This window comes from Pongo pygmaeus, chromosome 14, assembly GCF_028885625.2.
Source record: "Pongo pygmaeus isolate AG05252 chromosome 14, NHGRI_mPonPyg2-v2.0_pri, whole genome shotgun sequence".
Lineage (NCBI taxonomy): Eukaryota > Metazoa > Chordata > Mammalia > Primates > Hominidae > Pongo > Pongo pygmaeus.
In genome coordinates this window covers 42,061,500-42,205,678 of record NC_072387.2, presented here as the reverse complement: position 1 = coordinate 42,205,678, position 144,179 = coordinate 42,061,500, and the positions used below count along the sequence as shown (strand labels likewise).

General features: G+C 38.5%; 2 long non-coding RNA genes across 2 annotated transcripts; both read right to left on the bottom strand.

Moving 5' to 3' along the window:
• Positions 1-11,869: 11,869 nt before the first annotated feature.
• Positions 11,870-18,328, bottom strand: LOC129011239 (uncharacterized). Its single transcript, XR_008493289.2, has 3 exons — positions 18,267-18,328; positions 16,063-16,147; positions 11,870-11,949 (listed from the first exon to the last, which is right to left on the bottom strand). It is a non-coding gene; the product is annotated as an uncharacterized LOC129011239 (long non-coding RNA).
• A 53,674-nt stretch (positions 18,329-72,002) lies between these two features.
• On the bottom strand, positions 72,003-136,641 carry LOC129011238 (uncharacterized). Its single transcript, XR_008493288.2, has 5 exons — positions 134,386-136,641; positions 133,388-133,508; positions 111,118-111,203; positions 108,555-108,733; positions 72,003-72,041 (listed from the first exon to the last, which is right to left on the bottom strand). It is a non-coding gene; the product is annotated as an uncharacterized LOC129011238 (long non-coding RNA).
• Positions 136,642-144,179: the final 7,538 nt, after the last annotated feature.

Genomic DNA, 144,179 nt, shown 5'->3' with positions numbered 1-144,179 from the left:
TACTTAACACATTAATTTCACTCCATATATAACGGACATTGTACCTCTCTCAGTTATTAGCTTTCTGGCTATTTACTAATTTATCCAACCAACATTTCCTAAGTTCTTTACATGTGCCAAGCATGGACTGTGCTAGAAATAAATGAGAGAAATAAAGAAATGAGAAATTGCTTCAGAATACCTGAAGCAATTTACAGTTTAGTGAGGTAGACAGACAAGTGATAAGAAATCAAAATGCAGTTGAAATATTGTAGTAAGATAGAGCAAAATAAGAAATAAAGGGTACCCTATGAGAAAGGCAGTGTGAGAGGCTAAGGGAAATTTCCTGGCATGAAAAGATTCAGATTGAAGCCACATTGTGAGAGATCTGAGGCCAGGCCTACTGTGCTCTGGGCTTCCGTGCACAGCCTCTGCTGGGTTCACCAGCCAGGGCAAATATTAATTGAGCATTGTTTGCAGGCCTCTGGCCTGGGTTCTCAGTGAGTCAGCACTCTGTTCACTCAACAAGGGTGAATCCCCCACTCACAGCATGGGATTTCCCACCCAGCGGAAGCTCATGCAGTGGCTCAGGAAGAATTGCACTAGTCAGACTGTTCAAACCACAGTTTTTCTAATTTTAGTTTTGCATTTTGATGTAGAAGAGACTCATGTAGTCACCTTGTTTTGCATAGATTTCCACCCCTGCGGGGACATCTCTACTGTATTCAGCAAGTCAATAAACCTTTCTTCCCCTCAGTTCCTGAATACAGCTCCTTATCATAGCCCTGTTGTACCTTTTGCTTTTACTTTCGATGGTTGAGTCTTGAGATAAGGTAGCAGCATTGCAGTAGTTTTCCTATTACTCAAACAGTATTTCCTTTTCTCCCCAGTGGGCCTTTCTCATGTCTTTTTTTCATTTATCAGATTTTAGAATGTTAATGATGCCATGGGTTCCACATCACCCCTTCCAAGGAAGGTCACCCCTTCCACAAGAAGTCATCAGTCATAAGGTCATCACCATAAAGAAGAGAAATGAGGGTCCTCAATTTCACTACAAAAGTACTGGGTACAGCGTCTTCATGAAGTCCTACCTTGACCTCTTAGCATCCCAAAAGACAGTTTCTTTTTTTGAGAGTCTCGCTCCGCCACCCAGGCTGGAGTGCAGTGGCACAGTCTCAGCTCACTGCAACCTCTGCCTCCCCACCTCAAGCGATTCTCATGCCTCAGTCTCCCGAGTAGCTGGGATTACAGGCGCACGCCACCGTACCTAGCTAATTTTTTTTTATTTTTAGTAGAGATGGGGTTTCACCATGTTGGCCAGGCTGCTCTCAAACTCCTGGCCTCAAGTGATCTGCCTACCTTGACCTCCCAAAGTGCTGGGACTACAGGCTTGAGACAGTTTCTTTTAGAGACTAACCTCCTAGGAGTATTTTCCATCAGGATGAAACTCAAAATAACCTAGTCCAAAAGTCAAAAAATGATGGCCAGCAGGACAAATTTGACAGGCAGATAGATTTCATTTGGCATTCACAATGTTTTCAAATATTTTGAGTAAGTTACCCATGTATGAAATCTAGGAGATTTCACATAAAAATCTGAAAGTCTAGCTTCTTCTAAAACAGCAGAGGATGGGACATAACGCAGCCCCCATTCCAACTGCGAATCAGCTATGACAGAGTAACAGCCAGGCTTGGACACGTGAGCACATGGTCTCCATCTCCACTTAGCGCCCACCCAGCGAACTGCACTCTGCCCTCCGAGCCCTTGTAGGTAATCAATTTTCCATCCCCGAACTAGTTCAATTCCCTCACTCGACAGAAAAAGCAACTGAGACCCAGGGCTGGGAGCGGTGGCTTACACCTATAATCCTAGCACTTTGGGAGGTCGAGGAGGGCAGATTGCCTGAGCTCAGGAGTTCAAGACCAGCCTGGGCAACACGGTGAAACCCCGTCTCTATTAAAACACAAAAAATTAGCTGGGCATGGCAGCCTGTGCCTGTAATCCCAGCTACTTGGGAGGCCGAGGCAGGAGAATTGCTTGAACCCAGGTGGCAGAGGTTGCAGTGAGTCTCGATTGTGCCACTGCACTCCAGCCTGGGCAACAGACTGAGACTCCATCTCAAAAAAAAAAAAAAAAAAGGAAAGGAAAGAAACTGACTGAGACCCAGAAATACCCTAAGAGTTCCCTGGGCTGAGAGTTTATTATTTGTACAACCAAAACCAGATCTTGAACAAACATGGTCTCTTTGCAGCACTTTCTACTTCCAGGTGCTGTCTTTCTCTCTTCTTCACATCTATGACTAACTGCTCACCATGGTGAACTGCTTCAGGCTCCCGTCCCAGCAAGGAGGGCAGAACGAGCAGCATCAAGCTCTATGCAAACGGTAATCAGGACTTAAATCTTAACATTTTGATTTTAAGACGTTTAATTATTTTGACTTGGCTATGTATTTTTTCTACCCAATATCCCTTTTCTGTGTCACATTGTAATAGGTAGATAAATACACAGGTGAGAAAGCAACAGGCAGATGTTTTCCTGGTCATTGTATGTCTGTGTCCTGTAAAAAGGTGTGGACTTCCTCCTCACAATGACTTCTAGTTACCTTGATGGAGAGAGTCCACTTGAAATATTATGTCAATATCACAGATTGATTTTATAACACAGATGCAGTAGATTTTCATTTTACCCCTGGTCCTGGTGGAACATGGTTAGCAAACATTTTACATTGTACATTGATAATCATGAACTTCATTCCAATAAAACCTCCTGTCAGCTCTTATAGAATAGGCTCTTTTCTAGGTGGTGAGATGAAGCTTTATAAATTACTCCCTCTCACTAGCCTGAAACAGTAGTAGAATTCCAAAAGCCTTCTCTCTTATCTCAGTATGTTGGTGCACTGTTGATCGTCTTACTTGTACCTCAGGAAGCTAATTAACAGAAAAAAAAAATTGTCTCTTTTATTTTTAATGAATAAGAGGCACATCTCAGCAAAAGTGTGAAAACTTTCAATTGGCTCGAACATTTTATAACCTTTTTCTTCCCCTAAGTGGTGCCCAGGACCTCACAATGAGGTGCATTGTGAGACTCATGCCAAGGTTAATTTGGCACCTCTGTCACAAAGAGCATGTGCAGACTCTGACAGGCTTTCAGGGAAGCCACGTCCCCCATGTGCTCTTCTGGTTTCCTCATTGGTGTTCGGGAAGAGGAGGCTGGGCTCCTCCCAGGGAGTGGAGTGCTGTGACAGATGAGACTTTTATGCAAGAAAATAAATCCTGCACATTTGATGTACTGCTTTAAACTTAAAGACCTTTTTGGACCCGAAATTGTAAGGTAAGGAGTGCTCAGCCACAATTCTTGAACTTTGAAACGGTGAGTGTAATTTGAGGACGCTCCTTAAAACTCTTTGTTGTTTAATATGAAACTCTAACGTGCTGCCTAACCTCCTGCCTTTAGGAATAACAGCTCACTGTCAAACGTGCACACACAGCTCTGACTTAAAAGGAAAAAACTCACCACTGTTTAAAAAATAAAAAGTCTTCCATAATGAAACGGTCATGTAGATTTGTTGTACTTTTACACATGTGTGGAAGTGTCCAGAATAGACTGGGTTTTCTCTCTGCTCTCTGTAAATCAGTATGCTTAAAAATGGGATCAAATTATCCTTGCCTGTTGAAATTGGGTCTGGATGCAGGTCCAATCCCATAGAGAGAAAACACCAGTGCAATTGTAACCAAGTGGCAGTCCCGATCTGCAGGACTTTATCCTGAATGTCGCTTGGTGCTTGCTTAGGCATGGGAGGGGATTAAACTCCGCTGCTACAACTTTATTGGCACCACTCTGTAAGATGTGAAAAATCTGTTGGGATCAGGTGTTAGTGTGTACAGGCCAGATTCCTGTGATTGCGGCAAATTAAATTGGAAAGTTGAAAGTAATTACAGTACAGACTAGGAGCCGGGGATTTATCAGACATAAAAGGAGGTAGAACAAGTTCAACAATATAGAAGGCAATTATTTGTCTGATGTTGCTAACAAAATCCGATCTTCCTGTAGAAATGTACAGGACCTTTTAATGTTTTTGTTCAAGTTTGATCTGACTCCAAAGGTGGAATACTCGATGCTTTTAGCTAGCTCATTGATCTGTTCCTAAGAGGGCATCACTGTGTAATATCTCTCTCTCACCGGGGAAAATAAGATATTGAGTCTTCTTTTTGTGCCCTAGAGAACTTAAAAGAGAAGACGTAGATTATAATCAAACTGCATCTATTTTCTTAAATCTTTGTCCACATGTTCCTACTCTCCTCCTTTGCCTTTATCAGATATACAGGGACTAAGTTAATTGTTACTTCCCCTGAGATCTCCAAACCCTCACTGTACCCTTTTCACAGAGAGCACCAATCTGCATCCATATCTCCCTCCACAAAAAGCAAATCATATTCTTGCTCCATATCCTTTCTCATCCTTTATAGGGGCTTATATTTCCATGTAAGTCCCCAGGACATATTCCCATGACACAGGTTCTCTCCTACCTACATATTGAGTAGGTGAACCCCAAAGGACATCCTACCTAAAATCTGAGGGTGCGGCAGTAGTGGAGTCTTAGCCTGAAAACTCTCTCCTCCAGACATTTTCCTTTCCAGAACTAAGCTGCCTCACCTGACTTTAGGTATTCTCGTGGCTTTGTGCTTTGAACCACATGACTGATTAGCTGCACGCAGATTAGGGTAGGTACTCATTCACTCTAAGGATTAGAATGTTGAAGCTACCTTTGTCCTGGAGGGAAGAAAATTTCCCTAACAGGCATGCCATAAGCATTGTGGGGGTCTCTGGAACTGAGAGTGGCTCTCTGAGGATTTTTCTCTTTCTCCTGTCACTCTGTTTCTTGCTAATCTTGGCACACATTTTAAAAATGGCTCTAGCCGAAAGGCGAAGGTTCCTAAGAAAGGGAAGCTGGGGCTGTTTACTTCATGCAGCCAGGACACCCAGGATGTAGGCGTGAGGGATAGCAGTGGGCTTGGATTAGCATTCCAGTGTGCCATCGCCTTACTGAAAGAGTTTTTTTAACTTGACAACATTTCTTCACATCTGCATCCAAATACTATGTATGTGAGGATAAATATTTAAGCAATGTGTTAGTTTCATTAACCAGACACGACATCAGAGCCATTCTCGGCAATTTCTTTTCTTGTTTTAATAAAATGAAAAGGAATAATAGGGGGGAAACTAAAATATGTTACCGTGTCAATTTAGAAAAAAAATCGCCAGAAAAAAATTTCAAGATTTCTCTGTTTCTTTTACTAAAGATGACACTTCCTTTATTGAAAGATTCACTCAGGTTCTGGTGGTTTTCATCTTTGACAGTCTGGGGACTTTCCCTCGTGGCTGCACTCAGACCCTGATTTCTCAGCATAGGAATGCCTGGGGGACAGTCCCCAAAAGGTAGACAAAGGCACTGGAATTATAAACTCGAGGAATAAGATTATTCCTATTCATTGGTCTATGCTAAGAATTATTCCTACTCATTGGTGTATGCTAAGAACCAAATCCTGATGAAACCACACCATTACAGAGCTCACATTTAAAGAATATGTCATTTGTCTGTAGAGCTATAGCTAATAGTTTCCTTTATTTTTATTAGTTTTACTTTTCATTTTTTATTGAATGACTGAAAGGCTGAAGAAATAGCTGAAATTAACTATTCTGATTTCATGTCCCATTTGAAGAATATTTCATTGTAGAAATTTTCACTAAGATTAGGTGGGAATGCAACTCTACATGAACAAACACGAAAAGATGCAATTAGACCATTTTATTTTAAACCCTAAGACAGTGAGGAATGTGATATTTAAAGATAATAATTCTGGCCTGGCGTGGTGACTCATGCCTGTAATCCTAGCACTCTGGGAGGCCAAGGTGGGCAGATCATCTGAGGTCAGGAGTTGGAGACCAGCCTGGCCAACATGGTGAAATCCTGTCTCTACTAAAAATACAAAATTTAGCTGGGCATGTGGTGCATGCCTGTAATTCCAGCTACTCGGGAGGCTGAGGCAGGAGAACTGCTTGAACCCTGGAAGCGGAGGTTGCCATGAGCCGAGATCACACCACTGCTCTCCAGCCTGGGAGACAGAGAGACTCTGTCTCAGAAAAAAAAGAAAAAAAGAAAAAAAAAGAGTAAAAGAGTTAATAATTCTGGGCCTGGCTCAGTGGCTCACACCTGTAATTCCAGGACTTCGGGAGGCCAAGGCAGGCAGATCACGAGGACAGGAGATGACCATCCTGGCTAACCTGGCAAAACCCCGTCTCTACTAAAAACACAAAAATTAGCTGGGTGTGGTGGTGTGTGCCTGTAGTCCCAGCTACTCGGGAGGCTGAGGCAGGAGAATTGCTTGAACCAGGGAGGTGGAGGTTGCAGTGAGCCGAGATTGCGCCACTGCACTCCAGCATGGTGACAGAGTGAGACTCCGTCTCAAAAAAAAAAAGAAAAAAAAAAGAGTTAATAGTTCTGACTGCATCCATCTATAGACAAGGAAAAAACTAATGTATATATTCTGTCTTATCTAATGTGGTATACTAGGCAAAATCATGTAAGGTATAACTTACTACCTATACGCCTGATGTCAACACTTAGAGGACTCACAAAATGTTTATTGGCAATTTCTAAGAGCTTTTTGCAACTCTTATGCACCTGCCCTCTCAGATGGCCACAAATGTAGGCCATGAGCAGAGCCAAGCAGTACTCACAGCCCTAGAATCACACTGATTTTTAAATAATAGTAAAATAGGTCAAAGGGAAATAACATTGGGAAACCTCTAAGGATGGAGTAAGAAAATAAGAACATAAGAATATTAAACACATGTGATATTCTTGAATTGATTCTGTAGAGATGCCAGAGGATGGAGAAGTCAAGCCATTTCCTTGAGGATCAATCAGCACAAAACACTTGGAATAAAATTCATGGATAACATCCTAGCTTCTTTTGTCAGTGCTTAGTTCAAGCAGGAGGTGGTCCCCCACTGGGGTCTTTGAACCACTCTAAAAGGAACTTATGCATATGCTTAAATTGTCTTAAATTGGCAATATCCTAAAATAGATTATTAAAGGAATGGCTTGTAAGACATCCAAAAGAGATGCCAATGGACCCTAGAATTCAGAACAGATTCACTAAAAAGGAAATAATCAATACAGTCATATTGTTTTGTTCTTGTGTTACTAGCCTGTAGATGGATAGCATGTTATTTAGTTGAAAGTAATTTCATCAAAGCAAATTGGTCAACATGATAAATTGATTGCAAATAATTATTTCCCATCATTATATATTCAAGTATGGGTGATCAAACATGGGACAGCTTTATAACACTGTATCTTTAAATATTGTTTAACAGTTTTCAGAACTTTTATTTTTGTCATTATGTATAATGAATTCATCTTCAAGTAATTACTTTGTATTGTGAAAAGTTTGAACAACTAAGGAATTGCTTAGAGGATAAGCTAAGGATTTTTTTAATTTTATTTAGTTATTTATTTTATTTTAAGTTCTGGGATACATGTGCAGAACGTGCAGGTTTGTTACATAGGAATACATGTGCCATGGTGGTTTGCTGCACCTATCAACCCGTCATCTAGGTTTTAAGCCCTGCATGCATTAGGTGTTTGTCCTAATGCTCTCCCTCCCCTTGTCCCTACCCCGTGACAGGCACCAGTGTGTGATGTTCCCTTCCCTGTGTCCATGTGTTCTCATTGTTCAACTCCCATCTATGAGTGAGAACATGTGGTGTTTGGTTTTCCGTTCCTGTGTTAGTTTGCTGAGAATGTTGGTTTCTAGCGGCATCCATGTCCCTGCAAAGGACATGAACTCATTTTTTTTATGGCTGCATAGTATTCCATGGTATATGTGCCACATTTTCTTTATCCAGTCTATCACTGATGGGCATTTGGGTTGGTTCCAAGTCTTTGCTATTGTGAACAGTGCTGCAGTAAACATATGTGTGCATGTGTGTTTATAGTAGAATGATTTATAATCCTTTGGGTATATACCCAGTAATGGGATTGCCGGGTCAAATGGTATTTCTGGTTCTAGATCCTTGAGGAATTGCCACACTGTCTTCCACAGTGGTTGAACTAATTTACACTCCCACCAACAGTGTAAAAGGGACAAGCTAAGGGTTTAATAATAGGAGCAAATTATTTGAAATTGATAGAGTGGTTGAACTATAATTGTGACTATAATTGTGACTTATGTATTATTTTAGGCTTTTAATTCATTATTAAATTTAATTGTATTTATTTATTTAATTATTTAATTGTATTAATTTATTTATTTAGAGACAGGGTCTTGCCCTGTTTCCCAGGCTGAAGAGCAGTGGCCCAGTCATAGCCCACTATAACCTGAAATTCCTAGATTCAAGGGATCCTCTTGCCTCCGCCTCCAAAGTAGCTGGGAATAAAAGTATGCACCACCACACCAAGCTAATTTTTGTATTTTTTGTAGACAGGAGGTCATGCTATGTTGCCCAGGCTGGTCTTGAACTCCTGACCTCAACTGTTCCTCCTGCCTCAGCCTTCAGTGCTGGGATTACAGGTGTGATCATGACCATCCTATTTTAGGATTTTAAAATAACATATGTATTTTACTGGGAAATAATGAATGCAAACCAGAAAACCAATTTTAAACATAATCCTATTCAAGAAGGGCTAGCCAATGATTGCATATTAGTGCATGGTAGGCTTCCATATGGAAGACATATGGTCTTTTAACTACCATATGGTAATTGGAAACTATTATAAATTTAAAGCAATCCATCAACTGTTGGACATTTGCATTATTTTAATTAATTGCTGAACAGTTAGATTGTTTCAATTATTCTACATTATAAGCAATGCCTAATAGGAATAACCAGCTGGAAAATAATTAGAAATAAAAAATCAAACTATGGAGGAAAAGCAATACATGCACAAAATACATAGGGCGCAAAATGGGTGGCAATTCAGACCAACTTTGAAAAAATACCTATCAGTATTATTCCCTTTTAACTAGACCATTGTTTTGAAGAAATTATCTTTTTAACCAAATTGCTTTTTGTCAAATTGCTTTTAGGCAAATTGAATTTGGGCAAATTAATGGGAAACAATAGTTCAAGGAAATGCAATAGACAAAATACACTTGAACTTCAGTGGGGCATTTTTGTAAATCCTTCATGGTACCATGGGAGACAAGATGAAGAAATATGGGCCTAGCTAATGCAATTAGGCAGATTAATAACTAGTTGAATGAACATACGTAGAGGGTGCTTATAAGCAACTCGGGGGAGGGGATGTCTGGTGACTTACTAAAAACCTTGTTCTTGGTCCCGTCCTGATAAGCATTTCTATCAGTGTCTTGGATAAATGCATGTTTAGTAAATTTCTGAATATAAAGCCAAAAAGAAGAATGCACTTATGTGATGACAGCATCAAAACAAAAACGATCTTAGCAGGTTGGAATAATGAGCTCAAGCTACCTAGACCTAAGTAACTGTGACAAATATAAGATTATTTATTTTGGTTCATAATCGTAAGTGCACAAGCCCTCATTGGAAGAACTTGTACTTGTGAAATAAGACTTTAGGATTTTAGTTGATAGTAAATTCCATATGTTATAGACAAAAAAATGCAACGTGATCTTTGGTGACATTCTCCAATTATGTTCGTTCAATGAGTTATTAATCTGCCTAGTTGCATTAGCCCTGCCCATATTCTTTTTCTCGTCTGCAATTATACCATGAAGGATCTACAAAATGTCCCACTGAAGTTCAATGTGATCTTTGGTGACATTATTAGAAACACAGAGGAGGAATATAAGATACTTGGCATACTATATGCCAAGCCCTGTGCAAGCCGTAGCCTGTATCATAGTCCCATCCCCATGTGGCTTTCCTTGCTTGTGAATACATATGTAATCCTTGAGTTACACTCAGGATCCTGCAGCCCAAATGATCAGCCAATCCAGATGGTGATTCCAACACTTCCCACTCCAAAAGTTCTGTTTATTTAAATGTTACTCAGGCATTTGTGGGTAAATGTGGAGAAGGTGGTAGTGGTTGGCCTACCAGGACAGGAACAATCTTCAAATCTGCACAAGTGTAAAGAATGATTAGATTTTGTAACAAAGTACGTTTGAACAGACAGGGCTCTTGAGGGACATGCAAGAGTAGGATAAGAAGGACATCCTCTTCTGGCCGGGCGCGGTGGCTCACGCCTGTAATCTCAGCACTTTGGGAGGCCAAGGTGGGTGGATCACGAGGTCAGGAGTTCAAGATCAGCCTAGCCAAGATGGTGAAACCCAGTCTCTATTAAAAATACAAAAATTAGCCGGGTGTTGTGGCAGGTGCCTGTAATCCCAGCTACTCCGGAGGCTGAGGCAGGAGAATTGCTTGAACCCGGGTGGCAGAAGTTGCAGTGAGCTGAGATCACACCACTGCACTCCAGCCTAGGTGACAGAGTGAGATTCTGTCTCAAAAAAAAAAAAAAAAAAAAAGAACATCCTCTTCTTATCATAGCAGTTAGTGAGCATGGGTAAGATTCCAGATGGAGGTGAGCAAGCAGTGGAAGTCCCGAAGGACCACTGGCGATGGTGTGCCACACACCAATGAACCCAGGCGTGAGAGGCTGGAGAAAGCATGAGCATACTCTGATAAGGTTTAAAGACTCAGGAGGGGATGAAAATCAGAGAAGCTGGCCTCTTCTGTCTGTCCTGGACAGAACTACATTTATCTACTTAGTAGAGGTTTCTGCATTCCTTTTTTATTTGTTTCTATGAGGATCATTTCCTGTGTCTGTGTTCCTTTACACCCAACTGCTTCTGCTGATTATAGGCTGAAGGCTGAGTCTTTATTCCTATTCTGCAAGCCATTCTCAGTAGGATGTGCTTTCCATTGCTCTTAACCTGGTGCAACAGAAAATAAGGCAATACATGGCTGTGACTTAGAGCACAAGTTTACATTGTGATCCAGGACCTGCCACTTGCCAGTTTTGGGAAATGCATTTAACTTTCTCTGTCTGTTTCCCCATGGGTAAAAGTAGAGGTAATATTAGTATTACCTGTCAGGGTTGTTAAGACAATTAAATAAAACAATATGTGGTAAACTACTTAGCACAGCTGGACTATTCAATGAAAATTTTAATTGCTATTGTTGCTGTTTTTAATTAGCCTCTATGCCAGGTTTCTTCACTCCCTGAAGCTGAGCAAACACCAATGTAAAGTAGCACATAATCTTCAGTGCTAGATGCAATTATGAGGACTAGCCAACCATCCCTGTAACAAAAGGTAGGACCCAGTCAGCTTTAACAAAATAGTGCCTTCAGAAGGAAGGTGAAGGACCAGCAGTGAGCGTCATCTTTCACTCATCTTCTCACTCAGGGTTCCAGGAAACATGTTCTTTTTAGTCTCCATCTGTAATCTACTACCTTGGGCATAGAGATTACTTCTTGGGCACATGGGAGCACGACCCTATTCCTGTTCTGTCACTACTATACAGACAGAAACTCTTCTTTTCTTGGAATTTTAAGTGAATACTATCATAAGCTCCCATGTGCTTGCAATCCAGTTTGACCAATTGTCAACTCATAGCCACCCTCACCCATACTCTCCACAATGCCCACTACCAGGTTGCTGGTGAAGTGAAACTAAGACATCATCATTTTGTTTATACAAATATTCAAGTTTGTATGTCTAATAAAAGACCTAGGACTTGGTTTTAGCAGTTCAATTTTTCCTAGAGGTCCATTTTTTAATAGATATTTACCATTTTTTAATAGATATTTGAAACAATTAGGTAGGTGCAAAGTGTTTCAGTTCAACAACTGATAAAAGAAAAACTTCAGCCGAATTAAATTTAGAAGAGTTTAATTGAGCAATGAATGATCCCCGAATTGGGCAGCTTCTTGAACCAGAGTAGGCTCAGAGACTCCAGCGCAGCCACATGGTGGAAGAAAATCTATGGACAGAAAAAGGAAAGTGATGTAAAGAAAATGGAAGTGAAGGACAGAAACAACCGGACTGTTTACAGCTCAGTGTCTCCTTATTTGAACAGGGTTCAAACAGTTGGCTACATTTGATTGGCCAAAACTCAGTGACTGGCACAAGTGTAGGCTATGGCTTGTGTCTGTCTACACCTTCACATGTTGTGGTTCATGATGTAGAGAGGAACCTTTAGGCTGAACTTAAAATATGTAAGGAGGCAGCTTTAGGCTAATGCTCATTTAACATGACTCTTCAGCATCCATTAAAAGGGATGTTTTTGTAACAGACCACATGAAAAACATTGTTACCAATGAAGAGTATTCAGGATCTTTTCACATTTTTACATCTCTGAAATTGAGATGCATTTTACAACTGATGGCAAGTGATAGCTTAATTGACAGTGTTGTTTTTCTTTCTTAGTGATACATTATCTAATGGTGCATCTCACAGAGGATGGTGTCTTAGAAGTGAAGAGATGCAGTAGTTGAGAAGATAAATGGACACATTCACACATACACACAAATGTACCTAAAACTACTTGCTTAATTGCCTACGTGTGCATCTATATGAACTAGAAAATGAAAGTAAATTTAAAGTAAAATGAGTACATGAGTTCTGAGAGAGCAAAGTAGATATTTTTGAACATTTTTCTGAAAAACCGGATAAAAACCATATAGACATTCTATTCCCTCAAAGAGATAAAAACCACATAGGCATTCTATTCTCTTCCAACAGGTACAGCAGCATCCCTACCATGGAGGGTAAAGCTTGAGATTCTCAAGATAATGCTATTTGTCCCTCAGTAACATTTTCATAGTCAAACTCCCCTTTCCGTATCATCGCTGTTGTCTGCGCTTATCATCGTATCTTTCAGAAGCTTCTTAAACAGACATAACAGAAATGGCAAGAATGAGCAATGTGGTCAGAGAGGAAAATATATGTGGTTAATAATACATTTTAAAAAGTGCTAAGTTATATATAAGGGAAAACATCTATTCAGTCTACATAATGTTTGGTGAACATTCTTGGGTTATTTGTGGTTAACGGAAGTAAATTCTGTCTTCACAGCATTTGTCCCAAAGTTTGGGACCTAAAATTTATCCATCTATTCATCCATCCACTTTTTAAATATATGTGGTTAATAATACATTTTAGGCCAGGCGTGGGGCTCCCGCCTGTAATCCCAGCACTTTGGGAAGCTGAGGAAGGTGAATCACATGAGGTCAGGGGTTCGAGACCAGCCTGGCCAACATGGTGAAACCCTGTCTCTACTAAAAATACAAAAAATTAGCCGGGTGTGGTGGTGGGCGCCTGTAATCCCAGCTACTTGGGAGGCTGAGGCAGTAAAATCGCTTGAACTGGGGAGGTGGAGGTTGCAGTGAGCCGAGATCGCGCCACTGCACCCAACAGCCTGGGTGACAGAGCGTGACTCTGTCTCAAAAAATAAATAGGCTGGGTGTGGTGGCTCACGCCTGTGATCCCAGCACTTTGGGAGGCTGAGGCGGGCAGATCACGAAGTCAGGAGATCGAGACCATCCTGGCTAACACAGTGAAATCCCATCTCTACTAAAAATACAAAAAAAATTAGCCGGGCGTGGTGGCATGTGCCTGCAGTCCCAGCTACTCGGGAGGCTGAGGCAAGAGAATGGCGTGAACCTGGGAGGTGGAGCTTGCAGTGAGCCGAGATCCTGCCACTGCACTCCAGCCTAGGCAACAGAGCGAGACTCTGTCCCAAAAAAACAAAAACAACAAAAAAAATTATTTCCAGCCTATGAATGTAATTTTATATCATAAGTTCTAATCAATGTATTAGTAACATTAAAACAGCAATGCAAAATGAATTCAGAGAAACTTTGGCTATTTCTCCTGAGATCCATGGAAGTGATCTAGAAATTTTCCTCCATTTAGAGATTAGGAAGCATGCCATAGCATTCCCAGAGATTCTGTAAGAAGGCTGGGGTCAAAGGAATGTATAGACATTACCACATGGCCTAATCTCATGTTAGCAGCAGCTTCTCTTTCTTCAGGGACAAGTCAGAGGTCATTTTGTGCCTTGGTTCATTCTAGGTCCCTGTGGTCAAGCATGGGTTCTACTGACACGTGCAGCCCAAGAATTTACACTGAGCCAGCTGAGTGACATTGACTTAGGACCTTCCCCCTTGAGACTCTCATTAACCAAAAGTTATGGCACTGAGACCCCGGGAGAGAGTCAGAGCTTGGAGTCCATTTTATTTCTAGCTTAATGTTTCCCTCTTCTCTCATTTAACGTCAGCCTTTTCTGAATGGCTGCCTCTGAAAGCCAGAAAGCTTTCAGTTGATTAAACAGCATTAGTTCACCTCATTATTGGAAGAAAAATAGGAAAGTCAAAATAAAGATTCACGTTCTCCTATAAGAGAAAAAATTATCCTTGGTAGTAATACCTCCATTGTCTGAAATAATCCTATTAGGCATTGTCTTTCCATCAAAATTAACCAGCACAAAGCAACTGGCAGGAGAAGGAAGCTGGTGAAAGAAAATATTGCTGTCATTTAACTGCTCATCAAGAGACAACTTAAATGGTCTTATTTCTTAATTAAAGGTACAAGAGTAGCCATTAATTCTTGACCATAACAAGATTAAATATCTGTGTATTGTTTTTTCTTATGTTCTGTCCTCTACTCGATAGCTTCTTGCATGTCTTGTTGCATTTGGTCAAAAGTTTATTTGGATTTTTTTAAATTCAATACTTCTTCAGAATATGGAAAATGCCACAGAGGCACTCCTTTGAAAATTTATTACATAAATTGCATAAAACGTCAAGGGATTCAGGTTTTCTCCAGTTCAGTCACCACTCAACAAGGGAGCATTAGGTAAAATATGATCAAGAACTTCCCTTAAATAAGAAGCAGGACTTTACCTTTGAGCAATCTGGATTCTGTTGTTGGATGCTTCCTTGATAGGCCCCTGACCCTGAAATGTTTGCCACAGTAACATTTCTCCACTTCCTCTGTCCCTCCTTCGTTCTCGTCATTGTGACGTTTGCAACACAGTTTACAAAACGTTTTTAACACAGGATCTTATTTTATCTTTTCCGTCAGGATAAGTAAGGTAAGTAAAAGAGTAAATAGTTTTTGGCCGGGCGCAGTGGCTCACACCTGTAATCCCAACACTTTGGGAGGCCGAGACGGGCGGATCACGAGGTCAGGGGATCGAGACCATCCTGGCTAACACGGTGAAACCTCGTCTCTACTAAAAATACAAAAAATTAGCCGGGCGTGGTGGCGGGGGCCTGTAGTCCCCGCTACTCCAGAGGCAGAGGCAGGAGAATGGCATGAACCTGGGAGGCGGAGGTTGCAGTGAGCTGAAACTGGGCCACTGCACTCCAGCCTGGATAACAGAGCGAGACTCCATCTCAATAAATAAATAAATAAATAAATAAATAAATAAAAGAGTCAACAGCTTTTTTAAGCTCGGTAACTGAAGTTCAAAGCAGGCAACTGACTTGTGTCAATTTCAGCAAGAACAAGACATGAAGCCAAGAGTGAAATCGAAATCTGTGAGATTTCTTCAAGGTGAGAAAGAGCATTGCTAAGTTTCATCACATGCAGCAAACTGTGAATGCATTAAAAGGTGTTTTCACCAAGTCCAAAGACAACACAGTTCTGCAAGTTTTCAGAGAGAAAACCCTCAAGTGAGAAGTACTATTGATGGGGAACTCCTGCTGCCGATGTATTCTGTCAAGCTGTGACACCAAAAACGCAACAACAATTGTAAAAACAAAATAAGTGCGTCTGCTACTAAACCCTATTTAGCGTAGTGTTGTATGTGATAGTGGACCACAAAAATGAAATGGAAGAGTGAAAAGAGCCTCCCGAGCAGGTTCATTGGATGGAGTGGAAATGTGAAGTTGAGAAATGAGTATCTCTTCAGCATCCCTACGTTTTCCCCCTCAGATCCTGAGTGGCAACTGGAAAGGATTCGTGGTTACTTGGATCTAGGAAAATCCTGTTTTATCTGTGATGGGACTAAGACAAAGCACTCCTGTTTGTACAACCTGGCTTGCGTTCCTCCCTCCCTGCAGAGGAAGCATTTGGATGCTTCCCTTACCATTGGAAGTTGCCAGCCTCTCTTCAGAGTGATGAGGGCAGAACTGGTCATTATGGAAAATGTCGGAGGAACGGTGCCACAGCATCTGGTTCAGGCAAATAAGACAGAAGCTGAACTCATTAAGAGGCATTTGGAACCCGGGATTTCTTGGTTTCCTGTTGGAGAAGCTCTAAACTCTGAGAGTGTCCTAACCCGATCTGAGAGAGCCTTTCTAACTTGCTCCCTCCTGCTCTGCTATCCACCCGACCACTCAGTGTCTATTTTTTTCTGACTGTCGTAGAACACTTGGGCAATGTAGAAAACAGTAAAACACAAGTAAAATTCCCTTACAGTCATACTCCCTTATTAGACAACCTCTGTTAACATTTTGTATGTCTTTGTAATTCTTTTCCTACTATTTTAACATAATTGATCCCAAACTAAATATAATTTGCACTACTCTTATTAGCTAAATATATGACAAAGGCATTTTCTTATATTTTTAAAATCATCATAAACATTGTTTTTGTTGATTGCATACTATTACCATTTCAACTTTTTTCACGTACAAAATGTAATAAACTGTACCCTAGTGGCTAAGCTTTCATTTTCTTACAGAATTTTTATTTTTCAAAATGCTGATATCATTATTTTTTGTCCATAATAATTTCTGCCCATAATATTTTTGGATCTTTTAAGGTATCTTTAAATTTTAAAACAGTTTTAAGATTTCTATGACTGAAAGAATATCGTTGGCCAGGCATGGTGGCTCATGCCTGTAATCCCAGCACTTTGGGAGGCCAAGGTAGGAGGATCACTTGAGCCCAGGAGGTTGAGGCTGCAATGAGCCATGTTCTTACCACTGCACACTACGCTCTAGTCTGGGTGACAGAATGAGACTCTATCTCCAAAAAAAAAGAAAGCAATATTGTTTGATATTAGAAAATTATTTTCTAGAAAGGTTGCATCAATTCAAACTACTGTTAGCAGTGAATAGGAATAAATACCTCACCTCACTCTCACCAACACTGAATTTGATATGTTCTCAAGACTTTGCTAAGTTTATAGAGAAAACAGTGTCTTATTTTAACTTGCATTATTGTTTACTGCTATGGAAACCAAATTTTTTAGGGAGAGGGTATTCATTAGCTTTTTATATTTCCTCCTTGGGAAAATTTTATGTCTCCTTATGCATTTGACCAATGGGGTTGTAGCTGTTTTCAAATTAATGGGTGTCAGCTTTAAAAATTCTTTTTAACCTTGTATGATCTTTTATCTCATGGCAAATAGAGAGGGGGTATAGAACATGGTATACTCCCTGCTCCCACAGATTTGTCTTTGTTGCCTGCAGTCTGATAAAGAGGGGGAGGTTTGTTTCCAATAGAACTGGATTGGCTTCTGACCATGGCCTGAAAATGGCAGAACATGAAGTTAAAGTGCAGGGTTTGATTTGTGGAGAGTCACAGACAAAATCAGATGTAACTTGCACCTTGACCAGGCGCACACTTCACCTGGGCCTCCAACAAGGCTGTTCGGGAAAGAAGTGGTAACATATCCATTCCGGTGGTCTTTCCATTACAACATTTTCAAAACAAAGCAGATTTTTACTTCATTTTTATACAACCTGTAAAGTGTCTATATACAATCAAATTAACAAAAATGTAATGACTCTAAACTGATTGGGAAACCCAGATAGATAGTTTGGTTGTTGGGCAAGAAATAAATAACTTTTTTTTTTTTTTTGAGATGGGGTCTTGCTCTGTCACCCAGGCTGGAGTACAGTGGCGTGAACTCGGCTCACTGAAAGCTCCGCCTCCCGAGTTCACGCCATTCTCCTGCCTCAGCCTCCTGAGTAGCTGGGACTATAGGCACCCACCACCACGCCCAGCTAATTTTTTGTATTTTTAGTAGAGACAGGGTTTCACTGTGTTAGCCAGGATGGTCTCAATCTCCTGACCTCGTGATCCGCCCACCTTGGCCTCCCGGAGTACTGGGATTACAGGCATGAGCCACCGCGCCCAGCCGAAATAAATTACTTTAATGATGACATATTTGTGAACCTATATGTATATTAGAATGTAATCGTAATTTTTTTTTTTTTTTGCCAGGAGATCATATTCCTGGTTCTTCCCCTCCTTATCCCGTGCCCTCCGATACGTAGATACACATATATGTACACTCCCCAGTTGATACGGGTTGGCTCTGTGTCCCCACCCAAATCTCACCTTGAATTGTAACAATCCCCATGTGTTAAGGGCAGGACCAGGTGGAGGTAATTCAATCATGGGGGCGGTTTCTCCCATGCTGTTCTCTTGATAATTAGTGAGTTCTCACGAGATCTGATGGTTTTATAAGTGCGTGGCATTTCCCCTGCTGGCACTTATTGTCTCTCTTGCCACCCTGTGAAGAAGTGCCTTCTGCCATGATTGTAAATTTCCTGAGGCCTCCCCAGCCATGCGGAACTGTGAGTCAGTTAAACCTCTTTTCTTAATTACCCAGTTTCGGGCAGCTGTTTATAGCAGTGTGAGAACGGACTCATATACCAGTAGAGTACCTACACACACTACAGTTTTTAGGACTAACAAAATTGAGTATGTGTCAGATCTGAACTTGCCTTCTTACTTCCTCTTCCCTTGGCTGGTCTCACAAATCCTGCATTTCAGGTTAACCACCTGGGACGGTAAACTACCGATGTCTGCTTCTGCTTCCAAAGGAGAACCGAAGTGAAAGGCAAGTCCTCATTATCTCTTGTCCTGTATCCTTGACATTACAATTTATCCTCCAGTTTAGGTCACTCCATATCAACAAGTTCAGCCCCTATCATGATAAGTGGCATTTGTTGATAACACTATGAGATCCTGTTCTTTGAGTAACATTCATGGAAGAAATCTAAGGAATAGTGTTGCCAGATATAATACAAGCCACCCAATCAAATGTGAATTTCCAGGTAAATAACAAATAATGTTTCAGTATAAGTATCTTCCAAATGTCACATGGAATCTATTTATAAAAATTTATTTGTTGTTTATCTGAAATTTAACTTTATATGTATGTCCTATGTTTTTCTTTGCTATATTTGGCAACCCTACCAAGAAAGTGAAACCATTAGGAATCTAACAGCACAGGCCAGGCACAGTGGTTCACATCTAGAATCCCAGCACGTTGAAAGGCCAAGGCAGGAGGATCATTTGAGGCTAGGAGTTCAAGACCAGCCTGTGCAACATAGTGAGACTTTGTCTCTACAGAAAATTAAAGAATGTAGCCTGACATGGTGGCTCTCACCTCTATTTCCAGCTACTCAGGAGGCTGAGGTGGGAGGATGACTTGAGCCCAGGAGTTCAAGTCTGCAGTGAGCTATAACTGCACCACTTCACTCCAGCCTGGGCAACAGAGGAAAATCTTGTCTCTTGAAAAACAAACAAACAAACCCACAGTACAAATCAAGTAGTTACTTAGTGTCCTACCTCCTTGACAGTACAGAGAGAACCGCCCCCAAATGTTACTATCAAAGGAAACAACTGTACTTCACCAATGGTCTGCACCTGATCAGTACCAGCAAGGGAAGGCCAAAGGCAAATAAGTCAGAAAAAACGTAAGATTTGGCAACTTTCCTACTGACGTGGAATTATTGTAATTAGAGAGATTTTTAACAATTGGAGAAATGTTAATATTTAGAGAAGTTCTAACTGATAGAAATATCTTTTTAAATAGTGAAAAACTATGACAACTAACACAGATAATAGCACTATTTCAGAAAAACAGAATCTCACTTACTGTCATTGACGTAACAAAACATGAATTCAGCTAAGAAAACCTCCACAAGTACAAATCAGTAAAAATAAAAACCATGGTTCTGCTAGTGCTGGAGTGTTGTCGGGAAGGCCCTCATGAGCAGAGCGTAGCTGGCCTGGCCACACCTGCCTACCTGGCCTCTTCTCTCCTCCCTCAATGTTCCTCTGAGGACCTCTCAAGTTTTCAAACTCTCTATTCAAACATGGCATTGGCATCTCTGCAATTTAATGAAAACTGTTATCAAAGAATAGCATGTAAAACCATATCAGGTATGATTTAAGCCCATGATTAATCAAGATTTAAATCCTTTATTTTGGTTGTAGACGTAGTTTCCCAGCTTGTAGCATTAGACAAAGTTTGAATTTTCTCATAAATGGCATAGCTGAGGGGTAAGGGAGAGACAGTCTGGCTTAACTCAGAATGTCATTTTCTTGGAGAAAAAACAGCTGCAACTGATGCCTGAAAGATAAATTTTAAAACATAGGTTTCCCCCAAAATATGAGCCTAGTGACTTCATTTAGCATGGGTTTTCCCCATGCACCAAGCAAGCAAGCGAGCAAGCAGTTCTGTAGCAGACACCAGCTGGGTGTCTTCCAACTCAATTCAGTTCTGGTGCTATCTGCCTGGAGAGAGTGTTAGGTCCCATAGGTTCAGGGCTCAGTCCCACAACTGCTCTGACTTCCAATGCCAATCAAAAGCCACAGGTTGGCTGGGCGCAGTGGCTCATGCCTGTAATCTCAGCACTTTGGGAGGCCAAGGTGGGTGGATCACGAGGTCAGGAGATCGAGACCATCCTGGCCAACATGATGAAACTCCATCTCTACTAAAAACACAAAAATTAGCCAAGTGTGGTGGCGTATGCCTGTAGTCCCAGCTACTCAGGAAGCTGAGGCAGGAGCATTGCTTGAACCCGGGAGACAGAGGTTGCAGTGAGCCGAGATGGCACCATTGCACTCCAGCCTGGGCAACAGAGCAAGACTTCATAAAAAAAAAAAAAAAAAAAGAAAAACTCAGGTTGTGACCTGTGCTTCTGACCAACAGGCTATAAATGGGAGTTCACATACCCACCTTTTTGTGTTACATTAATTTGCTACAGTAGATCACAGAACTCAGGGAAATGCATTTACCAGTTTATTACAAAGGATATTACAAAAGGACGCAGATGAACAGATGCATAGGGATATGAGGAAAGGGGCAAAGAGCTTCCATGTGCTTGCTGGGCTTGCCACCCTCCAGGAACCTCCACATGTTCAGCTATCAGGAGGCTCTCCAAATCCTGTCCCTTGTGCGTTGTAATGGCAGCTTCATTATGTAGGCATGATTGATTAAATTACTGCCCATTGGTGATCAAGTTAACCTCTAGCACCTCTCCTCTTCCCAGAGATTGGGGAGTGGAAGTGAAAGTCCCAACTCTCTCTCTAATCATGCCTTAGTCTTTCTGGTGACCAGCCCCCATCCTGAAACTACCTGGGAGCTGCTAGCCATGGTCTTAGCATACTAAAAGACATCACTTTGAAGATTCTAAGAATTTTAGTAGTTGTTTCCAGGAAAGGAGGACGAAGACCAAATACATATTTTGCAATATCACAGTCTCTGGTATCTTCAGCTGGTGAAGGACCATTGGGATGAAAAGTGAAAGGAATGTTGAGAAAAAGATACTCCAGACTAGGAGTCGGAAACTGTCCCTAAATTGACAAGTGATTTAACTGTTTAAAATTTGGATTTCTTATTTACCAGAAGAGGAAAATACTAACTAATCTATCTCAGAGGGGTTATGATATTATAGAAACAAAAACATTTTGCAAAGTTAAAAACACCACATAAACAAAACAATCATTTGTACTCACCCATGTTCATGGCAGCATTATTTGCAATAGCAAAAATGTGGAAGCAACTCAAGTGCCTATCAATGGATGAACGGATAAACAAAATGCAGTATGTACATACGATGGACTGCTCTTCAGCCTTCAAGAGGAAGAAAATTCTGACAAATGCTACAACATGGATGAACCTCGAGGACATTATGCTGAGTGAAATAAGCCAGACACAATCGGACCAAAATTGTAGGATTCCACTTAAACGAGGTACCTAGAGTCATCCAATTCAGAGAGACAGGAAGTAGTATGGTGGTTACCAGGGACTGGAGGAAGGGGCATGGGGAAGTATTATTTAATGGGTACAGTTTGGGATCATGAAAAAGTTCTGGAGATGGCTGATGGTGATGGTTGCACAACAATGCAAATGTATTTAATGCCACTAAACTGTACACTTAAAAATAGTTAAAATCGTGTATTTTATGTAATGTATATTTTGCCACAGTCAAAAAATACACTATACACCATAAAATAGAAAATCTACTTTATAGAAAAACACCCATAATCATCAGAAGTAATAGTAGATTTACTAGTGTAAGTGGTAGTATGAATGCGTAGGTTGAAAAAAGCCTTCACATTGATTGGGTTTATGTAGAAGAGTGAGCACAACTACTCACTGACTTACAAAGTGAGGAGGCAAGACCACCTTTGGACAGTTACATCTAAACATTTCAAAGGATGTTAATGACACTAAAGGAAGTTTATATACCTATGTTATAAGAATAAGTTAAAGAACTACATCCGTTTCTCTATAATTCATCCCAAACCTGTCCCTAAGTTCAGGAAAAGCTTAGTATATTTGCATATTTTCTACACTTTGAACTTTAAATCTGCAGTTTCAGAGACCAGACTAAGTTAAGTCCTCTGCTGCCTGTAATACCTCCTGTGCTTCCAGTTTTCCCTGATGATTCTATAAGGTCTGTAAGGACAGGGATCATGTTGACTCCTTCAACACTGAATACACAGTGCCCAGCACAGGGCCTGGCACTTACTAGATGCTCAACAAGTATTTGTTGAATGAATCAGGTGTTGGGGGACAAACAGTGGAATCCTATTTTTGTTTTTTGTTTCTTTGTTTGTTTTTTTGAGACAGAGTCTCACTGTCTCCCAGGCTGGAGTGCAGTGGCACAATCTCGGCTCACTGCAAGCTCTGCCTCCCGGGTTCACGCCATTCTCATGCCTCAGCCTCCCGAGTAGCTGGGACTACAGGCACCCGCCACCACGCCCGGCTAATTTTTTGTATTTTTTAGTAGAGATGGGGTTTCACAGTGTTAGCCAGGATTGTCTCGATCTCTTGATCTCGTGATCCACCCACCTTGGCCTCCGAAAGTGCTGGGATTACAGGCGTGAGCCACCATGCTCAGCCTCGAATCCTATTTTAAGAACATGTTAGAGCACATAGGTTTTGTGAGTCTATCACTCCAGTGGTGGACATGTCCTACCATCTGTAAGCTCAAGATCCTCTAGAGAACTGCAGGATTCAGGGTGCTCTACTGACAGTACCTAGGGCAGCCGGATCAGGAAAGAGTTTCTCCAGCCACAGTTGTCCCTTGCAGGTAAGTTCCAGGGATCTCTGGTTTAGATGAACAGATTTAAGGATCTGAGTATTCTCTTCTCATTAGAAGTTCACCCCCTTGGGAATATGAATTTCCATAGGAATCTAAATTATTCTGAGGACTTCCTGTGTTACACATCCGTAACAAGATTCTCAGAAAATCCAGGAATGATCCCAATTTCCATTCCTGGTTTAAGATTCTCCGGCAAGTTAGGTCACTCTGGCCCATGTCCCTACTAAAGCTGCCATTAATGTCTACATGATCAATGAGGAACGAGAGCTAGACCTAGTTTAATCGGATTTATTGGGAGAAACTCATAACCTAATTTTTTATGAGAAGTGTCCAGATTTTCAATTTTTTACAATATTTTTAAGGCAAACAAAAAAATCTCTGAACCAGAAGCTTACCTGAATATATTAAACATTGTAGAAAGCTTTCAAGACTTTTAGATATTTCTTAGATTGATATTCCCTTTCTTTCCTTTCATTCTTCTTCCATTCCATCTTCTCTTTTCCTCCCTTCTACCCCTTTTCCCTTTCTTCCATCCATAAATATTTATTGAGAAGCTACTCTGTCCAATGACTATTTCTAGCACTGGGTATAGAACAGAGAAACCAGACTATATCAAATCAGAGTTTAGATTCTGTTAAGGTAGGAGGGGAGACAGGTAATAATAAATTTAAAAAATCATTAGAATACATAGTGATAATTGCTATGGAGAAAAATGAAGCCAGAAAGTGGGGTAAAGAGTAGGGGAGAAGTTGCCCACTTAAGTAGAAAGGTGAGGAGGAGAGCAGGTGCAAAGGCTCATGGCTGGTGTGGACCAGAGTGGTGGCATTGTTAGCTTACTTAAATTCTTTGCCACTAAGAACCTCTGCTTCTAATATGTTTCTCATTTTCAAGCATGTTCTTGCAAGTTTCTCTGGGGTCAGCTGCAATATTTCCCTGAGGATTTCAAACCTGCAACGACAGCAGCAGTTCTGGGAACCAATTCCAGAACCTCCTCCTGGCTGTTGCTATCCTGTGCTCATATAAAACTTTGCCAACAATTTGCATTTGTGAATTCATTCATTGATGCATTTATTAAATATCTACTATGTTCCAGTTACTATATAGAATTCTTGGGAGTCAAAGATGGAAAAGACACAGCCTCTGTTTTCCAAAGGGCTAACATCTAGTACTAAGGAACAAAAATTATCATAAATAGGTGAAATAAAGCATCTCCAGTCCAATAAAAATATATACAAAGGGAATTAAATGAGGGAGTGGTCACTCATACCTGGAGAGATTAGGACTGGAATGGACTGGGAGGGGAGTGACTAAAACTAAGAATGCATTAATTTGAGAGCATCACCATGATCCACAAAGTCACCATTTATTATGGACTTGCCTGTCATTAAATTTTGACTGTAGTATATTGGCCTCCTGGATTGCTGTATTGGAGCTGGTCATAGAAAAATACCATCAATTCTTGCCAATAATTATATTTTTCCTCTGAAGGAACTATTCATTGTCTCAGCTCTCATTTCAGTTGCATAATATTTAGCCAGAATTTTAGTCCATGCAATTGAAAAGAAAAGTTTATTATTGTTGTTTATGCCCATCCACTAAAGAATAACATTTACATTAGAGTTAACCTCTCACTAATAATTACTTCTGAATTTAGAAAGACATTAGGGATTAGGTCTGCTTGTCCCATTAAAGTCAATTAAAAGAAAGAAGGATTCTTAGCTTGTATTTCTAAAGCATTCAGATTTGTAAAATGCCATGCAGTTATTTTGTGTATCTATTTCTTAGCACACCTCCAGGGGTGAGGGACGGGACCAGCAGACTCAAAAAACTCAAAAGAGAGAAATGAGTCACACCATGAGGTGCGGCTTGTCAAGGGCCACGGGGCCAGGCACTGGAGAGACAAGACAAGAAGCAGCTAAGTCTGAGGCTGGAGTATTATTCTTTCCATCAATGTCTCCTTCCATTCAGTCAGCTACAGAAGACCCAGTGCTGTGAGAAAATCAGACAGAAGTATTTCCAAGACTTTCCATGTCTGACTAACCAAGGTAAAATCAGGAACTAACCTAACAGCTTCTGCACCATGGCAGAAGAGTTCACAGAAATCTACCTGTTTTACTTTTTAATAGATTATATTTTAACACTTTTTATCTTACTCTATTTGAGTTTTTGAGATGTGATTCACATTCTATAAAATTCACTCTTTTAAAGTGTAAATTCAGTAGTTTCAGTATATTCCCAACATTGTTAAATCACCACCACTAACAAATTCCAGAGCATTTTCATTATCCCCAAGAAGATGCCAGCCCCCATTAGCAGTCAGCCCCCATTAGCAGTCAACCCCCATTCTCCCCTTCCCCAGGCCCTGGCAACCACTAATCTACTTTCTGTCTCTATAGATTTGCCTATTTTGCACATTTCATATCAATGAAATCATACAGTATGTACCCTTTTGTGTTTCGCTTCTTCACATAGCATGATATTTTCAAGTTTCATCCGTGTAGTAGCGTGTATCAGTACTTTATGCTTTTTTATGGTTGAGTAATACTTTATTCTATTTGTCAATTCATCAGATAGATGATGGACATTTGGGTTGTTTACTCTTTGGGTTATTATAAACATGCATTTACATGTTTTCATTTGTCTTGTGTACATACTTAGGAATGGAATTGCTGGGTCATATGGTAACTATGTTTAACTTTTTGAGGAACTTTCCCCAAAGTGGCAGCACCATTTTACATTCTCACTAGCAATGTATGAGGATTCAATTTCTCCTCATGTTCACCTATGCTTCTTATTGTCTGTCTTTTTTATGATAACCATTCTAGTTGCTGTGAAGTGGTATCTCATTGTGGTTTTGATTTGCATGTCCTTAATGATTAATGCTGTTGGAAATCTTTTCATGTGTGGGTTGGCCATTTGTATATGTTATTCAGGGAGATGTCTATTTAAATCATTTGCCTATTTTTTAAATTGGGTTGCTTGTCCCTTTGTTGCAGAGTTGTAAGAGATCTTTGTATATTCTGGATGTTAATCCCTTATCAGATAAGTGATTTACAAATATCTTCCTCAATTTTGTGGTTTATCTTTTCACTTTCTTGATAGTGTCCTCTGCAGCACAAAATTTTTAATTTTTATAAAATCCAATTGATCTTTTTTCTGTTTTGCTGCTTGTACTTTTGGTGTCATATCTAAGAAACTAGTGCCTAATTGGCCACAAAGATTTATTCCTCTACATTTTGTTCTAAGAGCATTATAATTTTATCTCCTACATTTAGTTAGGTATTTGATCCATTTCAAGTTAATGTTTGTATGTAATATAAACTAGTTTTCCAACTTCATTCTTTTGCAAATGGATATTCAGTTGTCTCAGCATCATTTGTTGAAAAGGCTATTCTTTCCCCTTTGGCATTCTTGTCAAAAATTAATTGACCACAGAGGCATGGGTTTATTTTTGGATTCTGAGTCCTATTCCATTAGTCTATATGTCTATCCTTACTGCCTCTACCACACTGTTTTGATTACTGCAAGTTTATAATAAGTTTGGGAAGAGGGAAGTTTGAGTCTTGTAACTTTGTTCGTCTTCCTCAAGAGTGTTTCGGCTATTCTGTATCACTTGAATTTCTCCGTGAATTTTAGGATCTGCCTCTCAATTTTTGCAAAGCACATGTCTCGGAATTTGATAGAGATTACATTGGATCTCTATATCAATTTGAGCAGTATTGCTATCTTAACAATATTAAGTTGTTCAATCCAAGAGGCATGAGATATCTCTCCATTAACGTGCATCTTCTTAATCTCCTTTAGCGATGTTTTATAGTTTTTCCACTGTAAAAGTCTGGCACTATTTTTGTTAAATTTATCCTAAGTATTTTCTTCTTTTGTTGTTATACCTTATTGTATATTATGGTCATTTTTAATGTATCAAAAATTAGAAATATAAGTAGAATCATTAAGAAACAGATATCACTACCTACTAGATACCAGATATTTGACCAACACATTGTCTCATTGAGTCTACTCTACAACTTTTGGTAGTTGCTATTACTATTCCCAATCTACAGATAAAGAAACCAAAGCTCAAAGAAGTTAGGGAACTTGCCCAACATTTTTTCTCTTAAGTAGTTTATTGAAATTAAAACCAGATATAACTGACTCATTAATTTCATGTGTATGTCATTAATGAAAATATTTTTGTGCTCCATTATATTGGCTTTGAAGACAATAATGGTTTGGGAATTCATGTGTTTTTATAGCCTATGGAATTATGAAGCTGTTAAGAGTTTTACTTTTTGTACGCATATAAGGAGTAGATTGTGAATAAACTGTATGGGGAAAAATTATAGGATAACTTTCAATGATGTTTATTGTTTAGAATCTAGGGATTTTGATTTATTAAAGTCCATGTGTGACTTTATCACATATGCAGTCATCAAATTGTGGCTTAAATTCATCTTCACCAAAATTTGAACTTGATACTAAGTTAAACTTAGTATCAAGTTAAATTATCAAAATTCCTGCCTCTCATTTCTATGTTGTATGAATCTAATTATGCTGAGCTGAAGCTGAGGAGGGAGAATATCTGTACAAATATCATAACCAAAAATTCCCAAATGCTGGGGCATTTTGGTCAGTTCAGTTCAAGAAAGATTTATTGAGAGCTATGGTTCTGGTTTTCTATTGTTTAGAACAAATATTTGATGGACTGAAACAATAAGCATTTTATTATAGATCACAATTTTGTGGATCTGGAATTCAGGCAAAGACCAACTGGGCAGTTCTGCTCAACGTGGCACTGCTCAACATGACACTGTTCTTCTGCTTAACATGACACTGTCGTTCATTCAAGCCACTTGTTGATATTCACCAGACAGCTGATCTGGCCTGAAGGGTCCAGGATGGCTTCACTCACATGCCTGATGCCTTGGTGGGGAGAGAGGAAGGTGAGCTCAGCTAGGCCCATTCTCATTTCCTCTCTACTTTTGCCAGCAGAATGGAAGGACTTCTTGCAGAGTGGTTCAGACTCCTAGAGAAGGGGTGAAAGGTAGCATAATCCCAACATACTCTATCAGGCACAGTAGTCACAGTCTGGCTAATATTCATAAAGAAGGGAACTGGAGCCCACCTCCAGATGAGAGTAACGCCGAGAAATTTACAGCTATTGTTAACCAGCCATAAAAATCTTGTGCCAGACATGGCATTAGGCTTTGGGGAAACAGAGATTAAAAAGACACTTTCTCCTTAATCAAACGTCTCAAAGTTTAATGAGCTGTTGTTAGAATGATCAAATCATGTAATTTATTGCCCAAACTGGATATTTTTAAGAATGAAAGGAGGAGTAAGTAATTATTATGCTTGGATTAGAGGCATGAAATGGGACTATCCCATGCAACCTGGAATGATGATCGTGCTACTTTTTGAACACATTGAAATGTAATACTTCAAAAGTGATAAAAAGCTTAAATTATTTTTCTTTGATGTCTTACAACTCCTGTAGTGCATAAATTTTCATTTTTTAATGAAAGTGGGTTGGGGAATAATCCGAGACAATAACTGTGAGATACCTGTGGGAATTAAAAGTAGTTAATTTTTAAAAATCACGATTTTTTATTAAGAAGAACAGATCTCAGATCTAAAATATTATGTTTCTTGCTACATCCCTAACTTTTTAAAACATAATAAGGAAGTTACTTAGTAAAGCTTTGTGATAAAAGCCAATGTTTGTGGACATGAACAAGCTCAGAATTATCTTTGATATTATCCATGATATTATCCACCTTGTCTTAGTCCATGAGTGTTGCTATAAAAAACCACCCAAGACTGGGTAATTTAGAAACAACAGAAATTTATTTTTCACAGTTCTTGAGGCTGGGAATTCCAAGATCAAGGTGCCAGCCAGTAAGATCAGTGTCTGGCGAGGGCCGCTCTCTGCTTTTAAGAAGGCCTTCCCCCAGAGGGGATTGACACTGTGTCCTCACATGGTGGAAAGGCAGAAAGGGGGCTCTGGAGCTCATGCTAAGCTTTTTATAAGAGGACTTACTGCATTCACAGGAGCAGAGCCCTTGTGGCGTAATCACCTCCCAATAGATCCACTCATTAACATCATCTCTTGGGAGTTAAGTTCCAATATATGAATTTTGGAGGGACACACACATTCAAATCATAGCACGCACATCTTCATCTGTGGCTTCTGTTTTATCCCTCCAGGACCAATTACTGAATTTTACTTTTACACAAGTTCTTCTTTAGAGTAAAGATTAAGAATTCAATTCTCAGATCTCTCTAAGTTAAAGGGCCAAAAGGCTTGTGACTTTAAAAGGTAATGTTTTAAAAATTGGAGTCATGTCACATTCAGGTGTGGGACCAAATAGGCTCTACCGCCAAATAAAAAAGTGACTGTTTGTCACTCTTCATCCCCAGTCAGAAGCAGTTGAGGCTGCAGTTTGTTTTTTGTGCGTGTCTGGATTTGGCACTCAAGTGGCTGAGAGTAATTCCTGTGAGACAGGAAAAGAGGGAATATGAAATTTCCCTGGCCAAATATTTAAAAGCTATGACAAATACTAAGAATAAAACTTTAGGCAAACTAAATTTCACAATGACTATTAATTTTTATTTTTTATTAATTGGGGTGGTTTTGGTTTAATTTTTATTGCTTCCAACTGTCTTTAAAGTCAGTCACTTACAGCAGTGGAATGTGCTGGCTTCTTTCTATTTGCCTGAGAAAAAGATTTTGTTACCGCTTTACCCTAACTACCAAGTTCAACTTTTTTTAATTCAGAAGTTAAATTACCAAGCCCTCATCTCTGTTTTAAAGTGTTTTGACATCAAGTGTTTTGAGGAAAGGTAATGGATGGAGATAGTCATTAAACCAATATTTATTTTGAACCTATCATGTGACAGGCTCTGGCTTAGGGCAGAAGACATTACAATGAAAACATGCTGACAAGATCCCTTTATGATTTTTATATTCGGTGTAGCCAGAGAAATGACAAACAAGTAAATTATAAACACTAAAAAGGCATTTTATATTAAGTGTCTCTAATGAAATACACAAGATGACGTTATGGAAAGTAACTGGGGAAGGTGGGAGGTAGAAGGTGATTAAGACTAGCAGAGAAGGCCTCTCAAAGAGATCATATTTGAGCTTAGACCTGAAAAATGAGAAACGGAAAGCCAAGAAAAGTCGAGAGAAGTGCATTTCAGACTGAGAAAACAACAACTATGAAGGGCCTTTCACCTAGCAGTAAATATGCAATAAACGTGTGTTAGCTAACCTGGGCCAAACTCCCAAAACAAACAAAATACAATAACTACAATTTTGCTAATTATCTGGACTCTAGAGTATCAGGATCCTAGATAATTTGTTCAAATTAGGTCCAAGTCTCATTTTAAGAGCATCATAGGCCAGGTGCAGTGGCTCACGCCTCTAATCCCAGCATTTTGGGAGGCCGAGGCAGGTGATCACCTGAGGTCGGGAGTTCAAGACCAGCCTGACCAACATGGAGAAACCCCATCTCTACTAAAAAAAATACAAAATTAGCCGTGCATGGTGGTGCATACCTGCATTCCCAGCTACTCAGGAAGGCTGAGGCAGGAGAATCGCTTGAACCTGGGAGGCAGAGGTTGCAGTGAGCCGAGATCGCAGCATTGTACTCCAGCGTGGGCAACAAGAGTGAAACTCTGTCTCAAAAAAAAAAAAAAAAAAAAGAGAGAGGGAGAAAAGAAAAAAAGAGAATCATAAAAACTACTGCTAAGAGAACACAAACTCTTTGTTAAGTAGCTGTGATTTGGGGAAAGCCACTTCTCTTTTAAATTATAAATTGACAAGATTGAACCAGCTGTTCTTTGATGTTTCAAAAGCCCTAAGGACCTCTTTAATACACAGAGAAGGAAACTGAGGCCTAGGCAAGGAGGAAAATTAAGGAGCTAACATTGACTTAGAAACTACTACATGGGAATCCTTTCCATATTATGCCACATTTCATCCTTCCAATATTCTGGACTAAATAGCAGTATTCCTGTATTCCAAACATGAAAAAAAGTAAAGTAACTTACCTAGTCTGCACAGCTGGTAAGTGGCAGAGCTACGATTTGACCCCAGATCTGCTGAAACCACTGTACTAGAACCCAAAGTAGTAGGTAAGAGCTTGGACTGCAGAGTCTGAGACACATGGATTCAAAGCCTCTGCTCATCCAGCTAGCGAGCCTCGGCAAGTCAATTAATTTCTCCGAGACTCAGTTTCCACACTGGAAAATAGAGATCATATTGTCTACCTCTTACCTTCCTTGGTTACTTTCCATAATGTCATCTTGTGTATTTTGTTAGAGAAACTTAATACAATATGCCTTTTTAGTGTTTATAATATACTTGTTTGTCATGTAGGCTTGTTTGTCATGAGGCTGTTGGAAGGTTAAAATAAAACTCAGCTTATAAATATGTTTTTATTTCATTTCTCTAAGGATGCACAGCACATAGAAACAGACCTTAAGTCTCCTATATCCTAGAACAGAGCACGTATCATTGTCCTATATGAGATGAGACTATATCAAAAATGAGTATATTGATTCACTGAATACCTGATTATTTAATTGTATATTATTTGATTATATATGTATTGTATATTCATACACAACAATGTAAATATTGAGGAATGAAAACAATAAAGAGAAGCATCAGCTTATTTTCCACATATGTCAGAAAAAGCTTTTAGAGCCTATTCTGCCAAACACTAAGGCAGAATTCAGTGGGACCAAAACTTTTGCTAGATCTTTCCCACTATGGTGTCTTGAATACATAATCACATTATGAACAGGGATTCAACAACCTAGATATGTCAAACTCTTTGTTCAAGGTCCTTCAAGATCGTTTCCAACTAATGGGACTGTCATTGTTAGTATTAAGAAAATAGGGTTTAGGTGAGTATTTGAAGAATTTGATCAATTTATGGAGCCAAACTATATGAATCAGTTTAAATATTTTATTTGAGATAAGGAGGAGGCAGGGAGGGGAAGGGGCTGCTGAATGACCTCTGTTGACCTGAACTACTAGACAGTCATCCAGGACAGTGTACAACTGGGAAAAAGGCACAGTGGAAGCTGTTTTCTTAGCCCTAAATATTAAATATATGCTTTTTCTACAATGAAGTAGATTATAGAAATTACTAGTATGATTGAGATAAATGTTTTGGGAGATAAAATTTTTTTGAGTCCTATGGGATGTGGATGTAAAGAAAAACATTTTGAATTTCTGTGTGATTCTATCTTTCTTCCAAGGAGATCAAATCCTTTCACATGCCATCAAACCCTTCTAAGGCAGCTACAGGCAGGGCCCTTTTAAACTGTAGACATCAAAGTTAAGGAGGAACTAGTCCAACATTAGTAAAATGCAGATACATTTTAAGTTAATTTTTGGAACTGGTGGAAGACTTATTTAAAGGAACATTTCCTCTTAAATTTTTTATTTTATATTTTAGGGGGGCTGCATACTTCTCTATGTAATTGTTAGATACAAAAGGAGAACCCACTGTGTATGAAGTAATTTCTTTTTATCATTAATTTTTGTACCAATGAATTTTTAAATTTCTCATAAAATATTACCCTTCCAAAAGATTTTATTTAAAATCTAGCAAATAAATAAAATATTGTATTATACAACACCTTTCACTTTTTAACAGAACTTGCATGTAACATTTCATTGATTTGAATTTTGCAGGAATGTAATATCTTAATACTCTCCTCCTATCCTTTTGCCAGAATTTCAGAATAGTTACAGTTGACCTAAATTTCATTAAAAAAAAAAAAAATCAAACTTGTGTGTGATTTCAAAGCTGCAAAATGACGGCTTTGATTCCTGTGTCTCATCCCTATGGCAAAGCAAAATTCTCTGTGTGACATCACAAACTAGCCAATAACAACTTTATCTCCAGAGACACCATGCCTGGCTTTTCCTATTGCTGAGGTCTGCTAGAGCTTAGGCAAGTGCTGAGCAGCCCACAGCCATGATGTGTGGGAATTCACAGAACTTCCCAGAGTCCTTGGATTCCTTTATACTGAACCCATGAGTGCTTAGTGTCCTCTCCCCCACTTACCTGTGTATATCCCGAGGCAGAATATTTTTCCCTTTCAGGGACCACTGATAGAAAGGTTCAAACAAACAAAAAGAGCAACAGGATATTTATTTTATCATGCCGTGTTTTAAGATCTTATATGAATACCATGGAGATTATTTTCCTTGGCCAAAAAGGAAAATGAGTTGGGTAAGGACTAGTTATAGACCAGTGTAGTTATTTAATGAAAAAGAACGGGACCTATCTGATGGTCAAAAGCATGCACCTGGGACATGCTCTCCGAGTATGTGCAGTCATTACAGGTTTTACTCTTGCAATTGGACTTAACCAGATTAACTGATTTTGCACTTGCTTTGATAAGCTTTTTGTCCACGTTAAAAACATTACAATCTCTGTGACAATAGCCTGTGTCCCTTATTACTCAGATGTGTTTTCTGGGTCATATTCTCCAGCTAAAATGTCACCGAATTCTTAATTAGTTGCAATAGTTGGCAGAAGGGAAAGGAAAGGGAAATCCCCTTGGTGATATTGCTGCTGATACATGCAAATAAGATCCATCCTAAGTGACACCCTGGCTTAAGGAGAAGTTGACCCCCACAGGCATTCCTGTGGGCAAGCTTTTGGACAAATCAAACAGCCCCAAGAGCAAGCTCTGCCACCCCATTCTAAAGCCACTTGCTTCTAACTTTAAGAGATAGAACTGAGGGCCAACACTTGCTGTTCACATGGCTAAACAATCATTTTTTTTAATGATAATAAATTCCTAACACAATAATCCCTTTAGACTTTGGCTTCCCAAATTCTACTATAGGTTGGTTATGTGAATGTGCTGCCCTCCTTCCTACTCCATAGTTAAAAGAGCACCTGCTTACAATGAGGAAAGTGGTATATCCTTGAGTCCATGATCCATTTCTGTGTAACAGAACACCCCTCACTTTTGTGGCTTGAAGACACTATTTACTCACAATTCTGTGGGCAAGCGATTAGAGCTGAGCTCAGCTGGGTGAATCCACTTATAGACACATCATCTGGTAGCTTGGCTGTCTGTGAATTGTCTAACATGGCCTCACCGATGACAGTTGATGCTGGCTGTTAGTGAGGCCTTTCTCTCCCTGGGGTTTCCAGTCCTCAAGAAGGCTAAGCAAGGCCTTTGTACATGGAGGTCTCAGGGCCTGCAGGAGGGCCAAAATGAACACTGCAAGACATCTTGTAATGGAGGCTTGTAGATCACCCACCTTCACTTCTGCCACATCTTATCAGTCATCGTAAGTCACGATGCCAGCCAAGGGTCAAGGGGAAGGGAAAGAGACTCCCCCTCTTAGTGGGAGGAACAGTGAGATCACGTTGCAAGAGACTCCTGCATCCATCTTTGGAAGCAATCTACCACAAAGAACTACTACCAAAGTATTTGTAATAAAACCACGGCAAGATTCTGCCCAGAAAGAAAATTTCCATGTGTTTTAACTTACTATTTCTGACTTGAAGGTTTTGTACTCTAATGATGCAAGTCTATCACATGCATATTGTTATATTGGAGCCATCTCAACATTTGAGTGTCATTATTCCTAGAAAAGCCCATATTTAAGATCTGTCCAGAGAAACTCCCAGGGGAGGGAGTGGAGCATTTCAGGAGTTTGCTCATTGGTTTAGTTATGCTTTTTTGGAACAGAGACTCACCCACAAGTAGTTGCTAGTGTGTTTTTGTTTTGTTTTGTTTTGTCAATTATAGGCTTGGAGTGGAAGAACAGCTGGAAGTAGAAAGCTGGCAGCTCTAGGAACTGACCTCCCTCTCTCTTTCACGGCCCCATGATGCCTCTTCAACTCTCTGTGCCTTTCATCGTATCTGTTTTTCTCTGTCTCCTCTCTACCAACAAGCTCTTCCTGAACTTCTGTCATGTATGTATGTGTATGTGAGTGTTGTGTGTCTCCGTGTGTACACTGTGCAAAGTACCCAACTCATTTTCCTGGCATTCGGGGATCGGGCACCATTCACATCTCTGCCTATGTGATGCCACCCCCAAGGGCCAGGGCTCTTCCCGTTGTAGGTAGCTTTTGCTTACTGGGACTAACTTTGTAATAATTATCTGAATGGACTATTATTTTCTCCATTTTACAGATGAAGAAATTAGGCTACAAAGATGCTAATGTTGTCCCAAGTCACACACCCAAGAAATGGCCAGACCAGGCCTAAATCCAGTACTGTGGGGCCCCTGGAGCTCACGCTTTTAACCCTCTCCGATTCTCCCGCACTGCCTTGTTTTGCACGTGGGTGGTCCATTCTTGTACTTAAAGCTTCTCGACCATGCAGGTTCAGCTCCCATCCTTTTGTAAAAGGTTGCCAATTGGGAATTTCCCTGTTGTTTCGTAATTTTAGTTAAATCCTCAAAACTGAAGCTAACAAGTAGGAAGAGTCCTCAATTTTTTAAGGAGAACCTGGAGGAGCAGCCAGATATCTCCTACCTGCAGCCCTTGCTAAGAGGTGTCCAAACTGGAGTTTTGAATCTTAGCCCATCTCCACATCCAGCCTCTCTCGGCAGATGTCTAGAATCTCCTGGGGAAAGCAAGGAGAGCATGGAGAGTTCACTGATGCAAGAGAGTAGTCTGAATTAGGAGAGTTGTTGGGGAAGTTTAAGAAGTTTGCAGTGTGAGCTGCTCACCAGCAGCTTAGACCAGGTGAGAGAGGCGCTGGGGGGAAGTGAGGATGCCTGCCCCACGGCAGACTGGCACCCCTTCACCAGCTGAAAGTATGCTGACCTGCAAAACCACACTGAACCGGGTGTGCGACAGGAGAGTTCCTGACAAAGAACTTTCTCCAAAGCTAATTTCCTTTATTGTATCTCGTGAACAAACTGATCTCAAGTCTATATTTCTCAATTCACATTCCCAAGATAGAGTCTGGTTGACTCAGCCCTGACTTTATTCTGGGCCACACTATGCGTCTCCAGTCAGCTGTTGACTTGGCTGCTGGTGCTGAGTGCCCACCCCTAGTCCAGTTGGCTGTGGCCAGAACAGGGTCAAATGGAACCAAGGACAAGGCCTGAAGGTCATTCCTTTTGAAGGCGTGGTGGGCAGGACGCTTCCCTTATGGAGGCAAAACAGGCAAATACGCAGCGTTCTTTTAGGCATCAGGGACTGCTGAAGATTTCTGCAGGAGGAACCAGAGAAGACAGTCAAGCTCTTCCTAAAAGTCCTCCTCTATCTGTGTGTGTGTGTGTGTGTGTGTGTGTGTGTGTGCACGCACTATGTGAAGTACCCAACTCATTTCACTGGTATTTAAGAGAATCTCAAGGTACAGCAATGCATTTTGTGTTATACATGCATGCATATTTGTCAGAAAGCTGTATGGCTCTCCTTTCCCGAGCAGCTGGAAGCAGTGATCCATCTCTTGCAGGCCTTCAGTGCAGGGTAATTGCTTAATAAATATTTATTGTGCGATAACTCTGTCCTTGTGTGTGAGTTCACCCTGACCTCTTGCCTCAGTCCAAACCTGGCTTCCTTGATCTCAGCTTTATTTGTTCTGAAGCAAGTAGGGAGGTATTTTTTTTTTAATGTTTGTTTGTTCCCAGCATTCCTCTGCAGTATCTGGGGATCTCACAGCCCCCACTGTCATCCGGCCTTTGAGGGAACACAGGGCGATAGACAGAGCAGGAGAGGCTGGAGTCAGCCAGATGTTACTAAATCCCACCTGCGCCACTTACTGGCTGTGTGACTCAGGGCAGGTTATTTAAGGCCTCTTGGATGTTTGAGATCAGGAAACTGAATTCCAGAAAATCGAGCAGCTGGATCTTGTAAGCGTCAGATGATTAACTTGTAAACGGGGCTCCTGGGAGTCACCCCTTGGAATGTTTGGAAGGCTTCAAGAAGAGACAAGTTTCTGCAGGGGGCCTGAAGAACAGGAAGTGCCTGATTCTTTTGAGTGACCAGACCCACAGCCATCCTGTGTTCCTGCCACAGACTCCTCTCCCTGGCTGGAGCTTTGCTCCAGGCCCACCGACTTTTGCTTAAATTCTCTTTGTCATGAAGCTTCTCAAGCATCTTTCTTAAATTGGCTGCTGAATGCAGCCTTCTCTCTGCATTGCTAATCACACCTCCCTCACTTAAGCATTTGTTAAATCCAGGTGTTTATTTTTTGAGCTCTAATTTATTCACATTCCCTACCTCCCAAGCTTTACCCTCTAGACTATTAGCCTTTTCTCCTAGGTAAACATCAGAAAAGATTGTCTCAATCACCCTCATCAATTCATTAATTTAGTCATTCATCCAACTACCCTCTTGCCAATACTCTGTATCAATACAACGTTTTTCAGTAGGGTGATGGGAAAGAAAAGAAGGGAAGGCACAAAGATAAAAAGACAAATTACTATTTTCAAAGAGCCTAGAATCTAGAATGAGCACCACCATTGGTAGATAATAGTTGTATCTATCATTGTTATGCAATAGTTATAGCTTAAAATTAACACTGAGTCAGTATTTCTTTTTCTTTTTTACATTAGCATGACAAAAATATCACCATCCTGTTCATTTCTATTCCAGTAGTTTGTATGGGACAGAGCAGACAAAAACTTTTGCTACCAAAACTTACGCGATCCAGCTGCTCTATTTTCTGGAATTCAGTTTCCTGATCTCGAACAAATGAGAATAATAATCAGTAAATCACAGGCTTCTTCTGAAAATTAAATGAGAGTAAACAGCCATCGAGCATGGTTCCAGGAGTACAGTATATACTCAATAAAGTATGGGCTTGTTGGGGTTCAGAAAACAATACCCCAAAATGAAGACCTCAGAAGTAGTCTCAGAAGCAAAACTTTTTCTCTGACCTTCTCCTGCCCTCCTGTCTCTCAGTCCCATTCTTTCCCAAAGCTAGCCACAGAAACTAGAATCACTCTTCCCCAAGGTGGGTCATAGAAACCAGAACTCTCATTCCCAAAGCTAGCCGTAAAACCTAAAATATGATTCTAAGTTTCCTTCCACCTTTCTGTGTAAAAACTGGCCATAAATAAATTACCTGAGCTGTGTGTGGTGGCCTCACACTTATAATCCCAGCACTCTTTGGGAGGCAAAGGTGGGAGGATCATTTGAGCTCAGGAATTTGAAAGCAGGGTTGACAACATGGTGAGACCCTGTCTCTGTTTAACAAAAAGAAAAAAGAAAAGAAAGGAAATGACCTGACTTAACGTTGTTTGACTGTAGGCCATAAGAACCATCTTCTAGAGAGTCCTGCCCCCATGCTCAGAATGAAGGAATGCATGCTCATAGAGGCCAAGCAGGGTCTAGACACACAGGCCTTGCTGGGTTTCCCCCCTCAGTCTATCAGCATTAGATCATACCCTTTGTGTCTAGTCCTATTTCTAGATGGCTGTGCATACTTTGTTGAACCTAAGCCTAAAGATGAACAATTCCCCCTGTGTCTTTGGGTCTTCATTCTGAAGGCTCCTGTGTATACACATTAAACAAATGTTTATGCCTTTTCTCCTATTCATGTGCCTCATGTCAGTGACCTTTGAACCTCAGGGAGGCCAAGAGATCCCTCCCGGCTTCCCTTATATTAGAAAAGGAGGAAAAGAGAAAAGCAATTCCTATTCTCCATCTACTATCAGTGTTTTTCCCTCCCTGCACTCCTTGATCTGAGATTGGGATCAGTCCCAACCAGGAGATTCTCATGTACTCACTTCCTCTTGGTGCCTTAAGAGCTTTCCTCAAATTGTATTTCTGAGCAGGGACATTTACAAGCCTGCATGGAACTGAAGGATCTCCTGTCTGAAGAGTCTCACAAGTAATTGATAGAATGAGATTTATTTGACAAATAACAAAACCATCTGCCAAAGCCATGATTAAATGGCAGGGACTCTGGGTCTCTTGTGCTTAGTGAGGGAAGGAAGGAGGTGGTATGTTTTCAGTGAAACACTCACTGAATGGAACTCCAGGCTGGAGGGAGAGTGAAGAGGGAAGAAAATACAGTCCTTGCTATTTTCCTTAGCTGATTCATAATACATTAACACCCTCATTTACATGGCCTATTAGAAGTTATTTATATTCTAATTACAGGCTATTTGAATATTGCATTTGTAGTCTAATTACAGGGTTTAGGGAAAGCTCATTTGTTTTCAAGAAAGGATTCTGGTTTAAAGACAACGATATGGGCAGCTTGCAGAAGCTCTGGGCACACTACAACCTGCTGTGCAGAGATCACAATGAGAAATGGTGCCTAAGACATAGAAATCACTGACACCCTTGTGGGCCTGTTAAGGGAAAACTAGGCAGAAGCACAAGGAGAATATCTTTCTCTATGACTGAAAACAGCAACTCGTGGTAGATTGTACACCTGGTTTAGGAAGCCAGCAATGTGACTCACTATCCCCAGGCAAATTCCCCTAGAAGGTCTCCTCTCACCCATTGCTCTACCCAAAGTCAAGAGAAAAACCCCTTGACAAGTACAATTTAACAAAGTTTCATTGGGCAAAGAATGATTCATGAATCGGGTAGTCCCCGCCACCCCCCAACTAGAATAGACTCAGAGAGACTCCACGTGGCCATGTGATTGGAAAGGATTTATGAACAGAAAAAGGAAAGTGATGTACAGAAAACGGAAGTGAGGTACAGAACAGCTGGATTGATTACAGTTTGGCTTTTGCCTTATTTGAATGCAGTTTGAACAGTTGGCTGCCTTTGGCCAAAAGTTGGTGATTGGCACAGGAGTAAGTGACAGTCTGTTTACACATCCAGTTAGGTTTACAGTTCCCTACGTACAGAGAAACCATTAATCTGAACTTCAAATATGTAAGGAGGCAGCTTTGAGCTAAACATAATTTAACACCAGGGAAACTGGATCATTCCCTTCTTTCTGCTTCCATGGTGGTACCTACTAGGAGAATTTTTCTATATGACAATGACTTACTTACATATCTATTTTCTCAACCAATCAGGACTTCCTTGGAGGCAGGACTTTATTTTCCTGCAGACAATAAACTTCACAAGGGCAAAGACCACGGCTGTTCTTGTGCAACATTGAATCATCCGTCTCCCAGACAGCCCTGGCAGATAGCAGATGCTCAAGGCCTGGGACCTGCTTCTCCCTCAGTCCCACGTGGCCTTGGTACAAGTATTCCTATGACTGAATTCCACCCTAATTCTTCTTGAGAGGCCTCTCAGACCACTCGAACTTAAGCAACCTCCTCCTGTTACTCTCCAACTCTTCATCATCTCACCCTTGTTGTGGCTTTGCAGCACTGGTTATCATCTGGCATTATCTTATTTGTCCATTTGTTTCTCATTTCTTCCTTTCTTTTCCTCTTATGCTGCAAACTACTTGAGAGCAGAAAACTTTTCACTTTTATTCACAACTTTATCTCCAGCCCCTAGAAAAATGTCTGGTTCACAAATATCTGCTGAAAGCATGAATTTGTAAATTGAGGTCATTAGATGCCAAAAAAAAAAAAAAGGTTAGCTAAAAAAAGTACATAAGTGAATGAATGAATAAATAAAATGTAACCACAAGTTTGGTTAGAAGTTTAAAACTAACAGCTTTGAACAAAAAAATTATAAACCAAAAATAAAATTCTAAGACCCCCAAGTGACTAATGGGCCCTCCCCCCAGCCAAGGGCATTCCAAAGTTAATCCAAAAAACAAGTTCAGGACATACTGGGAAGTGGGGGTCAGACATGCCTCATTATGCCTTCCTCCTTTTAGAATTCAGGCACAGATGACCAGCACTAACATTAAAACAGAGACCTTAAGACTGATAGAACAGACTTTTTAAGTCTGAAAAGAAACATTTACAATCTATTCTCTCTGAAGCCTGCTACCTGGAGGCTTCATCTGCATAATAAGGAACTTGGTCTCTACAATACCTTATCTTAACCCAGACACTCTTTTCTATTGATTTCAGGTCTTCAGATAATAACTCTTTCAACCAATTGCCAATAAGAAAATCTTTGATTCTGCCTATGACCTGGAAGGCTCCCCTCCTTCCAGGTGTCCTGCCTTTCTGGAAGGAACCAGTGTATATCTTACATGTATTGACTGACGTCTTATGTCTCACTTATGTCTTATGTCTTATGTCTCACTAAAATGTATTGATGACATGTATCTTACATGTATTGATTGATGTCTTATGTCTAAAATGTATAAAACCGAGCTGTAGCCCAACCACCCTGGGTACATGTTCTCAGGATCTTCTGAGTCATGGAGAGAAGCTGCTGAGCCTCCAAGTCTCTCCTTTCTAGGAGAGCCAGGGCTCTGTCATGGGCCATTAGTCACTCATATTTGGCTCAGAATAAATCTCTTCAAATATTTTACAGAGTTTGACTCTTTTCATCCACAGAATAAAAGATAGTATTGGTACTATGATTGAAGCAAATCAAATGACTAAAGAAATCTGGAAAATTGAGTTCAATAGCTGATGTTTCATGAATTTTTTTAACCTGTTAATAAAGTTGACTCTGCAAAAATTAAAATTCAAAACTCAGACCCATTTATTTTACCTTTTATAAGAATTTTACTTAGCAATGTAATTCCAGTCAATTTAACTCCTGTTTTTAATTATTTCCTTGAAGCAAATTATCTGGGTTAGCATTAATTGTAACTTCCTTGAATTTCTTTCCATAGGATAAAATGTATGAGTTGATTAGAAACTATTTTTCAATCTTTGACAAGGTAATTATCATAGCCCTTGAACGAGCTGCAAAATACTAAGTGTTAACTGCTAAGAAGCTTGATAGAAAATGCCATGTTAGTTGAAAGTTGGATCACATGTTGGTCTGCAACACAGATTGGTGAGCCCTTGAAATGAGTTCCCAATGAGCACAGAGAGAAATCAAAATAATATTGATATTCCAGATCTTTCCAGTTACACAATGGAAACAGCATTCTTCAGAGGGCTCTGTGTTAAAACATACCCTGTGGCTGTTTATCCTTCTTACGACAAGTTTTGTTCTCATTTACCCCCTAGGCCAGAAGGTAGCACTTTGAAGGTATGGGCCATGGAAATGACTCTTTCAGCTTCTAAGATCAAAATAAATTTTGTTTCCTGTAATATGGTAGTGGAAATGTGGAGGCCTCTTCCCCTCCTTCAGGCCACCTGACTTTGTTGAATGCCTCAGAGTTAAGAACACGGCCACAGAAGTCCCACTCTCTCCATTTAAAGCCATGCTTCAGCTTACTAGTCGTAAAACCTTGATTAGTCATCTACCTTCTCTCTGTGTCTCAGTGGCCTCTCTTTCCACATGATGACAGTACCTACCACAGAGGTTTGCTGTGGGGATTACATGAAATTATAGTGTCTGGCACATAAAACATTCCAAATAAAGATGAGTAAGGGTACTATTCATTCCTTCATGGTGGTTTCAGGAGTAGTGTGTTGCTCACAACCTAGATTGAACTCTACTTCCAAAAGGAGGCAAAATCTGAGTTTAGAAAAGATAACATCACTGACATTATTACACAATAATACTCCAGGGGTTTAAAAACAATTCTAAACCCTTAGAGGTCTCAGAGGTCCCTGGAACCAGCTCCCTGGTTGTGTAAGTGGCATAACTTGGACCAAGATTGTGATAATCCAAGCAGGGCAATGGATCCAGGGTCCTGATGACCCAGCCAAGGTTTTTGATAAAGGAATATAAAAGTAGCAATAACGCTTTCTTGTTGTGACTCATTTTTTAAAAATAGTTTCTGGGTAAAATAGCAAGTATAAGATAAAATAGCAAGAGCAATTATCTCCTATTCTTCTGGAGAGACAGGAATAGACTTCTGAGAAAATTATCACCTTAGCCTCCAGTTGAGCTTCAGACTTTGAAACAGGAAGAAGGTTTAGAATTTCAGTTTCTTGAATAGTCACATAATTAGGGTAACCAAACTCCCAGTGTTCCTGGGAGAGTCCCAGTTTATGCCTATTGCCCTGGTGTCCCATCACATTCACACTCCATTTCACTCTCCAAAGTATCCGGGTTTGGATAATGAATTTTACACGTTCCCTACTCAAAATGCAATCACAGCAAGAGTCATGGCAAGAAAAGCTGCTGAGCCTCCAAGTTTCTCCTTTCTAGGAGAGCAGGGACAAATCCTGTTTCTTGTGTTCTTGAAAATAGAAGACTAAAGATAAAGCAAATGTCAGGGGCTACAAAAATCATCACAATCAGCCTTACTACCATATACTGAACATTTACTATATTTACTGTGAGTGATGATCTCTGCTAAGTTCTGCTATGTGCTGTGTTTTTTTGTTTTTTTTTTTTTTGAGACAGAGTCTGGCTCTGTCACCCAGGCTAGTGCAATGGTATGATCTCGGCTCACTGCAACCTCCACCTCCTGGGTTCAAGCATTCTCCTGTCTCAGACTCCCGAGTAGCTGGGATTACAGGTGCCCACAACCATGCCCAGCTAATGTTTTTTTGAGATGGAGTCTCACTCTGTCACCCAGGCTGGCGTGCAGTGGCGTTATCTCGGCTCACTGCAAGCTCTGCCTCCCGGGTTCACGCCATTCTCCTGCCTCAGCCTCCCAAGTAGCTGGGACTACAGGTGCCTGCCACCACGCCTGGCTAATTTTTTGTATTTTTAGTAGAGATGGGGTTTTGCACGTTGGCCAGGCTGGTCTTGAACTCCTGACCTCAAGTGATCTGCCCACCTCAGCCTCCCAAAATGCTAGGATTACAGGTGTGAACCACTGTGCCGAGCTTGTGCCAAGTGTTTTTTTGTTTGTTTGTTTGTTTTGTTTTTGAGACGGAGTCTTGCTCTCTCACCCAGGCTGGAGTGGTGCAGTGGCACAATCTCGGCTCACTGCAAGCTCTGCCTCCCAGGTTCACGCCATTCTCCTGCCTCAGCCTCCCAAGTAGCTGGGACTACAGGCGCCCGCCACCACGCCCAGCTAATTTTTTCTATTTTTTAGTAGAGACAGGGTTTCACCATGTTAGCCAGGATGGTCTGGATCTCCTGACCTCGTGATCCGCCCACCTCAGCCTCCCAAAGTGCTGGGATTACAGGCGTGAGCCACCACGACCGGCCTGCTAAGTGTTTTTATATCCATTTTCTCACAACTGTGTGAGGTAGGTATTTAGTTTCCATTTATTAGGGAAACTAAATCAAGGATATAGAGCAGCACATGGTAGAAACCGGGATTTTAACCCCAGGCAGTCTGGTGCTTATGGTCAGTGCCCTGCTCTCCTGTGCTGTTCTTTTGTACATCCTGTACATGAAGTGGAGGGTCCACAGAGTGGGTACTTTAAAAGGTTTCTCTGAGCCTAGGGAAGCATTTTCTAAAGCGAAGGCAAGAACTGGATTTACTTCGTAAGCGATCCATATCCACTTTGTTTGGTTCTTTAACATATGGTTTAAAAATGCCTTTAAAAAGACGTGAATGCATCTCAAACGTTCCCCTTTGGTAGTATCTCCAAAGAAGAGCTGGTGCATAGCTGCCTCTCTCCCGCCCTTCACTGCTGATCTTCCACTGCCAGGCATCTGCAGGGGACATTCTGGGGAGATGACAGAGCCAGAGCCTTTGCAGCCAACACAGAGCATGTCTTCTGGTTCACTACCTCCATCCACCCTTCATTTGCAGCGACACCACTTTCCCTGGAGGCCAATGAATGTTGTGTTTCTCTCTGTCGGTGGGGTAATTCAACCAAGCAAGAGAGAAGTAGGAGAAGAAAACTGTGTGTGTGTGTGCATGTGTGTGTGTGTGCGTGTGTGGCAGCGGGGGAGGGCGGTGTTTATCAAAATGCAACAGTAATTTTAACTATTCAGTTCTGGTACAACATAGAAGCAGTGTAGTGACCTCTCAAGGCTCCTTTCAGGATTTTGGACGTAAGAAAGAAGAATTTTGATGACAAAAAATGGCTTCGAGGTATCTATTCAAATCTAATAACTTCTGCAAAAAGAAAAAAAACAGCTTGGGAAAAAAATCTCTTTTAGACGTCTATTTATTTTGTAAATCAAATTTTGAAAACACCCTGGGGCTATGGGTTTAGAAACAGTTCCAAAGTTCTGGGAAACACCCCCTGATGACAATGAGAAATATTCTATGCATTTACTGAACAGCTTCTTCCATTGGATCATGAAGGCATACTTTAACTGTGAGGTAACTGAGGCTGGGTAAGTCAATAATTCATGGGGTGATCTGCTCCTTAAAGGAGTTCTGACATGTCTTTGGCAAAAGCTTTCAGATGCTATGATGCCACTCAGAATTCTTAGCTCAGGGATATAAATCAGGTTGTAACATGAATAAGGTATGTAAGAAATCTTTCTTTCTGTTATAAGCTAAGAGAAAAATGAGGTTATTTAAACAATCCATGTTTATATTATGGCCATCTTTTAACAAAAATTCTTTTCAATACATTAAAAATGATCATTGAATCATCAAATGTAGTTTTGTCCTCTGATAGACAAAAGAGTAATGTCTAGACTGTCTGAAGAATCCATTTGACTGAAAGATAAAAACAAATGTGGTCTTGTCATGTCTGTGGCCTTCTGAAAGCCCAGTGTACAGAGGTCACACAGGGAGCCCCAAGAGGGTGGTCAGCAGGGAAAATGAGCCCTGCACTGTGCCTACTCATTTAATAACTCCGCCCTGGGCGGAGAGGCAAGACTGGGGGTGCTGTTTGCAGATTCACATCACCCTCTCCCTGTGACCTTAGAAACCATGCTAAATTCTTCTATTCTGCAATTGCCTTTCACATAAAATTGTTGAATAAAAAAACTTGGAACCAGTCTGAGAGGAAAGTACATAATAACATCTGCCTTTTACTTTTTAAACATTATTCAGAAGATGCAATCAAATATAACCTAGTTGTTATGTGCAGTGATTACATTTTAAGAGTTATGCCAATCATTCATGTAGAGCTAAACACAAAAAAAGAAGCTGCAGATGCAATCTATGAAGGACATTTAGCAGCAAGTGTGCATTTTCTTCCACTTTTTTCCTGCAATTTAATATCCACTAAACTGGATAATGACTAAGTATATATGTATATCTTTAGAGGCCAGTATATGTTGTTTCTTTGTGTTAGGTAAACCTGGAGTCAATCTTGTGACTAAGGCAGAGGGGAGATGATCTACGATTCCATTTACAAGAATCTAATATGAGGCTCTAGCATTCATTTAGAACTTCCATTTATGTACCATAAAAAAGAGGATATCAACTGAATAAAGGAAACCATCAAGTCTTTTCTTAGCACTAGGCAGCATTTGGATGACAAGAGGAATTTAGAAGGTGAGGGATTTCTAAGTGCCCACAAGGGTCAAATGCAGTAAGTGGCATGCTGAATACTACAGCCAATATTATCAAGCACTTTTTTATCATTATTATTATTTACAACATACCCCTCTTAGTAGGAATTAAATAAGTTTTTGGAGAATTTCAAGATAAGTCCATTGAACAAAATAAAAAATAACAGCCTGGTCTAGTGACACTGTGCCCTTTTGAAGTGATAGCACTGACATTTTCTAGCACTAATGCTATGTTTATTCAGATCTTGGGTTATCATTTCATTGATCATTATTCGGTTCCATGAATGATCACTGTGCTCTTGAAAGACATTATGTCTTGCTTATTGCCTCTTAAAATAGAAATGAAAAAAAAAGAATATAGAACATCATGGCATAGTGATCAATCTGTAGAAAAACAATGAGACTTTATCCTTATAGGAAAGTAGGTAGCCAATCGATTTATTTCCCCTGAAATACATTTTTCTAGCAGAAAAACCCACAAATAAGAAGGCTAGAAAATAAAATATATACCAGTGAAGAGAAGTGGTCAAGTTTGGTGATAATTTTGTGAATATCTTTTTTCTACAAAAGCACCAAAAGCTTTTGCTCCCACTTTGATTCCAACCCATTTTCTGAACTTAAGGGATACTTTGGAGCAAAATCCCTTGAATACACCCAAGTTGATATAAAGACATGTAGGTACAATATAGACATAGTGGAAAGGAAGTTGGCTTACCAATGATATTCTGAATATGACTCATGGTCACCTTACAATTTATATCAAACTATAATTATATAATTCTGGAAGAATACCATAGACTCATTCACAAGGTTCTACATAAAACATTGGGTCAAAGTAGTGCTGAATGTTGGTGATGAATTGGCTCACTAGGATAGAATGTACTGGAACATTTTCCATAGGGAACAAGCAAGAGGAATGGCTCAGGAAATGTGATTTTATGAGAGCTCAAGAGTTCATGTCTTAGCCTATCCTCAATTACTCATATGTGTTCTTTGGCTTTAAGTAAATTGCCTACAGTGTGTTGATTATATGTATTAACTATAGATGGATAGTATCACTATCAACTTGTATCATTGAGCACCATTTGTTAAATAAAGCTAGTAAATGCAAAGTAATGATTCCATTAAATGGCAAAAACTGGCTTCCTTCGAAAACACTACGATCAGGAATTTTTATTGTGACCATTACCTGATAAACTCTATTTAAATTTTTATGATGGGTGATTTTCTTCTTATTTCAAATTTAGTGGAAGTGTGTTACCATGAAGCATTCTTTCTTCCCACTATTGTAACCAAAATATTTAACGCAAATTACTTTTATATGCTCACCAGATATCATGAAAACATTTTAGCCAGATCTCTGAATATGGTATTTTGAATACTAGAAGCTTTTGTATTTACATAGATATTTAAAGAAATAAAATAAAAAATCATAGCATATATTAATAGCATCTTGTTGTTGTACTCCAGAAATCTAAAATTTCAATTAATCAAATTCAACAAATATAACTATCATAGACATTTGATTAAAATAAACAAACACAAATCTTCTAGGTTATTCCCTAGTTTCAGCGCTGTTGAGCCCAAAGCTCATAATTGCATTCACATGTCTTGTACCACGAGGTATAGGTGTCAGCATTAGGACCTGGAATGCTTAGCACTTCCGTAATCACCAAGAAGATGAAACCATATCTCTTATGCATGATTTACCAATGTAAGAACATGAAGAGGCTATTCTAAGTGCTTTTAGAAAAGAAAATGGAAATCATACTCTTAAATATCTACCTGATTTTATGAATACTCCGGACAATTTTGGTTTTAATTCAGCACTATACCTGATTATTTAGAGAACTGGGTAAATGGTTTTAGATAGATAGGTGTCAACCTGCCATTTCTTCAGAAGGAAGGAGGGTAACATATTTTGGAAGATCACTAAAAGTACATGTAGTGTTTATAAATCCCTAGTGCTTTTATTAGTCAAAGATCGTTGGGTAAGAAAGAGGCTACCAAGTAAGTCTTGTTGTAAGCTTATAAAACTGTGTGATTTATTTAACACTTTCCAGGGCTGCACAGAGCACTGATTATTTCCACCAGTATATAATACACACTGGGCTGACAGCAGAACTTGGGATCTAATTTACAAAGACTGAGTTTTTTTGTTTTTTTTTTTTTTTAATGCAGGCTCATATCTCAAAGGGATTCATAATGAATGCCAATAAGTTAATTACTGCTTAAGAAGATCTGAATCTTTCTACCTCAGTAACTATACCAGTAAGACAAGGATGGGAAACATGTTAGAAGAGAAAGAAATGTCTTTCTTGCATCTACCACATAATGGCCAAGGAGATAATGAGGGAAGGTGAAGGAGGATTAGGATGGTGGGACTCATGGACTCTCAGTACCAAAGGTGTACAAGAAAACTTGTGTTTCAGTAGGTGGCTCTACCGGCTAGCGCATATCCAGCACTATGAAGAACAAGATACAATTCCACAGACTTGGGTCTTTACAAAAATTCTTCCTCTTCATTTAATTTTTCCTACCCATAACTCTTGGATAAAACTATATTAGCAAGTCAAAGTGGGTATAGGTCACTAGGGACTTGGTGAAATGTGGTTCAGAGCCTAATATTGCATCTTGGAGAGTGGCTGCGTTGAATCTCTGCACACAAGGTACGCAATCTACACCTCTGAAGGGAAAATCAGCATGTGGTGGTGGCAGCAGGCCAATTTGGAAGAAGTATCAGCCAATTAATTTTTCCCTAGGCTTAAAGAAAAGCTTTCCTAGGGGCTAGGAAAGTGGTGAAGAGGTAGGAAAGCTGGCCAAAAGAGGGTCTCAGGGGCCTCATTAAAATAGGCAGAGGGAAAGGAGTGTCTGAGGATGCAAAAAAATGAGAGGAGCTGGGACCTAGTGGCTAATGAGGGAGGGACGCAGGACCAGGAATTTACAATCTGGATCAGCAGCTGCTTTGCTGAGTCGCTCTGGGAAACACTTCATTTTTCTATTCCTCTGGCACTTTGCTTTAAAGCAAGCTACTACACCTACTTCATAGGGTGGCTGTGAGAAACTGGCCATAAAAGCAAGCTTGAAGACTTTTGTAAATATACAAAAATTATGTAAATGTGAAAGAATAACAATGACTATCGGAACATATTATGTAAATTATATCAGATTCAATAAAAGGCTTTCATTTGCCTTTGACGTGCATTTTATTTTTTTATATTCATAAACCAAATGATATTGAGCTTGTATTACTCATCTAGAAAACTGCAAACCTGAGATTTTTGCCACATTAGAAGTAAATTAAACATTTACAACCGGAGACAGTGTTTCAGATAGAAAGGGGTCAGGGAAAGAGGCATTGAGACAGTATTGATTTTTTGCCCAGCTATTCCTTGGCTCTTGACAGTTCAAAAAACGATGTTAAAATTCAGCAGTATTTCTTTTCTGTTTGCTTTGTATTCTTACACATCTAAAGACACCAGCTTATAGGTTATATGCTTATAACAAGGAATGCCATATAGTCTCATGCATAATTCTCACACTTATCTCTTACTTAATTTAAAATAGATTTAATCTCAAAACTTAGTGTTTTTTCTAGAACACTTGCATATTAGTTTCTAGACAAAGTGAAAGCCCAGTAAAAAATCCTTATGAATCATTTGAATATTTATGTTAAGGCCAAGCCACAAATTTGGCTCTATCTAGAAATCTCTAACAAACAAGCTAGAATCTAAAAGACATATGGCTGGCAGCATTGTATTCACTTCTAAACAAGACAACACATAAGAGAAGCTCTTGGCAATTTTATTATTAGTTTAAATGGAGACACACTTTAGAGCCCTCTTCCAGAACAGTCTAAGTAATAGTGTCCAGTAATTTCCAGTTAAAGTGTTATTTGTTGATTTGCTAATGAGCTGAGATTATTGTTATCTTACCAATGAAGTATAGTTAAAAGTGAAATCAGGACTTCTAAACGTAATATCTGCTTTCCTATGGTGTTTGGCCTGTGGAGTTGAGGTAGCCTTATGTAGAGGAGGAGCTGAACTGGGGACCTGGCCTACAACCCAAGACATACAAGAAGTGGAGCCGTCTATTTATGCAGCTAACACCCAGGCTGCATAATCAAGCTCAACATAGCTAAGAAGCTGCTGGCGACCCTCTTTTTGAAAAGATCCCACAGTAATCGTAATCACATAACTGCCATCTGCTGTTGACCATTGGCACTGAGCAAATATCATCTCATGTAACCCTCACTACCATCATAGCTATTTCCATTTCCAGTTGGCAGAGAATGAAACTCAGGGTTGGAACTCTGGTGAAGAGTGATGCAACTTTCCCAAGATCAAAAGCCAGTAGGAGACTGATCTGGGATTTGAATGCAGGTCTATCTGATTAAAAAGTCTGTATTCATCCCCTACAATGCAGTACCTCCCTGGGGCAGATGAATGCTCAGCCACATCAGTCATTCCCATCTGCTGTGCCACGGAGGTTCAGGTGCCTGTTAGAGTGAAAGAAAGAGTGTATCAGGTGTACCTTCTTAGCCTTCCTACTTCAGTCCTTCAAAGAGATTTGATTTCTCTAAGATGTCTCTTGTTTATACAGAATGGATTGAGTTTTGTCACATTCAATTCTGATTATGTGAGATTCCTGCTGAGTGAAGCCAAAGCTAGTTACTTTAATGCCTATTAGAACAGGTTCTTTACAATGTAATTCTGAGAAAAAGAAGGACCCATTCTGACTCGTACACATACCTGAACTTGAATTTTGATGTTGGTCACAAGAGTTCTTTCTGATCTGGAGGGAACAAACATGACTGGATGAAAAGTGACTAGGCTAGTTATTAATACTAATGAATAAATTAATTAGTGCCAGGTACAGAGCAGAAAGAACAGAGACAGGGGCATCCCTAGTTCAATTTCTGGAATAAATAAAAGAAAAACATTAGAAGTACATGTGTCCATGATGCATGTGGGGTGTGTGTGTTTGTGTGTGTGTGTGTGTGTGTGTGTGTGTTTTACAAGAAAGAGAGTCCAGGAATGAAAAAAGATATATTTATCCCAACTCATTACCTTGTTCAACCGAAAGATGACTGTCTTAGAAATAGCCTAAAATTAGGTTGCAGTGAGCCGAGATAGCACCACTGCACTCCAGCCTGGCAACAGAGCGAGACTCCGTCTCAAAAAAAAAAAAAAAAGAAAAAAGAAAAGAAATTGCCTAAAATTATGCAAAATAAATCTAGGCTGATTTACACTATAGTGGTGGGACTTTGTCCAATAGCTTCAATGTTCATCCCACTATTGTGGTTGCTATATGTCAGAAAAGGCAGGAGCCCCACGGTGCAGCCCTGGAGGATGGGCCATAAATGACACATGTACATAAATTAAGGGCTAGGCCAATGGGCAGGCTTGGGTGCTCACATTCAGAAAGGACCACTGAGGCCTCTCCACATTTTGGACCATATCCATGGACATGAAGGACAATCTCAACCTATCTTGAGGCAGAAAAGAACATAATTTTTTTTTTTTTTTGAGATGGAGTCTTGCTCTGTCACCCAGGCTAGAATGCAGTGACACGATCTCAGCTCACTGCAACCTCCGCCTCCCAGTTTCAAGTGATTCTCCTGGCTCAGCCTCTTGAGTAGCTGAACTTACAGGTGCCTGCCACCACACCCGGCCAATTTTTGTATTTTTAGTAGAGACAGGGTTTCACCATCTTGGCCAGGCTGGTCTTGAACTCCTGACCTCATGATCCACCCACCTCAGCCTCCCGAAGTGCTGGGATTACAGATGTGAGCCATCGTACCTGGCCAAGGGCATAATACATATGTTATAGCATAGATATACCTATCTACAAGTGGAGAGACTAATCCTACCTGGATGTTGAAGACAGTTACCTTACAATACAGCACTATGCTACATACATAGTAACTACTTACATAATGTTTGCTAATGAAAGAATAAATAAATACCCTTTATATCATTCAAAATATCACTAATTCTGCTACTTGGGAAAGTCAATGCCAAGCTAACACTGTCTAGATTTAAGCAGAAAATATACAATAAAATATTAGTGTTTGTGATTAAAAGCTGCTTTAATTATCTGAAAATGATAAAGGGAACAATGATTGATGAAGGCTGAAGCAGGTTTATTCTATTTCCCTTTATCAGAACCAATTTTGTAACTATACTATTCTAAGTTTTATGGATTCTTTAGTCCTGATGGCCATAATTTTTTTTTTTTTTTTTTTTTTTTTTTTTGCTAGTGCAGGACAAATCTTGTCATTTACAAATAGGCAAACATGTAATCAAAAGTGTAGACTTCTCAACATGGACCCACAGACAGGTGGGACTCCACATTCCAGATTTGTTATTCTCAATTTGGGATGTGTGTTGGATTAATTCATACTCTTTCTTACAGTAATGACAATGCTCAGCCTGCTGGCATATAGCACCACTTGCAAAGATGAGGAAGGGAATGGACAACATGTCTCTTAGGTTGGCTTCCAAGAGTAGGTAAAGATTATATAATCCCACTCACAGAAAAATACTTTCCTACACTTTCTAAAATAAGAGAGTCACTTGCAGTGATAGCTTTCTCTGGAGATGCATGTAATAACAGCTTTATTTTCTTTATTTTGCTTATTTTTATTGATTTGGTTTTCATTTTATTAGATAGATGGATTAAAGAGACAGATAAGGTAGGTGAAGATTTCACCAACAATTTTCTCAAATATTGGAAGTTCAGCCCATGCATTTGATCATTATGCATTATTATCTTTTCTATAATTAGATTCATGTATAGCTAAAGATAAGGTAGAAATAATAGAATGGAGGTCAAGTATGAGGTACTGAAGGAAGACAAAATCTGTTTAGCTGAGAGGATAAAAAGATTAGATAGTTTGACTTTGTCCTTACACCAATCTCCCATTCCTCCCTTTCTCCTCCTCTGTCTTTGAAGGGGTCACAACTGTTTCTCAAATAGCTGCTCTGTGTGTGTATGCACGTGTGCAGATGTGTGTGTGTGTGTTTCTGATGTAGCTATGGTCTATCTATAGACAATGCCAAGAGTCTCTCATATAAAAGTTTTATATTTACATTCATGAGAGGCAGAATAAAAGGCCAAGTCAGAACAGAATAATTTTAAATTGGATTTTCTTAGTGACGCTGGGAGAAATATACATTTAAGAATTCTTTTGTTGGGAGGCCGAGGCACACGAATCAGGAGGTCAGGAGATCGAGACCATCCTAGCCAACATGGCGAAACCCCGTCTCTACTAAAAATACAAAAATTAGCCAGGTATGGTGGCCAGCACCTATAATAGTCCCAGCTACTCGGGAGGCTGAGGCAGGAGAATCGCTTGAACCTGGGAGGTGGAGGTTGCAGTGAGCTGTGATGGTCCCACTGCACTCTAGCCTGGTGACAGAGCGAGACTCCGTCTCAAAAACAAAAAAAGGTACCATTAGGTTAATTCTCTTTCTAACCAAGAGAATTAACCTAATGTTTAACTGTGCTCTCAGACACTATTGTCAATTTTCTGTGGAAGGCCAGATACCCAGGTTTCGACTACTTCTTTTTTATTTTATTTATTTATTTATTTTTGAGACAGTCTCGCTCTGTCGCCAGGCTGGAGTGCAGTGACGCAATCTCAGCTCACTGCAACCTCTGCCTCCCGGGTTCAAGTGATTCTCCTGTCTCAGCCTCCTGAGTAGCTCAGACTACAAGCGTGTGCCACCATGCCCAGCTAATTTTTGTATTTTTAGTAGAGACGGGGTTTCACTATGTTGGCCAGGATGGTCTCAATGTCTTGACCTCATGATCTGCCCACCTCGGCCTCCCAAAGTGCTGGGATTACAGGCGTGAGCCACCACACCCGGCCTTGACTACTTCTTAGAGTACTGCCAAGGTCATCCTTCTCGTTCAGGACAGGCTGGGCTTCTACCTCTGCCCTTGTCTCTGAGAAGATGAGTTCTCATTTCTTTCTCAAGCATGAAGAGGCTAAAATGTCTCTGACCCTACCTCTCCTCCGCTCACTCTTGTGCCCAGGCTTGCTCTCACCTGATTCTCAGAAAAGGCTCTGCTCTGCCCCTCAGAAGGGACAGGAAGCAAAAGAACTGCCACTGCTGCCCTCAGGATGGCATGTGGGAGGGACTCAATCTCTCACTGCTTCCGAGATGCCCCAGCCAAACAGGACGACATCCTCCTTGTACAGATTCTGACAGCTTGCAGTTGTTCTGCATGGAAGGAAGTACCACTTTTAGGCACTGAGTCCTTGAGCATATTATGAGAGGAGGCAGCTGCAGTGAGGTGGGAAAAACAACTAGTCAGTCACCCACATCTGACACCTGACCAGCTGGGTGGCCTTGGGCAAGTTGCTTTGGATTAAGTTATCTATAACTAATCTAGACAAACTGCTGGCAAGATAGAAACTTTATCCAATTACCTACATCCAAATAATGACTCTCACTTGCTATTTAACAGACATTGTTGAATAGCTATTATACTGGCCTTAGGAGGCTCAAAGGAAATAAAAGCTGCATCTGAGTGTCCGTTGTTCTTTCATAAATGTTGGTTGAGTCTGTGCTAGATCTCCAATGCTGGGCAGGACATTGGGTAATTAAAGATGTGAGGAAGACCATTGCCAACTTCAAGGAACTCTTGGTCTAAGGCGATGGGGAAATAAATAAATAAATAAATGCTGACAGTGCTGTTTTCAGCACCATGATGGTGATGAGCACAGGTGGGATTCAAGCACAGAGGCAGTGCCTTACTCTGCCCGCAGCGGGGCCCACAAGTGTCCAAGATCACCCTTACAGACATTTAGTCAGTATCTTAGCAATGCATGCATCAGTAGTTCATTTGTTTTTATTGCTGATTAGTACTGCCTTGTATGAATATACCACAATTTGTTTATCTGTTCTCTTGTTGGAGGACATTTGGGTTGTTACTAGTTTGGGTTGCCTGAGTTTTTTTCCAGCTCATAACTATTATGAATAAAGTAGCTATGAATATTCTTGAATAAGCCTTTTTGTAGGCGTACATACTCATTTCCAGGAGCAGATTTGCTGGAAGGTGTAGTATGTATGTTAGTTTTACAAAAACACTGCCAAACTTTGCCAAAATGGCTGTAATTTATTTTACATTCTTCAACAACATATGACAGCTCCAGTTATTCTACAACTCTCTGATACTGGGAGTACCGTTTTATCAATCTCTTCAATATTCTGCCATTCTAGTCCATGTAAAAGGGTATCTTGGTGTCTTTAATAGCATTTCTCTAATAATGAATGGTGTTGAGCATCTTTTCATGAGTTTATTGGGTCTTTTTATAGCTTCTATTGTGAAGTCTTTTTTTTACACTTTTTTTGGTTGTTGTTGATTTGGTTGTCTTTTTAGTATATAGACAGGTAGATGTAGATAAATATGTGTATGTATGTACATACATACACAGAAAACAAATATTTCCTTCTGGTCTGTGACTTGCCTTTTCAGAAGCAGACTTTTTTTTTTTTTTTTTACTTTAATGAGGTTCAATTTATCATTGTTTTATGTTTAGGGCTTTTTGTGTCTTTTCTAGGCAAATTTCACCCACTTCAAAGTTGAAAAATATTTTGTATTATTTTTCTACAAAATTTGTGGTTTTAAGTTTTATGTTGGGGTCTCAAAATAATGTTTGTGGATGTTATGACATTGAAAATGGCATTAAAACATTTTATATCTCATTTTCAAGATGTTTCTGCAATATTATTCTTTAAATGTGGTAAATTATCTGATCGATCGCACTGATTGCATTTCTGAGATAAAATCCATTTGGTCAATTTATTTTTATTTTCTTTTATTTTACTTTTGAGATGGAGTCTCCCTCTGTTGCCTACACTGGAGTGCATGGCACAATCTCAGCTCATTGCAACCTCCGCCTCCCATGTTCAAGCAATTCTCCTGCCTCAGCCTCCTGAGTAGTTGGGACTACAGGCGTGTGCCACCACACCCAGCTGATTTTTGTCTTTTCTTTTTTTTTTTTTTTAGACGGAGTTTTGCTCTGTCGCCAGGCTGGAGTGCTGTGGCGCGATCTCGGCTCACTGCAACCTCTAACTCCCTGGTTCAAGGGATTCTCCTGCCTCAGCCTCCCGAGTAGCTGGGACTACAGGCATGCGCCACCACGCCTGGCTAATTTTTGTATTTTTAGTGGAGATGGGGTTTTATCATGTTAGCCAGGATGGTCTCGATCTCCTGACCTCGTGATCCGCCCGCCTCAGCCTCCCAAAGTGCTGGGATTGCAGGCTTGAGCCACCACGCCCAGCCTTTTTTTTTTTTTTTTGAGACAGAGTCTCGCTCTGTCGCCGAGACTGCAGTGCAAGCTCCACCTTCCGGATTCACGCCATTCTGCGTCTGCCTCCCGAGTAGCTGGGACTACAGGCGCCTGCTAGCACGCCCGACTAATTTTTTGTATTTTTAGTAGAGACGGGGCTTCGACATGTTGGCCAGGCTGGTCTCGAGCTCCTGACCTCAAATGATCCACCCGCCTTGGCCTCCCAAAGTTTTGGGATTACAGGCGTGAGCCTGGCTCATTTGGTCAACTTATTCTTTTTATACAGTACTGGAGTGATTTACTAGATTAAACATTTAGATTTTGTGTCTATGTTCCTGCAGATGGTGGTCTTTATTTCTAATGTGTTTGTCAAGTTTTGGTAATAGGGTTATTTTCGCCCCATAAATGAGTTGATAAATACTTCCTCTTCCACTATGCTCTGACAACATTTGGTGGAATTGGTTGACTTTTTTGTTTTTGTTTTTTATAAGGTTTGACAGAAATTGCAAGTGCAGGCCTCCATGGTGGTTCACACCTGTAATCCCAGCACTTTGGGAGGCTGAGGCGGGTGGATCTCCTGAGGTCAGGAGTTCGTGACCAGCCTGGCCAACATGGTGAAACTCCGTCTCTACTAAAAGTACGAAAATTAGCCGGGCGTGGTGGCGGGCACCTGTAATCCCAGCTACTCAGGAGGCTGAGGTAGGAGAATCGCTTGAACCCGGGAGGTGGAGGTTGCAGTGAGCCATGATCAGGCCCCTGCACTCCAGCCTGGGCGACAAGAGCGAAACTTCGTCCAAGAAAAAAAGAAAAAAGAAAAAAGAAAAAAGAATTGCAAGTGCAACCATCTGGGCCTGCAGTTTTTCTTTGTGGAAATGTTTTGAATTATAAATTCAATTCTTTTAATATATATAAGCTTCTCAGATTTTTTTTTTTTTTTTTTTTTTTTTTTTTTTTTTTTTGAGACTGAGTCTCGCTTTGTCGCCCAGGCTGGAGTGCAGTGGCGTGTTCTCGGCTCACTGCAAGCTCCGCCTCCCGAGTTCACGCCATTCTCCTGCCTCAGCCTCCCGAGTAGCTGGGACTACAGGCGCCCACCACCACACCCGGCTAATTTCTTTTTCTATTTTTAGTAGAGATGGGGTTTCACCGTGTTAGCCAGGATGGTCTCGACCTCCTGACCTCGTGACCCGCCCACCTCGGCCTCCCGAAGTGTTGGGATTACAGGCGTAAGCCACTGTGCCCGGCCAGTTTTTAAATTTTTTTTAGGTGTTTTATTAAGATGAGTTTTTCAAAGAGTTTGTTAATTTTATCTATTACCAAATTTATTAAAAGAAACTTTTTAATAATATATTTTCACTATTCTTGGATATGCAGCAATAGTTCCTCTGTTACTGCTGATGTTAATAATTTGCGTTTTCACTTTTTCTTGCTAAGTGCTTACCAATTTTATTATTTTCAAAAAATTGTTTGACTTTATTAATTTTCTTTATTGTTTCCACATTTTCTACTTCAGTTTATATGCTCTTTTTATTTTCACTCTTCTACTTTTAGTTTATTCTTCTTTTTCTACTTCTTAAGATGGGACTTACTGGTTTTACATCTTTTTTCTAATATAAACATTTAATGTTATAACTTTTCTTCTAAACACTTCTTTAGCTGCATCTCACAAATTTTAGCATACTGTGTGTTTTCATTATTATTTAATTCAAAATATGTTTTAAGATTTCTAATATTTCCCTTTGGATTTATTCTTTGATCCGTAGGTTATATAATGTGTTTTTAAATATCCAACTATTTGTGGCATTTCTGTATATTAAATTTTTTATTATATTTTGTCTATATAAATATTTGTATATTCTGTTATATATGTTATGTAACATATAGCTGTTTTTTCTATATTGTTTCTTTTTATTTCTAGATGTATTATTATTTATATATTTTATTGTCATTTATTTTTAATTTAATATTACTCTAAGATTTTAAGTGTGTGAAATATGTTAAGACAAAGTTTATCTTGGTGAATGCAGCATGTGTACTTGAAAAGAATGCATATTCTGGCCAGGCAAGTTGGCCCACACCTGTAATCTCAGCACTTTCGGAGGCCGAGGCGGGTGGATCGCCTGAGGTCAGGAGTTTGAGACTAGCCTGACCAACAAGGTGAAGCCCTGTCTCTACTAAAAATACAAAAATTAGCCAGGCGTGGTGGCGGGTGCCTGTAATCCTTGCTACTCGGGAGGCTGAGGCAGGAGAATCGCTTGAACCCGGGAGGAAGAGGTTTCAGTGAGCCAAGATGGCGCCACTGCACTCCAGCCTAGGTGACAGAGTGAGACTTTGTCTCAAAAAAAAAAAAAAGAAAAAAGAAAAAGAATACATATTCTGCATTGTTGGGTATACTGTTTTTTGAATGTCAATTAGGTCTTGTGGGTTGATAGCATTTTTCAAATTTGCTGTATTCTTTACTGTTTGTGTTTGTGTCTAGTTGTCTATTAGTTGTATAAATAACAGAAGGAGGGGTGCTAAAATCTCCAGTTATGGTCATGGATTTGATGAAGAACATTCCACCCACTTTTTTTTTCTTTGAGACAGTTTGGCTCTGGTCGCCCGGGCTGGAGTGTAGCGGCACAATCTCGGCTCACCGCAACCTCCGGCTCCCTAGTTCAAGAGATTTTCCTACCTCATCTTCTTGGGTAGGTGAGGTGCGCACCACCACGCCCAGCTAATTTTTGTATTTTTTAGTAGAGATGAGGTTTCACCATGTGGGCCAGGCTGGTCTCAAACTCCTGACCCGAAGTGATTGGCCAACCTCGGCCTCCCAAAGTGCTGGATTACAGGCGTGAGCCACTGCAACCGGCCCCTAACATATTTAAATCTAATTTTATTATTGATATGGTTTGGCTCAAATCTATCTTCTTATTGATTAGTTTTACATTTGTCCCATCTATTTTGTTTGTTTTTTACTCTTCTTACCCTTTTTTCACTACCTTTTTTGTAAAATCAAAAATTTTGAGTATTCTTTTAAAATTCTCTATTGGCTTTTTATCTACACCTATACTTTCAGCTAGCTATCTTTTCAGTGGATGTTCTAAGAATTACAATAATGTAGTCTTATCAAAAAAACTATTAATTTAAAATTAGTTAGGTTCATTTAAAGTAAAATCAATTATTATACTACTTTACTTAAGAAGCTAGGACAAACATGGGGCTCAAACATGTTTCCTTATCTCAGTTTTCCCTGCTGTTCAGTGATGGAAAAATTCGTATTTTTTCTCCAGCTTTACAGTATACTAGAGAACAGAGCCGGTCTAGTTTGCAGTGTCTTTTATTAAAGAGAGTATTATTTTGTCTGGCAAACAAGTAAACGACTTGGAATCTTTCTGACAAGCTCGGTTAGGTTCTTTGTTAGGGCTGTTTGAGTATCGTTTTGTCTTTAGTTCCAAGTTAGGTCCCTTATCTGAGGTGTGGTGTTTGCTTATAGGTTGAGGTGCTTTTGGGGTCTGAACGAAATGCCCAAGGTTCTCAGAGATGCTTGCCATACTGACTGTTCCAGAATTCTGTCTTCTAACTTTACATGGCTTCTAATATTTCATTGTCTCCTCTCAGCCCTGAAGCAATCACTTTCTTTTGGGACTCATGGAATTTTTCCTCTGAATGCATGGTATATCCCTTGGCCATGAATCCACAAAACACACACGCACAGATTCTTAGGGTCCCAGCTCTCCTCAGAACCCTCCTTTTCAGTACCCTTCCCTGAGAGTTCCAGATGCTTCTGTCATCTTGAAGTCTGATCTTAGCCTTCTCAGCTCAGCAAAAGCACTGTGCACTGCTTGGGCTCTATCTCCCTGCACTGCAGTTCAAAACATGCCCCCAGCAAGAAGCTAGGACAAATATGGGGCTCATCTGACGTTTCCTTACCTCAGTTCCCTTGCTGTTCAATAGTGGAAAGATTCAGTTTTTTTCTCTCCAATTTTATGATACGCCAGAGAGCCAAATCTGGCAGCAGTAACTGTATCATAGCTAGAAGAGGAAGTCTCACAATTTATTTAATTTGTATCCTCAATATCTGGCTCATAGTAAGCAAGCCATCAATGTAAGATATATGGGGCATGTATGGATGGATGTATGCACATTTGGATTACTGAAGGGATGGATAGAAGAAATTTGTTAAGTCTTTTCTCAACATTATTTTTTCTCCTTAGCACTTTTCACAGTCTAACATACTTTATATTTTACCCATTTTAAATTTTGTTTTGTGTTTCACTCCCACTAAAATGCAAGTTCCATGAGGACATGACATTTTGTTTTGTTCACTGATTTATTCAATGACTGATATATAAAAGTTGCTTAATAAATATTTGTTGTTAGAGTTGATTGATAGATTTTTCAGGATGATCTAGCATACTATTACAGAAATTTGATAATGAAATAAAGTCTAACAAGTATAAAATCCATTAATGGAGAGTTAATACTTTTATGGGAGAGTCATTTTAGAGTATCCTATCATTTTCGATTAACAACTAGAATGCTCACTTCAGCAACACTAATCCTTTTTCTGTTCATCGTTTACATATGTGAAGCTTTCTCGTGCCTCAGAAACTTTGCTGTTGCATCTTTGCTTTTTGCAAGGATGGTTCCTTATATCATTAAAAATGCAACTCCAATGTCTCCATTTCAGAGAGGTCTTCCTGCTCTAAAATAGGACCACCTATGCCAAGTTTCTATCATAACACCATGCTTTAATTCCTTGAGAGAACATATCCCTCTCTATTTTATGTTTACATATTCATAGTCTTATCTGCCTTCCCAGGTGACAAGCTCTGTGAAAGCTGGAATTTCATGGGCGCTCTTCAAGGTAAAGCCCAGCCCCTATCCCAGTGCTTGGTCCTCAGTAGACACTCAAAAAATCTTTCTGGTCATAGGCAGAATTCTAAGATGGCCCCATGAGCTCTACCACCTGCTGTTACTACTATGATTATGTTATCCAACATTTCAAAGGTTCTTTGAAGATGTAATTCAGGTTACTAATCAGTTGGGTTCAAGAAAAAAAGATGATACGGGTGAGCTGACCCTAATTATTTGAGTCATTTCAAAGCAGATAATTTTCTTTTGCAGCACAGGAGAAAGTAAAAAAGATTCAAAATACAACAAGGATTTATTGTAGTACAGTGTAAGTGAAATGTTTCCTGAATATAACATTCTGTTCCTGTGCCCTTGATAGTAATATAAGGGCTAAGTCAAATGCCTCTTCAACTATTAAGTAGTCTCAGATATCACCTCTTTGCTGTGCAGTTTACAAGCACTGATTGCTTATGTACGGGAGGAGGGAACCAAACGTATTGAGTGCCTAATATACACTGTACACGGAACCAGGCACTATTAACTCGTTTAGTCATCACAACCACCTTATAGTGTTATTGAGTCAGCCCATGGTCACAAACTAAGTGATCAAATTATGATTCAGCCCCCAGGCAGTTTAAATTATTTTTAAAAATCAAAACCAAATCAAAACAAAAACCCAGGAAAAGGAGGATAAACTAAGAATAAAAGCACTCAACGCTTATAGTTCCATTTTAAACCATGCTAATGGCACTAATAACATAGGGTGCTGTTCCACCTATTGACAGATGTACCCTATGTTAATATCTGGATTCACAGTTCCTTAGGGACACTTACTCCCTACCCAAGTCCCCTTGCCTGGTCTATTTTACTTATCACTCAGGTCTCAAAAGACACATTATTTCCTCGAGGAAACTTTTCCCAACCTGTCCTTTTTCCCAGACCCATGTGAGGTCCTCTTGTTATGGATTCTGATTCAATTAAAATAAAGACTATTTTTCTAGTTATGTATTTTATGATTTATTAATATATTGATAATTACTTAATTACTACAGCATAAACAAATTTAAGGGCAGAGGCTATATCTATCTTTTTCTGAAGTGTATCTTCAGAGCCTAACCATGTATGGCTTGTAGTAGGCACAATATAAATACTTAAAGAGAATGAACAAATACCCAAGTGCCTAAGACAGTGTTTCCCATGGATAGCATAGACTTTTCCCATGCCTTGTCCCCACCATGGCTGAAAATATTTTCTCCTTAGTGACTGAATACATGGATGGGTAGAAGGATAGATGGATAATTCTCAAAACTCTTCCAGTCTAGATTTCTGAGATTCACATTCAAAGAATGGAAAATATGCGGAAGAGCAGAAAGTCTTTGTTGTCTATTATCTGCTTCTTGCTGACTACTAAAACCACCAGCACACTACTGTCCCTAGAGATCTGACTTTACGTGAGGGTGCTAGAGAGGGTCTTTCTTCTTTTCTTTCTTTCTTGCTTTATTTTTTCCCTTCTCTTCCCTTCCCTGCTCCCCTTCCCTTCTTTCCTTCTTCCCTTCTCCCCATTCCCCTCCCCTTTTCCCTCTCCTCTCCTTTTCCCTCCCTTCTCCCCTCCCTTTCCCTCCCCTCCCTTTCCCTCCCCTCCTCTTTGCTTCTCTCTTTCTCTCTCTCTCTCTTTTTCCCTGTCTTCCTTCCTTTCCTTCTTTTTCTTTTTTAAGCAAATCTAATTCTGTCAAGAAATGTGTCTTTAATATGTTTTGCTGGCTTCCTCGACAGAACTAGCAAATTGTTAAATAATACAACACAACATAAATAATACAAATTATACAAATAATGATGGTATGATATTCTCAACATCAAGCTGATTCATTTAAGGACTGGCAATATCAAGCATTATTCCAAAGAAATTAAACACTTGGCAATACTGTAGGTACACAATTAGTATTAATTGGTCTGAATAGTACTTTGAGCCCTTGAGTAATTTATTTTCCCACATAGTTATTTCCATCTGAGGTTAAACACAAACCACACTGAAAGGCTTCTTTGTTTGGGTGCAGAGCGATGCTATTGGAAAGGAACATGGATGTCATGATGATATCTCTAACACTAGATTTGCACAGCACCATGCTTTGCAGAAGCTTAATTGTGTTGTTGTTTTAAAGACAGATTTGTGCCAAAGATCTGGCATGCTGCAGAGGATGCCAGATGGTTACCCTGGAAAGTTTCTTCTGGGTAACAGGTGGGCTGTTCCATCTCACTATCCAGCCCAAGGCACAACCCAGTTCTGTCTTAGCTCTGTGCTATTCTGGGAGCCAGTTCGCAGCAGAGAAGCACTTTTCCAACAATGGAAAATACTTTTTAGGTAAATCAGTGGTGCCAAGCACATAGTAAGCACTCAAAGATAATGCTTATGGATCTTTAAGTTTAAAAATCCATATGTCCAGCCCAGTTTTCCCCTGAGTATCAGCAACCAGCTGTCCACACTCAGCATCTCCTCCTGTACCTCTGCTACTTAGGAGCCAAAGCAGAACCATGGCTTCTGCCCCCAATCCCCAACCCTTGCCTTAGGCCAAATTGACTCCCACCCTCAAGTCCCCCCATCTCTTTAAATGACACCACCACCCACTAAATTGCTCCAGGCAAAAACACAGGGGTTTTTGTGGATTGCTTTTGTTCCCTGACATCCCACTTAAATTCATTAGTAAGTTCTGTTGACTCTACCTCCAGAATATATCTCTAACCCTGTTCTCTTGTTTCAATTGTTGTCCAAGTCAGCATCCTCCCTCTCCTAACGGGCTCTTTACTTCTATTCTTGTCCTTTAAAGTCCCTTATGCACCTGGCAGCTTGGGCGAGCCCTACCATGTCAACCGGATCCTTTCATTCCCCTGAGTTTCCGAAAACATTTAGAATGAAATCCTACTTGTTGGTCCAGCCATAAGGCCCCATGTGATCGGTGCCTGCCTAACGAGAATCCTATCTTCTTTCCCTCTTGCACTCACTCACCCCTCCCCAGCCCCATAGCCTTGTCTTTGACCCTCTAGCACACTGAGCCAGCACCAGGCTCATGCACTTGATGCTTGCTGGCCTTGCTGTTTGAAATGTACATCCCCCAGATCTACTTGGGAGCCTCTGCTTCTTGAAAATCACAGGTCAAACACCACCTTGTAAGATTGTCTGGCCTCCTTGGCTCTCAATCACATTACCCTGTTTTTTTTTTTTTTTCATGGCACTTGATTATGTTTAAAAGTATTATTTGCTCACGTATATGTGTTGCCTGTGTCCCCCACTAATACAGAACCTCCTTGAGCTCTGAGACTTTGCCAGTCAGTGCAGCACCCTGACATGCGGAAGCGTGTACACAGAATCCACACTCAGTGAACACCTGTGGCCCACCAGCTGGCTGTAAATGCAAGTAGGGTCAACATTGGTCTCAAAGGGACCAGGTACTTTCCGGATCCTGAAATTCTGAAACTTTTACATAGCAATATTTGGCTGCAATCAATCACAGACAGTAGGAAAGACTCTAATTCCAATTTTCCAAGAAACACACATACACACACACGGAGAATGTATCCATAGAGATACGGTCCATTTAGGCAGCCTTTGGGTCCTGCTGGAGCACTGGAGCTTTGATTTTCAAGCTGAGCTGGTTGCCAAGGGCTCCACCTCAGGAAGCTGGAGCACCAGGCCTCCAAGTGTCCCTCTTCAGCCAGATCGGCTCCGCTTTAATCTGCTTTAATTTTAAAACATTTAATTGGCTTCCACAAAAGGGGATGTCTGAAAGCTAGGATCCCTCCACTGGAAAAGAATACAACTGACTATGTTCATGTGCACTTAGAAGTCCCCATCTGAACACCCTAAAACAGACCTGAGGTGTGTTTCTTTGTAATCTCATGCTTCTCCCCTGCCTTCTGCTCCCACTGTTGCTGCCTGGGTTGAGATCCCCACATCTGCACTTTTGGCCCTAAAAGGACCTGGAAGATCTTTTGTGTCCTTTCCCATCCCTTCTGATAATCCCTTCCTCAACCTGCTGCTACATTAACATTTCTCCACCAAGCACAAATCTGAGCTTGTCACTACCCGAGTGGCTCCCAGGTCCACTGAAATCACTTTATGCTCAAAGCCTGTCCTGTCAGGAGCTTCATTATCTCATTCCTTCAAGAGCTTGACAGCCGGCAAGCCTCCAGACCAGCCCACAAGCTTCCAGACCAATGGTGCTTGGTTATCCACTCAACATTCACCAAGGCCTGACTTTCTCCTTTCTGGGTGCTTCGCTAAGCCAGGCCATTCCTGCTGCCCTTCGCCCTTCCTCTGGGACTCACCAGTTGGAACCCTACCTCTTCTCCCTTCCATTTCCTCATTCCTCACACCACCTTACTGCACCCTCAGGGAGAACTTCTCCCTCTAATTTTGTGCCCACAACTTTGTTTGCACTACTTAGGTGACACTAATCACACTACTTTGCTCTGTGGACTATAGCTTCAGCCTGTACTCGTGGGGAAAGATAAAATTTAGAGCAGAGTTTCGGGTGTCACTTCAACTCACTACTGTGTAAGCTTAGACTCACCCTTTCTGAGCCTCATCCACTTTACCTATAAAATATATGTAATAACATCTCCCTCTCAAAGCTGCTGTGAGTGTTGTGATATATATGAAAACAATTTGGAAACTACATATGCAAAGTATTTTTATTCCTATTGGCTGCTTGAAGGCAGGAACCATCCTATTCATTTTTGACCTAACCTCCATCTCCAGTGCATGCCAGGATGTAGCAGAGCACATTCATTTCAGTATAATTCTGAGAAAAAGAGAAAGGACCCATTCCAACTCAAACTTAATACCACGATTTGAATTTTGAAGTTCCTCAAAAGAATTCTTTCAGATCTAAAGAGGAAAATATGACTGGAAGACAAGACTTTAGGCGACTTATTAACTGTTTTTACTTGCATAACAGATTATTTGGGGGGTCCACATGAGCCTTTGACAGGACATCTGTGAAGTTAGAACAGTCTTCGGTCTTTTGTGTACTCTGAGAAGTCCAGGCCACAGGAGTTTGCCATTCTCTGATATTTTCTGCAACACATTAAACAGAGTCTACTCCATTCTAAATTTGCATGGGGCCCAGGAGCCCTTTGAGAGAGAGCTTGAGTGAGACCTTGGGTTGACATGTACAGGGCTGTCTGATGGCCAGGGTGAAAGCAGCAATATTTGGCTGCAATCAATCACAGACAGTAGGAAAGACTCTAATTCCAATTTTCCAAGAAACACACACACACACACACACGGAGAATGTATCCATAGAGATACAGTCCATTTAGGCAGCCTTTGGGTCCTGCTGGAGCACTGGAGCTTTGATTTTCAAGCTGAGCTGGTTGCCAAGATAAAAGAAAAAGAAAACAGTCTCCCTGAAGTGATGCTTCATGGAGAAGTCTTGAAGGATGGTGTGGTTTTTGCAACAAGGTGTGGATGAGGCAGGGATTAGGGGCTTCCAGGAGGCTGCGCCTCTGGCTTTCTTTCCCATCTTGAGTGTGGATCACCACGTCTGATGATCAGACCGGTCAGGTTGTGCCCTAAACAAAGGCACACACACATAGTAACGCATCATTCACATTGTAGGTTTGTGCACACTTTCTTTGCAATTTTCTGCCAGAGGAAAGTCAAGTGTCTTAAGGACTTGCCTAATTCTTACCAAGGCACTGTTGGAAAGTCAAGTGTCTTAAGGAAGGGGTGACTTTCCTAATTTTTACCAAGGCACTGTTTAGGGTAGGGGAAACCCTGGCAGGGACCCTTGGAAGAAGAGGGCTGTCTATAGTGGAAAGAATTATCACATTAGGAGCCCAATAGTTCTACTTTAGTTCAGTATCTTAGTTATTTTAGCCCCTTAGAACCTAACACAGCACCTGGTACATATTTATTCAGTAAATTGGATTGATCGATGCCTATGGGTTTTTAAAGTTTTATCCAGGAGGCATCACAGATCTCATTTGTTCTTTATTCCTTTTGTGTTCTCTTCCCAGACTTGTGGTTTTGTCACAAGGAGATAATATTTTCAGCAAAAAAAATATAAACTTTCCCTCGAGACACAAATTAGAAAACATGGTGGTGCAGTCCCCGGTGAGGAAGCCATCCTTCCAGGCCCAGAATTTCCTGCCCTGTCTCCATTTCCAACTTATCATAAATACTTTCCTGACCCCTAAAATGCAGGACACTGATCAACTCAGTTAAGAAGTTTTTATTTCAAGCCTGCTAGGCTTTACAAAGGGCTGCATTTGACTCTGGGCATGGATTCAAAGTCCTTTTGAATAAATGACCTGCTTATCTAGCTGTCAAAATGTGGACCTCACTGGCACTCTTAACTATAGCCCTGATTCAAGTTTATGTGCCAGAAACGGAACTTCTGTCTTTCAAATTCAATAAGGTCTTCAGACCATGGCCGCCTTGCACAATATGGACCTGCTATTAGAGCAACTAAGGGTATTTACAGTTTATTCAAATAATGTAGTGCAAAGAATAGGAGGTTTGAAAGTCTGGCGAGGAGTGGAAGAATTGACTTCCATAAATCTCGGGCTCTAAAAATACCTTTTTTGTTCAAGCGTTGGAAAGAATTTTATCGACCTTTCTGCTTCATTGGCATTTCTTTACGTTTTCCTGGTAACCAGAGACAAGTTGCACAATCGGTGTGGCATTTGGCTCCTGATTCTGGGGGAGAGGGAGCGCTGTCTGCTGCAATTTCAGCACAGTGGAGCGCGGAGCATTCAGCACTGGGGGAGCCTGCCAGCAGCTGGCCTTGCCAAACTAAACAGGAATCAGCGCGGACAAAGGGAAGATTATGTGGTGGAAAAAGGATACCCCGAATTAAGGCAGGAAAGCCACGTCAATTATATTTGGAAGCGGTGTCTCTCCCCCGAGTTACAAAGCCGTCTCTCTAAGAGCTCTGAAGATGTTACTGTTTCACCGAAAGCTCACCCACAAAAGGTCAGTGGGTGGAGTTCAAACAAAATGCTTTTTCTCTTATGACTTCCTGTGGATCTTGATATCTCGCCACAAGTCTTTCTGCCACAACTGTGCCCTTCCGTGCACACTAGTCACAGCAGGAGAAGGACAGGAACGCGCGCCAGGAGCGGATTAGGGGACGTGAGCAGGCGACCCTGGCAGGGGCTCTCCGCGCAGTGGCCCGCGGTGGGCTGGGCGTGCTGAGCACTGCGTCAATACGTCAGTCCTGATCTCAGGGGAAGAAAAATAAAAACAAAACAAAACTCAAACCAACAAAACACCTGGGATTTCCCGGCGACCAGCCCCAGTGAGTGCCCCCACAGGATAAGCTCTTACTGACTCCTCCTGGTGGCCCCAGGCTGACCTCTGCAAGGTCACTGTTGGGAGTTGAAGGCAAAGCGGCCTGGCCCACTGCTGGTGATACCCAGGCTAGGCTAAGTCTCCTGAGGACACTTGGAGGCTCAGCGCAGGCGCAGGAGCAGCGCGGGGCTGGGAAAACTGGCAAAGCCACCTGCGGTGCTGTGCCCAGGGAGTCCATGATTCTTCTCTCCTCCTGTCTCCTTTTTCAAAATGCAAAATCAAATGAGAAATTTTATTTTTAACAATAAAAGTAACAAATATATCATCACCAAGATGTTTAGATGTTAGTATTACTGGAAACAACTTGCTTTTTTTTCTCCTTAAGGATGTAAGACTTTGAAGATACAGTAAGGCCCCACCTTCATCCCTCCCCTCCCCAGAGTGAACCTCCTTAAATTTGTCTATATTGTTCCCACGTGGTTTTTCTTATTTTTTCCATGCATAGTTTTATTTAAATATGATCTTGCATGGTTTTTAAATTTATGTAAATTATATCCTTTAAATATCTTTTTACAATTCACATTTTGCACTTAACTGGCCACTTTAGGAATTTATCATTGTGAATGTTAGTAAATCTAGCTTTAAGATTGTTTAATAAACTTTTCAGTAAAAACAATTATTTTTTAAATCCATTCTATTCAGGAGCATGACTTGTTTCCCCACTTTTTAAATTACAAAGAATACAATTAGCATGTTTGTACATTTACACTAGCACACATGCCTAGTGTATATGGGAGTAGACCCTAAAGAACGAAGAAGTAGAGGCCGGGCACGGTGGCTCACGCCAGTAATCCCAGCACTTTGGGAGGCCGAGGCGGGCAGATCACGAGGTCAGGAGATAGAGACCATCCTGGCTAACACAGTGAAACCCCGTCTCTACTACAAATACAAAAAATTAGCCGGGCGTGGTGGTGGGCGCCTGTAATCCCAGCTACTTGGGAGGCTGAGGCAGGAGAATGATGTGAAGCCAGGAGGTGGAGCTTGCAGTGAGCCGAGGTCGTGCCACTGCACTCCAGCCTGGGCAACACAGCGAGACTCCATCTCAAAAAAAAAAAAAAAGAAAAAGAAAGAAATTAGAAGTAGAATTCCTGGACCATAGGTCAGTTTCAACATTGCCAAATATTGACAAATTGCTGTCCAAGAGGGCTATGTTAATTTTCAAGCTCACTAGCAATGATCAAGATTTTCACCAAAACTTGGTGCACCCGATTAATTGTATTTGCTGACATGACGGTTTCAAGTGGTACCTGGCCGCTTGACTTTTCAATTCCGTGAGAACTAGTGAAGTTGAGCATATTTTCATATGCTGTTGTCCATTTGAGCTTTTTGCTTAAGCTGCGTATTTACATACTTTGCGACATTTCTATTGTGTTATTGCAGAGTTTTTAAAATAAATTTGCAATTTATATGTGATTTCTCTAAGTTTTCCAGTATATGATTTTCCTTTTTACTTTGTTTATGGTGTCTTTTAAATTTTAATATAGTTAAAATTTAATTTTCAATGTAGTTAAATGTATCAATATTTCATCCTTTTTTTAGTTCTATGAAGATTTCTCCATGCTTCACTCTAAGACTTTTTTTTTTTTAATTTCAATCTTTAAGCCTGAATCTGGGAATGTGAATTTGTATATCATGAAATATGGATTTAACTTTTTCATGTATGTAATGAACTGTTCTACACTATCTGTTGAAGAGTCTACTTTATCACCACTGAATTATGATACTACCTGTCATATTCTGTTTCCCTATTTTGTGTGCTGATTTCTAGGTTTGCTCATTGATTTACTTTTCTATCTCTGAATCTGTTCTATACTTATAAAATTACAAAATTTTATAAAGTCTTATGAATTTTTCCCCTATTTTTTCCTCTTCCTATTTTTCTTTCTTCTAGATTTTCTTGGCACTTGTTGGCCATTTACTCTTTCATAATATTTCAGAATCAGCTTGTCCAGATCCCTAAAAATTCCTATTGAGACTATGACTGCAATTACATTAAATTTATAAAGCAATTTTGGGAGAATTGACATCTTTATGATATTGAGTCTTTCCATTGTGAAAACAATGCATCTCTCAATAAGTTCTTCTTGCATGTCTTTTAAAAATGTTTTCATGGGCTGGGCACAGTGGCTTGCACCTGTAATCCCAGTACTTTGGGAGGCCAAGGCAGAAAGATACCTTGAGGCCTGGAGTTCCAGGCCAGTCTGAGCAACATAGCGAGACCCCATCTCTACAAAAAATAAAAAAAAAAAGGGCATGGTGGCACATGCCTTTAGTCCCAGCTATTCCAAAGGCTGAGGTGGGAGGATCGCTTGAGCCCAGGAGTTTGAGGCTGCCAAAGGCTAGGATTGTGCCATTGCACTCCAGCCTGGGTAACAAAGTGAGATTCTATCTCTAAAAAAAGTTTTCTTTAGAGATATTGGACATTTTCATTACTTTTTTTTCTGGGCAGCTTTGAGATTTTATTATTAACATAAATTGTGTCTTTTAAAATTATGTTGTGTGATTATTTGTTGCTCAGTTATCGTAATGCAAATAATATTTTATATTATATCTTGTATCTAAATACAATCCAACATTTTTTATTTGTTCTAATAGTTTGCATAAATTCTAGGATTAACTGTGTGGACAATAATATCAAGAATGAATTTTTTTCTTCCTTTCTAATCAGTTTAACTTTTTAACCTCTCCTGCCTCCAATCTGCACCATCAGAAAAGAAACAATGGGCCGGGCCTGGTGGCTTATGCCTGTAATTCCAGCACTTTGGGAGGTCGAGGCAGGCGGATCACCAGGTCAGGAGATCCAGACCATCCTGGCTAAGACAGTGAAACCCCATCTCTACTAAAAATACAAAAAATTAGCCAGGCGTGGTGGCACGCACCTGTAGTCCCAGATACTCGGGAGGCTGAGGCAGGAGAATCACTTGAACCCAGGAGGCGGAGGTTGCAGTGAGCTGAGATTGTGCCACTGAACTCCAGCCTGGGTGATAGAGCGAGGTTCTGTTTCAAAAAAAAAAAAAGAAACAATGATAGTTGACAAACTAACTCACTCATAATTTTAAAGACCATGTTTTTGTTTTATTTTTGTTATTATTTGTATTATTAGTGCATTGTGTAACTTCAGTGCTTTAAAATTAAAAATCAAAATCAACCAAAAATTTCATATATATTGGGACACTTAAAAATGTATAAATCAGTTGCGGTAGGCAAAAAAAAAAAAAAAATCGTCCCCCAAATATCCACTTTGTAATCCCTGGGACCTGTGAAATGCTATGTCACGTGACAAAAGGAATTAAGGTAGCAGATGGAATTAAGGCTGCTAATGAGCTGACCTTAAATAAAGAGATTAACCTGGATTATCCAGGTGCACCCAGTGTAAACAAAAAGGTCCTAAAATGCCTGGGAGAGAGGCAGAAGAAGCCGTCTGAATGATGCAGTGTGCCAGGGAGCACAGAGGGCCTTGAGAAGCTTGAAAGGTTAAGGAAGAGAATTCTCCCCGGAGCCTCCAGAAAGGAGCACAGCTCTGCCATCGCCTGGATTTCAGCCCAATAACACCAGTGTTAGACTTTTGATCTGTAGAACTATAAGACATTTGTGTTATTTTAAGCCACTAAATTTGTGGTAATTTTTTTACAGCAGCAAAAGAAAACTAATACACCAGTGGAAATTAAAAACTACATAAAATAATAATGTTACATATCAAAGCTTTTGAGATTCTGTTAAGGCAGTAATTATGGAAAGTAGACAGCCTTAAAATGCCCATATTGAAAAAAATTTCAGATAATAAAGTATACAACCCAAGAAGTTAGATTAATAACAGAGTAAATACAAAAAATGGAAGAAAAATCATTAAAGGAAGAGCAGAAATTAATGCAATAGTGAAAATAAAGCTAATATTTTTAAGAACTTATAACATCCTGAGAAATATTCTAAATGTTTTACACATATTAACCCTTTTCTTTCTTACAATAACCTTATATATAGGTATTATTATTGCGTTTTTTCTTTTTTTCTTTTTGAGATGGAGTTTTGCTCTTGTTGCCCAGGCTGGAGTGCAATGGTGCGATCTTGGTTCACTGCAACCTCCACCTCCAGAGTCCAAGCAATTCTCCTGTCTCAGCCTCCTGAGTAGCTAGAATTACAGATGCCTGCCACTACGCCCGGCTAATTTTTGTTATTTTTAGTAGAGACAGGGTTTTACCATGTTGGCCAGGCTGGTTTTGAACTCCTGACCTCAGGTGATCCACCCACCTAGGCTTCCCAAAGTGCTGGGATTACAAGCATGAGCCACTGTGCTTGGCCTGTTGCCTTTTTTCAGTTGAGGCATCTGAGGCATGAAGATATTAAGTAACTTGCTCAGCTAGTATGTAGAGAAATTGGGGCTCAAGCCCATACCCCAGACTCTAGAGTCCATGTCCTTAACAAGCACATTAGTCATCTAACTAAACAAAAATGCAACAGAGAATCAACATCCCAAATTTGTTTCTTTCAAGAGACTACCGAAATAGAACTATGGCCTGATATATCTAGAAAAACAGTGGAAATAAACAATATTAGGAGTGGTAAAACAACATAACTACACATCAGTAGCAATGTTTAATATGAAAATATTATGCACAGTACTCTATTAAGAGATTTGAAAACTTTGACAACCAGATGTTTTCCTAGAACAGCCCTATTCAAAGTGTGGTCAGCTGACTGATCAGCAAATTATTTCTTGGCAGTCTGCCACGAAGTAAGTACAGAAATTTAGAGTAAGTGCTTAAAACCTGTTAAAGCATTTTTTTTTGTTACCCTGCTGCAGCATCCAAGCACATAATTTTGTATTTTACAAAAGTGTTGGTCTTTGATAAATTTAGAAGCTCTGTCTTAGAAAACTATAACTTAAAACTGACTCAAGAAGAAATACTAAATAAAAAATAAAACAAGACTGGATGCGGTGACTTACTCCTGTAGTTCCAGAACTTTGGGAGGCTGAGGCAGGAGGATCACTTGAGCCCAGGAGTTTGAGAGCAGCCTGAGGAACACTCTGTCTGGATAAAATTTCTCTTTTTTTTTTTTTTGACACAGGATCTGGCTCTGTCACCCAGGCTGGAGTGCACTGGTACTGTCATGGTTCACTGCAACTTCAAACTCCTGAGCTCAAGCCAACCTTCCACCTCAGGCTCCCAAGTAGCTGGGACTATAGGCTCACACCACCACACCCAGCTAATTTTTTAATGTTTAGTAGAGATAGGGTCTCACTGCCCAGGTTTGTCTCAAAATCCTGGACTCAAGCAATCCTCCTTTGGCCTCCCAAAGTGCTAGGATTACAGGTGAGAGCCACAGCACCCAGCCAAATTTGGTATGTCTTTGGGCAAAGATCTGTGAGTAGAAAACTGTCTATATTTTTGTCTGGACTGGTCTATATTTCAACCATACTCATAGTTATTGTTTAGTTAAATACAGAGATCTAGCTTTTTAGACATTTTCTTTTAGCATTCTTTTTTTTTTTTTTTTTTTTTTTAAGACAAAGTCTTGCTCTGTCCCTCAGGCTGGAGTGCAGTGGCACAATCTCAGCTCACTGCAACCTCTGCCTCCCAGATTCAAGCAATTCTCCTGCCTCAGCCTCCTGCATAGCTGAGATTACAGGCACACACCACCACACCTGGCTAATTTTTGTATTTTTTTTAGTAAAGATGGGGTTTTGCTATGTTGGCCAGGCTGGTCTCAAACTCCTGACCTCAGATGATCCACCCGCCTTGGCCTCCCAAAGTGCTGGAATTACAGGCATGAGCCACTGCACCCGGCCTCTTTTAGCATTCTTAAGTTATTCTGTTCTTTTCTAGTCTCCAGTATTGCTATGGAGAAGTTTGCTATTGATAAAATATTTGTTCTTTTTCTTTCTGGTTTCTCCTAAGATCTTCTCCTTGTCTTTGGTGTTCTATAATTTCACTATCATGTGTCTAGAAGCAAACCTATTTTTATTATGCTTGGCACTAATTGTACTACATGAATCTGAGCATTTATGAATTTCATAAATTTTAGAAATTTCTGCCTCTCAGATCCCTATCATTTCTTTCTGACATTTCTGTTTGGCATGTATTGCTGATTTTCATTCTACCCTCCACATTTCTTAACCACTTTGTTTCTTGGTAGTCCATTCTGCATAATATCCTCAGACCTATTTTGCCATTCACAAATTCCTGCTTCAGTTCTGACTTTGTTATTTAATCTGTCAATTTAATTTTTAATATAATGATTCCTTTTTATTTCTCAAAATTTTACTTGGCTTTTTATCTACCTATTTTAATCTACTTAATTGTAAGGGTGTCTTATTTCTTTGGGTTTTATTTTTTGTACTTTTAATCCTTTTAAAAATTATTATTTTCTCATCTGCCAGAATGTTATGTTATCTGGAATTTTAGGAACTCTAAATGTAGTATTGCTTTGTCTTCTTTTTCTACTGGTGGATTTTTTTCTTCCTAAAGTTTTTTAAATGGGGTTTGTGGGATCACACAGCATACACAGGTCTGAGGCTAAAACAACTTCTGTGAGATTTTAACTATGGGAATCCAGTGAAAAATTTTTTTAAATTTTTTTTCAAAAATGTGTTTACTTCTGCTTCCAAAATGTATTCTTTTAGATTTATCACTTAGCTGAGATCAATTTTTTTTTAATTGACCAGGTTAGGGGAGTTCCTGATATTTAGAAAGCATCAGTTTGTACTCTAAATCCATAAGGCCCATACTTATGAATTCTCAGAGTAGAATTTTCATGCTTCTACCTGAAGCCTAGCCATGAAGAGAGCAATCTCCTTGTCTTCAACCTGTGCCAAGTTTTTCTGGCTTACCCTTTTGTTGTGTGTGTAGCCCTCGTAAGTCCCAGCGTTGTGTATGTTAGGGGTTAGGAGCTTGTTCAGTTCCAGCCTTCTGTTACCAAAACACCAGGGGCTTGGTTTAGGTCCTGCTGCTCGCCACATAGATAGCCAGTGCCTGAGACAACGAGTATTGCCAAGGAAGAAGGTTTTAATCATGTGCTGCAATGGAGGAAGTGGGAGATCACTCTTAAATCCATCTCCCTGACGGCTAAAACTTGGGGTTTATATAGCAGGGAAGAAACGCAACAATGTGTAAGAAAACAGGAACTAGGGAGGGGTAAGAAAGCAATAATGATGAATTAATGGGTCCAGTATCTCATTGTCTGGATGTAGTGATCTGGTGAGTTTTGCTTGTTTGATACTTTGACAGGCCCGAGGGATCCTTGGCCCCAGGGATCCTTTACTGAGGAAGGAACTCATAAAACAAATATAAGTTTCAAGCTTTAAGACCAGAAGTATCAATTTCTATGTGTATTCCAAAACAACTGTCTATGGCAGTGGTCCCTAACCTTTTTGGCAACAGGGCCTAGTTTCGTGGAAGACAATTTTTCTACAGCCAGGGGTTGGGGGACCAGGGGGATGGTTTCAGGATGAAATTGTTTCACCTCATCAGGTATTAGTTAGATTCTCATAAGGAGCACACAATCTAGATTTCCCACATGCACAGTTCACAATAGGGTTCATGCTCCTATGAGAATCTAATGCCATCGATGCTCTGACAGGAGATGGAGCTCAAGCAGTAATGCTTGCTTACCTGTTGCTCACCTCCTGCTGTGCCGCCTGGTTCCTAACAGGCCACAGAGCGGTCCATGGCCCCGGGTTTGGGGACCTCTAGTCTATGGGACTAGTGGGTCGGCTTCACCTCCATCTTGAACATGTCTCAACTGCTGTCCTTAAATTGACATTGACACCTGAATTGGGTTAATAAACTGCCCCCCACCTTCTTAAAGTAGCAAAATCAGGTCATATCTATGTGCTCTGGCTTTCTTTTCCTGCTTTGCTTTTAACCTTTCTCTTTCAGTCTGCTGAGCTCTGCTAGGCATTTTTAAAATGCTTAAAAACATTACTAGGTGTTTTGGTGGCTCACGCCTGCAATCCCTGCACTTTGGGAGGCCGAGGCAGGCAGATCACGAGGTCAGGAGATTGAGACCATCCTGGCTAACACAGTGAAACCCTGTCTCTACTAACAATACAAAAAATTAGCTGGGCGTGGTTGCACACGCCTGTAGTCCCAGCTATTCCGGAGGCTGAGGCAGGAGAATCGCTTGAACCTGGGAGGCAGAGGTTGCAGCGAGCCGAGATCTTGTCACTGCACTCCAGCCTGGGCGACAAGAGCAAAACTCCATCTCGGGAAAAAAAAAAGTTTACTAGGTGTTTGTCACAGGAGGTGATTCAGATTATATCATCCCCAGTATTGCTGAGCCAGGTCCTCCTATTCTCAGGAACAAGTCCCCAAATGCTCACAGCCACAGTAGAAAAAAATGTTTTTCCGTACGACTGCTTAAAGCCATTCTCTCTGAAAGGAACCTGGGGAAAGTGCTGTCAGTAGTTAACTAGAGATCGCAGCCTCGTTAGGAAAATATCCAGGGGCCAACAGTTTTGGACCCACTATAACACTGCCCTCCAGGGTCTGCTGTCCTTCACAGGCCTGGGCACAGAGTCAGGCCAGGGATCTCCGGAACATGGTGAAAGGAAGGACCAGGTAGGCATGGTGAGGAGCAGCAGGAAGTGTGGGGTAATGGAAAGAGATCTGGAGTCGGAACACTCAGGTTTAATCCCAGTCTTGGTGTTTGGGAACTGCGTAACTTTGGGCAAGTGACTTCGCAGAAATTCAGCTTTCTTGTGTGTAGATTAGGTCAAGGCTTTTCAAATACTCCCTCCCATAAAGCATTTTCTTCAAAGAAAGCCTAATATTAAAGCAGATCAAAGTAGAATTGCTCTGCTTGAAGCAGGGAGGTGTATTGCCCCTGGCTTCCACCCTCTCCTATCCCCAGGAAACCCCTGAGGCACTTCCACAAAGCCCCCAAGGCTAGCACAGTTTGACCCGATCAGGTTCACCTTGTAAGGGTTTAATGTGAACCCTCTTTGAGTTGGCACCAAGCAAAACAGCCAATAAGAGTCATTGAAAGTGATTGCATTAAAACATGGTTTCTATGAGGACTAAAAAGTACCTTCCAGGTTTCCTAGCAACAGAAATCAAGGTCTGCTGGCCACAGCAGAAAAAAAAAACAAAAAAAACATTTTTTGAAACCTGGAAAAAAAAATGGTTGAATTTAACCCTTATCCTCTACTGTGATACAACAATAGAAATGATCATAGGGCAACCATATTTTAGCCCTTCCACCTCAAATCTTCTACCCTGTGAGCTGCACATGTCATCACACACCAAAAGACAAGAAGAGTAGAATTCCCATGTTAATGAAAAATGAAAATAACATTTTCCATTGTTTGATCCAAGTTTTGCTTGAGAAAGGAAAGGGATGAGAGGAGAGAAGTAATTTGAGCACTTTTCCCTTTCATACCATAGTATGTAGGAGAAGATATGCAAACACAAGTTTTAGGATCTTCTTGGTCTCTTTATTATTCTTTAAAATGAGCATTATCTCCTCATTTTACAGATTAGAAAAATTTATTCAGAACTTAATAGCCCATCTATGGTCACACACATATGAAATGGCAGAGACAGGAGATATAAGACTTTTTTAAAAAAAGCTGATTTATAATTTTTATGAAGGTATTGACAGCCATACAGTGTTTCTGGTAAAAAGTGTATATCCCTTTTCTTATTTTTCCCCTACTTTTTACTTTGAAAAAAATTAAGCCCGCAGAAATATTAACAAATGCAATAGGAATACCGTATACCTTTCACCAAGATTCACAAATTAACATTTCACCCATTTGCTTTCTTTCTATGTGTATGTATGTATGTGTTTCTGTGTGTACATATAAATGGATCTAAAACAGACAGATATGGACGTTTATGCTGAACTGTGTAGTTACTTAAGAGTTAACACTTTCTTCTATATAACCAAAATACCATTAACTATTCATAAGAATTAAATACATTGATTACCATTTTACACAGGCTATATTTAAATTTTTTGATTGTCTTAATACTATCTTTCATAGATTTAAAAAATCTTGGGTCAAATCAAGATTTGCACTTCGCTTTCTGTTGTTGTTTTGGTCTGTTTGATCACTTTATCAGGAGCAGTATTCTCCCTATTCTGTTTCTCATGACATTCACTTTTTTTGAATCCAGATCAGTGTCTTGAAGAATTTTCCACATTCCAGATGTGTATGATTATTTCTTCATAATTTGATGCAGGCTCTGATTTTTAGCAAGAAAACTACATAGGTGATACTGAGTACTAATTGCATCCCATCAGGTGGCAAATAAAGTCAGATGGATTCCCTGTGGGTGAGAGCAAGTTTGATCACGTAGTTTTAAGATGGTGCATGCCGGATCTCTTTGGTATAAAGGGGCGTTTTCCATTTGTAATTTGTAAGTAATATGCATTGAGAAACTTTGTGACCATGTGAACACTCAGTTTCAGAACATTTCAGCTAATGGCTGTAATCCATCATTGATCTTAATCTTGCCTTAATCATTTATTCATATTGAGAAGTATAAAATGGGAATTTTGTTTTAGTTATATAAATTCATTCCACATTTATTAGATGGCATTATGTTTATAAAGAAGTCTTTCTCTGTCTTTCTCTCCCTCTCACTCTCTCTCTCATAGCGCTAGTTCAGTAGTCACTGTAAACTCTTTAAATTTTGTGCTTTTGACTTAAATTTCTCCTTAAAAAGGCCTTCTTGTGGAAAATATTTGCTGTTGGCAGGCACGGTAATTTAGGCTCATTTGTCCAAGGTGCCTTCCAAAAGCTTAATGAGGAGGAGGATAGAGGCAATTCACTTCACCTAAGCTCCTAGGAATGAAGTTTTCTTTTATTAATAAGGAAATTGATAAACAAGGTTATTAAGTAACTGATGAAACTGAGAACTGAGAAAAGTGTTAACAAAAGAAATAAAAAGGTAAAGATTGTTTTTATGGTGTTACTGAGATCCTCAAACTGCTCATTTGATTTCAGGTTAAGAGTTTCGGATATTCTTTGGAAGCCTCTGAGTTCTATAAAGGAAATAATCTAGTTCCAGTGTTATAAGTATAATTAGTGCAAAGGGTGTTTATGGAACACGTGAAAAGTTTTAAGGCTGGGATGTAAGATTTCTTTACTTACTGCTTTTCAAATAAACTAATGAGGAGAGAAATAACCTTGGTTTGGGTTAGGATGCCTAAAATAAAACCCAGCGCAATATGATATGGTTGAGGCTGTTTCTCAGGGAAGTTTGGAAGATAAACCAACTGCTGGATGAATTTTTTTTTTAATTGAAGCTCTCACAATTGAAATTCCCTCCTTGTAGATATCACTCCCAAAAGTTTCTTACAACATGGCAAACCATAAATATTTCTTTAGTGTTATAAAGGAATGAAAGCTCTTGATATGCAGATTTCTCTTGAACATAAATTTTTTAGGAAACATTTAAGGAGAGCCTACTGCCTTCTTGGCATGAATTTACAAGTTAGTGATCCAAAGATGAAAAATGCCCAGCTCCCGCCCCATGGCATCTCCAGAATTTCTGTTTAGAAGTTTAGGGATTGTAATTTAGGAGCTAAGGGATTTGTCATGAGGCTGTGTTTGCATTTCAAGTGAAGTTAGTTTTAAGAAGATTATATGTTATAGATTAATTTTAAAAACTAGCAAAGTTTTATGAAGATGTCTTTGCTCATATTTTGCATAAAACTGAGAAAATATCAGTTGTATTAATATTAAAATGGCAGAGGAGAGTTACTGATGGAAATTATCTCCCATATTGTATTATACCAACACTGTTTCTACACTTGCAAAACTTGGTCTAAGTAGGAATGATAGATGCATAAACAAATAATTGTAATAAAGTATAGTCTTAATAGGATAGATTAATTTAAAAAGAGTCATTTAGTACCCAAATAGGGCTAAAATCATTCATCTGAGTTACAGCCTAAGAGCACAACCATGAGATTTTCCCTTCAAAGACAGTTGAGAACAGTTTGATTCAGAATTTGATACTCTTTTTATCCTCAAATTGAATGTTCCTGGAGAATATTCACAACCATCAAACCAGACTCATTTCTTACTGTGCAATACGAGGGAATACTAAGTTTGAAGGGAGCCATATGAGTAGGTTATAGGATACCAGATCTCTAGGAGTAGAAGTCAAGAAACAGTGAGACTACTGGCTTAGCAAAAAAGGACATTGACATTAGGGTAGAAGAGACCATGAACACCTTGATGGCTATGTCAGGAATGTCCTGAAGACTGGGGTCAGGTGGCAAAGATGACATGATTAATAAGCTCTCGAAGAAAATTTGTAGAACAAATAGCATCATTCAGGCACTCACTTATTTTTCTGTCAGTACAATATATCATAGTTCAAATCTATCAAATAATAGCCATCAACATTTATCCAACTTCTGCCTAATTAGATGTTGAGTGTCTTGAAGACAAAAGTGCAATCTTTTTTTTTTTTTTTGAGACGGAGTTTCGCTCTTGTTGCCCAGACTGGAGTGCAGTGGTGCGATCTCGGCTCACCGCAACCTCTGCCTCCCAGATTCAAGCAATTCTCCTGCCTCAGCCTCCCGAGTAGCTGGGAATACAGGCATGTGCCACCACGCCCGGCTAATTTTTGTATTTTTTTGTTTGTTTTTTTTTTTTTTTTTAGTAGAGACAGGGTTTCTCCATGTTGGTCAGGCTGGTCTGGAACTCCTGACCTCAGGTGATCTGCCCGCCTCAGCCTCCTAAAGTGCTGGGATTAGAGGCGTGAGCCACCACGTCTGGTCGCAATCTTATTTATCTATATTTCACCAGCACCCGCTGCTCTGCCCAACACATATTCGAATAAAGGTTGTATGATGAAATGAGAAAAGTCTTGATAATTCTCTTAACCAAGAATGTAGAGACACATTAGAGTAATGGTTAGTAATAATATAGATGTTGAACAGCAAAAAAAAAAAAAAAAAAAAAAAAGAGAAACCCAAACAATTCCATTTAAAATGGGCAAAGGATTTGAATAGACATTTCTCAAAAGAAAACATAAATGACCAACAAGTATATGAAAAAAATATTCAATGTCACTAATCATCAGGAAAGTGCCAATCAAAACCACAAGATAGCATCTTGCCCCAATTAGAATGGCTATTGTCAAAAAGACAGGAAATAACAAATGCTGACAAGGATGAAGAGAAAAGGATATTCATACACTGTTGGGAATGTAAATTATAATAGTACAGCCATTATGGAAAAAAGCATGGAGTCTTCTCAAAAAACTAAAAATAGAACAGTAGTACTATGCAGCAATCCCACCACTGGGTATTTATTTAAAGGAAAGGAAATCAGTATATCAACAGATACCTGGACCCCTATAGTTATTGCAGCACTATTCACAATAGCCAAGATGTGGAACCAACATAAGTGTTCATCAATGGATGAACAGATAAAGCAAATGTGATATATATACACAATGGCAAACTATTCAGCCACAAAAAAAGAATGAAATCTTATCATTGCAGGAGCATGGTTGGAACTGTAGGTCATTATGTTGGGTGAAATAAGCCAGGCACAGAAAGACAAATATTGCATGTTCTCACTCATATGTGGGAGCTTAAAAAGTTGATCTCATGGAGGCAGAGGGTAGCATTATGGTTATCAGAGAAAGGGAAGGGTCAGGGAATGAAGGGAGGTTGGTTAACAGATAAAACATACAGATAGAAGGAATAATTCTAGTACTTGGTAGCACAGTGTAGTAACTATAGTTAACAATAGTTTATTATATGTTTCAAATTTGGCAGAAGATTTGAAATGTTCCCAACACAAAGAAATGATAAATGTTTGAGGTGATAAATGTCTTAAATGCCCTGATTTGATCATTAAGCATTGTATGCATATATCAAAATATCACATGTGCCCCATAAATATGTATAATTATTATGAATCACTAAATATATATAACACGCGTGTGTGTGTGTGTGTGTGTGTATTGATGACATTTCAACTATACCATATATATTGTGGGTACAAGACTTAAACCATGACATAATGGAGTGTGTTAGAATAGGTATTTAATACTTTTTATAAGGATAAAAATATAATTTGATGATTTAACCCTTTCACTTGGGGCAATTTGCCTATCATAGAAATGATGAAAACGCCAAACAATTAGCCTTTGAAACAAAATGAAACAAATATAATTTTTCAATTCTCTATGCTGAATCTATACTATTACCATACACAAGCAATCCTTAACGACAATAGCCACCAGCTTAATAAATCACAGCTGAGAACAAACTATGAAATCACATATTGGATAATGATTCCCTGATATCTCCTGGACTTTAGTCAATTGGTTCATATCTGGAAGAGCATCTGATTTCAAACTAAGGCTACAAATCCCCAAGATCCAATACAATTTAAACAGTAAACAGCACAGAAATAAAGAATGGGCTCTTCTCCTAATGCTAAGCTTCAGGACAATTAGCAGAAATCGAGTTAGAAGCTGGGGTTCTTTGTTTGTTTGTTTTAACAGAGCTGTCTTGCAACAATTTTTAAGAGAGTATTTTAATGCGTGATTAAATCACAAGATTTAAAACCTAGCCATTTCATAATTGCTAAAAACCATGCCATGCTGACCCAAGACTTTTCCAAATTGCCGATTTATTATTCTGCAATAAACCATAACTTGGTATTTAGTTCCCCTGAGTGAATCCATTCTTTAGGTACACAGTAAGTCATTTTGTAAAAGTAGATTTCATCTATATGTGCACAACCCATGTATCTTAGATTGAAGATTTTCACTTTATTTTTAGAAAGACTTAGGTATAATTTAAATAAGGGTATCTTTTTCTATATTAACACATTTTATAATCCTATAAACTCTGTTCTCATTATAATTTAAATTTTCTCTTTTAAAAAAGCATTTAAGCCTAGTGATCCATTTAATTTTCAACTCCTACTGTCCTTATCTAAAAAACATCATATTATGCCAGTGAGACAATGTGGATTGCTCTAGCTGACATGTTCTCTAGATGATCCACATAGTTAGGTCTTAGTAAATAGAGTTTCTTGTTTTGTTTTTACTTTCTAATAGGCTGTAATGTACTTTTATTTGCCCAAACTTCAACACACATAAGCTCTCTTTTAAAGATAATGAAGTAACCTTCTCTCTTAACCCCAATAAGCATGCATGCATTCAAAATCATTTTACTGTTACCTCTGAAGTACATCTATGTGAAGAAGTGGGAATGGTAAAATGTTTTTTTTCAATGTCAGGTCTAAAAGGTAATCCTAAAACAGTTTGGAAGTTTCTCAGAAAATTAAAACTAGAATTACCATATGATCCAGCAATTCCACTTCTTGATATATATTCCAAAGAAACAAAACCAGGGATAAAATATTTGCACACCTATGTTCACAGCAGCATTATTCACAATAGCCAAAAGGTAGAAGCAATCCAAGTGTCCATAGACAGAGACACGCATAAAGAAATGCAGTACACACATACAGTGGAATATTATTCAGCCTTAAAAAGGGAGGAAATTCAGACATATGCCATAACATGGATGAAACTTAAAGATATTCTGCTCAGTGAACCAGTCACAAAGGACAAGTTCTGCATAATTCTGTTCATAAAAGGTGCTTAGCGTAGGCAAATTTATAGACAGAAAGTAGATTGGTGGTTGTCAGGGCTGGGGAGAGGCAGGAACGGGGAATTAGTGTTTAATGGGTTGAGTTTTGGTGTGTCAAGGTAAAACGTTCTGGATATGGATGATGGTGATGATTGCACAACAACGTTAATGTACTTAATGCCACTGAACTGCACACTTTAAAATCATTACAATGATAAATTTTGTTAGGTATATTTTACCATAATTTTTAGAAAATATATAATTTTAAAAAGTAACCCAAATATTTTAATAAGGTCTAACAAACTTCAAAGTTCACAGTTTTAGTAGATCATCCTCCTAAATCTTTTGCGAGATCCTGTGATGCAACCAGATATGAGATGATTCATTATGGTAGAAAAAGCCTTGGCAGAGCTGGTCCTCTGAACAAGACCCCTGGTGGCATTTAGCTGGCAGATCTGGCTGAATCCAAAGCCTATAATGTTTCAGCAAGTTTCAGACGTAATGGGTATCTTCATGGCTAGATAGAATAACACCATGAGGATTAGAAGTAGGTGCTATTCATTGGCACGCCTGTCATCCCAGCACTGTGGGAGGCCGAGGCAGGAGGATCACGAGGTCAGGAGATAGAGACCATCCTGGCAACATGGTGAAACCCTGTCTCTACTGAAAATACAAAAAATTAGCCAGGCATGGTGGTGGGCGCCTGTAGTCCCAGCTACTCGGGAGGCTGAGGCAGGAGAATGGCGTGAACCCAGGAGACAGAGCTTGCAGTGAGTAGAGATCGCGCCACCGCACTCTAGCCTGAGCGACAGAGCAAGACTCCGTCTCAAAAAAAGAAAACAAAAACAAAAACAGAAGTAGGTGCTATTGGAAGAGCTTAGGCAACTACCACCAGGGGACTATGTCAGCCCTGGGTAAGGGAGATGGGGACTGATCCCATCTCTAGAGAGATGAGATGTCCTGTCAGGTGAATCCAGTGTAGATATTGGGACCTGTGTAGGGATGCAGCAATTTGGGAGGGATTGATCTCAGGAACAAGGAGAAACTGTTATTGGTATTTAATACCCCGGTCAAAGAATGTGTTTTCTTAGGATTGAGTATGGCCTCTTAATTTTTCCTTAGCTAAGGCAAGACTGGCATGGGGCTGAATCTGCGCATAAATGTCCTGTGGGTCTCCATTATTCCAGAAAAGAGAGTCTCAAGGTTATGAGTGAAAAAGCTCATAGTAAGTTCTGACAGTTTAAAAGTAAACATCTGGCAGGGCACGGTGGCTCACGCCTGTAATCCCAGCACTTTGGGAGGCCAAGGCGGAGATCACCTGAGGTCAGGAGTTTGAGACCAGCCTGGACAACATGGTGAAACCCCATCTCTACTAAAAATAAAAAAATTAGCTGGGTGTGGTAGCAGGTGCCTGTAATCCCAGCTACTCCGGAGGCTGAGGCAGGAGAATCACTTGAACCCGGGAGGCAGAGGTTGCAGTGAGCAGAGATCCTGTCACTGCACTCCAGCCTGGGTGACAGAGCAAGACTCTGTATCAAAAATAAAAACAATAATAAATAAAAATAAATAAATAAAAGTAAACATCTTCCACATCTTCTACTCCATAATCTGGCTGAATTGACATAATTTTCAGCCTTGGCTCATAGAGACACATATATCAGATCTTCAGCCCTGGCATATTGACCTAGTGCACCCATTGAGCATCTCTGGAGCTCTTCCCACCCCTTTCCTAGGTGCCCACCTTCATTCCTGCATTCAAGTGGTCTTCAGCCTCTCCCCATGATATGTTTGGCTCTGATGTCCCCAACCCAGCCCTCCTGCCTTCTTTATAATCTACTCCAGCCTGTTGTCCAGAACTATTTGAGGGAGCTTGGGCTTTAGGCCTACATTACTCTCACTCTGTAGAAGGTACTCAATAAGCATTTGCTAAATTACATTGAAAACTTTCACATCAATTTAAAACTATTTCAACTTATTAAGTTACTCAAATTCTCAGTGTATGCTTGTGTCAGAAAATTGGACTGGGAAAGAATCAGGAGTTAGTTCTTAATAAGCCCTATGATCTTAAGCAAGTATTTAACCTCTTTGTTGCACTCCTTATAAAATAAAAGAATTTTTAAAAAGTCCTCAAAAGGGAATTTTCCAGGCTTATATCTCATTCCTCATTGTGTAAGACTATATCTTAGGTCAGGATCACAACTATATATCTGATCTCTGGAGTATCTCATTCTCCTATAAACAGTTGACCCCTGGCAAGGGCATGAGGCCCTAGAATTCTCTCCCATTGCTGACCTCCTAAGCAATGCAATGTCGCCTCCTGATCATCTTAGGACTCCAGATCCTCCAGATCTCAGGTCTGAAATAACCTGTTGGGTCTATTTTTTTATGGCTAAAACAAATAAACATATTGTACAATATAGTAACTTGAAAACTGATACAAACTAAAGGATAATTTTTATTCTTTGAATACCAAAGGGGATTTGATTCATATGCATGGAAAACCAAAAACTTATATTTTAAGGCAGAATTTTAAAATCGATCCACTGGACTCAAAGCCAACGTAAAGCAACAAACCATTTGCCTTTATTGCTTTTAAACTAAAATGACACGAACTAATTCTAATTGTGTTTTGAAGAAAAAAACCCACTTCAGCATGAATGACAAATTGTATGCCAGATTTCAGCTTCCTATGATTCAAAACCATGTTGCTAAAAAGCAGGTTGCCAACAGATCTTTAATTACTAGCATTAGTGCTGCGGGCATACAAGCCTCTAATAGGTAATGCATAATATGAATATAAAATACATAATTAATATAAAATTCATATTAGAAGAATTTTAATTAATGAGTGAATATCACTATTGCATTAGCTTTGTTGAGTAGGTCAAAGCTTAAAGCCGTCCAAATAATAGATTTTTATGTTTCTTTTTTTTTCCTTCCATATTTCTCAGGGCAAGAGATTAATTTTGTCCTGTTCAAGTGTCACTGCTAGACCAATGACTGTCATGTGTAAAGCCTAGCTGCAGGGAGCTCCCCAAATGCACAGCTATGTGTGGCTCCAGAAAAATGAGCAGGATCCCTTTTCTCCAGGGATATGATTATACTGGGATATCAAATAGATAATTTTTCTCAGAAAATAAGGAATGTTAAATGTGTTGTGATGATAGTGATGAAATGAGACTTAGAAATAAAATGCCTCTCCCTTCTGTCATGCCTAACTTATGTGGTCATAGATTCCATTTCAATTTAGAAAACTTTCTTGTGCATAATCTGGGGAGTACAATGCTGAAAAAGACAAGAACTTATATTATGGCAGGGGATATATGATCCCATCAAGATACGCTGATATATGCACATGACACATGAAAATACACATTTTTTACTGAAAATGAGTTTCCAAACTAGCATTTCATCCTTTTTTTACATGATAAATAAGGTAAAGTTCCAACAGACAGAGTTTTCTTTAATAAATGTGACTTCAGATAATCACTATTAGCTGGACCTTCCTATCTGGAAGACAGAGTAAATGGATGCATGAGAACAACAGACCTGAGTCCTTGCAGACAAGGATTTTGACTGAGCATCTGGCCTTGCCTTGCAGTGAAACTGCAGCTCTTGCACGGGTAAGGTGAAAATATGTAGGAGAATGCTACTGGCAAAAGCCAGGAATGTCTTAAAAATGAAATGAAAGCAAAATTCCAACTGTTATTAGAATATAACAGTTGCGTATGTTAAATTTTAAGGGACTCTTTTCCATAGTATTGCTCTGTTATACAAGTACGAGGAGACTTTTAAAAATTGCAAGTTGGAAAATAATAAGTTTAAATTCTCAAAGCGTCTTCAAGATTAGATATGTTAAAAAAAAACCTTTTAAATTCTTTTTTTTTAAATTATACTTTAAGATCTAGGGTACATGTGCACAACATGCAAGTTTGTTACATATGTATACATGTGCCATGTTGCTGTGCTGCACCCATTAACTCGTCATTTACATTAGGTATATCTCCTAATGCTATTCCTCCCCTCTCCCCCCTCCCCACACCCCATGACAGGCCCTGGTGTGTGATGTTCCCCTTCCTGTGTCCAAGTGTTCTCATTGTTCAGTTCTTACCTATGGGTGAGAACATGCGGTGTTTGCTTTTTTGTCCTTGCAATAGTTTGCTGAGAATGATGGTTTCCAGCTTCATCCATGTCCCTACAAAGGACATGAACTCATCCTTTTTGATGGCTGCATAGTATTCCATGGTGTATATGTGCCACATTTTCTTAATCCAGTCTATCATTGATGGACATTTGGGTTGGTTCCAAGTCTTTGCTATTGTGACTAGTGCCGCAATAAACATATGTGTGCATGTTATAGCAGCATGATTTATAATCCTTTGGGTATATACCCAGTAATGGGATGGCTGAGTCAATTGATATTTCTAGTTCTAGGTCCTTGAGGAATCGCCACACTGTCTTCCACAATGATTGAAATAGTTTACAGTCCCACCAACAGTGTAAAAATGTTCCTATTTGTCCACATCCTCTCCAGCACCTGTTGTTTCCTGACTTTTTAATGATCGCCATTCTAACTGGTGTGAGATGGCATCTCATTGTGGTTTTGATTTGCATTTCTCTGATGGCCAGTAATGATGAGCATTTTTTCTTTAAACCAACAAAGATCAAAAGAGAAAAAGAAGGCCATTACATAATGGTAAAGGGATCAATTCAACAAGAAGAGCTAACTATCCTAAATATATATGCACCCAATACAGGAGCACCCAGATTCATAAAGCAAATCCTTAGAGACCTACAAAGAGACTTAGACTCCCACACATAATAATGGGAGACTTTAACACCCCACTGTCAACATTAGACAGATCAACAAGACAGAAAGTTGAAAAGGATATCCAGGAATTGGACTCAGCTCTGCACCAAGCAGACCTAATAGTCATCTACAGAACTTTCCACCCCAAATCAACAGAATATACATTCTTCTCAGTACCACATCACACTTATTCCAGAATTGACCACATAGTTGAAAGTAAGGCATTCCTCAGCAAATGTAAAATAACAAAAATTATAACAAACTGTCTCTCAGACCAGTGCAATCAAACTAGAACTCAGGATTAAGAAACTCACTCAAAACCGCTCAACTACATGGAAACTGAACAACCTGCTCCTGAATGACTACTGGGTACATGAAATGAAGGCAGAAATAAAGATGTTCTTCGAAACCCATGAGAACAAAGACACAACATACCAGAATCTCTGGGATACATTTAAAGCAGTGTGTAGAGGCGAAATTTATAGCACTAAATGCCCACAAGAGAAAGCAGAAAAGATCTAAAATTGACACCCTAACATCACAATTAAAAGAACTAGAGAAGCAAGAGCAAACACATTCAAAAGCTAGCAGAAGGCAAGAAATAACTAAGATCAGAGCAGAACTGAAGGAGATAGAGAGACAAAAAACCCTTCAAAAAAATCAATGAATCCAGGAGCTGGTTTTTTGAAAAGATCGACAAAATTGATAGACCGCTAGCAGGACTAATAAAGAAGAAAAGAGAGAAGAATCAAATAGACGCAATAAAAAATGATAAAGGGGATATCACCACCGATCCCACAGAAATACAAACCATCAGAGAATACTACAAATTCTTTATATGATGATACTAATGTATAAATGATTGGTCAGAAAAGTAGAGCAAACTACCAGATTTAGTTTAGAGATTAGTAAGCAAAGAGGATGGTGTGAAAACTCCCTTTTACTTAAGAAATTATATGTGTCTGTCTCTTACACTAGACTAGCTTATGAGTGCGGAAATCACCAGCACTTGGTTTATTGTAGGTGCCCAGAAAATTGCTTGTTGAAAGAATGAGCCTGTGAGTTAAGTGAGGGGGCGAATAAGTAGTAAGTAAGTGAGTGAGTGAATGAATGAATGAGTGAATAAGGAATGAATGAAGATGTACCAGGAAGTACATTTAACTCTAAAGGAAGTGACCTTTGAACCTCAAATTGAAGATGAGTAAATGTTTCTTAAATCCTGTTTGACATAACATTTGCGATGTGCCCCTTACTTCTAGCCAAGTGCCTTCTCAAGATCCACATTTCAATCATGACAATGGTATTGAAAAATAAACAGTCACCTTCTTTATTTTTAAGCAATTCTCTTTCAATCAACTTTTAATTATCCTGAAGGAGGAAACCAGTGGTGCAGATAATCCCCAAACCTCTTTTAGGAATGCATTAGATGATGGCTTTTTTACAGTAGTTTGCCTTCTAATTATGTTTTGATTAGGTTTATATTATAGTCATTGAGAATTCCCTTACCAGAGAGGACAGCAGGTCAGGCAATCCATAAACACTGTGAGTAAAGCACTGAAGTTGGCTGGAACTGACACATACCTTAGTCTAGGACCTTCTATTAGAAATTCATTGTGCTAAGCACTGCAAAATTTCAAAAGGGTTCAAATTTTATTCAGTGGTGATCATTGAGAATCTATTAGAAGGTAGGTACTTTTTTGGGGCCTGTAGATACAAGAAGGAATAAGATATAGTCTCACACAATGAGGAATGAGATACAAGCCTGGAATTTCAAGAGATCACTGCATAGCCAGCAAGATGTGCATATGTGACTTTTATCAATACAAAGCAGTATGTGCTAAATGATAAATGGGTAGAGAAGATTTAGGGGAATTCTCTAGAGCAGACTGTCCAATAGAAATATAATATGAAACACATATGTCAATTTAAATTTTCTAATCTTCAAATTAAAAAGGTAAAAAAGGAGATGTTGATTTTAATTATACTTTTTATTTAACCCAATATATTCAAAATATTATCTCAACGTGATCAATATAAAAATTGTGAGATTTTTATACACTTCTTTTTAGACTGTGTCTTCAAAATCTGGTGTGTCATTTACATTGAAAGCACATCTCTGTTCAAACTAGTACATTTCAAGTGTGTAATCACAATTTGTGGCCGAAGACTACCTTGTTGGGAAGCAGAATTCTAGAGGTTTGCTTCTCAATTTATTATCTGGATTCAGATGCATTGGCTGGAAAAATGTTAGAAATGCAGAATCTTATGCTCCATCTCAGACCGAATGAATCAAAATCTGCATATTATCAAGATATTCAGGTGATTCCCATGCACATTAAAGCTTGAGAAGCACTGGTCTGGACAAGGAAAAGGTGTGAATGACCATCTGGAGTTAGGAATGCTGAAGGAATGATTACGGGCCAGCCATGATTAGAATGTGTGAGAGGCTAGAACTTAAGGGTATATTGATTGTTTATAAGGAATTTGATGAAACTTATTAAATCTGAGACTCTGTTTCTCAATCTTCAAAATGAGACTAAGCTTGCAGAACTGATCTTAGGAGTAGAGATAGAGTGAAGAAAGCTCCTTAATGTCTGGCTCCTAGATGTGGGGCTTTACATAATTCCGCTACTGATGGGCCATAGTCAGATGAAGACTCCAATGTTGCCAGATTTTAGCTACAAGGAAAATGCCTGAAACTAAGAGAATTTTTTTTTTTTTTTTTTTTTTTTTTTTTTTTTTTTTTTTTAGACAGCGTCTCGCTCTGTCGCCCTGGCTGGAGTGCAATGGCACAATCTTGGCTCACTGCAACCTCTGCCTCCCGGGTTCAAGTGATTCTCCTGCCTCAGCCTCCTGAGTAGCTGGGATTACAGGCGCCTGCCACCACACCCAGCTAGTTTTTGTATTTTTAGTGGTAAGACGGGGTTTCACCATGTTGGTCAGGCTGATCCTGAACTCCTGACCTCAGGTGATCCACCTGCCTAGGGCTCCCAAAGTGCTGGGATTACAGGCATGAGCCACTGTGCTCGGCCAACTAGGAGAAAATTGAACAGGGGTACTCGCGAGTATGACTGCTGTCACATATCACTATTTTCTATGATTGGCAGGAGTCTCCGATGAGAACCAATGTCAGAATAGGTTCACCCAAGTTAGGATGGGGCAGGGGAGTTTCACAGGGATTAATGCCAGTGCTAGGATTCACCTATCGGTCATAAGCTTGCTGTGATCACCCCTCATCACAGTGTGTTGCAAGACTTTGGTCATATGGTTTAAAAAGAAATTAACAAGACAGGAAAAGATCAGATCACTGGTCCTTGTGCTTATTTAACACCTGGCTCTTTCACTAAGTTGGCATGCTGGTTAAGGCACCTTACCAGATGTCAAACTATGCTAGCCTGTCTCAGAATATTATCCAGCCATAAGTAATGGTATTGAGAATTGGAAATCCACTAGTATTTTTGCTGGAAGATTAGTGATCCTCCCCTTCTTCTAGAAAGGGCCATGTATCAAGAATGTCAACCATCACCAAAAAGAGGCCGTAGTTATGTAGAGTCATGTCTGGGGACACAGCAGAGCTTTGTGAGAAGGCCACAAATCAAAGTGCCTAAGTGAAATAAGCAACTTAGCAGGAAAGGACGATAACCCTGGGATAATGGAAATATCCTGGTTTTGGAGTCTCAGGATAATGACGTTCTTGTTTTAGCTCTGCCATACTAACTAGATGTGTTTTCTTAACTCAGAAGTTTAATCTCTTGTGGCCTCAGCTTCTGCATACATAAAAATCAAGGAGCATTGATATGTGAATCTTTTTGGTCATTTCCAGTTGTATTTTTATTTGATTTTTAAATTTTTATTATATTCTTATTGCAGTAAAACATATATATCATAAAATTTACCTTTTTAATCATTCTTAAGTGGCATTAAATACATTCACAATGTTGTGCATCCATTACCATCACCGGTTTCCAGAATTTCATCTGCCCATACTAAAACTTCATCCCCATCAAACAGCAACTTTCCATTCCCTCTGCCCCCAGTTCCTGGAAACTGCCATGCTCCTCTCTCTGTATATAAAGTTGCCTACTCTAAGTACTTCATATGAGCGAAATCATATAATATTTTCCTTTTATATCTGGCTATGTAACTTAGCATAATATCTTCAAAGTTCATCCATGATGTAGGATGTGTCAGAATTTGAATTTCTCTCCTTTTTAAGGCTAAATAATATTCCATTGTATGTATATATGTATACTACCTTATTTTTGTTTTTGAGACAGAATCTGGCTTTGTCACCCAGGCCAGAGCACAGTGGTGCAATCTCAACACACAGTAACCTCCACCTCCTTGGCTCAAATGATCCTCCCACCTCAATGTGCCTAGTAGCTGGGACTACAGGCATGTACCACCACACCTGGCAAATTTTTGTATTTTTTGTAGAGTCTGGGCTTCACCGTGTTGCCCAGGCTAGTCTTGAACTCCTGAGCTCAAGCAATCCACCTGTCTCGGCCTCCTAAAGGGCTGAAATTACAGACCTGAGCCACAATGCCTGGCCTATAATACTTTTTTTTCATTCGTCAATAGGCATTTATTTCCATCTTTCAGTTATTATGAATAATGATGTTATGAGCATAGATGTACAGATACCTGTTTGTGTCCCTGCCTTCAATTTTTTAGGGCATATGCCCAGAATTGGAATTGCTAGATCAAATCATAATTCTATCTGTAATTTTTTGAGGAACTGCCATACTATTTTACATAGTGATTGTACCATTTTACACTCCCACAAGCAGTGCGCAAGGGTTCAATTTCTCCATATCTTTGCCAACACTTGTTATTTTGTCTTCTTTTCCTTTTTGATAGTAGCCCTCTGTATTAGTTCATTCTCACATTGCTATAAATACCTGAGATTGGATAATTTATAAATTATGAAGAAAAGAGGTTTAATTGGCTCATGGTTCTGCAGGCTGTACAGGAAGCCTGATGCTGGCATCTACTTGGCTTCTGGGGAGGCCTCAGGAAACTTACAATCATGGTGGAAGGCAAAGGAGGTGCCATGGCCAGAGCAGAAGCAAGAAAGAGAGAGGGTACCACACACTTTTAAACAGCTGAATCTCATGATAATTCACTCCCTATCATGAGGACAGCACCAAGGGGATGGTGCTAAACCATTCATGAGAAATCCACTCCCATGATCCAATCACAAATGTTGATGCCAAGGGATATGAGGAATAGGGACAGTCTTAAGGTACATGTGAACGGTGCCAATTTTGCTAATTTGATACAATTCCTATTGCTCAAATTCAGCATTTAAAATCAAATAAAGAAAAACATGCTCAACATTTATAACCAACAGGGAAATGCAAATCAAAACCACAATGAGATACCACTTTACCCCCAAATCTCATGTGGAAATGAAATCCTCAGTGTTGGAGATGGGGCCTGATGGGAGGTGATTGGATCAGGGGAGTGGATTTCTCATGAATGGTTTAGCACCATTCCCTTGGTGCTGTCCTCACAACAGGGAGTGAATTATCATGAGATTCAGCTGTTTAAAAGTGTGTGATGCCCTCTCTCTTTCTTGCTTCTGCTCTGGCCATGGCACCTCCTTTGCCTTCCACCATGATTGTAACTTTCCTGAGGCCTCCCCAGAAGCCAAGTAGATGCCAGCATCAGGCTTCCTGTACAGCCTGCAGAACCATGAGCCAATTAAACCTCTTTTCTTCATAATTTATAAATTATCCAATCTCAGGTATTTCTTTATAGCAATGTGAGAATGAACTAATACAGAGGGCTACTATCAAAAAGGAAAAGAAGACAAAATAAAATAACAAGTGTTGGCAAAGATATGGAGAAATTGAACCCTTGCGCACTGCTTTGTGGGAGTGTAAAATGGTAGGTACAATCACTATGTAAAATAGTATGGCAGTTCCTCAAAAAATTACAGATAGAATTATGATTTGATCTAGCAATTCCACTTCTGGGCATATGCCCTAAAAAATTGAAGGCAGGGACACAAACAGGTATCTGTACATCTATGCTCATAACATCATTATTCATAATAACTGAAAGATGGAAATAAATGCCTATTGACAAATGAATGAAAAAAAAAGTATTATAGGCCAGGCATGGTGCTGAGCAAGACTCCATCTCAAAAAAAAATTGTTATGATGATTAGTATTGGTCATGGACTGTGGATAGATTCTTTCTGTTTGGGTACAGTGGCATGTGGTTTGGAGATATGAGTTGCTACAGTTCACTGCAATGGTTCCTGAACAGGAGAATTCATGCATCGGCTGATGTTTTGTGGCTTCTGGGACTAACTGTGCCTTACCCTAAATATCAAGAATGGAAACAAGGAAGTGGACCAAGGTAATAACTTAAGACTGCCAGCAGCTGACTGAGGCCAGACTAGGACAGAAAAAACCCTGTTAGTCAAAATGCAGGGAAAGTGTAGACTAAAATATTGGAGCCACTAAAAAAAAGGTCTAAGATGGAATTCTGCAAAGACTGGGAAGATGCTGAAGTCCCCAGGGGCTGAAGAAGCGGGAAATGATAGGCATATTTTGGTCCTAAATGAGTATATCAGTCAGACTTACTTCGGTAGGATAATCATCCTTGCTTGGCATAAAATTTCAAGTCTTAGGCAGATGAGTTAATCAGGGTTGAAAGGTTCACACCACTAATAGGGTTTGTTTCTATGTTCCCTGTTTGGATTATGATAAATCTGTGACTATCACTGAGTTTATGAATTAGTAAAGGTGACTAACATTGACAGTGTCTGTAAAGTAAGTCTACTGACTTCTACAGCTCATGTCAGTTCTAAGTAGCAAAAGAAAACTCACAGCAACTGCAGCCATTTTCCTAGTGTCATTAGGTCAGTAAAATTAGTTTTGAACAGCCTTCCAAATATGCAGTTCACAGAGAACCTTTGGGATTGGGACAGTGGATTGGAGGAGATGAGGTGGAGAAAAGTGCCTATGCTCATCCCTGCTGTCTTGACTTTCAGGAGAAATTTGATGAATTGGTGGAAGCTGAAATTGGGCAAGCGATATGAGAAATGTGATTCCAGTTTTTGTCAAAATCTCACCTCTGTTTTATGTCAATGAGAAACAGATGCATGTTAACAAAGCTCTCTTTGAAAATAAAAATATTTCCCATAGCTTAGTTGAAAATTTTGTGAAAAAGTGGTTAGGCTGATGACCCATCTTGGGGTCCTCTGGACATTATACCTTATCTGCTGCGTTGTACCGAAGAAAAGTCCAAATATGATTTATGTTCCAGAACAACTCAGGAGGAATTATTATTTTTTTGCGTCAAAGTACTCCAAGGCAAAGGTGATAATAAATATCAAAAATAAATGATTTCATGAAGAGCTATGTTTGATTACAGCTGTGCTTGGCATGTACATATTAACAGGTATTTGTAGATATACTCACTGCAGTATTTTAAGGACTGTTAGCATGCTCTTAATTGTACCTTCTTCTGTTGGGCACAGAGAACATCCCAAAACTTGGAGAAGAGAGGGTTTTTTACCCAAGTTTGAGGATGTTATGATTTCAAATTTTCAGATCTACATACCATATGATTCCAACTACTCATCTCTATTAGGCAACATAGAATGAATAAAAATAAGAACGGGTCAGAAACATTCCCAGTTTGCATTCTAACTCTGCCAATTAACAGCTGTGTAAACTTGGGCAAGTTACTTAGCCTTTTTCATCTTTTTTTTTTTTTTTTTTTTGAGATGGAGTCTCACTCTGTTGCCCAGGCTGGAGTGCAGTGATGTGATCTCGGCTCACTGCAAGCTCGGCCTGCTGGGTTCACGCCATTCTCCTGCCTCAGCCTCCTGAGTAGCTGGGAGTACAGGCGCCCACCACAACGCCCAGCTAACTTTTTTGTATTTTTAATAGAGACGCGGTTTCACTATGTTCGCCAGGATGGTCTCGATCTCCTGATCTTGTGATCTGCCTGCCTCGGCCTCCCAAAGTACTGGGATTACAGGCGTGAGCCACCATTTTCATCTTTAATTGTTTATATAATGGTAGTTTGCTGTGCTGTTTCATGATAATGCGCAGAGTGCCTAGTACATAGTAGATGTTCAATAAATGTAGTAACCTTCCTTTATTGTTTTGTTAAGTTTAGGAGTATATATTCACCCAGTCTTTCATTCTGCAAATACCTGTTAATATATACATGTCAAGCACTGTTGTAATGAAACATAGCTCTTCATCAAATCATTTATTTTTGATATTTGTTATCACATTTGCCTTGAAGTACTTTGACACAAAAAATAATAATTCCTCCCGAGTTGTTCTGGAACATAAATAAGTTACCTGGTATTTATAATATTTACAATATTCATAGCTTAACATTAAGTATGTGCAGTCTATGTAAATAGGATGAAGAGTACATAAATTGAAACACCAGTTTTACAATGCAACAGAAATAAAATCCCACTGAGGACTAACAAATTCAAATGAATGTTGCTGGACAAGTCTTATTTTTATATAGAATGTAATACAGTTAGTCTATTATAATAATTAACTACCAAGACAAATTATAGAGTTGATCTTGGGCCCACTGGGAACTCATTCCACCCTAAAAAAATATTGATTTGAAATTCTTTAAACATTTTTATTTAGAATTTTATGGATCTACTATATTTAGATCTGGGAATGTATGTATGGTGGGAAATGTCTTGGGTGATTGTCTACACAGATTTTTTTCTATAACTGTTATATTTTAGGACCAGAGTTCTAATAAAGGATTGATAAATACTGATTACTGAAATGTTCTGACACTCATCCTCTGTTCTCAAAAGCTAAATTACGGATAAAATAAGCATGAGAAAAAGGCTAATTTTAAAATTAATTGTCCAGAAAATTTTCTCATTGTGGTTAGGACATATTTAATAAATCAAATTCTCCTTATTTAAACTGGATTAGCAAGTACTGAGTTAAACAGAAGAACATAAATATAATGTCGTCAAGACAACTGAAACAATACTTTTGTAAGAATATTCTAAATCTTTATGGGTTGGGTTTCTTAAGAAGTAGTCATTTAATTCTTACAGTTCTGATACTTTTTTGTATTTTCCTGGGAGAGATAAACAAGTATACATGTATGTATGTTTTCTAATTCTGAATAATCACACTATACTAAGTCTATCTTGCTTATAAATAGAGATAAAATGTTTGCCAACCTGGCCTTTAATCATGTAGATTTTTGAATAGACTTTATTTTTTACAACAGTTTCAAGTTTACAGAAAAATTAAGTGGAAAATACAGAGTTCCTATATACCCTTCTCTTTCTGCTGCCCTCCACAATACTGCTCATTTCCTCTATTATTAACATCTTTTATTTGTGTGGTACATTTATTAAAATTGATGAGCCAATATTGATACATAATTAACTAAAAGTCCATAGTTCATATTAAGGTTCATGCTGTGTTGTGTGTTCTGTGGGTTTCGACAAATATATTATGTACCCACCATTATGGTACTGTACAGAATAGTTTCACCTTCCTAAAAATGCCCTCTCCATTCACTTATTCATCCCTCCTCCCCTCCCCACTAAGCCCATGGCAACTACTAATCTTTTTATCATCTCCATAATTTTGCCTTTTTCAGAATGTTATATAGTTGGAATCATATGGCATGTAGCCTTTCCAGATCCCCTTTTTTTCACTCGGCAGTATGTATTTAAGGTTTCTCCATGATTTTTTGTGGATTGATAATCATTGAATAATATTCCATTGTGTGAATTTACCATAGTTTATTAATTCACCTACTGAAGGACATCTTAGTTGCTTCCAAGTTTTGGTAATTCTGAATAAATCTGCTATAAATACTCACATGCAGTTTTTTGTGTAAATATAAGTTTTCAATTCATTTGGGTTAATGCCAAGGAGCGCAACTGCAGGATCTTATATTAAGAGTATGTTTAGTTATGTGAGAAATTGTCAAACTGTATTCCCAAGCAACTATACCATTTTGCATTTCCATCAGCAATGAATGAGACCACTTGTTACTCTACATCATTGTCACATTCAGTGTTGTGTTTGTGATTTTAGTCATTCTAATAGATGTGTAGTGGTATTTCATTATGGTTTTAACTTGCAGTTTTCTAAAGATACATGATGTTGGCAATTTCTCATGTATTTATTGGCCATCTGCATGTCTTCTTTAATGAGGTGTCTGTTCAGATTTTTCCCCATTTTAAATTGAGTTGTTTTCTTATTGTTCAGCTTTAAGAGGTTTTTTTGTATATTTTGTATACCAGCCCTTTATCAGATATGTTTATATATAATATATAAATTATATATATGAGATATTTCAATAGCTTTTTGAGTACAAGTGGTTTTTGGTTACATAGGCAAATTATACACTGGTGAAATCTGAGATTTTAGTGCACCTGTCACCCTAGCTGTGTACCTTGTACTCGATATATAGTTTTTTATCCATCACCCTCCTTCTGAGTCTCCAATGTCCATTATAGCACCCTGCATGGTTTTGTGTACCTATAGCTTAGCTCCCACCTATATGTGAGAACATACAGTATTTACTTTTGCATTCCTGAGTCACTTCACTTAGAATAATGGCCTCCAGCTTCATCCAAGTTGCTACAAGACATTTTGTTCTTTTGTGGCTGAGTAGTATTCCATGTGTATATATACCACATTTTCTTTATCCACTGATTGATGGGCACTTAGGTTGGTTTCACATCTTTGCAATTGTGAACTATACTGTGATAAACATACGCATGCAGGTGTCTTTTTGACATAATTATTTATTTTCCTTTGAGTAGATACTCAGTAGTGGGATTGCTGGGTCAAATGGTAGAATTACTTTCAGTTCTTTGAGAAATCTCCATACTATTTTCCTGAGAGGTTGTACTCGTTTACATTCCCCTCAGCAGTTTATAAGCATTCCCTCTTCACCACGCCCACACCAACATCTATTGTTTTTTTGACTTGTTAATAATGACCATTCTGGCTGGAGTAAGGTGGTATCTCATTGTGGTTTTAGTTTGCATTTCCCTGATGATTAGTCATGCTGAGCATTTTTTCATATTTTTGTTGGCTATTTATATATCTTCCTTTGAGAATTGTCTATTCATGTCATTTACCCACTTTTTGATGAGACTATTTGTTTTTTCTTGCTGATTTGTTTGAGTTCCTTGTAGATTCTGGATATTAGTCCTTTGTCAGGTGCATAGTTTGCAAATATTTTCTCTCATTGTGGGTTGTCTGTTTACTCTGATGATTATTTCTTTTGCTGTGCAGAAGCTTTTTAGTTTAATTAGGTCCTATGACTTGCTTTCATTGAATTTGATTTTGGGGTCTTAATCATAAATTCTTTGCCTAGGCCAGTGTCCAAAGGAGTTTTTTCTAGGTTTTCTTACAGAATTTTTATGGTTTCATGTCTTAGATTTAAGTCTTTAATCCACCTTGAGTTGATTTTTGTAATATGGTGAGAGAGAGAGGGATCCAGTTTCATTCTTCTACATGTGGCTATCCAGTTTTCTCAGCACCGTTTATTGAATAGGGTGTCCTTTCCCTAATTTATGTGCTCATATGCTTTGTCAAAGATCAGTTGGGTATATCTGACTTTATTTCTAGATTCTATATTCTATTCCATTCATCTATGTATCACTTTTATACCAATACCATGCCGTTTTGGTTACTGTAGCCTTGTAGTATAATTTGAAGTCTGGTAATGTGATGCCTCCAGATTTGTTCTTTTGCTTAGGATTGCTCTGGCTATTGAAGCTCTTTTTCTATTCCATATGAATTTTAGGATTATTTTCTTCTAATTCTGTGAAAAATGATGTTGGTATTTTAATAGTAATAGTACTGAATCTGTAGATTGCTTTGGGAAGTATGGTCGTTTTTTATGATATTGATTCTTCCAATCCATGAGCAAGGGATGTATTTCCATTTGTTTGTGTCATCTGTGATTTATTTCAGCAGTGCTTTGTAGTTCTCCTTGTAGAGACCTTTATATGCTTTTCAAAGGTTTTTTTGTCTTGTCTTTTCATTATCTTAACACCATCTTTTACAAAATGGAAGTTTTGAATTTTTAATGAAGTTCAACTACCAATTTTTCTTTCATGGATTTTGCTTTGGCTTTGTATCTAAAAAGTCATCATCAAACCCAAGGTTACCTGGGTTTCATCCTATGTTATTTTCTAGGAGTTTTGTGGTTTTGCATTTTCCATTGAGGGCTATAAGCCTTTTTAGATTAATTTTTGTGAAAGATGCAAGGTCCGTGTCTAGATTCATTATTTTGCATGCAGATGTCCAGCATCATTTGTTGAAAAGACTGTCCTTCATCCATTGAATTGTCTTCACTCTTGTCAAAGATCAGTTGACTATATATGTGTGGGTCTATTTCTGGACTCTCTATTCCAGAGTTCATTGTGTTAGCAATAACTCCTATTATTTACTAGCTTTTACTTCATAGCACTATTGGTTATTAGTAATTCTGTTAATCTTTTCATTCAGATAAAATTTACATACAGGACAAGGCAGATCCCTTCCCTTTTTAATACCAGATAAGACTTGATTTTTTAAGTGCAACAATGTGAAAGAATGGAATTTTATACTATGCTATTTACAGCTGAGGGAAAACCTTTTAAACAGTGAAAGCTTGTCTTAAAGTGAACTTATTTCTCTGTAGAGTAGAGGGGGTTGCCATCATGATTATCAGCAACACGATAAAACATGATGTAGTTGGATTTGACTAAATTTAGTTTGAATCCAAGGTCTGTGCTGCACAAATCTGTAGTACATTATGAAAATCACTGAATCAAGAATAAGTTTCTGCAGTAAAGACATGGACATAATTAGGTATACTAATTAGGACTGTGGTAATGATTAAATGATAAAAATGTTTTTAAAAGTGCTTTTGTGAAATGTGAAATCCTAAATAAATGTTAGGTCTTGTCTTTATTGAATCATAAAACTTGAAGGGAGTTTTTTAAAGATCAGTGCATTCGGCTGTCATCAGACAGCTGGTGACTTTAAACCGGAAACTAAAGCATTAAGTTATTAAAATCACTAAGAATGCCTTTATAATGCCTTCCAGGGAAGAGGATTTTACAAAATTTTATCAAACTGTATTAAGGTTTGTTACTATGAACATACCTTAGTATATGGTTTTAAAATGTCTAATTAAATATTGTAATATGTCTAATTGAAATCCCTCACACTATATTATTTTTATCCTATCTTTGGTGAAAAAACTAAGTTTCCTCTCAAATTTTGTAACTGAGAAGAATAATATTTGGGGAATAAATTACTGAGATGGGCATGTGGATGACTGATATATGGTTTTTGTTTTTCTTATTGAGAAAATTAGCCAATCAAAGGCAGATTAATTTATTAGTTATCAGCCTTCAAGAGAGAAGCATTAAGCTGGGCATGGTGGCTCATGCCTGTAATCCCAACACTTTGGGAGGCTGAGACAGGAAGATTGCTTGAGCTCAGAAGTTTGAGACCAGCCTGGGCAATGTAGCAAGACCTTGTCTCTATTAAAAAAAAGAAAAATTACAACTAGCTGGGCATGGTGGCACACTCCTATAGTCCTAGCCACTTAGGAGGCTGAAGCAGAAGAACTGCTTGAGCCCAGGAGTTCAAGGCTGCAGTGAGTTACGATGGAGCGACTGCACTGCAGCCTGGGTGACAGAGCAAGACCTTGTTTCAAAAAAAAAAAAAAAAAAAAAAAAAGAGCAGAACCAACAGTAATTTTAAAAATATTTAAACTCAAAATAGCCAATTGGTATAGAAACAGTGTGTTTCCTTAACTGGCCTAATTTTATTAATCCACTCACTAGTTCATTAATTCATTCAACAAAGAGTTAAAGAGTAATATTGTTCCCTATAAAGCTCCCTCTGGGCTAGTTGTTGTGGTAAAATCAAAATACATTGAAAAAGATGTGTCATCTCAAGGTCTTTGCAGTTAGAGTCCCATATAGATTTTTTTTGTTTGTACTACAGCTTGTATACATTACATATAATTCCTGAACATTAGGCAAGTGTCTGGTATAGAGGGAGAGGGGCATTGCAAATTTCTTTACATTAGTCTGTTTTGGGTTGCTATAACAAAAATACCTCAGACTGGGTAATTTATAAAGAAAAAGAGGCTTATTTAGCTCACAGTTCTGCAGGCTGAGTTCAATGGCATAGCCCTGGTTTATCTTGAGGGCTTTTGTGTGGTGCCACAGAGACCAAAGGGGAAGCACACAGGAGCAAAGAAGAGGAAACCTGAGTGGTGTCCTGGCTTTACAGCAACTCACTCTCAAGGAAACTCATCTATTCCCCTAAGAACTAATCCAGTCTCATAAGAGTGAGAACTCATTCACTACTGCAAGAACAGCAGCAAGCCATTCATGGGGGATCTGACCATACAACCTAAACACCTCCCATAAGCCCCACCTCCCAACAACATCACCACAGCAGAAATCAAGTTTCAACATGAGTTTTGGTGAAAACAACCATATCCAAACCATAGCACTTGGCCATCTCTATGTCTATTTCTTCTTTTTCCTTTCCCCACAAAATGTAGAATTTGGCCAATGTGGGCAGGATATCTGAAAATTGATGAAGTCATTTACATGGTAAAATAATTTGTCCAAATTATATTTTAGACAATTATATTTTAGATAAATTATATCAGGATCTTTGGGGTTCATTTTTACATATTATAGGCATATATGAATATACTTAAAATACGTAGGTATGGCCGGGCGCAGTGGATCAAGCCTGTAATCCCAGCACTTTGGGAGGCTGAGGCAGGCAGGTTACGAGGTCAGGAGTTGGAGACCAGTCTGACCAACATGGTGAAACCCCCGTCTCTACTAAAAATACAAAAATTAGCCAGGTATGGTGGAGTGTGCCTGTAATCCCAGCTCCTCAGGAGGCTGGGGCAGGAGAATCACTTGAACCTGAGAGGCAGAGGTCGCAGCGAGCTGAGATTGCACCTCTGCACTCCAGCTGGGCAAAAGAGTGAGACTCTGTCTCAAAAAAACAAACAAAAAAAAAAGTAAGTGTATATAACATCACTGTGAAACTGATTTTAGGTTGAGAGTATAACAACAAATTATGCTATTTAAGTCTGCATCCCTAGTAAGTAAACAATTCAAGCAAGTTGGGGAACACATTTCAACTATATTTTGTCTCTTTTTCATTTATTTTCCCATATTTCTTTTTTTTCCAAGATAGGATCTTGTTCTGTCACCCAGACTAGAGTGTAGTGGCATGATCATGGCTCACTGTAGCCTCGACATCCCAGACTGTAGTGATTCTCCCTCCTCAGCCTCCCAAGTAGCTGGGGCTACAGGAGCCTGTCACCACACCCGGCTAATTTTATTTATTTATTTTTTTGTAAAGACAGGGTCCCAGTATGTACCCCAGGCTGGTCTCGAACTCCTGGGCTCAAGTAATCCTCCCACCTGGGCCTCCCAAAGTGTTAGGATTACAGACATGAGCCTGACCTATTTTCTCATATCTCTAAATACAGTGGGGAAAACTTTTTTTAGTCAATCTAATTTGAAAGTACCTATAATCTGATAAATACTAGAAATGGTCTAATTGATGTCTAAATCTCCAAAATCCTCCCCGTAAGATGATCCATACTTTCACTTACTGTGTTCTCTCATGTGTTAAAAAGTTTGTCAATTTTTATATTCCACATCAATATAACAAACTTGATGGCAGTTTAGGAAGAATAACATTTACTACTGAAGATGTACTCTTACAGTGCTTCACACTAATTATAGATTTCTGCAGCATACAATGAAGCAAGACACATCCGCATCTCCTCACACTCAGCGCCCCTGTACACCTCTCTTCCATTGCTTTCCAAACTTCTGTCATTTTTTTAGGCAATGTTCATGATTTTTGTCACACTCCTATATCATCTATACTATTGTTCATTTTTTTAAGGACAAGCTTCAAGCTTTCTTTTTAACTTTATCTTCAGCTAGTAACTCTGAAATCACAGTTTTATGTGCTATTTTGGAATATATTATAAAAATACCTGTAAAATTTTTGTTCATGTTCACCAGTGTACACAATATGTTCTGGGAATTAAATGCCTGAAGACAGGGTCACAGGATACTGGTGGTAAGATAAAGGTAACACCCAGCGAGAGGGTCCTGTGAATCTAGATACTTCTTGAATCCAGTTTCCCCAACTGAACAAAGGAATAAATAATCAATTTCTTTATAAAATTTAACATTATTATGAGATGATTTATAGACTTTCTGCTTATACTCCCTGGAACATCCTCTGCCTGAATACCTATTTACTTTAAAACATGTACCAACAAAACCTTAGTATCTGTCACCATAATATAGTCTGACTGTTATCAGAAATGTGCAATGGATTTTCAGGAAAACTAGGTGTTTTTGTACACCCAAGTGTAAGCTTTTGAGCCATGTAATTTGTGTTATCTGTCTAGTCCACCAGGATCCCTAGCCTTATGGAGACTTTAATAATATTGTTACATATTTTATAATGGAATAAATACTTTCATATTTTGCATATATACAGCATCAATACAATGGTGCATGGGCCTCATACTTTTAAGATCTTTAAATAGATAGGTTGGCATGTATGATATCAGATACTTAACTAGAGCACATGTTTTCCATGGACTTCTAATTTTTATGTGAATCCAAATAGTAACACTTTTTTCTATATAGATATCAATTATAATTTATATTTTTAATGTTTATAGTGTATGAGCTGAGATGTTTTCTTAGGTAAATGCATTATCTAGACAACTCAGTAGTTGTCTGGGGCTACAGTAGTCTAGACTGTTCCTGTAATTAGGGAAGGAACCCACAACACCATCACCTTTCATGTAGGGCCCTAAAGGATCACATTTTAACTTGTGAAAGAGATCAGAGGCCACCAAGCCATGATTTCTTAATTGTTATAATAAAGTAGAAATAAGACATATATCCTGGGTCATCTTGTGCATTAAAGTTGTCCCTTGATGTCCGTGGGGAACTGGTTTCAGGATCCCCTACAGATACAAAATACTCAAGTCCCTTATATTAAATGGCCTAGTATTTTCATTCAACCTATGCACATCCTTCCATATACTTTAAAACATCTCCAGGTTATTTATGATACCTAATATAATGCCTATACATCACTTAATTCTTGTGGATTCAACATAATACTTGGTGTGTATCCAGTTCTGTTTTTGCTTTTTGTAACTTTGTGGAACTATTTTTCTGAACATTTTTAAGGTTGGTTGAATCCATGGAGGTGGAACCCCTTGGATACAGAGGGCTGGCTGCATTTAGAACATAGTATAAAAGATGTTTGAAAAAATAGTTTGTATTCCAATGCCATTTGAAAACGTAAGCTGCATTTGATAAAAGAAACACTTCAAACAAATTAAAAGAGTTTGAGTAATGAACAAGTCATGGATTGGGCAGCCTCCAAGCCAGAGTAGGCTCAGAGACTCCAGCACAGCCACGTGGTGGTAGAAGATTTATGGACAGAAAAAGGAAAGTGACATACGGAAAATGAAAGTGAGGTACAGAAACAGCTGGATTGGTTACATCTTGGTGTTTGCCCTATTTGAACATGGTTCGAACAGTTGGCTACATTTGATTGGCCAAAACTCAGTGATTGGCACAAGCGTAGGCTACAGTCTGTTTACACCTCCACTTGTTATAATTCACAATGTACAGAGAAAAGTTTAGGTTGAACTCAAAATATGTAAGGAGGCAACTTTAGGCTAAACTTGATTTAACGCATTATGAGTAAGAATTCTGGTACCTGGAAAGGGAGACTAGGGACAGTTGATGGTTGACGATTAGGATGCTACTATGCAGGCAGAAAACAAGAAATCTTGCAGGTGCTTGCTTATTGAAGCAAATATATAGTTCTTTATCTCTGTTTCTGGTGTTCAATTTAATTAATATTTACCAGGCTTTGTTGTTTCCCACACACTGCTAACTTAAGGTCCTCAGGACATTGGCCTAGCAAATTCCCTGGTTATTTTCTTTCACAGCTATCCTTGCAGTGGAGTTTTCTCGGTACCTCCTCTGCTCTCAGAAGCCCACACACTCTTAAGTCCCAGAAGAGACATGGTTTCAGGTCCTCTTAAATATTCTCCACTTCATAGCATACAGTTATACATATAGTCAAACAGCAAGCAGTTATTTCTGTGACTGGCAGGCATCTGGTACAAAGCAGGCTACATCTCATCCCTGGACCCTGCATAGCACACTCACCTCTTGGAAAGAGGGACAGGATGTTGAGCCTGCTCTTCTTCATTAGAAACTGTTCAAGTTTCTTTATCTGATGAACTTGAATATAGAATATAGAATAACTGCTGGCAAGGCAATGATGGGGAAAGAGTGTGGCCTTGCTGGCTCAGAAGACTCAGAAGTATGGACCAAGTCCCTTCCAACACTCTGACTCTTAGACTTGAGTATTTGAGTTATGTAACTAATATATAGCATAAGGTATGCAGAAAAATACAGGCATTATAAATAGCTACTGCATTTAATTTTTAACTATCTACACGCTAGATATTTTGTTCTCAAAAGCAAAATGAATAAACTCAAAATAAGTTGAATTGAGATACTAATTTTATGGATTGAAAGACCCTCGTTTACTTTGTGAGGAGTTCCTCACTTTGATAATTGTGACAGAGCACAGCATGAATTATAATTGCCAAGCCAACTTAAAATAAAGGTAATTCTACTTGTCATTCTCGAACAAATGAAATTCATTGTGATGGAATCTCAGTTCTTTGGAGAGCAGGAGATGTCTTCCCCTCAGGAGTCTGACACATGCCCAGTAAATTCAAAACGTGCACAGGGGGAGCTGTCAGACACCAGACTGGGAATTTCTGCCAATCCACAGGACTAGAGTCTTTACCAAAGGATTTCTCCTCGAGATTACCCAAGGTGCAGTGTGATGCCTCCAACTCTCAGGATACCTGATGGTATGAACATGGGAGTAGTTGAGGATAACAGTCATATTTCCTCCCTCAAGCCATATCCTTCTGTATATCTTTCAAATCAGAGCTTCAAAGAAGAATCCAAAACATATCATAAGCAAAAATCCAACACAATATTTTTTTCTAACCTTGACTAAATAGCCTTTGCTGTTGGTAGAGAACTCCATATGTGTGACATGACAGACGCTTCATATCAGTCTGGAAAAGAGTGAAACAGTGATGCTTTTGCACAGCTGCCCCTCCGTTAAACGCATCTAAAGAACCTCAGTCAGGAGCTTTCTTCCGAAATGAGCAAACTGTCTGTGGACTAACAAAGAAGAAAGATTTGCATTACCAAGACAGTTTCAGTAAACAGGTTGGAAGTAAACCAGAAAAGAACAAAACTGAACAAAAAGCAATCCACCTAGTAGTGAGTTGTTAGCGAATTACAGTAGGAATGATCCTTATAAATGTTCCAATGATGATTCCTATATGCATTTCCAGTTTAAATATAATGCTCTTGCCAAGAAAAGTTAAGAGTTAAAAGTTCATTAGTGAATCTTTGAATGGGGGTCAAATGGGTAACATAAATTATAACGTTTAAATCATCTATGAGTGTCCTGGTATGTCCAAAGTTTTGCTTATTAATATCTAAAGCATAAATGGTATGACTACACAATGGATAGAAAAATCAAATCCCCAAATAATCTAACTTGTACATGAGAATGAGTAGCTAGTTTTTAGAGATTCTGACTTCCTCCCCCATGCTCTTTCATAGATGCCTTTATTGATACACAGTGGCACATGGAAGCCCAGCTTTAAATGGGTCAGATGAGAAACAATATTCATTACTTTAAACTGGATGTACTTAGAATATAGCCACACACTGATATTTCCCTTTGGATCATAAATTTTTTTTGTATTTCATTAGTTTTTGTGGTACAGATGGTTTTTGGTTACGTGGATAATAAGTTCTTTAGTGGTGATTTCTGAGATTTTAGTGCACCTGTCACCCAAGCAGTGTACACTGTACCAAATATGTGGTCTTTAATCCCTCATCCCCCTCCCACCCTTCTCCCCAAGTCCCCAAAGTCCATTATATCATTCTCATGCCTTTGCTGGTTAGTAAATTTTTAACACGAACAAGCATAATTCTCCTTATTCATTTTATTTTATTTATATCTTTAGCTATTGATCTAAGGGAAAATTAATACTTCTGTCTGAAAGTTAATAATCTACTCTGTTGCCATTTCATCATAACAATAAGTCAAAAAAGTCAATCAATTACAATTTAAATTAATAATGAAATATTAGTGTAATTACCACTTCCTAACTGATGCAGGTCTTTTTTTAACCTTCTTTCTTCTGATTGAGATGTTACCTCTATATGCAGAAGATTTCTTTCTGCTCACTTTCACCTCATTTAACATCTTTTCCCTTCAACTTCAAGCCCTAATTATTATATAAGATTATTAAATCCTTAAAATTTCTTAAAGATTGATCTCACAATTGAACATAAAAACCCTCCTCTAATTATAAATAATGTATTTATTTATTTGGAATAGAGCATTTAGCCCAGGCAAGGGGTTAGATAAGGCTTACTGCAGATGAGTTTTTCTTGTGAATTTACATAAGGTCTTCATGTTACAATGGTTACATATTTTTACAGCTCATATTCAATATTGCCAAACTGCTCTTCGAAGTACTCAACCAATCTACATTTTTATCAACAAGGTATGAGTAGGAAGTAGCCCTGAAATTTACACTGTCCTTATTACTTTTTCACAAAGAATAACATATTATAATATCATATACAAGATTATTTGATATCTCTAAACTAGCCATTTAACAGACCATGCATATAAATTAATATCTTCCCACTTCAATACTTAAATTTTCTAGACATAAGCTTATGTAAACTCTGCCTTGGTGTTATTTGCACTCAGATCGGAATGGCCAGTCTACCCACTGAGAAGTTCTCCCACGAGTCTTCTCCTGTACTGTCGTATTTGTGAAGCCATTTTTTAAGAGGGTAATGCTTATTGGTAGTTTAAAAAAGTATAAGTTTTCTATAGGAAAACTCAATTGTCTAGCTTACTATGTCATTAGAATAATTCTGTCCAATATAAAGCTCAAATGTATAAGCCTACTTTGAATTTGATGTACACATATAGTTAGTAAATCTTTCTGAAATGTAGGTTAACAAATCTCTCTTGGATAAATACATAGCTAAATGTAAATTCCATAAATTATGTTGAGGCCTTATAAATACACTGAATAAATAACTTTATACCTTTAGTGTGTTCACTGTTTAATCCCCTGTTTATAACCTGGGACTTTCTGATATAATCAACAACCCAAGAAACTAATTCTTAATTATTTAGTGTCCAATGGCAGGCAGAAGCCCTATGCAGTCAGGGAACATCATGGTAACAAAACTGGATTAGATGTCAAGTGAAATTAAATTGACAGCTTACCTCTGTTACTACACTATTTCTCCTAAATATTTGATATCCCTGGGACAGATATATTTAAGAAAATCTTTAGAGCTCTTCCTTCCAGCATTTTGTTAACAAATAATTGCCACAGGAGAATGCTAAGTATCTTATAGAATTTTGCAAAAGTCATTTGACCCAAGTAGGCTAGGTAGTACCACATTAGGGTACCCAAGCATCATGAGCATTTCTGAAGTTGATTCCAGGTCTTCCATACCTGTTTGCTACCTCTCCACGAGTCCAAGCAGACTGGTGTCTTTATCTTGATTTACTGTAACTACCAAAGCAAGATAGCAGTAGTTCCTGTAGAAATATACATAGTGATAAAAGGATTTATAGTGCAGAATAAGAAGGAACTACTTCTCAGGGATAATGCCTGTTTGGCAGAGTAAACTTAATTTTCCTGTTATTTTCTCCCCAACACCTAATCCTTTAAAATATTTTGACTATTAATTTAAACAATAGAAAAAAAAATCCCTAAATACCATTATCCATAAAAAAAATCTCTTCATTTTCTAAAGAAGAAAAGCAAACCCACAAACACTTTCTGTTATTAATGGTGACATATGGCCCAGTGAAGTCCCAAATCATTTACATACAAACTTCTAAGGGAAGCATCAGTGGCTATAATGGAGGAACTTCTGGCATGAAATGGGCAAACAGCATTTTGATCCAGCTATTTTGACATGGAGATGTTTTGACCCCATGCTTAAAATTACAAGTGTTTCAATAAGTATACTGACAGATGAATTTTTGCAGAAAAGGTATATTCCAGAGTGAATTTCATTAAATGAATTTAACTACTAGATGAATTGTCTATTCAATGCACTTGAACCATTTTCACTTTTTGTTCACCTTCATTTTTATCTTTCTAAAATGCTCCAATGCTATCATTTTTCTGTAAATTAAATAGGGGTTTGGTTCATGGAAAACTTTTTGCCCATATCAAGTTTTATCAATTATAGACATGAATTATCAACTACAATTCTACCATTATAAACGTGTACGTTTGGCCATTAATTATATGAAATTTCATTGTATATGATCTAAATAGTACCAAGCTTTGATTCTTCTGTCAATTTGTGCTCCGCAACAAATGACAACTTGTTACTGTTTTAGTTGGTGTAAGTTCTATTTTGTTTATTACTTTTACTAAGATCTGATTTTCCCTGAGTCACCGTTGTTTTCACAAAGACGTCATGATTCTTTACTGTGCTCTCCAGGTAAAATTCAGCCATTGTAAGTTTTATTTTGTTGTTTCTTATTTCTATCAGAATATTTGTTATGAATTTTAGACAAAAAGGTTGGGCCTTTCTATTTATTTATTGGAGCAAAGGGTATTTGAGGTGAGTGTGAGTACCTAGTAGGGTCAAAGCATTCTGCTTCAGCAATACGTATTTAAATCAGGACCAAGTGAAGCTTCAACAAAGCTTTGGAGAAAGGCTGATGAGTTGGGTAAAACATAAGAATTGCACTATGTGAATATTAGAAGGGCATGCTGTGACTTGTATAAGGTGTAGGGGAGTAAGAAATTACTGAACCATCCAATTAGACAACTGGAAAGAAGTGAAAACTAAAGCCAAAATACAATTATTTAGTATGCATACTAGAACCTATGTAATATAGTAAGTGATGGCAGGCCTGCTGTAAGCTAGATGAAACAGGAAACTGACTATGGAAGGATGGAATTTAGACACAGCAAGGATCACATAGTAATAGCCTGCACCTGAGAGGAGTGATCCCCTTACTGCCTAATTCTATAAAAGACTTGCGACTGGGAATCTAGGTTTCTCTGACTTACCAAATTTCTCACTTCTCTCTAACAGATTTCAAGAGGCATGGGAAGCTGGCTGTCTATTCACTGTGTCCTTGATCATGTGATCTTTTACACTACTTCTTTGCAGGTTTCACAGAAATGAAAATTAGAAAAACTTTAAAAGATGAGAGAATATGTTTACCATAAGATGAAGTACTATGATTGTAATGAAAGGGAAAAGTCCTTGCTTATACAGGTTCTTCACAAGTGCCAGAAACTATGCTAGAAGGTAGACTTGTACAGAAAACTAGACTTTGTCTCTGAGTCTCAGGCAGTTAGAGATCATGCAGAGATATAAATAAAGCAGTTCCTTCTTATCAATGGGGCATACATTCCAAGACCCCCAGTGGATGCCTGCAACCGCAGATAGTACCAACCTCTAAATATACTATATTTTCTTCCTATATGTACATACCTATGATAAAGTTTAATTTACAAATTAGGCAGAGTAAGAGATAACCAACAGTAACTAATAATAAAACAGAATAATTATAACAATCCTGCATACTATGTGAATGTGGCCTCTCTCCAAATATTTTATTGTACTGTACTCACCCTTTTCCCTGTGATGATTTGAGAAGATAAAATGCTGATGTAATGAGATGAAGTGAGGTGAATGTCACAGGCATCATAAGATAGCATTTAACACATGAATTATTTCTGGAATTCCTCATTTAATATTTTGGAACAATGATTGACCACAGGTAACTGAAACTGTGGAAAGTGAAACTACAGATAAGGGGAAAGCTACTGGATTAAGTTATTTTACAGATATAAGTAGAAGTGCTTTAAAAACATAAAGGAGAAAGTAATTAATGAGGCTTGGGAAAGCTTTCCAAAGAAGGTGACATTGATTTCAACCTTGAAGGGTGAATAAGTAGGAAGGTGTTCATTAGAATAGGAAAAGAATAGCCAGGATATGTTGGATCAAGTTCCTGGCCATTGGCTGATGTTAATGCCAGTAATCATGCCGTTCTGTGATGTATGTTTCTTACCTGTTTGGAGGCAGAGTCCTGGGCAAGGTGAGTGATCTGTATGAGCCTACAGGTAATTGATGTTCTTCTCTCAACTTATGGATTAGAAGGCCCAAATTATCCATCAAAATGGTATGGAAAGGTCACAAAATCCATGGTAAATTTGCTTTCCTTCAGGTTTACCAGTGTAGCCCTCTATTTAAAGTTGCCAAATATATTACACATTTTATCAAAATACATATTTTTTCTTTTTAAATTGATTTATATTTTATTAACACATAGTTGTATATCTTTTTGCAGTGTATGTGATAATTTGATATATTCATATCATCAAATTTGGGTAATTGAGATATTTATCACCTTAAATATTTGTCTTTTCTTTAGAAACATTCAAATTGTTCTCTCCTAGCTCTTTAGAAATGTACAATTGATTATTAACTGTAGTCACTGTACTGATATTTGTGCTCATTAATCAATCAATCTTCATTTTTCCCCTTCCCTCTACACTTCCTGGCCTCTGGTAAGCTCCAATCACTCTCTATCTTCACGAAATCCACGTTTTTTTTAAACTCCCATAAATAAGTGAGAACCTGCAATAGTCATCTTTTTGTGCCTAGCTAATTTCACGAAACATAATGACTTCTGGTTCCAGCCATGGTGCTGAAAATGACAGGATTTCTTCTTTTTCTTTTTTTTTGAGACAGAGTCTCTGTTACCCAGACTGGACTGCAGTGGCGTGACCTCGGCTCACTGCAACCTCCGTGCCCCGGGTTCAAGTCATTCTCCTGCCTCAGCCTCCCGAGCAGCTGGGACTATAGGTGTCTGCCACCATGCCCGGCTAATTTTTTGTATTTTTAGTAGAGACAGGGTTTCACCGTGTTAGCCAGGATGGTCTCGATCTCCTGACCTCACGATCCACCCGCCTCAGCCTCCCAAAGTGCTGGGATTACAGGCGTGAGCCACCGCGCCCAGCTGGATTTCATTCTTTCTAGGGCTGAATAATGTTCCATTTGTAGGTATACATTTTCTTTATCCATTCATTCACTGATGGACACTTAGGTTGATTCCATATTTTGGCAGTTGTGACTAGTGCTGGAGTAAACATGGAGTGTAGATATCTCTTTAATAAGTTGATGTTTCTTTTGCATACACATTTAGTAGTGAAACTACATATGGCAGTTCTATTTTGAGCTTTTGGATAAACCTCCATAGTCCTTTCATAGTGGCTCTACTAATTTACATTCCCACCAACAGTACACATGGTTCCCCTTTCTCCATACCTCACCAGCATCCATTTTTCGCTTTTTGACAAAACCATCTAAACTGGGATAACATGATATCTCCTTGTTTTTGATTAGTATTTCTCTGATATTAGCGATGTTGAGCATTTTAAAATATACCTATTGGCCATTTGTATATCTTATTTTGATACATGTCTGTTCAGATCTTTTCCCTTTTTTTTTTTTTTTTTTGAGATGGAGTTGCACCCTGTTGCCAGGCTGGAGTGCAATGGCACAATCTCTGCTCACCGCAACCTCTGCCTCCCAGGTTCAAGCAATCCCCGGGTTCAAGTGATTCTTCCGCCTCAGCCTCCAGAGTAGCTGGGATTACAGGTGCACACCATCACACCCAGCTAATTTTTGTATTTTTGTAGAGACGGGGTTTCACCATGTTGGCCAGGCTGGTATTGAATTCCTGATCTCAGGTGATCTGCCTGCCTCGCCCTCCCAAAGTGCCAGGATTATAGCCATGAGCCACAGTGCCCAGCCGTGCCCTTTTTAAATCAGATTTTTCGTGTGTGTGCTACTAAGTTGTTTGAGCTCCTTATATATTCTGGTTACTTATCGCTTGTTGATGGATAGTTTGCAAATATTTTCTCTCATTCTGTAGGTTGTCTCTTCACTTTCTTTCCTTTGCCGTGCAAAAGCTTTCAGGCTGGATGTAATCCCATTTGCCTATTTTTGCTTTTGTTGCCTGTGCTTTTCATGTCTCATACAAAAATATTTTGCCCAGACCAATGTCCTGAAGCATTTCCCCCAAGTTTTCTTTCAGGAGTTTCATAGCATCAGGCTTATATTTGAGTCTTTTATACATTTTTATTTGATATTGGTATATGGTGAAAGATGGGGTCTAGTTTCATTATTTTGTATATGGTTATCCAGTTTTCCCAGCACAATTTACTGAAGAGACTGTCCTTTCCCCATTGTATGTTTTGGTGCTTTTGTTGAAAATGAGTTGGCTCTAAATGCGTGGATTTATATCTGGGTCCTCTATTCTGTTCCATTGGTCTATGTATCTGTTTTTATACCACTACCATGCTGATTTGGTTACTATAGCTTTATAGTCTATTTTGAAGTCAAGGTAGTGGGTTGCCTCCAGCATCGTTCTTTTTGCTCAGAATTGCTTTGGCTATATGGGGTCTTTGGTGGTTCCATATACATTGTGTGATTTTTTTTCTATTTCTGTGAAGAATATCATTGGTATTTTGATGGGGTTGAATTGGATCTGTGAGCTGCTAGTCATAACAATATTAATTCTTCAAATTCATAAGCATGGAATAACTTTTCATTTTTTTGTGCCCTCTTCAATTTCGTTCATCAGTGTTTTATAGTTTTCCCTGTAGAGATCTTTCATATCTTTGATTCAATTGATTCCTAGGTAACTTATATCATTGTGGCCAAAAGCAACAAATCTAATTTTTAAAAATCAAACCTTAATAAAAATTACCTTAGCAATATCTTACTACATTCATTCTTAGATCCTCCAACAGCTTATGCTGAACATAATTTTACGTTGGTGGCAAGGGTTTCTTTGGTTGTTTGGCTGTTTTCTTTTTCCCCCTCAACTAATGCTAGGAAGTTGTCTGTAATATATATAATTTTGCTTTTAATTATTAATTGATATTTTAACATTTTATATAGCATATTTGTAAAAATGTTTTTAATCAACCAATTTAGGTAAGGTCATTCTTTTCCCCCAAAATGACCACCATTTTGCTATACACACTATTTATCTGACAAACATAGATTGAGGACCTACTTGGTACTCTAGGGCATATGAAGATTAATAAGACAGGACCCCTAGACTTTAGAATATTTAGTGGTATGTACATTATTTATTTGAACCTATTTAGACAATATGCAAAGTTAAAAATATATATATAAATTACCATATAATTTCAGATGAGAAACGGACTTATTATTGTTTGTGGGGGAGTCCAGGAAGGTTTCCTGAAGGAAGTGTCATATGACCTGAGCTTAAGTGTTAGATAGACATTGAACATGGGGGAATGGAAGTTATTCTAGGCAAAGAGAAAAATGTGAGCAAAGTCATATAGGTAAAACGATGTAGGCAGCCAGGTTGGAGAATCAACAGAAGTCCTTTGTGGACATGGTCATAAAGAAAATTATGGATGATAGAAATAAACTTTTCTAGTTTTTTTAAAGGCAGTAAATAGCTAAAATAAATGTGAAGATTTGACTTTCGATCTTGTAAATTTTGATCCCATATCTTCAAATATTACCACACCAGATACATTCAAACAATATTTACACTGGATCTATATCTCATATGAAAAAGGGGGCATTTAAATGATGTTCAGAATCAACCAAGTAACATTCAAGAATATAACTCATTCACTATCCTCAGCAATGGAGATGTTATCTCAGATATGAATATTTTGAAAAACCTGAAGTGAAATAAGCTGCTAAATTTTAAAAAAGATAACCAGTTCTTTAAGGCTAAGAAAACTGAAGGCCAAAATGTGTTACTTTTTACTTGTGGCTACAGTTTAAGCAGAAAGAAATGACAGCACATTAATCATATTATGTAGTAAAATAATGGCCCTAGGGTGGGGTCATTATAAATGATGACATCTTTGGAACTGTTTGACTAATGCTGTAAATTATCTCTGTGCTGTACTAAGTGTTAGAGTATAATATTTTTTATATCTCTGGATTGCAAGGGATTAGCAATACCTTTACAAAGCAACTAATTTAGGAAGATTTAAAATGAAGAGTAGACTGAAGTTATTCATGGCTGTTCATGGTATTAAACTTGACACACTGGCAGAGGCAGTAAAGAATTTCAGGCAGGTACACTGGGACAGATCTTTAAAATCCAATTTGTAACACATATCTAAAGACACTCACAAAGATATTTTTTAAAAAGACAAGAAATGCAATAGAGGAAATGAAACATTTCTAAGTAACACAATTAGAAAGTAAGAAGATAGACTATTTCTAAAAGTGATCACAGGGATCACAGAGTCTATCAGGGAAAAACATTTTCAATTTGGAAGTAAATAGTTGCAGAATGAAAATAATAAAAATTCAAGCAAATAATTTTTATTAGTGTGACCATAAAAACTCCATGTTTTTTGCAAAAATTTTAAGCCCTAGAATAAATCCTATAGACTTGTGTTTTCTTTTTTTTTTTTAACCAAAATCAACAATGTTCTGGATTTCCTCTTCATGCAAGGCTAACATCTATCTGTTAGAAATCCAGAATGAAAAAGAAAAATCATTCTAAGTTATCTGGATTAATACTTTTACAAGCTTATGAATTTTTATATGAAACTAAAAGAAATGAAAAGGTTAAAGAGGTAACATAGACAAGATTCTTACACATTTTTACTGCGATGCTGGCAACAGTGGCCTCTGAGAGATATAACACCTTTATAAAGCTTAGTAATGCCAACGCTGAAGGCATTTAAAAAATATGCCATCATCAGTCCAAAGAATGTAAGTTGGCTGGCTATTGTCAACAGATTGCAGAATAAAGAGAGACGAAAATAACTCAAGCCAAACACAAGATTGCATTTAATTATGTGAGACATTATTTGAAGGGCTCTGATTTTGTGTGCCTGCAAATCCTTTCAGTTTAAGGAAAGCATAACGACAAATACCTGAAACTTACCTGAAAATATTACTGATTTTGAAATATTTTTAAATTAAAGATGGGCAATGAGGTGTTTTAAGAATGTAAAAATGGTGGATAGCTTGTGTGCTTACAAATGAATTTTTAAGTTATTTATTCTGAAATGTGGTTATTTTCTCTGCTCTGTTGCTGCCAAAACCCATTCAAATTCATTTTGCAACAATGTTTACGATGCTGAAATGGCTCCTTTATTGTGACCCACGGGATGCAAGACTGATTACGTACACTGTCTAGATTTTGAGGTGGCATTTCCTATGTCATTTTGCCATTCTAGATTCTGTTGAAAAGGGGAAAAAATGAACCCAAGTTTTTCCCATTTTGAAGACTAATCCTTTTCCCTTTAAAATAATTTACTTCGTTTTCTTAGGATATTATGCTTTCCAGCAGTCCATATAAGGACAGTTTAACTTTTTAAAAAGTTTAAACTTACAACCTATGTATTTAAGTTTTCAGACCAATTTGAAGTTCCACTAGAGAAAAACAATCATTTAAAGGTAAGAACTAATGTTGCACTAATATTTAATGTCCTGCTTGTAAGTATAAGACAATAGTGTGGGGTAGCTATGTGGACAGCCATAGGGAAAAAATACAAACCATCCTTAAAATATTACCTACCATGTCAGCAACAGTTTTTTATTTCATATTAAGCTCTCAGAACCTGAAAATCCAAATGTCTTAGCACAGTTGCTATACTACAAAATACTACAGACTACAAAATACCACAGACAAGATGGCTTAAACAACAGGCATGTATCTCATAGTTCCAGAGGCTGGGAAGTCCAAGATCAAGGTGCTAGCACATTTAGTTCTTGGTGAGGGCTCTCTTCCTGCCTTGCTGACTTCTTCTTGCTGTATCTTCACATGGCAGAAAAGAAGCTCTAGTGTCTCTTTTCTTTTTTTGAGATGGAGTCTCACTCTGTCGTCCAGGCTGGAGTGCAGTGGCGTGATCTCAGCTCACTGCAACGTCCACCTCCCAGGTTCAACAGATTCTCTTGCCTCCACCTCCCAAGTAGCTGGGACTACAGGCGCATGCCACCACACCTGGCTAATTTTTTTGTGTTTTTAGTAGAGATGTGGTTTCACTATGTTGGCCAGGCTGGTCTTGAACTCCTGACCTTGTGATCTGCCGACCTCGGCCTCCCAAAATGCTAGGAGTACAGGCGTGAGCCACCGAGCCTGGCCTCTTCCTTTTCTTATAAGGACACTAATCTCATAATGGGGGATGTACCGTCACAACCTCATCTAAACCTCATTGCCTCCCAAAGATCCCAAGTCCTAATATCATCATATTGGGAGTTAGGGCTTCTATATATGAATTTTGGAAAGACATCAATATTTAACACCAACTATATAAAGTTTGAAGTTCCCTCAATTTCTTTATTCTCCAACTTTATTCCAATTCTTTCAAGTCTAAGGTATATCTGAGTTTTATGTATTACATATAAATAGAACTTTTAGTTGAATAAAATAGGTGATACTTTTGGGAAAACAAAACATAACATTATTAAAATCTCATTATAAATAAATGTAGCAGGTTATAATTACAGAAAAGTATTAGTCTTCAAAAGCATTTTCCAAACCTTTCCTCTAATTTTTTGACACAGGGCAAATGAAGAAACTGAACAGTCTTTGCTAATCATTTGAAAAGATTTTTTGGGCGGAAAATAGAGAATTCAAATGACAGATTAGCTAAAAATTGTAATATAAACCTGCCTATCATATGCCTAAAAACATGAAATTGAAAAGTCAACTATTCTTACTTTTAACACTGTATTGTCTTCAGTTCTCAGGATATGTACTAATTTCCAGATGAGTGACTTGGTTAGAAAGGGATGACACTGAATCTGAGGATTACTGATAACAAAAAATAAAACTCTAATATTGGGAGAATTCTGTGCATGATAACAGCAGTAGCCTTATATTAGCAGGCAGAGTACTACTATAATCATTTTATTATATTTGTCAGAATAAACATTTAGAATTATATAGGAATCACTTCTTATTGTATTTATAACCATTTTCAGGCCCTAGGATAGCATAACAGAAAGTAGAAAGTGAGAAGAATCAGTGAAACATTAGCTTCTGAGCAGTGTCAAAATTTTTGCCCCTTTTCCTAAAGAAAACTTAGTAATTCCTTTTCTATTTCTTTCACTTCTTTCCTTCATTTTTTCTGTATCCTTCTTTCTTTCCCCTTCTTTCTCTCTACCGTACAGATAGGCTGGTATTTTTTTAATTTCAAAAAATAAATACAAATAGTTCAAAGCAAGCTGGGAAAAATATCTTAACAACAGGGCCATATTTTAAAAGAAAGTGTATAAATGTACTGTAGTAAAGATATTATTTTTAAATTTTATTTAACAAGCATTTATTGTCCCTAGTACTTTCCAGGTACTTTTTTGTTTTTAAAATATTGACTTATTTAACCTTAACAACCTGTGAGGCAGATATCACTATTATCATCCCCAATTTATAGATAAGGAAACTGAGGCAGAAAGAGGTATGTACCTTGCAGGTACCTTGCTCACAGTCACAGAACAAGCAAGTGATGGAAAGAAAGATTCTGAGTTAAAAAAACCTTGGAGAATTTGGAAACTATTTTTTTCCTCTTAAAGTATTACTTTGTTTCTGTTCTATAAATAAGATTGTATTTCCACCTTTATTACAAAATGACTTTTTACTACATTTGGCTTTTTACAATCTTAAATGGTTTTTATTCTCATGAAATAGTTTGTTTATTGGTTTAAATGACATGGCCGCTTACTCCCTTGTGCTTCTCTGTCATTGCCCTTGAGAATGATCCGATGCACAGAAAAAGAAACTCTCACAGCTATAATTTCAAGTTAGAGACCATGGTCATGTCAACATCTCGTTCTCCCTAAATTCTCTATAGCCTCTGAGGAAACATTCTATAGGTATACCTTCCTGCCTCTTAGCAAGGGTTTATACTAAACTCCTGTCTCTTAGCAAGGACTTATACCTTGGCTTACTAAATGAGTGGTGGGAGTGGAAGAGAAAGGATTAAATCATTTCTGCAAAGGTCTCACCCTTTCCAAAGTTTTCCATTCTGAGTTTTCAATAAGCAATAAAAATAGTTAAAAAAATCATTTACAGAGCACCTTCTATGTAACACATACAGTGATAGTACTAGAAATATAAAGAGAAATAAGATACAATTACTGTCCTGCAGGAAATATGGCAAATAATGAAATATTGAATCTTACGAAGAATGTAAATTCTTCATAAATTTCAAGAAAGTGGGCAATAATTTCCCTGAATAAGATCATTTGAAAACTAATGGCTGCAAGATTTTTAAAAACGTATTTGTAGAATAACATGAAAATTCAAGAGGAGATTTTTTCCCCAGATTTATACAAGGGTATTATGCTACTTGGAAATAATACTTTCTTGGAAATCATCAGAAGCCATTACCTTGCCTGGGTGAAATCTGAATTTAAAAAATCAAGTTCAATGTATGTAAGCTTCTGAAACAAAAGCAATACATTATCCTAATTTTAAAGAAGAGAAGGAGGGAGAGAAGAAGAGGGACTAGAAGAAGGAGAGGAAGTGGAGGAGGGAAACAATATTCTTTCAATCTAAGGGGTTAAAGGAGCAACAGTAAGGATTTCTTTACAGAAGACTTCTTATCTCTTGTGAATTCAGTACACTCAATGGTGCCCTACAGATTGAATGAGAGGTGGAATGATATCATCCAGCTAGGTACTGTTTGATGAATCTGCTTTTTTCAAACTGGTGAATCACCAAATGGCTGCTTCAAGTAAAAAGTTGCATGCTTGACTAAACCTCATCTCTACAAAAAATACAAAAATTAGCCAGGCATGATGGTGTGTGCTTGTGGTCCCAGCTACTTGGGAGGCTGAGGTGGGAGGATCGCTTGAACCCAGGAGAAGCCAAGATCACACCACTGCACTCCAGCCTGGAAGACACAGTGAGACCCTGTCTCACACAAACACACAAAAAAAGTTGTATGCTTTCCTTACCAAAATGAATTAGGCCCTCCCTAAGTCTTTAATGCATTATTAGGAAGATAATTTAAACATGTGAGAGAAGTTGGTAATCCACCATAAATCCAGAATGTTTAAAATGATTTTTATAAAAGTAAGTTTTAGAATAGGAATAGAAATGTGAGAAATAGGAGTACGGAAAAGACAGTGGGCAGTGGCTTATGTCTGTAATCTCAATGCTTTGGGACACTAAGGTGGGAGGGTCACTTGAGGCCAGGAGTTTGAAACCAGCCTGGGCAACTTAGCGAGACCCCCATCTCTACAAAAAATAAAAAAGAATTAGCTGGGAAAGGTGGCGCCCCTGTGGTCTCAGTCACTCAGGAGCCTTGGGTGGAGGAGGCTGCAGTGAGCTAGAATCATGCCACTGCACTCCAGCCTGAGTGACAGAGTGAGACTCTGTCTCTTTAAAAAGAAATTTTTAAAAAGTGAGAAAGGAAAAGAAAAGGGAGGCGGGAAGGAAATGAATAAGCATTGAAAGCATTCTTCATGAATATCTGAACCCTATTATAAAAAAGAACAATTAAACATCATCTTGATTTTATTTTACCTTATGAATTTTTCCATAAGAAATCTAATGTATTGAAAGTCAATTGCATTGTGCAAAATGCCAGTTTTAACAGTAAACATGACAGCATTAACCTTTGTGTGTTCCTACTTTGCCAGTTCTTGCTTCACTAAAGAGCCCTGTGTCTATGAAAGCTCCACAGCCATGGCTCTGTCATTTATTTTTCTGAAGAAGAAATATTATTATCTCCAAACCTGGGGCCTCAGGAATACCACATCAGACTATCAAAATGGGTCAGACTATAAAAATGGGTCTAATACTAACAAGAGATTGAACATCATAGAACAGTGGGCAAAGTCCATTTACCTAACTTGTTTCATGTGATTCTCATAATTGTGATGTTAAGTACTAAGACCTTATTATCTCAATTTTTTAAGTGAAATAATTGAAGTTTGCAGAGGATCAGGGACTTTTCTAGGTTCACTTAACTAGTGTCTAGCAGGACAATTCTCAAGCAGTATTTCCTAACTCCAAGTTGTTTACTCTTTCCATTAGATCACCATCCATTCTCTCAAAAATCTAACTGAGGTTAGGTTGGACTATAGAGGAACGAACAGCTGTTTGGGATGATCAGCAGCTTAGAGAATAGCATTAGAACTTACAAGAATGTATCCAGGGTATTGAAATTTATAATAAAAACAAACCTCCCAATTACAAAATAATTTCAGGATAAAAAAGGTTTACACCTAATAAGGCCATTCTCTTCTTTCCCAAAAACTTCATGAAAAGCTAATGCAGACAGTTGGAGCCTTTTAGCTCCTCTGCTGGTCTGGCCTCTGACTAAAAATAAACAAGCCCTCTCCCCTGCAGAAGCTTTGCTGAAGCCCAGCAAGAGGTTAGAGAAATAGCAGATATGGGCTTAGCTGATTTGATGCTAGGCTAAGAGAAAAATCCAGGCTTAAGGTCTCTGATGTGAAAAAGAGGAATGGATTGAGAGGGCACCTAACACCTAGTTTCAGTTCAGATATAACTAGTTACATATGACCTTAAACATATTTTGAAACCCTTTATGATTACTTCCTACATCCTTTCTTAGTTATCTCAGAACATGACCTAGTGCGGAGTTTCTGACACTGTGATCCTTAGACTACCAGCCTCAGAATCACCTGGAGGTGTTTGTTGTTAAATGCAGATTCCTGGGCCCTACATCCAGACCTACTAAAAGAAAATGCCCTGAGGTGAACCCAGGAAAACCAAGGTATGCTTTCAAAGTTTGCACACTTAAAATTTGCCAAACACTAGGAGGGCTTTTGAAATAAATTACACATAATTTTGATCCTAACCCCAACATTTACTGGAAAATTACTTCACTTTTATCTCTGTGGAGTTTGCAGCCCCAAGCCTTTTCTTCTCAGTCACACTCAGCCAGCTAAACCTCTCTGGACCTCACTTTTCCAACCTCTAAAATGGGTATGACAACATTCAGCATATTGAGTGGATATGAAAAATAAAGGAGATCATGCATTTATATCTTCAATGTGCCTAACAATTTATAACACATAACAAATAATAAATATTAGGTAACTTTACTTTGTAATAACAGGCCTTAGCATAATAATAGCAGATATTTGATACTTACTATACATAGTACCTGGCACATTACATGTATTAATTCATATAACTATCATAATAACCCTATGAAGAAGGCACTATTATTATGCTCAGTTCCTCTAGAGAGGAAGAGTCTGAGGCATGGAAGGTTAGATAACTTGCATAGGGTCACACAGACAGTAGGTGATGGAGTCACAAGCCCTCTATGCGAATCAGCTACAAAATTGAAAATTTCTCTTTTAGAATCACTGCCACCATCACTGCCTTCAAGAAATACATGGCAGAGCTGCATCCCACTTAGAAGCTATGAAATTGGGGCCAGATTATTTTGATACATACCACATTTTGAGATACACTGCCAAATTAAGAGGCTAAAAAAATTACATCTCCTGAGTATTTAATGTTCCTCCCTATATAAGTATTATACTATTTTAATTATTATAGCTTTAAAATATGGTTAAATATCTATTAGTATTGATTAGGCCAGACACCCGACGGTGAAGAGAAGATATAACTGAAATTCATAAACTCATGAAAGGGAGAGGCATTTAGCATATTCACCAAACTCTAAGAATAATATAATGAATATGTTAAAAATAGAAATCTTTTAAAAAATTTGCTGTGAATCCTGAAAACTAAACTATAAATTCTAAAATTTTGATATAATTATTGGGAAAATTTTAATTAAAATAATGCTTGCAGCCAGGCACAGTGGCTCACACCTGTAATCCCAGCACTCTGGGAGGCTGAGGCAGGTGGATTATGAGGTCAAGACATCAAGACCATCCTGGCCAACATGGTGAAACCCTGTCTCTACTAAAAATACAAAAATTAGACAGGCGTGGTGGTGGGTGCCTGTAGTCCCAGCTACTTGGGAGGCTGAGGCAGGAGAATCACTTGAACCCTGGAGGCGAAGGTTGCAGTGAGCCAAGATCGCGTCACTACACTCCATCCTGGCCACAGAGTGAAACTCCATCTCAAAAAAAAAAAAAGTGCTTAGTTTTATAATTGTAAATTATAAATATTTAAAATTCTACTCAAACTATGATCAAATACAAAATTACTATTAACATATTGGTATATTTCCCATTAATCTCATGAAAATTTATTTTTGTTTTACTTATATACTTATATTCACACTATTTATATACCTTTACGTCCTGTCATGTAACATAAAATTTATAAGCATTATTCCTTATATTCACATGCTACTTAAAATTACTTTAATAACTGCATAAGATGCCTACTTCTGAGTTGTAAGTTAAACAACTACAACTATGATTATTTTGACTAATCTCCTACCTAGGTGTTTAGGTTGTTTCCAATTTTGTACATTTATGAATGAAACTGGAATTCATATTTGCCTCACCGAGTTTCAGGATTATTTCCATTAAAAAAATTCCCAGAAGTATAATTGCTAGATCAAATGCAACTCTTTGTATCAATAAAAATTATTGAATTATCCATTTCAAAATGTTTGGCAATGTATTTTTAATATGTATTAAAAACAAATAAAATGTCTTATTTCTTATTTTGTTTAATCTTCTATTCCTGTATCCATATTATATTTTAGCTAGTACAGTATAGCTTTAAAATATGGTTCAGTGTCTACCATAGCCTGTGTAATTCATTTCTCTTCCTTTCAAAATATTCTGTGAATTTTTGTATGTTTTTAACCTTCCAGATAAACTTTAGAATGATTTTAAGTCAGAAAATCAAACTTTCATTATGCTTTTTACTAAAATTGTGTCAAATCTATAATTTGGAGGTAAGTGACATTTGGAAGTATTATTTTTGACATATGGAAACATAGTCTGTCTATTATTTATTTCTATTTTTAATTCTTTCAAAGCTTAATCACTTTTTATTCCTATAGGTCACAAATATTCCTCAGTAAAGGTATTCTTAAAGTTTTGTTGCTATAGTGAATGTGCTTCTCCTTTCATTCATTTCTTAACAGCTTTATTGAGGTATAATTTACATATAAAATTTATAGTTTAAGTATATAATTCAATGATTATTTTTAGTAAATGAGTTGTTCACTTGCACCACAATCTAGTCTTAGAATGTTTCCATCACCACAAAAGGATTTTACCTTCTGTTGGTGGTTTCTGATTTATCTGTTACAGTCAAAGAACATACTTTATGTGATTTTATTCCTTTTAAATGTATTCAGATGTGTTTTATGGCCTAGAATATGGTCTATTTTGGAGGACAAGACGTCTGTGTGCTTGTGAGGAATGTGTATTCTGCTTTTGTTTGGTGGATAGAGGTCAGTTAGGTCTAGTCTGCTGATCGTGTTGTGTAAGTGTTAAGTGATACAAAACATATCCTTGCTAATTTTTTATCTAGTTGTTCATCAATTATCGAGATTGGGGTGTTGAAGTCTCCAATTATTATTGTTTGTCTACATCTCTCTTCAGTTCTGTGATTTATTGCTCCATGTACTTGGGGAAATCTGAGGTATATATCTAACTTTTCTATTTTCATGTTGAATTAACCCCCTTATCACTATGAAATGTACTCTGTCTCAAGTATTTTATTTATTTTTGTCTCAAAGTGTATTTTGTCTAATATTAGTATATTCACTGAAGGTCTTTAATGGTTACTGTTTGTATGATGTATCATTTTCTATCAACTTTCAGACTAAATTTTTGAATCTAAAGTGTATCTCATGGCAACCTGTGGTGGCTCATATCTATAATCCCAGCACTTTGGGAGGCCAAGGTGGGTGGATCACCTGAGGTCAGGAGTTCAAGACCAGCCTGGCCAACATGGTGAAACCCTGTCTCTATCAGTAATACAAAAATGAGCCAGTATGGTGGTGGGCACCTGTAATCCCAGCTACTCAGGAGGATGAGGCAGGAGAATCACTTGAATCCGGGATGTGGAGTTTGCTTTGAGCCAAGATCCCGACACTGTACTCCAGCCTGGCTGACAGAGTGAGACTCTGCCTCAAAAAAAAAAAAAAAAAAAGAAAAGAAAAAAGAAAAAGCTTGTCTCTTGTAGACAGCAGATAGTTGGATCTTGCTTTTGAAAATCCAGCCTGACAATCTCTGCCTTTTGGTTGGAGTATTTAATCTATTTACTCATAATGAAATTACATCTTAACCATCCCTAATCTGAAAATCCAAAATTGAAATGCCCCCAAATCCAAAACTTTTTGTGTGCTGACACGAAGTCACAAGTTGAAAATTCCACACCTGACCTCATGTGATGGATCAGTCAAAATGCAGATACACAACACAGTTTACTTAATGTCTCCAAAGAGACCCTCCCAGTCCCCTTCAGCTGTGAAGTATCTTTTCCACACATGCCCCAGATTTCCTCATGCAGGCACATCCACAAAGGGTAATAAAATGGCACGTGTCAGGCAAGACACACCAATGACAGGTTACCCGTGATGCCCTACATGAGGCCAAGACCTACATGCCTTACTCATTATGTTGTTTTGTTTTGCTTATTCTCTTCTCTGTGGTATAAAGGTATTGTGGAAAATGTAAAAAGATCTGCAGATACCCTTATGAGTAACAGTAGTAAAGAAAAGAGGAAGCACTTATACTTATCTATGGCACAGAAAGTCAAGCTGTTGAAGAACTGGATGGTGGTATAAGTGGAAAATGACTTATAGAAGAGTATAGTGTTGGAGTGACCACCATATACGACCTAAAGAAAGAGAAGGATACATTGTTGAAGTTCTGTGCTGAAAGTGATGAACAGAAGTTAATGAAAAATAGAAAAGCAATGCATGGAGTGAAATATGGAGTCCTTGAATGTGTATTGAAAGAATGGAACCATCAGTGTCACCGCGAATACATGCCACTTAATGCTATGCTGAACATGAAACTTGCAAAGATCTATCACGATGAACTGAAAATTGAAGGGAACTGTGAATATTCAACAGACTAGTTGCAGAAATTTAAGAAAAAGCACAGCGTTAAGGTTTGGAGATTTGTAGTAATGAACCATTTCCTGATCATGAAGCAAGGGAGAAATTCACTGATGAGGTTACCAAGTTCATCACTGACGAAAATCTGATACCAGGACAGGTCTGTAATGCTGATGAAACATCACTGTTTCGGCATTATTGCACCAGAAAAACACTGACTACAGCTGGTGAGACAGCTTCAATAGGAATTAAGGATGCTAAGGACAGAATAACTGTTCTGGGATGTGCTAATGCAGCAGGCATGCATAAAGGTAACCTTGCTATGACAGACAAAAGCTTATATCCTTGTTGTTTTCAAGGAGTAAATTTCTTACCAGTAAATTATTATGCTAACAAAAAGGCATAGAGAGTTAGGGATATCTTTTCTGATTGGTTTCACAAACATTTGGTACTAGTGGCTCTTGCTTGCTGTAAGGAATCTAGACTGAATGATTAACGACTGCAAGATTTTGGTACTGCCTGATAAGGATTCTGCTCATCATCCAGCAGAAATTCTCATCAAAAATGTTTAGGTCATGTATTTTACCCTAATTGTGACTTCATTAATTCATCCATGTGACTAGGGTGTTCTTGGATCAATAAAGAATAAATATAAAAACAGTTTCTTGATCAGCATGCTAGCAACTGTGAACAGAGGCATGAGTGTGGAAAGTTTTCAAAAGGAGTTTAGCATGAAGAATGCCCATGTTTGGAATACAGTGACAAATACACAGTTGTGCATGCCTGGCAAAACCTCTGGGCCATAACCATGTTCAGTGATGGTGATCAACAAGGTGGTGACTTTGAAGGTTTCTATATGTCACATGAGAAAAAAAAATGATGTCTGACCTCCATACATATACAAAAAAATACACCTTCAGTCTGGCAGTAAGATGGAAGAAACAGATGTCATGTAAAAGTTTTTACCAGCAATAATGCAGCTCTAATTATTCATTCATTGATCCATGGGGAAATAGCCAAAATGGTTCTTAATCAAGGTGATTATGATAATAGTGATGATGAAGATGATGTTAACACTGTAGAAAAAGTGCCTATAGATGACATGGTGAAAATGTGTGATGGGCTTATTGAAGGACTACAGCAGTTTATTTAGTATCCCCAAATGGGTTAAAACATGGATTTTTAGATTTCAAAATGCTGGGCTTCACCCTGTTTCTCATTCAATAGATTTTGGTCAGGGGTCAAGAATGTGTATTTCTAACAAGTTTCCAGGTGATGTTGATATCATCCTGGGGTCCACACTTTACAATTCAATGACCGAGTATATTTATTTTATGAGAGAATGTGTATTACTTGATTTCAGTTTATTCTCAATTACACGAAAAATAAATGAGGACACTTAATATTTTGAAAACATAAGATGGTAGAATGTATAGCTATAGCAACACATCTAACTGAACTATTACTCAGTAACCAAAAAAAACCCAATAAATTCTCCAAAGCACAAACCAAGATGTCCTTTGCTGAACTGTATGAAGATTTTGTGTTTTATTTTAATTAACTGACATGCTAAGGACAAACATTTTCTCGAACTTATTTGTTCTATAAATTGTTAACACATAAGTTTAAAAATATTTAAATGGTAATAATTATCAGTCATCTTTTCTTTTGATTACTGATTGCTTTTGTGATTTAAAAAAGTACTTTTCTATCCAGAAATTAGATATTCACCAGCAATTTCCTGATTTTTGATTTTGTCTTTCTTTACATATATCACTTTAGTCTACCTAGAATTTATTTTGATGCATGTATATTTTACTCAATTTTTAACTAAAATAAATACAATTATTTTTATACAGAAAATTCTTTAGGCATACTATATTCAGGGCATTGCAGTAAATACTCTCAGTGTTTATCTTTGTAAGATGCATATTAAAACAGCAAACATTGTTGAATTCTCCAAGTTAGTTTTATTTTATAGCATGAGGTGGTATAATCTTCTTAAGCATTCCTGGAAATATTTTTTTTTTTTTAAATCACAAATGTACCACACATATCTAAAATTAAGTGTGCCAACTATATACCTTTGATGTTTCCTGAGAGTCCTGAGTTTGCAAAACCTTACCTATATAGCAACATTTAACTGTGTACAATTTTGTGAATCAGGCAACACATTTTCCACACGAGTCCACTCCACAGAAATGGCTTCAGTCCATTTCATCAAACTGCTATGTTGTGTCAATAAGCTTTCTATGCACTATTCCACTTTTAAGAACTGATGGCCCTTGTACATTTGGTTTTTTTTCAACCAACAGTTGCATGCTAAGAACATCTTCCAAATTCTGTTAGAAGACTGAAGAGGAACTTGGTCAGTTTTTCAGCAGTCAGCCATGTCCTCTTGTTCTCATTTCTGTTTTCTTCCTCCAAAAAAAAAATCACTTCCCCTACCTTTGGTTCATTTATTTTTCTATGATATATCACTGCCTAATATTGGAGTTGTTTTAACTTTTTCCTTCACCTAGCATTACTTATCAACATCATAGTTATATTCCCAAAAACTATATTGTAAAAGAAAGCAGGGATGAAATATTTAAGACCTGATAGGAAAAGCAGGTTTAGGAGATCAGAGTTATAGTGAATCTAAAATAAAGGCTGATGGCTCATTAAATAAATCAACTAATGGCATTTTAAGTATTTTTAAATAGAAAAAATTGGCATTGTTCAATAACTAGTATTCCTTCCTCCTAACAAACTTTTTATTTCCTTAACCTACTAATCATCTAAGATTCTTATGAATATGTTTTTCCTTCTTGTAAATAAAAATTGTTAAGAAATATTTTTTCTTGCATCTTCATGAAATGAACAGTGCTTTTAAGTTTTATTATTCAATTACCTTATTTAGCCCTGGAAAATTGAAGAAGAAAATGCCAGTGCACTGTGATATAGTCTTAAAATCTTTCTAAATGCATTGTTTTATATTCAAAAGAACTTAATGCCAAGGCATAAATGACCACAGCAGAGCACTGCTCTACCCTAAAGGTTTCACATCCCAATTCCTTTCCTTTGGCTTATGTTGTCTCAGTTTTCTATATTTCTCTCAAGGTTACATTACAAAATTATCTATATACACTTGCTCTTCCATATATTTTACCTCTTCTTCTCAGGGCCCTATGTTTTGTTGTAATTTTAAAAATTATCTTCAAGAAAAATTACCCAATTTTTACAAACATAGTATCCTAAATTCCCACATTTGTGAAAAAAGTACAAATACGTAAATACACATATGTAAAATTTTGTACAGTAGGAATGTTCATTGGGGAAACATTATTGAAACTGATACAAAGTGTTTAACAGAAATTTGCTTAAAGGGATCAAATTTCATCTGGCATAGGAACATATTTAAAACAGTGGGGTTGACACAATAGTTACATCTGTGTAACCCAACCATCAAGGCTGACAAACTAAATTCAGTTGTTTAGTAAAGTTAATGACTAATTCTGATCAATACATGGCCAAAAGAAAAAGAAAACACTGTATCATAAGAGCTGAAAAACATCTACTGGGAAATGACTATTTTGTGAATACTTAAAAGCCGTATAAATGTACTATTATATTTTCACTTTTTCTAAAGTATTATAATTGGCAGGGCTCAAATTAGTATAGTAAAGTTAAATATATTTCAACATTTTATTAAACATTTAAAATATTTTATCCATATCAAGTATCAGGGGCTTAAAATGAGCTATTCCAAATAAAAGTATGATCTACATCAATACTCTCACTTTAAAATAATTATTATAATTTATCCATATAAGAAATATAAAAATTATTAGAACATGTATTAGGCTTAAATTGATTACAAATAAAAAACATTAATCTTGCCTGTAATCCCAGCTACTCAGGAGGCTGAGGCAGGAGAATCACTTGAGCCCAGGAGGTGGAGGTTGCAGTAAGTGGAGACTGCACCACTACATTGCAGCCTGGGCGACAGAGTGAGACTGTCTCCAAAAAAAAAAAAATTAATCCGTCAACACAGTAATAAATAAATTTAGCTCATCACAAGGGAGCATGGTCATTAAAATGAGTTTAGCAGAATAGTCAATTCAAACTTATTTCCAAAGACTAACAGTATAAATTATAGGTAGTTTGAGATTTAAAATGTGGCAAACCAAAAATAGGGCAGTATAAAGGCTACAGAGACTCAAATACCAATGAATGACAAAGAAAAATTGGCCTAATAGTTAGTCAAAATGTGACTATTAGTACTGTTAGGCTAAAATTAAAAGTATTAATAAGTCTATTGATTATAGCAAATAAACCGCCAAAAAGCTCTAACAACTAAGACCCCTTTAACAGCTGAATCAACTTAATTCTTCTTAGAAAAATGCTTTTTGCCACAAATATTCATTATACATCCATTTACATATTATGTTCTTAGAAAATAAGAGAAAAAAATCAGAAAAGGAGGCTTCCACATAATAATAGGAATTATTTTTGAAAGAAAATCTGATGTGGGAATCCTAATCTAATTACTGTATCAAAGTCAACCAATTCTTGGTTGAAAGTAAACTACAGTATCATTTCATAAGAGTGTTTACTGATGAAATTAGCCAGGATAAATTGTAATGTTAACAGCCATAATAAATAAATGTCATAAAATACTAATTACTTTTAGTCAACAAAATAAGGTTATTTAACAACTTAGTCCGTTTATTTTTCTATAAAGGAATACCTGAGGCTGGGTAATTTATGAAGAAAAGAGGTTTACTTGGCTCACAGTTCTGCAGGCTGTACAAGAAGCATGGTACCAGCAGCTGTTTCTGGTGAGGGCCTCAGGCTGTTTCCACCTGTGGCTGAAGGTGAAGGGGAACCAACATGTGCAGAGATCACATGGTAAGCGAGGAAGCAAGACAAAGCAGCAAGAAAATCGATAGGAGGGAGGTGCCAGGCTCTTAACAACCAGCTCTGACAGGAACTAATAGAGAACTCACTCATTATCACTAGGAGGGCACCAAGCCCTGTGTCAGGGATCCACCCCCATGCCTGAAAACATCTCCCATTAAGCCCCACCTCCAACACTGGGGATCAAATTTCAACGTGAGATTTGGAGGGATCCAACAAACCAAATGATAGCAATAATGCTCCCAAAATACAGCAGGTATATGAAATATAGCATTACTAATGAAGTGTGCTTTACATCTTATCTGCCTGCTTCATTAGTGAATTTATTACAATATAGGTTTAAAATAAGGCAAAGAATATTCACCTTTCGGGCCAGGCACAGTGGCTCACGCCCGTAATCCCAGCACTTTGGGAGGCCGAGGCAGGCGATTCACGAGGTCAGGAGATCGAGATCATCCTGGCTAACACGGTGAAACCCCGTCTCTACTAAAAATACAGAAAATTAGGCCAGGCGCGGTGGCTCACACCTGTAATCCCATAACTTTGAGAGGCCGAGGCGGGTGGATCACCCGAGGTCAGGAATTCGAGACCAGCCTGACCAACATGGAGAAAACCGATCTCTACTAACAAAAATACAAAATTTTAGCCAGGCATGGTGGCACATGCCTGTAATCCCAGCTACTCAGGAAGGCTGAGGCAGGAGACTCACTTGAACCTGGGAGCAGAGGCTGTGGTGAGCTGAGATCACACCATTGCACCCCAGCCTGGGCAACAAGAGCAAAACCCCGTCTCAAATAAATAAATAAATAAATAAAACAAAAAAATTACCCAGTGTGGTGGCACACGCCTGTAGTCCCAGCTACTCAGGAGGTTGAGGCAGGAGAATCGCTTGAACCCGGGAGGCAGAGGTTGCAGTGAGCCGAAATCGGGCCACTGTACTTCCAGACTGGAAGACAGAGCAAGACTCCATCTCAAAACAAAAAAAAAGAGAAAAAACAACAAAAAAAACAAAACCATGCATCTTTCCCTGATTTAAATGATTCATCAGTAATTATCCAAATACATGGTACTAGCCTATTAGGGAAATACCATGGTTTTAAGACAGTTGTTCTCAACCTTTTTTTTCTTCTTTCATGAAGGCCCATTCAGGCTAGAGGAGCAGAGGGGGGGAAACTTACATCCAGTAAACAAAATAGCAGTGATTTAAATAAAATTGAGACCAGAAAACCGACTGCCTTCTACATTTTAGGAACTGATTATCATAAACATAAATTTATCTAACAATATCTGTATTTCTATTTGTAGCAATCACAAAAGTTACAGTATGCAGCACACTTTAATCACTGTGTGATTTAATTAGTGTCAATAAAGGCAGTGGCACAGTCAGAATTTGACAGAATTGAGAAAAGTCCTGCTGAAAAGATGAGACAAGTTCTGAGATGATCATTTTTTATAATGTAAGCACTGTGTACATTTATAAATGGCATGGTAGGGATGAGAGTGGGCTGGGGGTAGAGAATTCCGTAAAACAAGGGAACTTGAGGAAATGCAAAAGACTGAAAAAACCTGGCGTCTTCCAAAGGGTAAAATTAGTATGTTTGTTTAAACTATTTTGTCCTTAATTTTAGTCATTTCTAATTTAACAGCTAAAGAACAATTACTTCATAACAACTGAAATATTTAGTATACTTGGTATTACAGCACCCTCTATCACATGATCATATGCAGATATTTATGTAGCTCTCTACTGGTTCTAGGGTTTAGTTTCCTACTTCCCATCCACGGAGTCAAAAGGACTACTAACTTGTGCAGGCTTAGTATCATCAGTATAATTTAGTGCCGTCTCTCCTGAAATAGCAAAAAGCATTATTGACAAAGCAATCCTGAACTCTAAATTATTCCAGGTGTGGTCCTAGTACTAACAGCATCAGAATCACCTGAGATTTTATTAGAGCTACACTAATCCAGCTGTATCGCCAGACCTTCCCTCCCAGTTATAAACTCTGGGGTTGAGGCCCAGCAATCTGTTTTAACAAGTCTTCTAGAGAATCTGGATGCATGCTCCAGTTTGAGAACCACTACTATTGGAGAAATACAATCAAAGAGCCAAGTTAACATGTACCATCTAAATTCTAAAGGAAATTTGTTTCATTATATATTTTGATATCCACAGCACCATTCCAATAAAACACTTAAAACAACACTGTTAGTACTCCAAGATTACAGGAAAAAAACAACTCATTATTAAAGGAAAATGTGTTGATTTTACTAACTTTGGGGGAATTATTTTTCCTTTCTCTGATTATCTAAAAGAAACATGACATGCAAACGAATCTACATTGAGCATTTCTGAGGCTACCTTTCTGAAACTTCCATGGCCTATTTTAAAGCAAATTATTACATTCTGCTTCTCGATGGGTTCCTAACACATACACAGCAGGCTTTTACAACAGCGCTTTAATAGGCGAAAGGAAACAAAAGCTTTTACAGCAGAGGCCAATGTAAGCCACAAAGCTCGTGTCATCTTCCTACCGGGCAATTAATACAGGGTCCCAGTACTCAAAGATTAAAGAACTGACACAGGGAAGACTGAGAATGACCCAGCAACAAGGCATAAAGAAGCAAAAAATAAAAGGACACCGTTTCTTCTGGACTTAAAACTAGAGAAACAACCCAGTTTCCGCTCCATTTTGGGTTCGTAAACCTCCTCCTACAAGCAGCTTCCGCTTCAGAGTCGCCACAAAGTCCCTCCCGCGCGGGAACTCGGCGGAGCGGAGACTCGGGTCCCTCCCCCTCCAGGGCGGGAGAAAGGAAAGCAGGGGCCGCGGTTTCTCTGGAAGGTTCCGTGAGAAGGGCGCGTGCCACCTCCGCGGGTGGCGGGAGACTCGGCACCAGATGGCGCTGCCGCACCGAGAGCCAGAGCCTGGGCCGCTGGGAAGACGGGAAGAGGCGTAACCGGATCCCTTCCTTTGCGCTCGTTGCCGGAAATGCGCACCGCAACCAGCCTCTGGTCCCGGATATTAAGACTTCTGGAGGGTTTCCGCGTGAGGGCGGGGCCAGAACCGGAACCGAACGGCGACCGACGGGCCCCGGAACGGAAACCCGGGGCGGCGCCAGCGGGCCCTGGTTGCTGGTGCGCGCGCCTCGTCTTGGTGGGAGCGCGAGGGGCGGGGTCTCGCCGTGCGCTTGCGCACTTTGGGGCGTAGGCGCTGCCTGCGTGTGCGTCTTTTTCCATGTTTGCAAGTTTGCTAGGCAGGCAAGGCGGAAATGGTGGCGTAATGGGTTTTGTTTTAAATCCCGCCCACGGGGTTTGGGTTTCTGGCTGTGAGTCAGGTTTCTGGAAGGCTTTATGGAAAATTAATGGTATAAGAGGTAAAACTGGATCTGTACTGTTTTCTTAGTCCTTAGCGATCCAAATGCAGTCTGGGTGCGGTCTCAGTGCTAAGATGGACCCAGCCTTCCTCTCTAAATCTTAGTGAACCGGCTTGATCCCCCGGTCTGTTCATCTTTAAGTGTTTATTCTGAGAAGGGAGGGGTGCCACAAGGAATAAAAAAGGCACGCAAACAAATAGACTACTCGTGTGGAACCAAAAACATTTTAAAATTAAGAAAGCATGTCTTCGTGTTTTTTAAACTTTTTAGCAAGCGATTCTCTTAAGGAGTTGTCTTAGTTTTTAATTTTTGTCTATACACAGTTTTATATTCTGTGTTTTGTGGTGTGGCCTTGGTCTTTTATCAAATTTTAAAGGAAAGCCTCTTGTGCAGATGTGTTCCAAAGAAAAATTTTGTCATTTTTTTCACTTTGAAATTTTGGAGAACCATAGTAGTTTCTGAAAGTGCGTTGGCTTTGTTTTTAGATGCTGCAAGGAAACAACCAAGTGTGTTGCAGAAATAAAATCTGTATGAATCTGCATCCGCTCTGTTTAAACTAATTCCAAAAATGTCAGCTGTGCAAAGTGCTCAGTTCTCCTGGAAAATTTCTTCAGCCTTGGTAAACACTTTTATCTGGATTTCAAAGCTCTTTGCAGTCCAGACCCTGTATAAAAACAATACTTGTAAAAGCCAGAGGGAAAGGAATACAGGCTTTTAAGTAGATATTTTGAAAGAAACAGCAGTGGGCCGGAGGATATAAAAAAGATTGTCCGAAATAAGTGTATTTCATTGTTTTTTGCTAAAACCTTTTGATAGTCTGGGTAGTTGGTACTGGAAAAACGCTGCTGTGACGTGAGGAGTACCATGGCACCAGTTTATGTAAAATTTAAGGGGATATTGCAATATCATTCAAGATTGGTCAGAAATAGGGCAAGAAGGAGGCAAGATATCCAAAGGGGAAGAAAAGGGGAAAATGTTGGACGATACTAGAAAACACGTGAAAGAGGTCAGAGCTGAAGCTGTAATAGGTCTCGAAAGAGTGATCTGGAAGATTGCAAAATAGCTTTTAGACCCTAAAATCAAATGTGTGGAATATGGAATCAGTTTATTTCATCATTGCATACTTCAGCTTTGGCTATATCCCATTTAGTTGCTTACTTTTTTTTTCGACTTTCCCATCTTTCTCTACATCGTATATAATCAACCTTAAATTGAGGAATTGCTTCATTTTGCTACCATTATACTATTAAGTTACAGTAACATAGCTCTTCACAGTTTAAAGAGTACACATATATTCAGAAATAGTGGCATTGACTCCTTTGCAAATATCCTCAACTCTTATCCTTCACTTTTAGCACTTGCCCGGCAAAACTCAAACCATGGATGAACTCCTGCATGCGTTTATCTTTTCTGAGCTTGGGCCCAGCCTGTTAACTGTTGGGTGGACTAGTGTGATCTCACACCTAAATTGGCTCTGCATATTGATCAGCTCTCCTACTCCTTTGCTCTACTGACTTTGCCCTTTCCTTCTGTAATCCAAATATCTCATTCTTTTCCCTCCTCAAATTATCAACTTCCTCCTCAACTAATGACTCACACTTTATTGCCTCACACTTTATTGAAAAAAGAATTGTGAGCGTAAGCCAAGAATTTTTGTGTATTCCCACCATCGAATCTATTTGTGTCTGCACTCATCAAACATCCTTGTATAGGAGTCCCCTTTATACATGGTATTGCTTTCCATAGTTTCAGTTACCAACTGTCAACCAAGGTCCAAAAATATTTAATGGAAAATTTCAGAAATATAAATTTTAAATTGCTAGAAGTTCTAAGTAGTGTGATGAAATCTCATGCTGCCCCTCTCTGTGCCTCCCAGAACGTGTATCCTCCCTTTGTTCAGCATCCACTATCACAGTTAATCAACTATCGCCATATCACTGAGCTTGGATTCAAATAACCTACATTTTCCTTAATAATGTCTCCAAGGCCAATAGTAGTGATACTGGCAATTTGGATATGCCAAAAGAAGCCTTAATGTGCTTCCTTTAAGTGGAAGGTGAAAGTTCTCGACTTAAGGAATCACCTAAGGTCACTAGGAACCAAGTGGTTGGTAAGAATCAGTTTTCTATCTGTGAAATTATGAAGAAAGAAAAAGAAATTCGTGCATAATATATTTAGGGTAGGGTACTCTCTGAGGTTCAGACATCCACTAGGTTCTTGGAACATATGCTCTGAGGCTAAGAGGGAACTACTATAGTTTAAAAGGGTGACAGGTCTTTTTATCAAATGCCAACACTTGCTATTTTTAGTCTTTAGTTTTAGCCATTAAGCGGGTGTATGTTCAAAACTTTTGCCCATTTTAAAACTAAGTTGTTTGTAATTGAGTTGTAGGAGTTATTTACATACTATGCGTATGCCTTTTTTGTCAGAAGTATACGTAGTGAATGTTTTTCTCCCAGTCTGTGGCCTGCTTTTTCATTTTCTTAATAGTATCTTTTAAAGAGCAGCTTTTGTTTGTAAGTTGTATTTTTGTAGGGATTTGTACATATCCAAATATTCATTAGCATAAAGCTGTTCATAAAATCCTCTCATTTCTAAGATTCACAATATATCTTATTTATGTTTATGATCCACTTAATTTTTAGTATGGCACAATAATGGTTGATAGTCATATTTTTCAAAATAGAAATCCTGTTATTCTGGTAGCGTTCGTTAAAAAGATTATCCTTCATTGAATTACCTTGGCACCTTTATTAAAAATCTGCCGATCTTCTGAATTTCTATTCTATTCAATTTCATTGATAAATATGTCTGTTCTTAACCCAATCCCACACTGTATTGATTACTGTAGCTTTATACGTCTTGAAATCAGATAGTGGAAGTATTTTTTTCCTCAAAATTACTTTGGCCATTCTAAGTCCTTTGCATCTTCATATGAATTTTTAAATTGTCATTTCAATTTCTAAAAACGTCTGCTGGGATTTTGAATGGGATTCTGTTAAATTTATTCGTCAGCTTGGAAAGAACTGACATCTTAAAAATACTGAGTTTTCCAATCTATGAACATGGCATATATCTCCTTTTATTTTGATCTTTAACTTCTGTTTGTAATTTTCAGCATACAGGTATTGCACATACATTGTTAAGTTTCTTCCTACACATTTCATGGTTTTTATTCTAAGTGTATTTTTTTAGTTTAAGTTTTCAGTTTGTTGAATCATTTTATTTTAGTTCTAGAATTTTCTTAGGTATAGATTCTACGTCTCTAGTATTAATAAATTCAAGGCCGGGCGCAGTGGCTCACGCCTATAATCCCAGCACTTTGGGAGGCTGAGGCGGGCGGATCACAAGGTCAGGAGATCGAGACCATCCTGGCAAACAAGGTGAAACGCCATCTCTACTAAAAATACAAAAAATTATCCCAGCATGGTGGCGGGCACCTGTAGTCCCAGCTACTCAGGAGGCTGAGGCAGAAGAATGGTGTGAACCCCGGAGGCGGAGCTTGCAGTGAGCCGAGATTATAACACTGCACTCCAGCCTGGGCCACAGAGCGAGACTCTGTCTCAAAAAAAAAAAAAAAAAAAAAATTAAATAGTTTGTGCCCGTTAACTCCAATACTTGGATCATCTGTGGATCTTTTTTCCATTATCTTTCTTCTGTTTCCTGGTATGCCCAGAAATTCTTTATGAAATGTTGTCTTTGTTTATGAAAAAAAAAAATACTGGGCTCTGAGTGGTGCTTTTTACTTTATGGAAGTATTTATAGGATTTACTTTTGCTTCTATTAGGAAGCTAAGCTAAGGGCAGAGCACCTTAATCTAATATGGAAGTGAGATTATTTCAAACTGGTTTTCAGACTTTGTTAGGTCTGGTCTGTTTCAGGTTCTTTCTTACTCCTGAGGTGACCCTTTCTGTGTCCCAGCTAAAAGCCGAGGTGATAGGCCTTCCCTCTTTCGTGGGCCTTGAACTCCCATTTTTATTTTCTCAATCAGTGGACTCCTGAAAGCAAGCTCTTCTCAGCTTCTCTGCTTCTTAGTTGCCATTATCTGTGTAACTTCTCAGCCTCTGAAACAACTTCCAAATTGATGAATAAGGTAAGGGGAAAAAGAATATGGGCAGAATATGGGCAGAATTTTCTGCACCCTTCTTCGGGATCTTGCCCTCTCAAGATCCTTTTTGTGTTTTACTCAGATTTCCCTAGTTCTTCACAGTTCAGTGGCGAGGTCATTTTTTTTAAAATCCTGGTAATCTGAGAGTCTTTATGCTAATAAAGATAGGCTCATTTTTCTGAACTAGTGTCAATACTTTTTGTTTCTAAACATCAGAAACAACACAGAAGACATGGAAGTGACTTTCCGTCTTAATTCCAGAGGTGTTTGTGGGGCCTCCTGGCAGTGATACCCCCTTGCCACAGATGGGTTCCTAGGCAATGCCCTAGTTCTCTTTAGAGTTGGCCTGACTCTATCTTCTGTACGGGGAAACACCCTCTGTTCCTTTTGCTGAGAGATCAGGGTGGTTCTGTTTCCAGGCGAGCTAAACATGACTATGCTGTAGCTGTAAATTCAGTCTGTCACCTTTGGTGCTCTTAAAATACAAGCATATGTTCTAGTCAGGCAAGAAGAAATACATCTTTTCTTTTCTTTTCCTTGCTTTTTTTTTTTAATGCCAGTAAATAAATATACACTTCCCGGCTAAGCCCGAGAGCGGATTTGATTTTTTTACCGTAATTTCAAGGAATAATTATATAAAACATTGCCCACAGGTCTGTGAGTGTACTGTAGAAAGATCGAATGATCAGGACTTAATCCAAGACCCCTCACTTTCTGCATGGGGGTAATTGAGCAAGTTATTTAACTTTTCTGAGCCTCAGTTTCCCTAAAGTGTCAAATAAGATACCTACTTGCCAAGATTGAGTTTTAAAAAGATTGTTTGTAAAATGTCTGATACATAATGGGTTCTTTATTGTTTTTAAAATTATTTATACAAAAAGACAGTTTTAACTTCAAGGGGGAATGTTAGTCATAACTTGTCTGCATAGCAGCAGTATTTCAGAAGCCACATTTCCAGATTTCTGCTCATCACTTGGTTTGTTTTATTCAGTAAACATTGATTGGACTCCCACTAAATGCTGAATGCTGCACTAGGATGCAAAACCAGTGAAACAATAACCTTTCTCACAGCTATGTAAACAACTTGTTCATTTTATTGAAAGCCATGGTCAGAACTGTTCTGAAAGTTTTCTCATCTATAGTGTTCAAGTCATGGTATTTGCTCTCTTGCTGCTATTTAATGAATCCTGAAATTGTTATTGTAACCTAAAATAAAATTTTTACTATGATAACCTAAAAGAAAACTGATTAAAAAGTTTATTTAATGTGGAATAAAATTTAAAGCAGCTCTAATATGAATAGCAAGGGAATTTTGCTCTATATGAATAGCAATAGAACAATATAATGAGGCAGTTTCACTAAGACTGTATGACAAAATGGAACCTGAACTCTGCTCCAGTGTATTAATAATTAGTGTGACTTTTACAGAGATTGGAGGATAGGCTGTCATCAGACATCACAGGGAAGTTCTGTTCAGTAAGCTGGCAGAAGCAATTTCTTTCTTTAAAGAGGAAAACCAGGTGGTTTTACACTTGAGTGTTCATTAAAAGAGGTATCTACCAGTTTTTCCCTTTTAATTCTGCTTTTCGGATTGTGCTAGCCCAGAGAGAGTTATAAATCCCTTGAATATAAGACATTGGCTTCAATTTTTATTGTCACCTCTCATGTACATCCCTAATGTTTATCTAATTTTTATCCTACCAAGACAGCATAATCATTATGCAGTAAATATGGACTGAGTAATATTACAACATTCTCAGATTCAGGAGACTCTCCCATGATAGGAAAATATATTTCAGAATCAAATACTCTTATTTCCTGAGCTTCGTTTTCTTTATTATTTTTTATTAGTTTTCATTTTCCTAACTTATAGAATAAACAAATGCAGCTTGGAACAGTTAAAAAGTTTCTTACAGTTACTGATGATAAAACAGTCCAAATGATGTTACACTAAATTTCATAAATTCCTGGCTTTAAAGATACGTATGATGTAATGGCATGTTAAATAATGGCCAATACAATTTAGTTGTCTTATTTGCCATTTCTGTTTTGCTTCACCATTTTACCATTTTATTTTCCACCTTTGAGTCTTCAGTACTCTTAACTGTATCACTGAGAATTGACAATCCTATATATTTAATTTAATTACATGCACACACAGAAAATGAAATGTCACATCTAGAGTAGCTTTCCCATAACCCAGCTCTATTCATGTCCCCAAAATCACCGATGCTCTTATTCCAGATCATGATGAGGCCCAACTGGGGTGTTAAGTCTGATGTCTGTGTGTTCTATAAGGGATCACTCAGTCCTCTTCCATTCCAATAATTTAAGTATAAATTTTCGGACTGTCATCTCACCTTGTATAATATGCTTAGATGGAATCAGTAAAACAAATGTGCCTTTTATTTCCCTGAATGGGGTTATTGTAAAGAAACAAGAAGCCATAAATAAGGGGGCAAAGTTCTCTTTATCCCCAAAACACAAGTAGTCACATTTGAGGGCTAGAACATACTTACTTCAGCTTTTGTGATAAGAGAAAGAATGTAAGTTTTTTATGTTCAAAATAAAGTTGACCTTGGTGCAAAACAACCAATATGTTCTAAGAACTTTCTGCTCCTTTGCAGCAGGACTTTGTTATATCTCTAATTAATATAATTAAGTTATTTTGAAAATCAAAACAATCGATGTTTTTCTTTCTCATCTGCTCCTGGAAGTTGTATTTTTAAGTTACTAAAATACAATTTTATCTTTAATTGATCGCCTTTGATTCTCTGTGGTAAAACTTAAAATACAAAATACCTTTTACTTAATTGTATCAATTTGAAATTGTTATAATTCAAGAATATTTGTATGTAACTCTTCTAAACTTCTTTGAAATCATCAATATTAAGTTTAAACGAAGACTTGGGGCTAAAATTTCCAGTCAGTGCTTTTTTCACTTTTGCTTTTATTTTTGGCTAGTCATATTCAGATTTATGTAATGAAGAAAACCCATTTGGTTCTCCTTTTTTTTTCTTTTTGAGACAGAGTTTTGCTGGTGTCATCCAGACTGGAGCACAATGGCATGATCTCGGCTCACTGCAGCCTCTGTCTCCTGGGTTCAAGCGATTCTCCAGCCTCAGCCTCCTGAGTAGCTGAG